The sequence below is a fragment of the Oryctolagus cuniculus genome, chromosome 17 (assembly GCF_051225735.1).
Source record: "Oryctolagus cuniculus isolate XC-2025 breed Fujian yellow rabbit chromosome 17, ASM5122573v1, whole genome shotgun sequence".
NCBI classification, from domain to species: Eukaryota; Metazoa; Chordata; class Mammalia; order Lagomorpha; family Leporidae; genus Oryctolagus; species Oryctolagus cuniculus.
Genome location: NC_142883.1, coordinates 18511453 through 18650643, shown reverse-complemented (window position 1 = coordinate 18650643; position 139191 = coordinate 18511453). Strand labels below are relative to the sequence as shown.

The window sequence follows — 139191 nt, the reverse complement described above, 5'->3', positions numbered from 1 at the left end:
CCCGGGAGTGCAGTGGAGGATGGCCCAAGTACTTGGGCCCTGCACCCCATGGGAGACCAGGAGAAGCACCTGGCTCCTGCAATAGGATCAGCGCGGTGCACCGGCCACGGTGGCCATTGGAAGGTGAACCAACGGCAAAGGAAGACCTTTCTCTCTCTCTCTCTCACTCTCCACTCTGCCTGTCAAAAAAAGAAAAAAAAAAGGTCCTAGAAGAACATGGGATAAAATGCAACAATCTGCAGCCCCATACCCTTGATCTCTCATCCTCTGCGCTCCAGCACCCACAGCACAGCCCTGTTACTATCTTGCTGTGTGCCAGGCCTTGCAATTTCTCCCCCTCACATTTTCTCCCAGGGGAGGTAATTCTTTGCTCCTGATCAGTGGTTTGAGCTCTTCCCCATGCACTCTGTCCCAGAGACTGCCCGTGTCGGCACATTAGCCCATCTGATGGACTGTCCATGTTCATTCACTGTCTGGAGAGATTTCAGCAGAGGGCATCTGGCCCAAGTGTTAGAATTACCTGCTATAGGTAATTATTTCTTTATTCATACTTGCTGGTAATGATAAACTTCGCCCAGTTTTCTATTGAATTATCCTTTTCTTACTGATCTGTACAAGAAGTCAGTCTAGACTTGTATAGAGACTGTACAGAGCGGAAGCTAAGCTAGGTGCCGCCTCATTGTGCCAGGGCCCCGCAGTCTGTATTTCTTTTTTTTTTTTTTTTTTTTTTTTTTTTTTTTGACAGGGAGAGTGGACAGTGAGAGAGAGAGACAGAGAGAGAAAGGTCTTCCTTTGCCGCTGGTTCACCCTCCAATGGCCGCCGCTGCAGCCGGCGCACCGCGCTGATCCTGGCAGGAGCCAGGAGCCAGGTGCTTTTCCTGGTCTCCCATGGGGTGCAGGGCCCAAGCACCTGGGCCATCCTCCACTGCACTCCCTGGCCATAGCAGAGAGCTGGCCTGGAAGAGGGGCAACCGGGACAGAATCCGGCGCCCCAACCGGGACTAGAACCCGGTGTGCCGGCGCCGCAAGGTGGAGGATTAGCCTATTGAGCCACGGCGCCGGCTCAGTCTGTATTTCTTAATTGTGCTTACCAAGAAGGTGACAATTCTAGAAACTGGAAAGCTGGCAGTATTTGCCATATTTCAGTACTCCTCATGGAGTCGCCACGATTCTTCCCCTTGTTTTGTTAATTTTTTTTTCCTACCTATTCAAGAATATGAACTATGTTTCTTTATAGAAATTTCCAAGGAAATTCTATTTCCTACATTGACGACGACGTATGGAAAGCATACCACTGGGTTGAGAAACTGTGAGTACATCCTCTCTAAATACGAATACAAAAAACTAACTGCATTGTAAGCTCTTGGTTCAGTATTTTGAGGTCAGTCTCTCTTAGAAAAGGTATTTAAAGGTATTTACTCCTCTATATTGCAAACCAACCTCTATTGATGACAGTTCTATGGTTAACTTAACTAAATGCGGCATTTGAAATGAGACCACTTGAATTTATTTTTCATTATGTAAATAATAATACATGATTATAGTCTTGATAAATAAAAAAGAAGTAATAGGTATAGTGAAAATGTTCCTTGCATTGTAACCTCCCACCCCTGAGCTAAGTTGCTGTGAGTTTGGTGTATATTCTCCCACACCTTTCCCCTAACGTTTCCCTGCAGACATTTTTGCATATAGCAAAACAGGCACGCTATGTGGTTTCTTTTCATTTTAAAATATTTTTATTTATTTATTTGAAAGGCACAGTGACAAGAGAGGGACACATACACCCAGAGAGAGAGAGAGAGAGGGAGGGAGAGAGATGGAGAGAGAGAGAGAGAGAGAGAGAGATCTTCCAACCGCTCGCTCACTCCTAAAGTGGCTACAATAGCCAGGGCTGGGCCAGGCTGAAGCCAGGAACCAGGAATTCTATCCAAGTGCCCCACGGTGGTGGCAGGGATTCGAGTACTTGGGCCATCATCTTCTGTCTCCTGCGCGTATTAGCAGAGAGCTGTTCTACAACACGCACCCCCTCTTTACCCGTTCACCCCTTGATACTGTCCATCTTCTTACTGATGTGGTGGGTGCATAAAAGAGGTTCTGTCTGAATCTGGATTTTTCTGATTACTTGTGAATTTAAATGTCTTTATATTTATTGAATATTTGTGGGTTTTTTGAGGTTTCTGTCTTTTGTCTATTATTGAATTGTTTTTATCATTTTCTTATTGATTTGTGGAGGGAATCAGTTTAGATCAATAATGCTGGAAAAAAATCCTTAACATTCAAGGTTAATTAAAAGGCATTTCTTCATGACAAGTTTATATGTCATATCATTGGTTCAATTTTTATACCAAGCCATAAATTCTTCTGAATAAAAATAAAACATAAAATAAATATAGTAGTCTCAAGGAGAGGAATTATGCCTAGTTTAAAATAAATTCCCTAGGGGCCCGCAATATGGCACAGTGGGTTAAGCCAGTACTGGTAATGCCAGCATCCCATATGGGAGTGCTTCTTCAACTCCTGGCTGCTCTGTTTCCAATCCAGGTTCCTGCTAACGTGCCTGGAAAAGTAGCGGAAGATGATCCTATGGATTGGACCCCACCATCCATGTGGGCAATCCAGATGGAGTTACAAGTTCCTGGTTGGTCCAACCCTGGCCATTGTGACCATGTGGGGAGTGAACCAGTAAATGGAAAATCTGTCTCTCTCTGCCTCACCTTCTCTCTCTGTTGTTCAGCCTTTCAAATAAATAAATCTTAAAAAAAAAGCCCTTTAGTCTGCTAGAATTAGGCTTCAATTTCAATTTATGAATTTGTTAAAAAGATTTATTTGAAAGGTAGAGTGACAGAGATAGAGGGAGAGACAGAAAGAGATCCCCCATCCTCAAGTTCACTCCTTAAATGGTCGTGATAGCCAGGGGTGGGTCAGACCAAAGCTAGGAGTCATGAACTCCATCCAGGTCTCCTAAGTGGGTGCAGGGGCCCAGGTACTTAGGCCATCATCTGCTACTTTCCCAGGTGCATTAGCAGGGAGGTGGCTTGGATGTGGCGCAGGTGGGACTTGAACTGGCACCCTTATATGGGATGCCAACATAGCAAGTGGTACTTTAACCTGCTGGCCACAATGCCAGCCTCTTAATTTATGGATTTTTCAAATACTGTATATGGTTTACATTTCTCTTGATTGTATCACATTTCGAGATTTTGCTTCCCAAACTTGTAAAAAAAATCAGTCATCTGCTACAAAAATAAAAAACATTAGGTTACTCTGGAGGGGGGAGAAGGGCATAGGGAAGGCTGAGGGATAGGAGTAGGAGAAAAATCTTTTTAAAATTGTACTTATTTGAGAGACAGGGAGAGAGTGTGTGTTCCAACTTGTTGTTTCATTTCCCAAATGCTTCCAACTGGGCCAGGTGAAGCGAGGAGCCTGAAACTCAATCCAGGTCTCCACACGGAGGCAGGGGTGCTACTGCTCAGCCGTCACCATTGCTTCCCACTCTGCAGCCTGTAGCTGGCACAGCTCCACGTGAGGCTTGGAAGAAGAGAGGAGGAGATGGTGCTTCTGCCAATCTTGGTGCCACACAGACTTAGGTCTATCAGGGACTTTGTGATCTACAGAGTAGGCATTAAATATATGATTTGATGGGTAGGGGTGTGTGTGTCTGTGTGTGTGTGTAGATGAACCGAAAAAGGGGAATGTGAGAAAAGATTTGAATGAAAATAGAGCAGAGAACACCAACTTGAAGTTAAATTAGAATTATGGTATCTGGATGGCACCATTACTGAGGTTTCTGATATATATGGAGTTATTCCTACATAGCAAATAATTGTAGTTAGTTTGCATTTTGATCCAGAAATAACTTTTCATTTTCCAGAATTCTCAGTGAAAATTACTTGACTGAATTACATAAGGATTCATTTGAAGGCCTGCTATCCCTCCAGTATTTGTAAGTTAGTTAACCATATTTATTTATGAGAATTTAGTTATGCTTTCTATAAAATGAATAAGAGGTTCAAACTACATAATCTCCAATGTTTCTTTCAGTAAAGAATTATGCAATTCTGTTAAATCTGTGTAGGGTCTCATACCATCTCTAGCATTGAATATATACTATGCAGTTTGTATTTTTTAAATTATATAGACAAGTTACAGATAGAAAAGCACTTAACTTATAGAGGAAGGTGGTAATAAGATTTGATTCGCTGACATCTATATGGACTTTGTTACATAAGTGTCTATATTCTGTTTTCTTATATTTAAATTTAATCAACAACTCATGGATCAAATCCTATCCAGGTCTGTTTTTATACAGCCCCTAAGTTAAGAATGCTTTTTACACTTATAAAGGGCTGTAGACGAAAAAGAAAGGAAGCAAGGAAGAAGATGCAACAGAGACAGAATGTGGCCACCAAGCCTCAAACATATACCACCATCTGGCCTTTACAAAAAAGGTTTGAACAAGTTGGTCTAGTAGAATAAAGGGAATTAAAGTTAACCTCGTATTTCTGCCTAAAGGTGAAGAAATACAGACTACCAATATTAATTTAAATACTATTAACTCAGAATTTTTTGACATTTTAATCTGAATTGGATTAACCTTTAAATATTAATTAGCTAAACCAATGGCCTGTATAAATACTATTAGCAAGGATATTAAGCTATCAGGAGAAAAACTGGTATTAAGGATTTCAATGCAGGAATTGCTATACTGTATTAAAAATAGATGTTTAAAATGATGGCTAAATGGTATAGAGGTATTGTATCATTAATCTTTATTAAACTAATTATTGGCACTCTTTAGCAAATAGATTCTTTTTTTAAGATTTTTAAAAAAATTCTATCTGAAAGGCAGAGTCAGAGAGAGAGAGGGAAATGGGGAGGGAGAGAGAGAAAGGGAGAGAGAGACAGAAAGGGGGAGAGGGAGAGAGAGAGAGGGAGAGAGAGAGAGGGAGAGAGAGAGAGGGAGAGAGAGAGGTAGAGAGAGAGGGGGAGAGAGAGAGAAAGGGAGAGAGGTAGAGAGAGAGGGAGAGAGAGAGAGAGGGAGGGAGAGAGAGGGAGGGAGAGAGAGGGAGGGAGGGGGGAGAGAGGGGGGACAGAAGGAGGGAGAGAGAGAGGGGGAGAGAGAGAGGGAGGGAAAGGCGGAGAGGGACATTTTCCATCTGCTGGTTCACTCCCAAGGGGCACAAAGGCCAGGGGCTGGGCCAGGCCAAAGCCAGGAGCCAGGAGCTTCTTCCAGGTCTCCCCTGTGGGTGCAAAGGCCCAAGCACTTGGGCCATCCTCCGCTGCTTTCCCAGGTGCATCAGCAAGGAGCTAGATGGGAAATGGAGCAGCCAGGATGCAAAGCACGAACTGGTGCGTATATGGGATGCCGGCACTGCAGGCGGCCCCTTAACCCTCTATGCCACAGTACAGTGCCGGTCCCACAAATACAGTCTTCTTTCAAATGTACAAAGCTTAAGGAAAATAGGTAGAAAGAGCCTTACATGACACAATAGTCTTTTGAGTGATCAAACCTTCTAGGCCTTAAGGGGACAACCACTTCTGAAGTGGCCATCCTGGGCACCTTTGCCATCCAAATCGTATAGACACGGTCTGGAGAAAAACAAACGATATAATTGCTCAACAGAGTAGGCCATTCATTGCTTCAAATAGGAAATCCTTTGTAAGCTAATTGCTTTATGGTAGCATATATACATTCTCATCACTTTTTAAAATGCCAATCAATTTTTAAAAGCTGAAAGAGGGGCCACATCCTAATGGGATTCACTGCTCCTGCTTCCCTGCCCACCCCCTGGCAAAGCTTTAAAAGGACCTGTTCCTGAACACGTGGCTCGCTCTCTCTTCGAATCCTGATCTCTCTGTCTGCCTCTTGATCTCTTACTCTCTCTTCTCCCCCTTTTCCTTCTCTGCTCCTTCCCTCTGGTCTGTTGGGTTTCCCCTAATAAACTCTTTCCCTTAAAAAAGAAAGAAAGAGGGGCCAGCGTCACGGCATTGTGGGTGCTATCTGTGACACCAGAATCCTATATGGGCTCTGGTTCAAGTCCTGGCTGCTCCATTTCCAATCCAGCTCCCTGCTAATGCACTTGGGAAAGCAGTGGAAGATGGCCCAAGTCCTTAGGCACCTGCACTCATGTAGGAGACCTGGAAGAAGCTCCTAGCTCCTGGCTTTGGATCCGCCCAGCTCTGGCCATTGCGACCATTTGGGGATTGAACCATCGGATGGAAGATATTTTAAAAAGCCAAAAGAAAATGCCACCCACTTTGCTTAGTACTGGAGTCAAAGAAATGAGTAAGGCAGGGTTCTTACCCTTCTAGGAACTCATGATCTTGCAGGGGAGATACACACTTGAATCAAACCATGATCCAACAAGCTCTAAGTAGATGACCAAATGCTGCAGAGGGGCCATGGAGTAACCAGACCACATTCCTTTAAAAATAGTTACTTTTCCCTTCTTCTACTCATTCTTTAACTATTCACTTACTTCATAAATATCTGAATTTGCTCTATCTCCATGAGCCAGTTTTAAACATGGTAAGCAACACGAATGAGCAAGGCCAAGTCCATGCTTTCAAGAAGTTTATGATTTGAACAAGTGGGAGACAAAAGTGACAGTGTTAAAAAGAAATGGGTATGGACACCATGCATACATTGTTTCTGGAGTAGAGAGGAGAAGAGACTTTAAGATGGATCAGGGAAGACATTGGCAGAGCAATGCTGGCTGGACAGGGCTTTGAAGTGCCACTGGGTATCATCAGAAACAGATCTTGCGGAGAATGTTCTAAGCTTGCAGAAGGAGAGTGGGAGGCAGGCAGAACACAGGACAGTATCTGAGGAACGCCACGAGTATCTAGAGCACAAGGGAGAAAGTAGGAGCTCGAAGCCACGGCTCCCAGGGCTTTGAATGCCAAGGAGCCAGCGTGGGGAGCCACGTTGTCACAGCAGTGCTTCTGAACCTAGTCAGAGTCACCTGGAGGGCTCGTTAGACCTTCCGTCACGGCTGCTGGCTGAGCTGGTCTGGAGCAGGGCTGAGGATGTACGTCCTCAGTGCCTAGGTGACGCGGTCTTTGAGAACCACGTCAGGAGAGTTCAAAAGGAGAGACTAGGAATGGAGACTCCAGCAGAGGGAGGCCAGTTGCAGCCAGCGGGGTGAAAAGTGAGAGAGGAGCTGGAATCCCTGGGAATACGGTCATGGTGGGTGGTTTTTTGTTGTTGTTGTTGTTGTTGTTTTTGTTTGTTTTGTTTGTTTGTTTTGACAGGCAGAGTGGATAGTGAGAGAGAGAGACAGAGAGAAAGGTCTTCCTTTTTCTTCCTTTTTTTTTTGCCATTGGTTCACCCTCCAATGGCTGGCGCGCTGCGGCTGGCGCACTGCGCTGATCCGAAGCCAGGAGCCAGGTGCTTCTCCTGGTCTCCCATGGGGTGCAGGGCCCAAGCACTTGGGCCATGCTCCACTGCACTCCCGGGCCACAGCAGAGAGCTGGCCTGGAAGAGGGGCAACCGGGACAGAATCTGGCGCCCCGACCGGGACTAGAACCCGGTGTGCCGGCGCTGCTAGGTGGAGGATTAGCCTAGTGAGCCGTGGCGCCGGCCTAAGGTGGGTGTTTTCAAATAAGAAGCCAGTTCCATGTCGTTTCCTACTATTCTCCCACTGTACAACTGAAAAAACTGCTGTCATAAATATCAAGGCAACATGAAGCCAGAAAAGAAATTCTATTAATGACAGAAAGTATAATTCTGAATTAGTTCAAACAACTCCTGTATTAATTTGAAGACTAATTTCCTTTCAAGTCACTTGAACCCTCTCTTTTATTTCCTGTGGTACTTAACTAGATTAGAAAAACAGAACCAAACCAGGAATGTAGAAAATGAGAATATTCCTTTCAATATTAGAAATTACAGATAGAGGTAAAAACTTTGAGCTCATATCTTGAATTTGATGAGACTATGAAAGGTCATCTAATCATTTCTCCTACTATCAGGAAAGTTTGCCTTCAAAATCTATCAAGAGCTATAGCTGTGTATTTTATTTGTGATGACCGTGAAAATTTAGGAAATTTAGAAATTTAACAGGAAATTTAGAAAATTTAGAAATTTCCTGCTAAGGAAAGGTTGTAGGCAGGGTTAGGGGCTCTGGAAGGTTCAAACACAGGTCCGAAGATGTAATTTAAAACTGCATACTCAATACTATCAAATATAAATTCTATTCATTCCTACTGAGTAGCGATCTAACAGCTAATCAAGGCAATATTTCCCTTTTCCTTGTCCTAGGGACTTATCCTGCAATAAGATACAGTCTATTGAAAGACGTACATTTGAGTCACTCCCTTTTTTGCAGTTTCTGTAAGTTGTCATTTCATAATATTTGGAATTATGATAAATCTTAATTGTAACCTTAATTGTAGAAAGTTACTAAGATTATCTAGCACATCCTTTCGGTCTCCAGCAGAGAGAGTATGAGACACTCAGGTCAGAGTGGTCATCACAGAGCAGCGCGCTCACTGCTCTGATTCTGCACCCGCGTGGTGTCCGGCAGCTGTGTACACGCTGCTGGCATCCAGTGGGCCGAGGCTGGGCGCTCCTCAGCCTCCTACCACGTACAGGACAAACCCCACCACGCAGAATCATCCGGCCCGAAACGCCAGCGATGCTTCAGTGGTGAAACCCTGCTCTGGAGACCCACCCATCACCCAGCACTAGTACCTGCTGAGCTTGATTTGCTGTATCTAATTCCCTGCATGTGTAAACGGGAGAATATAAGTCATACGCCAGTGTTTTCCAACTGAATTTCTTCAGTGTGTGGGTGCTGTTTCATCTATATGAATTAGAACCACTGCTGCAGGAGGAATGTTCTGAAAGAGTAACTTCCTTCTTGATTTGTGTCTTTCTTTATAGAAATCTCGGTTGCAATCTCCTCACAGAGCTGAACTTTGGGACCTTTCAGGCGTGGCACGGAATGCAGTTTTTGCACAAGGTGTAAGTGAAACAGAAGATAAACACGTAGTAAAGAGCTGTTCATGTGTACAAACCTACACACCGACACTTAGCTGAGTGTAAGCCTGCATAAACTGGGAAATATGCCTCAAGATCCATTCTTCTTCTTCTTCTTTTTTTTTTTTTTCCAAATAAGGAAACCAAGGAACAAAGAGGCTGAGAAGCTGGTCTGGCAGATGGCATGCTCTGCTTTCCCTAGTGCTGATCTTGGGCTTGGGCAAGAGAAGGCACCAAGCAAGTAGCACTCCCATTAGCACTGCACGAGAGCCCCGCGAGGCTGCTCGATACCCACGGCCCCGGAAATGCCACTTCTGAATTTAACTTTGACTGCTGCTCACTCTGGGGAGCAAAAGGTGCCGGCACTTTCTCAGTGTCTGTTTCTTTCAAACAATAAAGCAGAAAGAATGACTGAAAATTCAACACAGAGCACTTCTCTCCCCAGTCACCCAGATCAGTTTTTTTCCTAAGAGGTATTTATCTCTGAAGTTATGAATGATCTGTGGGCAGTAGGAACCCTTGAAGCAGGCAAAGGTAGTGTTTAGGTAAAGCTGTGGTATGAGAAGTGACACATTGCTGTAGCCTGATTCCACGTTTTGACAACACCTCAACAAAAAGTGGGGCTTTTATTCCCTTTCAGCTCAACAATTCTGTGATGGTCATGGCCTTACGGGGGGTGGATTTTAGATTCAAGGTAAAGACTCTCCTCTAAGCCTGACTTGGGAAAAGAGTATCCACCTGTCCTGTGGTTCAGAAACCCAACTTCACAGTTCATTTTGGGTTCGAGGGAGGGGTTCAGAAGTCTGGATGTGAACTGACAGTTTCTGCAGATCCTGGCTGTGTGGCCTCCTCTCTCCCCTCACTCATTTGAGGGAGCGTAACTTGGGGATGAATGTGGAGAGTTTGTTTTTCCTTTGTCCGCTCACCAGAGAGCTTCCTCCCTAGACCCCTCCACCAAGAGGTTTGGTGGTACCAACAGAAATGGCTTCAACTCACCATCCAAACCAAGTAGTCCACAGCACAGTCCTTCTTAAGGATCCGAGTTTCACTATGGTTATGTGTAGGCAACACAGGTGGAAAAACCCATGGAAGCACAGGGCATAAAAAGTGATGAATCACTCAAAGCCACTCACTGAGTGCCAGGTGCTGCGCTAAGCACTGGACGCACACATTGGGACAGAAGCTTTGTTTGCAAGACCGTTTCATACCAGAAGGAGGAGGACTGGATGTTGATGGGAGAACAGGTGAGAGCCACGCTAGCATCCGTACAGCAGGCTCAAAGAGAGGGGCAAAGTAGGAGCAGGTGCGTTAGGGATGATGCGCAGTAGAGGAGGCGCCAGTTTGTTTATCTCGGGTTTCCGTGTTCATCTTAAGCAAAAGACAGAGGCATTTGCTTCACAGAGCTAGCTGCTGCAGGAAACTAATTCCTATATCACGTGATCTGGATGTAACTAGCAGTTGCTTTCAAAGATTGGCACAATGGTCTCAATACACCACGTGTATGTTGGGGGCTGGTCTCCTTTCTTTGGGGTCCCATAATGTATTAAAGCTAATTTGCTTAGGAAACATTTGCCATTGTGATATACAAGTCTATCGCCTCGCTCCTCAAAGGCCATTGTCCAGGAAGATGCCAGTGATCTTAGGACCAATATGACTGGGGTTTCATAAGTTGAAACAACACTTTCCCTGCTTTGCAAAAGGCCTAAAAAGTCCAGCTGAGGTGGATTCGCTGTGAGTTGAGTGGAGCCTAAGCTTCAAGGCTCTGCACTTGCAGAGGCCTCCTCCAAGGTCCTGGGAGGGGCCGTAGCAATTTTTATACTCATAATTTTGCCATGTTTTATTACAGATTTCCCACATTAGATAAGGTTCAGGCCCAGCAAACTCTGTCTTTGCTCCCATGTCATGTACTTGCAGCCCCGTACGTCCCCTCTGGAATGACACCTGTGTTACTGACAGACGCTGATTGTACAGTGAGCAGTGTGGCGGCTCAGTCTGTCGTGAATCTGAAATCCACGTCAAAGACGGGCCCAGAGCTTCCTGGTGACGGGCCATCCTGAATCGTCATAATAATCAAATCTCAGCCGAATTCTAGAATGAACTATGTTATGGAAAACCAGCAGTGGTTGATAATTATAAATGTTAACTGGACTCTCTCTTTAGGCCTCCCCTTCATTCACCTACATGAGTCCAGACTGATGGCTTACTGTTTAAAAAATCCTCTGTCACTTCGTTGGTTTTAGAAGTGATTTTAGAAGTGAAGGCCTCTACTGCGTAGAGAGGCAATGCCTCATTCAGACCAAGCACATCGCACACTGGCTTGTCTGCAGTCCATCAATCTTGTGCCAAGAATGTGAGCACTAAGAGCGAGCGAGAGGAAAAAAACAAGAGTGAAGTACTAGAGAACTGGGATAATTTGGGGGAAGGATAACAGCAAACCTGTAAAGTTATTTTGGCTACTTAATGCTTTACCATCATTCTTTTTTTTTTTTTTTTTTTTTTTTTTTGACAGGCAGAGTTGTCAGTGAGAGAGAGAGAGACAGACAGAAAGGTCTTCCTTTGCCGTTGGTTCATCCTACAATGGCCGCCGCGGCCGGCGCGTTGCGGCCAGCACACCGTGCTGATCCGAAGGCAGGAGCCAGGTGCTTCTCCTGGTCTCCCATGGGGTGCAGGGCCCAAGCACTTGGGCCATCCTCCACTGCACACCCTGGCCACAGCAGAGAGCTGGCCTGGAAGAGGGGCAACCGGGACAGAATCCGGCGCCCCGACCACGACTAGAACCCAGTGTGCCGGCGCCGCAAGGTGGAGGATTAGCCTAGTGAGCCGCAGTGTCGGCCTACCATCATTCTTATGGCTGAGGAAAGTGGGAAGCAGAGAGGTAGAGGCGGAGGAGCCTACTTGCACAATGGCCACTGGTGATCTTAGAGGTTTTAGTGCCGGGAAAAAAAAAGAAAGATGTTCAAAGTTCAATCTGAGAAACCATGCCTAAGCAGGCATGTGATATATTCTTTTATTCCATTACACATATTAAATATTAACTAGTGTCATAAGTTTATGCTCTAAAAATATCTGGAGGAATGTATTAGAATAGGGGAGATCACAGGCAAGAATAAGCTATGTGGCTCTCAGCCCCACACTGACCCTGGCCCCACGGAAGTCTCTTCTTTTCCCACTCCCCGCATGACTTTTTCTGGCACCTGTGCTTTATGTATTACAGACTTTTTTAAAAAGATTTATGTATTTATTTGAGAGATAGAGTTACAGACAGAGAGAGGGAGAGACAGAGAGAAAGGTCTTCCATCTGCTGGTTCACTCGCAAATGGCTGCAACAGCAGGAGCTGGGCAGATCCAAAGCCAAGAGCCAGGAGCTTCAACCAGATCTCCCACTTGGGCCATCTTCTACTGCTTTCCCAGGCCATAGCAGAGAGCTGGATCAGAAGTGGGGCAGCCGGGACTTGAACCAGCGCTCATTTGGGATGCTGGCACTGCAGGCGGCAGCTTGGCCCACTGCGCCATAGTGCTGGCCCCTATTACAACTCTGTCGCTCCCCGTCTTCATGGGGGAATGACACAGGACCCTGCGCTGTTCTTTCGTCTGTTCGGCCCTCCCCGGGTTTGCTGCTGGTTCTTCCCGGGTTGGCTACTGTCCCTTCCACCTCCGTGGAAGGGCAGTTCCCCCTGCCACATTCCCCACTTCCGCAGGGGAGCGGCACACCGCCGGCCGGCTCTCTCGGGGGCTGCACAGGCGTTCCCCTTAGATGTTCCTCGTGCATGCCGTCTCTCTCCTCCTTTATAGTCCTCCTCCGCCAATCCTAACTCGGCTGCCCACACGCCGAGTATGCTGCTCTCCAATCAGGAGCAAGTCCTACAGTTTATTGGCTGAACTGGAGGCAGCTGTGTAGAAACTGTTTTCTTCTCTCCCAGCGCCATATTGTGGGAGAGCAGATGCATAGAATAAGTCTTAATTCCAGTAACAGTCTAGTCCGGGTTGTTCCCCACAGATCCCCCTTTCTTTTTATTTTTTTGGCGTTGATACGCGCCTGTCTTCGGTGTCCCGCGGCACACACTCTGCTCTGCTTGCTAGAGTTGCCACAGGTTCTTACAAGTCCTATCAATCAGGCAAACCGAATTCGGGTCCTCTCTTCGCCATGTTGTGAGGAGGTTTTTAGGCGCTGATGCGTGCCTGTGTTCGGTGCCCTGCAGCGCATGCTCTGCTCTGCCTGCAGGGGCTTACAAGCCCTAACAATCAGGCAAACCGAATCCAAGCCTTCTCATTGCCGTATTGTGGGGGAGACTTATTAGTGTTGGTTCGTGCCTATCTTCGGTGACCTGCAGCTCATACTCTGGTCGAGCTGCCTGCTGGTGCTTACCGCCTTAATCAGGCAGACCGAATCCAAGCCTTCTAATTGCGGTATTGTGGGGAGGCCTTACTGATGTTAATTCGTGCCTGTCTTCGGTGACCTGCAGCGCATAAGCTGCTAGCCGCCCGCAGGTGCTCACCGCCTCCCTAATCAGGCAGACCGAATCCAAGCTTTCTTATTGCCATGTTGAGGGGAGGCCTTTCTATTTCTCTATTTCTCTATCTCCGGGCATTCCTATTTCTCCCATTTTACTTCTATCTTCCAGCATTCCTATTTCTCTCATTTTACTTCTAAACTTCTGTTTCTCTTATCCCCGCTGCTTCCCGGTGCCCGCCCCGAGGCCGCTTCTCGGCGGCTTTCCGGCTCTGAGCCGCTTCAGCCCGCGCCTCTCTCATCTGCGCGGCTTCGCGGCTCTGCGCGGCTTCCCGGCGCCTCGCCCCGCCGGCGGGCTCCCGGCTCTGCGCGGCTCGGCTTCGCGCGCACACTCTGCGGTCTCCACGCCCCTTCGCATCTGAACCACGGCCTCGCGCCAGCCCCGCGTTCCCTATCTATTCACGCCCCGTGCTCTCTCTGCACGCGGTGGCTTCCGCGAATGTTTCCGCCACCACCGGCATTCAGTCCAAGTTCCCCGGACTAACCTGGCGAATTTCAACCTGGCGGCCCACGTCTCTGCCTCTGGTTCCAGATCTTCGCCTCTTGCTCCCCGGGGTGACTTGAAGAATTCCAAGGTGGCTTATGTCTCCGCCTCGGCCTGCACTCGCGGCTTCATCCTCCCTAACATTTTTCTCTACCCGGTATGTTTCCTTAAGTTTTCTTCCAACAATATTCCTCTCATTTCTCCTGGCTACTCCCCACAGTCCGTATCCGAGTCCAAGCCTCCTCCAGGTTTCACTTTCGCTTTCAATCTCCTAGCTTCCCCGCCATAGTCCGCATCCCAGTCTATGAAAGCTTTCACTTTCGCTTTCAATCCTAACTTCTTTCCCACAGTCCATATCCGAGTCTATGCCTAGGCTTTCAATAGCTTCTTCCGGCACCTAGGCTCTTTGCTAGTCTCTCTCTCCGGTATTTTCCCACTTCTTCCCGTTTCTTCCCTCCTAAGTTTCCTATCCATCCTAGGTTTCCTATCCGAGTCACGGCACCATTATGTCGCTCCCCGTCTTCGTGGGGGAACGACACAGGACCCTGCGCTGTTCTTTCGTCTGTTCGGCCCTCCCCGGGTTTGCTGCTGGTTCTTCCCGGGTTGGCTACTATCCCTTCCACCTCTGTGGAAGGGCGGTTCCCCCTGGCCACATTCCCCACTTCCGCAGGGGAGCGGCACACCGCCGGCCGGCTCTCTCGGGGGCTGCACAGGCGTTCCCCTTAGATGTTCCTCGTGCATGCCGTCTCTCTCCTCCTTTATAGTCCTCCTCCGCCAATCCTAACTCGGCTGCCCACACGCCGAGTACGCTGCTCTCCAATCAGGAGCAAGTCCTACAGTTTATTGGCTGAACTGGAGGCAGCTGTGTAGAAACTGTTTTCTTCTCTCCCAGCGCCATATTGTGGGAGAGCAGATGCATAGAATAAGTCTTAATTCCAGTAACAGTCTAGTCCGGGTTGTTCCCCACACAACTCTTCTTAAATTGAGATAAAATCCACATGCTCTAAAATGCATCAGTATAAAGAGTACAGTTCAGTGGTGGTTAGTGCATTCAGAAGGCTGTGCAACAATCTGCATTATCTGGTTCCAGAACATTTTTATCACCCCAGAAAGAGGCACTGTGCCAGGAAGCCGTCACTGCCTGTCTCTCCCTCCACCCCGGCCCGGGGAACCACTGATCTGCTTTTTGTTCCTTTGGAATTGCCTGTTCTGGATATTTCATATAAATGCGTCACACAGTATGTGGCCTTCTGTGCCTGGCTTCTTTCACATAGCATGTTGTTTTCGAGGTTCATCCATGCTGTAACACACACCAGTGCTTTGTCCCTTCACGCTCGGTAATTCTCAGTGGTGCAGAGGGACCACGATACCGGCTCACCCAGTCATCATCTAACAGACGTGTGTTAGTTCCACGTCGGTGCTATCATGCACAATGCTGCTATGAGCATGCATGTGCACGTTTTTTGTGCAGTTGTGTTTTTATTCTTGAGTGTGTCCTAGGAGTCACACTGCGGGCTCATATGGTAACTCTGTGATCAACTTACTTGAGGAACCACCCATCTCTTTTCCACACTGGTTGCACTGTTTGACATTCCCACTTGTCAAGTAGTAAAGTTCCAATTTCTTCATGTCTTTGTCAACATTTGTCATCGTATGTCTTTTTGATTATAGCCATCCTAGTGAGTGGCTGAAGTAGTATCTCGTTGTGGTTTTGATTTGCATTCTCCTAATGACTTAAGACGTTGAGCATATTTTTATGGGCATGTTGGTCATTTATATCTTATTTAAATAAATGTTAATTCAAATCCTTTTTCCAATTTAAAATTGATCTATTGGCCGGCACCGCGGCTCACTAGGCTAATCCTCCGCCTTGCGGCGCCGGCACACCAGGTTCTAGTCCCGGTCAGGGCGCCAGATTCTGTCCCGGTTGCCCCTCTTCCAGGCCAGCTCTCTGCTGTGGCCAGGGAGTGCAGTGGAGGATGGCCCAGGTGCTTGGGCCTTGCACCCCATGGGAGACCAGGAAAAGCACCTGGCTCCTGGCTTCGGATCAGCGTGGTGCGCCGGCCGCAGCACGCCGGCCGTGGCAGCCACTGGAGGGTGAACCAACGGCAAAAGGAAGATCTTTCTCTCTGTCTCTCTCTCTCTCTGTCCACTCTGCCTGTCAAAAAAAAATTGATCTATTTGCCTTTTTATTAAGTTGTAAAAGTTCGTTATATATTCTGGACATTCTGGATTCTAGACCCTCATCAGATACATGATTTACAAATATTTCTCCATACTGTGTTATCTTTTTACCTGCTTTTAAAAATTAATTTTAATTTTATTTAAAAGGCAGAGAGACATAGAGAGTGAGAGAGACAGAGAGAACTTCTATCTGCTGGTTCACTCTTGTAAAGCCTGCAACAGCCAGGACTGGGCAAGGCTTATCCTGGGAGCACCGAGAACTCAGTCCAGGTCTCCCGTGTGGCAGCAGGGACCTAGATACTTGAGCCACCCCCTGCTGCCTCCCAAGGTGCACACCAGAAGGAAGCTGGATTGGAAGCAGAGTAGCCAGGACTTCGACTCGGCACTCTGATGTTGGATGTGGGCATCCCAAGCAGCAACTCAACTGCTGTGCCAGCACCTGCCCCCATTTTCTTGACAGTGTCCTTTGATGCACAAACATTTTTAATTTTGACAAAATCCAATTTATTTTTTCTTTGATTGCTTATACAATTAATGACATATCTAAGAAACCATTGCCTAATACAAGGCCATGAGCATTTACTCCTGAGTTTTTATAGTTTCAGCTTTTACACAGAGGTATTTTATATGTTTTGAGCTTATTTTTATACATGTATAAGGTATAGGGGCCAAACTTCATTATTTTACATGCTGATATCCAGTTGTCCCAGCACTATTTTCATGCCCTTGTCAAAAATCAATTGGTCATAAGTGTGAGGGTTTATTTTTAGACTATCAAGTCTATTCCATTGATTTATATGTCGATCCTTACTCCAGTACCATACATACTGTGATTGCTGTAGATTTGAATTGTGTTTTCTTGTGGGCTTTTGTTTTTTTCTTTAGAGACAGAGAAGAGAATGCTCATCTGCTGGTTTGATCCTCAAATGCTCACAATAGCCAGGACTGGGCCAGGCCAAAACTGGGATCAGGAAATTCAATCCAGGTCTCCCACACGGGTAGCAGGAACCCAATTACTTGAACCATCACTATTGGCTCCCAGAGTCTGCATTAACAGGAAGCTGAAGTCAGCAGCCAGAGCCAGACATCAAACCCAGGCACTGGATATGGGATGCAGGCATTTTAACCAGCATCTTAACTGGCAGGCTAAATGCTTGCCTCCGGGCTTTGAAATTGGGAAGTTTGAGTTCTATCACTTTGTCCTTTTTAAACATTGTTTTGGCTATTCTGGGTCCCTTGAATTATCATAGGAATCTGTCAATTTATGTAAAGAAGCCAGCTTAGATTCTGATAGGAAAAGTGCTGAAACCATAGATAAATTTGGAGGACAGTCCCTTCTTAACAGTACCGTTTTCTGATCCATAGACACAGGCTGTTCTTCCATTTTCTTAGATCTTCTTTAAGTTTGTTCAACAACATGTTGAAGTTTCAGTCTTAACTTTTTGGTTAAATGTATTCCTAAGTATTTTCCTTTTTGAGACTACTGTACATGACATTGTTTTCTTAATATTATTTTCATAACAGATAATTGGTAGTCTATAGAAATTCAACTTATTTTTGCATACTGATCTTGTGTCCTGCAACATTACTGAAATCATGTGTTAGCTCTAATAGTTTTTCCCTTGAGTATGGATTCGTCATAGTTTTCTATACATAAGACGAATACGTCATCTGCAGATATACTTTTACTTCCTTCTTTCCTATATGGATGTCTTTTTCTCTCCACCTAAATTCCCAGCTAGAATCTCACTGAATAGAAGTGGTAAGAGAGGACTTCCTTGCCTTGTTCTTGATCTTAGGAGAAAATCTTTCAGTCTTCACAATTCAGTATGATGTTAGCCATGGGTTTTTCACTGCTGCTCTCCATTTGATCCTAATTTAATGATGTTTTTATAGTGAAAGCATATTGTATCTTTTAAATGCTTTTACTACATGTATTGAGATGATCATGTTTCTTTATTTTTTCTATTAATACAGCATATACAATGATTGATTTTTATTTGTTCAACCAACTTCACATTTGTGTTGGTGATAGTCTATAGTCTTTCTTAACACTTTGTTGAATTCGATTTGCTGAATTTGTTGAGGACTTCGGCATCTGTATTCATAAGAGATACTGACCTGTAATTTTTCTTTTCTTGTTATATCTTTGTCTGATTTTGGTATCGCAGTAAAACCAGCTTCACAGAGTGAGTTAGGAAATGTTCTGTCTTCCTCTATGTTTTGGAAGATTTCATGAAGGACTTTAACTATTTCACCGATTTCACCAGTGAGAAGGCATTTCGTCTTGAGCTTTTCTTTGTGGGAAGTTTTTTGATTACTAAATGAATCACTTTTTTTTTTTTTAATTTGACAGATAGAGTTAGTGAGAGAGAGAGAGAGACAGAGAGAAAGGTCTTTCTTCCGTTGGTTCACCCCTCAAATGGCCACCACAGCCGGAGCTATGCCGATCTGAAGCCAGGAGCCAGATGCTTCCTCCTGGTCTCCCATGCGGGTGCAGGGCCCAAGCACCTGGGCCATCCTCCACTGCCTTCCCAGGCCACAGCAGAGAGCTGGACTGGAAGAGGAGCAGCCGGGACTAAAACCCGGTGCCCAAATGGGATGCTGGAGCTGCAGGCAGAGGATTAACCAAGTGAACCCGGCGCCGGCCCCTTAACTTTTTTTTAAAGTTTATTTTTATTTATTTGGAAGGCAGAATGAGAGGGAGAGAGAGAGAGAGAAAATTGATCTAGTTCACTCCCCAAATATCTCCAACAGCTGAGGGTGGGGTCAGACTGAAACCAAGAGCCAGGAACATCATCTGGGTCTCCCACATGGGTGGCAGGGAACCAAGTAGCTGAGCCATCATCTGCTACCTCCCAGGATGCACATTAGCAGGAAGCTGGATTGGAAGCAGAGGCAGGACTTGATCTGTAGCACCACAACATGGGACATGGTTATCTTTAATGGCACCTTGCCCTGCTGCACCACAATGCCGGACCCTCAATCTCTTTACTTGATATAGATCTATTCAGATGCGCTAATTCTCCTCAAGTCAGTTTCAGTAGTTTGTGTCCTTCTAAAAAAGTGTCCGGGGCCAGCGCCTGTAGTGCAGCAAGTTAGTTGCCCCCTGCAGTGCCAGCATCCCACATGGGTACTGGTTTGAGTCCAGGCTGCTCCACCTTCCATCCAGCTCTCTGCTATGGTCTGGGAAAGCATCAGAGGATGGCCCAAGTCCTTGGGCCCCTGCACCCGCATGGGAGACCTGGAAGAAGCTCCTGGTTCCTGATTTGCCCAGCTCCAGCCATTGCGGCCATTTGGGGAGTGAACCATCAGATGGAAGCGTTCTCTCTCTCTCTCTCTCTCTCTCTCTCTGCTTCTGCCTCTCTGTAACTCTTCCTTTCAAATAAGTAAATAAATCTCTAAAAAAAAAAAAAGAATGTTTCAATTCCATTCACGTTTTCTAACTGAATGACATCCAGTATTCATAGTTTTCCCTTATAATCCTTTCAATGCCTATAAGGTCAACAGTAATGTCCCCTTTCGTTTTTTTTTTTTTTTTAAGATTTATTTATGTATTTGAAAGTCAGAGTGATACAGAGAGAGGAGAGGCAGAGAGAGAGAGAGAGGTCTTCCATCCACTGGTTCACTCCCCAGATGGCCGCAATGGCCGGAGCTGCACTGATCTGAAGCCAGGAGACAGGAGCTTCCTCTGGGTCTCCCACGTGGGTGCAGGGGCCCAAGGACTTGGGCTATCTTCTGCTTTCCCAGGCCATAGCAGAGAGCTGGACCAGAAGTGGAGCAGCCGGGAGTTGAACCAGCGCCCATATAGGATGCCGGTGCTTCAGGCCAGGGCATTAACCTGATGCACCACAGCACCGCCGCCCCCACTTCGTCTCTGATTTCAATAAATCGAGGCGTCTTTTTTTCTTGTTTTGTAGACTAAAGTTTTTTCCGTTTTGTTGATCTTTTCAAAGAAACTATTTTTGATTATGTTGATTTTCTCTATTGTTTTTCTTTTTATTTTTTTTTTCTCTTTGTTTATTTTTGTTCTAATCTTTGTGTCTTCTTCTTGCTTTGGATTTAGTTTGCTGGGCTTTTTTGTTTTTCTTCCTAATTTCTTCAGGTGGAAGTTTAGGTTATTGATGTGATTTTTTCTTTTAATATTTATTTATTTGAAAGGCACAGTTATACACAGAAGAGGTCCTTCATCTGCTGGTTCACTCCCCAAATAGCTGCAATGGCCAGGGCGGGGCCAGACCAAAGCCAGAAGCCAGGACCTTTTTCCAGGTCTTCCATGCGGGTACAGGGGCCCAAGCACTTGGGCCATCCTCTGATGCTTTCCCAGGCCATGAGCAGGAAGCCGGATCAGAAGTGGAACAGCCAGGACTTGAACCAGCACCCATATGGGACACTGGCCTTGCAGGCAGAGGGTTAACCTGCTATACCACAGCACCAGCCCAAGGAATGAACTTTCAGATGTCCTTATTCCTCTGTTTTCACTGATGTCACCTACAACATGGTTTTAAATCTCTAGTCTCAATGGCTATGAACTAATTAAATATTTAATCATGGGAAATAATTAGGGAAGAGGAATAGGAATAAAAAGAGAAACTAATTCTCACTGCGGCTCTCTTAAAAAATTAATGAAGTTTGAAAAGTATTTCTATATTTAGTCCTCTCAAAATTAAGGTTAAAGTAACAGCTATCATTTTATTTTTTCAAGAATTATTTATTTATTTGAAAGGTAGCGTTACAGAGAGAGAGAGAGAGAGAGAGATCGATCTTCCATCTGCTGGTTTACTCCCAAATGGCTGCAACAACAGGGCTGGGCCAAGCTAAAGCCAGGAGCCTGGAACTCATTACGTCTCCCATGTGGGTGCAAGGGCCCAAGCAGCTGGGCCATCTTCTGCTGCTTTCCCAGAGCATTAGCAGGGAGCTGGACTGGAAGCAGCTGGGACTGGAGCCAGCACTTACACGGGATGCCAGTCTCACAGGTAGCAGCTTAGCCCACTTTGCCACAGAAATAGTCCCCGGGACAGCCATTTTAAATCCCTTTTCTTCACACATGTTGAAGACAGACTTTGGAGGAAGAAGTGAGCTCACACTTCAGCTTTGCCTCTTAACAGCCTGGGGACTTAGGACAGTTATACAACCTCTTCGTGCCTTAGTTTCCCCATGAAAAATGGTGTAATAATGTTGTGAGGATTAAATGTAAAATGTGGATCACAGGTGCCTGGCAGCCCAATCAGCATCAGCTGTAAGAATTCTTATTTTTATAGTCTGTAAAAGTACACTAACAATTATTGAGTAGAGATTTTCTTTTCTTTCTCCTCTCCCTCTTTCTTTTATTTTTTTGTTTGCTTGTTTTAAAAAGCAGAAAAGAAAATCTATTACAGCATTTCAGAATAAAATTTGCATTAAAATGAATTTATTAATTTATTGATGTATAAACATATTGTTTATTCGACAAACATTAAACACCAAGTGCATTTCAGGCATTATGCCACGCACAGGAATAGCAATGACAACAACACGTGGTCCCTGCCTCAAGGAGCTGACAGTCCAGAAGACTGACAGCAAACAGGTGAAAACACGCAGTGTAACTAAGGCTGTGGTGCAGAACAGGAAATGAGAGGGAGTATGACTTTGACCAGTTCCTCCTCTTAGGTTTGTCCCTTTCTCTCTGGCTCCAGAGTTAATGAGTGGATCTTTTTTGTTGTTGTTAAATGGGTGAATTAAGTCATGAATTTTTTTTTTAAAGATTTATTCATTTATTTGAAAGAGTTACACACTGACTTTGTGTAAGAGAAAAGAAAGGCAGAGAGAAGAGGCAGAGAGAGAGGTCTTCCATCCACTGGTTCACTCCCCAGTCGGCTGCAACAGCTGGAGCTGTGTCAGTCCGAAGCCAGGAGCCAGGAGCTTCTTCCAGGTCTCCCACATGGGTGCAGGGGCCCAAAGACTTGGGCCATCTTCTACTGCTTTCCCAGGCCATAGTAGAGAGCTGGATTGGAAGAGGAACAGCCAGGACTAGAATCAGCACCCATATGGGATGCCGGCACTTCAGGCCAGGGCGTTAACCTGCTGCGCCACAGCACTGGCCCCAAGTCATGAATTGGTTAAAAATTTCTAAAAATGAGAGGCAAGCACCTTGAATTATGGAGGACATCAGAATTGTGTTTCCTTCAGAGCAAGGGCTTCCTACCCGTGTGGTGACTTCAAGTTTTATTTGTTTTATTTTGCTTCTTGATAGACAGAGGATAGGTAGACAGACAAAGCTCCCATCTACCAGTTCACTCCTCAGATGCCTGTAGCTGAGAGCCAAGAACTCAATCCAGGTCTCCAAGGAGGAGAAAGGACCCAACCTACTGAGTTATCACCACTGCCTCCCAAGGGTCTGCATCAGCAGAAAGCCACAACTGGGAGCTGAAACTGGGACTCACACCAAGGCACCCAATATGAGACCTGCGTATCCCAACCAGAGTCTTAATGCTGTCACACACCATCCCTGCTTCTGAGGTTTTGACCTGAAAACTCTGGCACATTTTTTTTTCTTTGCTGTCCATTTTTTTCCTATAGTTTTTTCTCTTTCTTGTCTCCACTTTCTCTTCCAGAGACACAGGTAGTCCCCAAAGGAAGGGTGCTTTATGAATTCTAAGGGTGATTTATAGGTAAAGACAGAAAATGATTTTTTTTTAAATATACAAGTTCTCTTTGTGTAAACTTCCACACATTTTTGTGCATATGGAAAAGGCAGATAATCTTAATTCCATTGCATTTTTCAGGAATCTTGATCGTAATCCTCTGACAACTGTTGAAGATTCCTATCTTTTTAAATTGCCAGCATTAAAATATCTGTAAGTATTAAAATGATCTCATAAGTTATAGGATGATTTCTACTCTTCTTTTTTTTTTTTACTTTCTTTAAAGGTTCAGTGTTTTGCATTAAGGCTAAGAATCATGATTTTAATTTAAATTAGGCTACTGAAAAGCTATTCACAAAAAAAGAGATTAAGAAAGGATTATAATGTGTAGAACAGCCAGCAGGGGGAGACAGTGTTGAAGATCACATACAGCTGTGGAACATGTACAATACAATTTGTTCCAGAAAGCAAAGAAAAACAATCTTAACTAATCAAGAGAAGGGAATGCAATTTGCAAATGAACAGCAAGATAATGGCAAGAAAAAAAAGCGTAGTTTCTTTAGTGTCAAGGTCATTAATTTGATGATGCAAATAGTAACAAATTTCTTCAATGAGAACTTTCTGGAATGATTTCCCATGACAAACTCTTGAGCTGGCTTGTTTTATAGAGAACCCAAAATTGATGCAATCACTTGTTCTTGAAATAATCGTGTTAAGGACCATTGGAGTTCATATCATGAATGCTTGGGCTTTCTCCTTCAGAGACATCGGAACAACGCAAGTACCACTTACCGCAGTTGAGAACATCCTCATGATGACTCTCGAATTGGAAAAACTGTGAGTTATTTTCCTCAGGTTTATTTTCATGTCATTTTGTAGATTTGGTTTACTGTTTTTTTTTTAAATATTTATTTATTTATTTGAAAGTCAGGGTTACACAGAGAGAAGAGAGGCAGAGAAAGAGAGAGAGAGAGAGAGGCCTTCCATCTGTTGGTTCACTCCCCAAATGGCCACAATGTCCGGAGTTGCACCAATCCAAAGCCAGGAGCCAGGAGTGTCTTCCGGGTCTCCCACGCAGGTGCAGGGGCCCAAGGACTTGGGCCATCTTCTGTTGCTTCCCCAGGTGCATTAGCAGGGAGCTGGAACAGAAGTAGAGCAGCCGGGCTCAAACCGGTGCCCATATGGGATGCTAGCACTGCAGGCGTCGGCTTTACCCACTGTGCCACAATGCCAAACCCAATTTTACTGTTTTCTTAAATCAGCTATTCAGGTATAATTTTCCTATAATAAAATTCACTTTTAAGTACACAGTTTGACGAGTTTTGACAAATGTGTAGTTATACAACCACCACCAAATTCCCAAAGTAGACCATTTCTATCACCCCCGAAAGGCCCCTCCTGACCTTTGCAGTCCATGCTCTCCCCCCAACCCCAGCACCTGCCAACCACCCATCTTGTGCGTCTCTCTCGGTTCTGCCTTTCCCACAGTGTCTTGTAAGAGAAGTCATGCAGTGTATGTAGCCTTCTGTGTCTGGCTTCTTTACTTAGCACAATCCTTTTGAGATTATGCTGTTACCCATTTTGTTGCCTCCATCAGCAATGCTGTTGCTGAGTAGTATTCCAGGTGCGTGTGTATATCAGTTTGTTTATCCATTCATCAGTATATGGATATCTGGATTTTTTTCCTCTTTTTTTGCAATTATGAATAAAGCTGCTAATAATATTCACAGGTAGGTCTTTGTGTAAACATGTTTTCCCTTCTTATTTTTTTTAAAGATTTAATTATTTATTTGAAAGGCAGAGTTACAGAGAGGCAGAAGCAGAGAGAGACAGAGAGAGACAGAGAGAGAGCACACTTCCATCTAATGGTTAACTCCCCAAATGGCTGCCACAGCTGGAACTGGGCCAATCTAAAGCCAGGAGCCAGGAGCTTCTTCCAGGTCTCCCATGTGGGTACAGGAGGGACCCAAGCACTTGGGCCGTCTTCTACTGCTTTCCCAGGCCATTAGAAGAGAGCTGGATCAGAAGAGGAGCAGCCGGGACTGGAACTGGTGCCCATATGACATGCCAGCACCACAGGCAGAGGTTTAGCTTACTATACCACAGCACCAGCCCCTCTCTCTGCCTTTTAAAGAAGTTAATAACTGAGTAGCATTTAAAAAAAATTTAGTCTTTCTGCTAGGGTATACAGTAATATCTTCTAGCAAAAAAAAAAAAAAAACAAAAACAAAAACAAACAAACAGAAAAAAACAGAGACAGACACACAGAGATCCCATCTACTAGGCCACTCCCCAAATGTCCACAATGGCCAGGGCTAGGCTGGGACTGGAGCTAGGAACTCAACACAGGTCCTCCAGGTAGGTGGCAGGAACCCAACTACTCAAGCCAAGGAAGGCAAGGGAACGCATTGGCAGGAGGCTGGAATCAGGAGCTGGAGCCAAGGATTGAAATCAAGCACTGGGATGTGAGACTCAGCCATCCTGACAACCGGTACACTACCACTAGGCCAGACCTCCTGCACGCTCATTTCTTTAGTAACTGATAGTGTTATGCAAATAGCTTTATGAAGTATCTGTTGAAATCTGTTCCCCTATACTAATTTGATACTAATTTTACCGAGTTTTAAGAGTGCTTTGTATACCCTGGGTACTAGTACTTTCTCTCAGATGTATGTTTAGTTAATATATTCTTTCTGCTTGTGATGTGTCTTTTTATTCTACTAATAGTATATTTCGAAGAGCAGAAGTTTTACAAAATTTTTAAGATTTATTTGTTTATTTGAGAGGCAGAGTTACAGACAGAGAGAGGGAGAAACAGAGAGGTCTTTCCTCCACTGGCTGAATCCCCGCGTGGCTGCAATAACCAGGAGCTTCTTATGGGTCTCCCACATGGATGCAAGGGCCCGAGCACTTGGCCATCATCCACTGCTTTCCCAGGTCATTAGCAGGGAGCTGGATTGGAAGTGGAGCATGCACCACAGCGCCTGCCTCAGAAGCTTTACATTTTTTAACTTTGGTGAACACTCAGCAGTTTTTTTTTATATGGTTGTGCTTTTTTTATGTCTTCCAAAAAAAATCTTTGTGTAAGAACCTATTGAATAATCCAAAGTCACAAAGATTTTCTCCTATGTTTTCTCCTAGAAATTGTTTTATTACATTCAAGTTTATGATCCATTTTGTGTTCATTTTCATGTAGAGTGTGAAGCATTTCATTTTTTGCAGTTAAAAAATTATTTTTGGGGACTGGCACTGTGGCGTAGTAGGTTAAGCATCTGCGTGTAGCACTGGCATCCCATATGGACACCGTTCATGTTCTGGATGCTCCACTGCCAATCCAGCTCCCTGCTGATGGCCTGGCAAAGCAGCTGAAGATGTTCCAAGCACTTGGGCCCCTGCACCCACATGGGAGACCTGGAAGAACTGCAGCCATCTGGGGAGTGAACTAGTGGATTGAAGACCTCCCTCTCTGTCTCTCCCTCTCTGTCTGTAACTCTGCCTTTCAAATAAACAAATGTTTTTAAAGAATGTTTTTGTAGGGCCCTACTGTGACAGTAGCTTAAATTGTGCCGTCCTCTCTCCAATACCTACGCTAAGACTAGTTGAGGGGATTATACAAGATAAGAATGGGGAAAGGCCCCTCACATAGCACCTTGCTCCAATCACTTCTATCTGATCACCTCTTTGACTAACTTTCCCACATTGTCAGAGCCACTGGTTTCTGCTCTAGCCTCCTCTCCCTCAACCTTAGGCAGCACCTGCCAGAGTTGATCCCTCCCCTGTCGGCAAGATGCCTTCCTGTCCAGACTGCCGAAGCCCTCATCATCAGCAAGCTTTCTCAGTTAGCCTTGGCAGTGGGGTTCCACCTGCTTTTCTATTTTTCTTGGCTATTGGTGGATAGGGAAAGTGTTATCAATTTCTATAGCTGTTCACCACCAAGGCCACAACAATTTATAGCTGCTCTGTACTGCGATTCATTATTGGAAGTCTTCAAAGCTTCAGACATTTAGTTTAGACAAAGTAGGCCAGCTCACTGGAGTCCTGACTCATGTGTAATAGTCTTTAATGCACACTGAAAAATAATTATGCTACAGTAAGGATAATATTTATCTCAGGTCATTTGTAATCTCAAAGACTTGCTGATATACTTTTAAATAATAATTTACGTTTATAATCACTTGCATTATTTCTAGCTCATCCATTTTGGTGAACAGGAAGAAGTACGATATTCCCTACGCAAGATGCAATATGCTTGCTAGAAATTTTCCCTGGTGATTACATTTAGGTTGACCCTACCAAAACAGAAGTACATTCCATAAAACAATAGGCTTGAATACTTCACAAATGTCATTGCCATGAACCATTTTTATAAGAGAGGAGAGTACTAAATTAAAGAAAACTAAAGAATTATAAAAACTAAATGCAATGCCTCATGTTTGATTGGATTCTAGATTTTAAAAAAAGTCATAACATGGTCGGGATGATGAGGCCCCAGCATGCACTCTCTAACCATATTCTTTCATTCAGCATGATTAAGACATTCTTGGTGTCTGTCTCAATAGTTCATTTTTAACATTTTTGAATAGAATTTCATTATATGAATATACCGTAATTTATCCGTTCACCTGTTGGCGGACACTTGGGTTGTTCCAATTCTTGGCTGTTACAAGTGAAGCTGCTCCAAGGGCAGGCATTTGGTGCAGCTGTAAGCCACCACCTGGGACACCCATCTCCCACAGGATAGTGGCCAGGTTCAAGTCCCAGACTCACTCCCAACTCCAGCTTCCTGCTAATGTACACCCTAGGGGGCAGCAGGTGATGGCCCATGTATGTGGGTCCTTGCCATCCACGTGGGAGACACAAACTGAGTACTGGGATCCTGGTTTCAGCCTGGCCCAGCCCTGGGTATTGCAGGCATCTGGGGAGTGAACCAACTGATGATGATGTCTGTCTGTCCCCATATTTCTCTCTGTGTCTCTGCCTTTCAAATAAATTTTAAAAAATAATTTTAAAAAATATTTATTTATTTGAAAGGCAGAGTTTACACACACACACACAAACACACACAGTGTGTGTGTGAGAATCTTCCATCTGCTGGTTCACTTCCACCCACTGGCTACTATGGCCGGAGCTGGGCCAGTCTGAAGTCAGAAGCCAGAATCTTCTTCCGGGCTACCCATGTGGGTGCAGGGGCCCAAGCACTTAGACCACCTTCTGCTGCTCTCCCAGGTGCATTAGCAGGGAGCTGGATCAGCAGTGGATCAGCTGGAACTCAAACTGGTGTCCTTATGGGACCCTGGTGTCACAGGTGGTGACTTAACCTGCTATGCCACAATGCCAGCCCCTCAAATAATTTTTTAAAATAAAATTATTTTTTAAAAAATTATTAAATAAAAGTTTAAAAATGAAAAAAAAATATTAAATAAAAGTTAAAAATTAATAAAAAGTGACAATATCTTAAAAACTTAAACACAGATCTACACAGATCTACCATATGTTCCAGCCATTCCACTTCTGGGTATTTGTTGAGCCATTACCTGACACCTCGCAAAGTGCTCGCTGCAGGAAGCTGGAATCAAAAGTGGAGCCAGGATTTGAACCCAGGCAGCATCTTCATCACGGGGCCAAATGCCTGTCCTTGTCAAACCATTTTTGCATACCCCAACACTGATTGAGAGGTCCTTTTTCTGCATATTTTTTCCAACAGTTACTAATGGTCAATCCTTTTCTGTGGCTAAAGTAATTTCTAATAGTGGATACTTCCCACGTCAATTGAGAAAGGGACTCCAGAGACTGGGGGCTTATTCACACTCTTCTTAGAAGTCTGCTGGAGCTGGCACTGTGCAGTAGTGGGTTAAGCCGCCACCTGCCACATCAGCAGAGTCCCAGCTGCTCTACTTCTGATCCAGCTCCCTGTTAATACACCTGAGAAAGCAGCAGAAGATGGCCCAAGTCCTTGGGGCCCTGCACCCACATGGGAGATCTGGAAGAAGCTCCTGCCTTTGGCCTGGCCCAGTCCCAGCCATTTCGGCCATTTGGGGAGTGAACCAGCGGATGGAAGACCCCTCTCCCTCCCCCTCCCCCTATCCCTCCCCCTCTCTCCTTCTCTCCTTCCCTCCCTCTCTGTAACTTTGCCCTTCAAATAAATAAAATAAATCTTAAATTAAAAAAAACCTGCTGTCATCCTGTGCACTCCCAACCCAAAGTGAGACTTTTCAGTTGAGAGGAGATACTTGTGAGTAAAACCACAGGTCAAAAGCACCCGATTTCTAATCCCTGTCATCCTATTTTGAACATACCATACCGACTGCCATGCTTACCTTTCTGTTGGGCACCTCTGCCTGCTTCCTAAATTTGCAACATTTAAGAGCGGCCCTTGGCCATCAGGTCCTACCCAACTGTCTTGGCCATATACCTCAGGAACTTTTCACAGCCTTGGTCTGCCTCCTCCATCAACTCAAGTAAGCCTTTCATGACTAACTTGATTCTCTGTGTTTCCATTTACAGGATCCTACCTAGCCATATGGCCTGCTGCCTCTGCCAATTTAAAAGTAACATTGAGGTTGTCTGCAGGACAGTCAAGCTGCATTGTGGCAGTGCATGTCTGACAAACACCACACGCTGTCGTGAGTCTATCGCCTGGAGATACATTTTTAAAAATTTTCTATCATTTGCTTTTAATTTCTTATTGTTAAATTGAGGATAAGTGTTTAAAGTAATAGTATAATTGCTTTATTTGTATTCATTCCTTCAGAGTTAAACTCCCTCAATTTCTGAAGTGCTCTCTTGATGAACATCAGGTTCCCTGTTACCTTTACAAAATTTGATGCTGCATAAAGGACCATGATAAAGAAACACAAGGGGAAGAGAGCGACACTGGTGGCCACACGATGTTCTGTGCTCTTAGCTTGGTGCTTTATCTAATGATAATTCACTTGTGCACAGCAATGCAGTGTGTAAACTGATTTTACATGCATTAGACGTCACGTGCCACTGCCTCATAGGACAGCTGTAGATCAGTTTTGCTTTCTTTGTTTCCACAATCATATAAAAGAGTACGAGTGATGCTGTTATTTAGAGGCTGGTTTCTGGCTCCACAACCAGAAACGGCTGCTGGCTCCTCTGACGGAGAGGAAGGCCCTTCCATTCGTAGGCTGTTCAATTTTGAACCTGTTCTGAATCTTGAGCTTTTCTATCTACAGAACACCCAGGTGCTTTTAAGTGGTTTTATTGCCACTAACTTTGTGACTTAAAATGTGGCTGCTTCTCCAGACAGCTTGAATACAGCTCTCTATGGGATCTGGAGCATTAGCACATTTCTAATTGTATATGTGTACAGACAGAGCTGCTTACTTTCCAAAACAGTTTTCCCCCTATTGTATTACTGCCTTCTCCTTAACAGGTAGGTAATGGCCAGTGCTATGGCGTAGCAGGTTAAGCCTCTGCCTGTGGCACTGGCATCCCAGATGGTTCAAGTCCCAGTTGCCCTACTTCCAATCCAGCTCCCTGCTAATGGCCTGAGAAAGCAGTGGAAGATGACCCAAGTGCTTGGGCCCCTGCACCCATGTGGGAGACCTGGAGAAAGCTACTGGTTCCTGGCTTCGGATCATTCCAGCTCTGGCCGTTGAAATCATTTGGGGAGTGAACCAGCAGATGGAAAATCGCTCCCTCTCTCTCTCTGACTCTGCCTCTCAAATGTATAATTTTTTTTTAAAGAAGTAGGCAAAATAAGCATTTTTTTTTTTTGACAGGCAGAGTGGACAGTGAGAGAGAGACCGAGAGAAAGATCTTCCTTTTGCCATTGGTTTACCCTCCAATGGCCGCCGCGGCCGGCGTGCTGCGGCCGGCGCACCGCGCTGATCCGATGGCAGGAGCCAGGTGCTTCTCCTGGTCTCCCATGGGGTGCAGGGCCCAAGCACTTGGGCCATCCTCCACTGCACTCCCTGGCCACAGCAGAGAGCTGGCCTGGAAGAGGGGCAACTGGGACAGAATCCGGTGCCCTGAACGGGACTAGAACCTGGTGTGCCGACGCCGCAAGGCGGAGGATTAGCCTAGTAAGCCACGGCGCCGGCCAAAATAAGCATTTTTAATCTGCTTTTACAGATGAGGGAAAAAACAAGGCCAGAGGTGCTAAATGTTGGAGCTGGGCACCCAGGTCTTTTGTCTAATTTTGGGCTCTCCACAAGCCCACGTTCCTTCGTGCTCATGATTCTTACCTCTTCCGAAGACCCTCACTGGAGGGTCTGGAAAAGAGAGCCAGCCGCACAATGGCACGCTTGAAGCGTTGGATGGCTCCCTACGCGGAGCTGGAAATATTGGAAATGAAAGCAAAGCAGGCATCTGCAAAACCGCTTTTCCCTTCTGCATCTAGAACTCAGACAACGTCTCCCACACACTCATCCCCGAGACTCACTGAACGTTGCCCAGACACACCACCCGCAACCTGCAGGCCTCTTCACCTACACCCCAGACCCCTGCCCAGAGTTACAGAAAGCGCCAGGGTGGATGTATGTGTCTTCCCTACACGGAGCCTTTCGTGGTTGGGGGTGGGGTAGGAAACACGGGCGCAGGGACCAAGTGAAGGAACTGGTACGTCAGGGGAAAAGGACACGTCGGGGTGAGGAGGAGGGCCCCTGTTCTAGCATCTCGGCCCCAGCTCCGCTCACGTGACTGTCTCTCACTGTGGTCACCTGTTAGCGGCAGCAAGAACACGAGGTCACTGGAAGCAGGTGAGGGGGAGCCTGGTGCTCCCTTGGAACCTGAGACAGGACGGTGGAGAACGTGACTGTGGGTGGACAGAGCTGCAGAGGCCCCAGCGCGTGGGAACTGTCTGTCTCCCAGCCTTGGGCTTTTACTGGGTACTGGGCATTCGGCCACTGGGGACCAAGGGAATAATCCTAAACACAGCCACTGCTTTTCACACTGCGGACTCTGCTGAGGGCCACTCCTTCAAAAGACTTTCCTTCTCCTGGTGTTGCCATTTCACAGGCTTCAGTTTGGGTTTATTTTTCTAAATGACACCCAAATACTGGGGACTCTCAACTTAATTGATGGGGATGTGCGACTGTGGACTGACATAGAGCTGTCCCAGCAGTCTTCTGTTGTCAAAGCACTCTCTTCTTCTTCTTCTAACAGTTGAAGAAGCATCTATAGGGAATCCCAAAGGGGAATTCATGAAGGCACTGCAGGCCCGGAAGAAGAACACCAGCACGGAGCTCATTATTGAGCCAGAGGTGGAAATGTCGGAAAGAAAACAGCTCAACGTTGCATACGCCACGAATGAGCCGCTAGACTTTAATGACGAAAGTGACGTAATTAGTGCATTAAACTACATACTGCCTTATTTCTCAGAGGGCAATCTAGAAGATGTAGAATCAACATTATTACCATTCATTAAACTGCTTTTTTCTAGCACACAAGGAGATAAGTCTTTGGGTTCCTTGGAAACCAATCCAAGAATCCCCTTTGTAAAACCTTACGAAAGCAAATTGAGAAAGCTTCGTTTCCTAGAAAACTTGTTAAATGCAGAAATTCAAGCAAAAATTAATGCGGTTAAAAGAAGAGAAAAAGCCGCCATGCTTATGCAGCCCATGCTGTTAGGTCCCAAATTTAAACGCCAAATCTTCTTAAAGAAATTGGAAATTGCCCAGTCACAGCAGAACAGCCTGGCGACCACTCCCAGCGGAGGGCGAAGGCTGCAGAGAGTGAAAAAAGTCGTCAAGGGGCTGAAGGGCTTACAGAAAAGGCTCCGCCAGGAGAGGAGAAAGCAGAGCATCAGGAGACAGAGAGCAGGGCCCCTCGGGGGGAGCTTCGCTGAAGGTGGGCTGGGGAGGGCAGGCCCTGGCGAGCTGGAGGAGCTTAACCACGCGGTGCAGCGGCCCAGCCAGGGGGTGGGAAACTCCCTCCACGCTGAGCCCTCGCTCACAAAGGGACACGAGGCCGTGGCCTCCCCTGTGCTGCAGGAACACATCGTGGGCAGGTCTTCTGCTGTCTCCCTCGTAGAACCTCTCCCTGAGTTCAACAACAAAGGGAAAGACTTAACCTACACCATGCTTGTTTTAGAAGACGCAAATGCTAGAGTGAAAAAGACAGAGGCAGCAAAACCAATCTATTCTGAACCAAATTACCGCTTTCCTAAAACCCGCTCTCATCTGGTCCTCAGAACCCCCAAGGCCAAACTGAGTCGGAAGTTCAGAAGGAAAACTCCCCTCAACACACAGGTGTCTGTAAAGAGGCCTGCCTTCCTTGCATTGCGGAGTCTCATAGGCTCGCCTTCCCGAGAGGCCTTCTCGTCCCCGGGAGACCTGACTTCTCAGCGAAGTCCCACTCTGGAAGAGGTTGTCTTGGAAAACGTTACTGAAGAAAACCCTTCTATGGGAGACGATTTGGAAGGAAACACTTTGGTAGAAAACATGGTTGAGCTGGAAGAAACACTCCCTGCCAACACAACCCTGGAGAATCCTTTGGCTGCAGGTTCTGCTGGGACTGCACTCAGCCCGAAGCCGACCACTAAACACACCAATGAGACGCAACGGGAGCACCCCAACATGAGCACTGACGCCCCCTCCACACCCGCAGACTTCACCTACCCCTCCCTGTTGTCCCCGGGGGATGAGTTTGAAATTCAGCTCAACCAGCAGCTCCGCTCCCTCATCCCCAACAACGACGTGAGAAGGCTCATTTCTCATGTTATCCGGACTCTGAAAATGGACTGCTCGGAGACCCATGTGCAACTGGCCTGTGCCAAGCTCATCTCCAGGACAGGCCTCCTGATGAAGCTCCTCAGTGAGCAGCAGGAGGTGAAGGTGGCCAAGGCAGAATGGGATACGGACCAATGGAAAACTGAGAATTACCTCAACGAGAGCACAGAAGCCCAGAGTGATCAGAAGGGGCCGGACTCGAGAGAGGTGAGGACAACCTGAGACGTAGACCCGGACTTTCTGCCCATTTAGGAGCTGCCACTAAAGCGCCCACGCAGGAAGACCAGGGGCTCCTGGTCCTTATCTTGTCTTGGGCACATTATCTGTGGCCAAGGCAATGATTTCCCACTTTGCTCCTTTAGAGAATGCAGTAGACCTAACAAGCAAGATGAACTGCAGAAGAACGTGTGTAATAATAAGATTATGTAACACATTGGATTTGTTATGGTCTTTAAGATCCTACAAGCCAATCATCTGGAAGAACGGGGTTTTGAATAGTTAAACATTCATACTTTCTCTTTATATTTTTAAACTGTCATTTCTTTTTTTTCTTTCTTTTTTTTTTTTTTAGCTCACAAAAGAAGTCCCAGGATACGGTTATAACAACAAACTCATCTTGGCAATATCTGTGACTGTGGTAGTGATGATTTTGATCATAATTTTCTGCCTCATTGAGGTAAGGAGGAGTAACTCAGGTTTCCAGAATACAGCCTTTCCTTATACTAGACCCAGACTCCACAAACTCAACATCAAAGCCGCTTGCCCACATACTACTGGTTGACATTCCTCCAGTCACTGAGATGAATTTTATTCTTTTATTGAAAAGCATACTCCAGAGATTTTTATAGGAGCTCTACTCCCAGGAAATCCCTGTGCAATTGGAAACAAAGTAACAAGCCAGTGGACATTTTGAGAAGTGAAGTTTAAGGGTAGAGTTAATATGATGGCAAAATTTCTCCAAAACTATGTCAATGGTTAGGTGTACTTACCGCTCCCTTTCTTCCACCGCTGATTTCTTTCCTTGTTGTAGAAATGATGAAAAATGTGTAATTTCCACCCTCAAGGAACTGTCCGTGTCCTCGGGACACTGCCAGAAAACAAAATGTTATCTTGTACAGCCATTAGATTCACATAGCACTCACCCGCTCCCGTGTATAAGGCACTGTCGAAAATAGTTCAAGTTAATGCACTGGAATGTGAATGCAGCTGAATCCTGCATCCTAAACTGACCTCTAAAGTATGTTATATTTACCACATCCCATTCCTGGAGTTTGCCTCTGTTTCCCTTTTGTTCAATTACATAATGGTGTATTACTTTCCCCAACAGGCAAGTGCTTGAATATTTAAAGTCACTTAATGATAGGTCAATGCTGACTCTACCCTCCAATCCAACCAGCCTCACCTTGTTTACCTTTCTACTGCCGTGGCAGCCCCTCGCCATGCCCGTCTCACCAGGCCATGCGTGCTTTCACCTTTGCCTCTGCCCTTTTACACTGCCTGCCTTGTGACTCTCCTGGTCTGGACGTCCTGTGAGATTTGTCCTGGTCTGGACGTCCTGTGAGATTTGTCATATTTGCCATAAAGAGGCATTTTCCCTTCCCCTGAGAACTTAAAAAACGTGGCAGACAATGTTAGAAATGCCAAGGTCAACACATGATGGAGCACAGCAAAGGTGTGTAAGCACCAAAGGGCTTCTCACAGCCTCCAGGGACGCCTGACTGGCGCCCTACCATTTCTAAAGTGTTAGAGAAGCCTGGCGTGGGAAACTCCCTTTCTTCAAACTGGCACCAGAGACAGTGAAGGATGGTGAGCAGTTTATTAACGCCAGCGGGCTCAGTGGGAATCATTTCTTGAGAACTGAGCATCGAACCCGAGTTTCTTGTAATATTTATAGGATCATCAGCATCATACCTTAACTGTTATAGCATTGGCAGGTTTAAACCGCAGCCTACGTGACTTAGGACCACACTTCCAATGGTTGATGGTCCAGTATGTTTATAAAAGAGATACCTGGGGTAGATTTATAGGATAGATTTATGACTGGAGTTATGGACAGCAGAGCTTAGGACATCTTCCCTCCCTAGACAAGGTAAGCGCACACAGCTGCTTCACCAGATAACCGGGAACAGCCACTTCTCAAGGTCAGTGTCAGGGGTCCGCTTTCCTTCGTCTCTGGTTGCGGCCTTATTTCCTCTACAAAAGAAGGCGCATCTAGCCACAGGAGGGCTGGTGAGTGACGGAAGCACAGATGAGGAGGAGACCAGGTGGGCAGTGCCCATCCTAACCGTGCACAAGGGCAGGGGGAGAGCCCCAGGCAGAAGACGTGGAGTCAGTCCAGTGGCGAGATGGACGAATCCAGCCCCTCAGCTCTTTCTATTAGATTCCGCTGACCCTCTTCATTCTGTCCTCTGATTGTGCGCAAGGCTGCCGTGGCGGCAGTTCCCTGGTCATGCAGACACAGATGTTCTGTCGAGTCATAACCTGGAGGCTGATTTTCACTCAGTCCTGTGGTGTTGATTAGGTGAGACTGTTGCCAAAGAGTTTGCTCTTTGTGAAAACAGAGCCTGATTTCTGAATGCAAAAGGTGGGGTCCCGCATGGAGTCAGCCGCCAAGGTCTTGGTGAAGACACTCACTGGCCACTGCGGACAGTACCCAGGGCATCTCTGGGTGGCAGGTGGCCTTTGGCGTTTTGGAAATTCTGATAAAGTCTTACCCTGCTTTGAATATATATGCATAGTTTCAGCGTGTTTCTATTTGTGTTCATTTGTGTTTTCATTAGTTCCTGTCCCCATTTAGATGAGAAGTTTTGTGAGGACAGGGAGCATGCAGAGTTTCACCTGCAAGACAATCACGGTGTTCAAAGGACGAGAGGCAGGCACTGTGTCAAGTCCACAGTGAGGAATAATGCAATCCATTATTTACTGGAATTAACACGCAGAGCCCAGCAATACACAGACCTTATGTTCCCAAGACTTCTGAAATGTCGCCTTGTAACCTAGTCAGTGGGAGAAAATGGCAATAGCCTAGCTCTCTAACTACTTGGTGTGAGCAGCAACCAATGACACATCCCTACTTCTCAACTTAAATATATTTCAGTAAACATTAAAAAAAGAAACTGCAAAAAATATTGAGAATAAAATCAGAGCAATATCTTATCTTGTGATGGAAAAGAGGTTTCTAAGCTTGATGGCACAATCAGAACCCTTGGAAAGATTTGCTGGCTTTTGCTGTGACACTGCTAGCAAACTCAGCACTTGTGTATGTCAAGTGTGGGACAAATAGTTTTCCACATCTTCTTAACTCTCACAACAGTCCCCCTTTTACAGATTAAGGCAACCAATTTAAGGCCCAAATGACAAAACCCAGAACTCCTGACTGCAAAGCCTGCGTTCCTTATTATCTCTATTCTTTTTCCACTCTTTTTTAAAAAATTTTTTTTATTTTATTTGAAAGTCAGAGTTACACAGAGAAGAGGCAGAGAGGGAGGTCTTCCGTCTGCTGGTTCATTCCCCAGATGGCCGCAACAACCAGAGCTGTGCTGATCCGAAGCCAGGAGCCAGGAGCTTCTTCCAGGTCTCCCTCATGGGTGCAGGGGCCCAAGGACTTGGACCATCTTCTACTGCTTTCCCAGGCCATAGTAGAGAGCTGGATTGGAAGAGGAGCAGCCGGGACTAAAACCAATGCCCATTTGGGATGCTGGCGCTTCAGGCCAGGGCGTTAACCTGCTGTGCCACAGAGCCGTCCCCCCCCTTTAAAAAAAAAAAAAAGATTTTCCACTCTTTACAGACAAAAATATTGGGAAAGATCAGAAACTTTGGAATAAAACCATCAAAATGATGAATACATTTATTATAAAAAATTTTTCTAAACCACCAGCAACAAAAAATACTAATAACCCAGTGGAAAGGGGGCACAGGGTGAGAAGGGTAGGGAGACCCTAGTCCACGTCCTCACATCTGCCGGTCTCACCCCACTGATGATGGGGTCTGGTTCTTGTTAGACAGGCCTTTGTCATCTCATGGAATAAAGAAAGTCTCATATTTTCTCCTAGGACTTTAGTAACATTGTGTTAATATTTATATTTTTAATCCTTCTAGAATTGATTGTTTTTCAGTATGGTTGGAGTAGGGAATCTAACCTCTCTCCCCTTACATGACTATCTAATTGTTTTATACTTTATTTTAAATTTTTTTATTTATTTATTTTTATTTTTATTTTTGACAGGCAGAGTGGACAGTGAGAGAGACAGAGAGAAAGGTATTCCTTTTGTTGTTGGTTCACCCTGCAATGGCCGCCGTGACCGGCGCATCGCACTGATCCGATGGCAGGAGCCAAGTGCTTATCCTGGTCTCCCATGGGGTGCAGGGCCCAAGGACTTGGGCCATCCTTCACTGCCTTCCCGGGGCACACCAGAGAGCTGGCCTGGAAGAGAGGCAACCGGGACAGAATCCAGTGCCCTGACCGGGATTAGAACCCGATGTGCCGGTGCCACAAGGCAGAGGATTAGCCTAGTGAGCCATGGCGCCAGCTTAATTGTTTTAAAACAGTTTTCATTGAACAGTTCATTCATGCTTTGCCAACCTAAAATAGCTTTGTGTGGACTCCGTGCTCTTTCTGTTGATTCTGTTTGTTCCTGTACGGGTGCCTGTACGACACTACTTAGTTCCAGTTACTTTGTGACAGAGTTTTGAGTTCTATGTTGGAAGGGCAAGCTCCTGCTCTCTAACCTTTTTCATACAGTTCACAGCTATTCTTGTATATCTTTTCCCCACAGAACGGCCGCTGGTCAGTTATGTTAGGATTTGAGGAAGACTGAACTGTCTGTGTAGATTAATTTGAAGGGAACTGACATCTTTACAACATTCTAGGAACACGATTCTCATGGTGCTCAAAAGGGCTTTCGTGTTTCCATCACATAAATCTAACACACCTTTCGTGAAGGTTGCTTCGAGATCCTTCATACCTTTTTGTTGCCATCACAAATGGGGCCCTTTCTTGTATTTCCCCGTTAGTTATTGGAGGTGTGCAGGAAAGCCACTGCGGTGTGTGTGTGCGGATCTCTTAACTTGGCATCTAGCCACTTTTCTGAACACACATATCACTTCACACAAAATTTTAGTTGGTTCTCTTGGGCTTTTAAATTGTCCATCATTTTACATGCAAATAATGACATTTTTATCTTCCTTTGCAATATTTATACCCCATTTACTTTTTCTTATTGCACTGTTTGAGGCCTCCTCAACAGTGGTGGATGGTAGCAGTCGTAATAAGCATTCTACTCTTGTTCTTGACTCGAAAACACCACCATTGTTTAGGTTTCTGCTCTGTACTTCCATCAAGTTAAAGCTGCTTCCTTTTCTTCCTCCTTTAAGAAGTTTCACTAAGAATTATCTGTTTCATGTTATCTAAAGCAGCCAATAGGGGCCGGCGCTGTGGCGTAGTCGGTAAAGCCGCCACCTGCAATGCCGGCATCCCATATGGGCGCCAGTTCGAATCCTGGCTGCTCCACTTCTGATCCATCTCTCTGCTAATGGCCTGGGAAAGCAGTGGAAGATGGCCCAAGTGCTTGGGCCCCTGCACCCACATGGGAGACCCAGAGGAAGGCCTGGCTCCTGGCTTTGGATCTGCTCAGCCATTGAAGCCATTTGGGGAGTGAACCAGCAGATGGAAGACCTCTCTCTCTCTCTCTCTGTCTCTTCTCTCTCTGCCTCTGTAACTCTGTCTTTCAAATAAATAAATAACTTTTTTTTTAAATAAAGCAGCCAGTAAAATGTATTAAGTCCTAGATGCATGCAAGACCCTAAGCTAGGTGCTGTGGAAGAGTCAAAGAACTGTTAACAGCACAGAACTCCTGTCCTCAAAATAGTTCTCATCTTAGTGGGTAGATGAGACTTAAAATAAAAGAAAGGAATGTAGAATATTTGGAGAGGGGTCACTGTGATGGAGAATAATGATTGTGTCTTCTTCCAAAACAGATTTATTCTCACAGGGCGGGAACCAGGGGAGATGTTGAACAATCTTCAAGGTAAGCACCAGTGTGGCAATTTTTAAAATTAGAATTTCAGAACTAGAGAACTCAGAACTCATCTGTTTCAATCGCCTTATTCTACAGTGAGGAAACTGCCAGAGGCAGGAAGGATACTAACGCTTGGCCTGACTCCACCAAAGCTGGATCCCAGCCAAAGCTGAGTTAGTAACACAGCACTAACATGGGCGCGTCTGCTGCCACCAGTCCTTCCAGGACAGAGGAGCTGAGGAGAGGCTCTGGCCGTGCTGCCCCTGCTGCTGCTGGGCCTCTGGCCAGTGTAGAGGTCACCTTGCAGGCTCTGGACGAGGGCTGGGGACAGCTACACGGTACTGGGGGGAGGGGCTAGTCTCCTGCAAGGTGGCTGGAGAGGAGAGTGCCTGAGTCTCCCTAAAGAGGCAGGAAGCTTCCGTCTCACCCGACAGACCAAACCCCCCCCCCCCATTCCTCCTACCCAAACCTCTGAGAGCTTTAACTGGAGAGACCTTTAGACTGTAATTTGCCTCTCCCTTTCACAACAAGGAAACAGAAGGAGAAAGGGGCAATATCTTGCCCCATGGTCACACTGCTACTGTCAGAAAGAGGACAGTTCCTTCGCAGCTGGGACTTCTCCCTGGAGCACACTGGGCTCGGGCTGCGAGCTACATTTTCTCCAGAAGTCAGTATACACGTACTATACAGACATAAGCAGTTGCTAAAACAATGCACTCTGCCTTTCTCTGTTCCATTCGTATCCATAGAGTATCTTGTGTCTCGGTGCTAGCTTGTCCTTTAACTGGTTTCACAACTCACTCTCCCATCAGTGACAGATACCAGCAGCGTGAAAATCTCTGAGCTGGGGAACTTTGCTCTTGGACTGCGGCATTGCTTGATGTGATTCAATTTGCAGGGGCTAAAGCAGCTATGAACGCAGAAGCACCTTCTCCCTCACCCCCCGGGGATGATGTGCGTGAGCCTCAGTCCGAGGGGCCTGGTGTCAACCCTCCTGGAGGGAGAAAATGCTTCTGCCAGTATGGCTGTGTTTGTTCACTGCACGAGGGCGCTTGCCCAAGACAGTAGCTGGGGCTGACAACCCTGCCCTTGGCCCATGCAAAGCGATGGTGCAAGGTGTCTGCAGAGCCACTGGGGGCCCTTTTGGACAGACACGGGGAGCTCCAGGAAGCCCAGCACACGCGGAGTTGTTCTCAGGATGCCAGGTCTGGGGTGATTTTGCTTGCTCTAACTATGGAGGGAGGTACACATTTTGTCCTGGTAACACCAGAGACGTACACTGGGAGAGACGTGAAAAAAACGGCACCGACCTCTAACTGTCTGTGTGTTTCCCCCAGGGGCTTTTTCCAACACGCGCCCAGGAAGTGCACAGACAGCGAGGCGCAGGTAAGTTTGAGGATGCGGTGTGCGGCTGGAGGAGGCAGGGAGAGGCAGGATTCACGGTTCTCCTTCCTTTTCTAGGTGGGCTTTTTCTGGCTAAGGCGGCCCCTCTGGCTGCGGGATATGTACAGACCGCTCAACGCCACGCGCAAGACAGACATGGCCCGGAAGCTCCACGACAAGGAGTCTTCCGACGAGGATGAGATTTTCAACAAGGATGCAGGGTAAAGGGCGGGGCGACCTCACCTCCTGACCTAAGTGAGGAGACCGAGGGCGGGAGGGAAAGCCCTGGCGCGCTCTTCTCCTCGCAGGGAGCCCCCCGCAGCCCCAGCTGAGAAGGAGGCCCCTACGGAGTCGACAGCCGAAGGAGAGGAGAGCGAAGCGCCGGAGGAGCAGCCCACAGAGTGACCGCCGCCCGGCCGCCCGCCAGTTACGTGTTCTAACATTGGCTTCTCAGCGTTGCTTATAAAATACTTATTTTCTCATACTCGCGCGTGTGATAGTCATAAGTAATCCTGGCCAGGTATTGAGAAATGAAGATGTGCATTTTATACAAACCACGAGGGCACAGGCGACAGACGCGGGAGCGCGGCTACGAGCCCATCCTTCGGGGGGCCTTCACCGCGCTCCCCCGGGGGAGGCCGTCTCGAGGGCCTGAGCACGCCGTCCTGGAGGTGCAGCCTTTCCAGACCAATACCAGGCGCCTGGTGCCCGCTGGTTCACGAGAACCGTCATTTACACAGACGACCCTCCCCTGGCTCCTCCGAGGGCCCGTGGGGTCGCCAGGATGCCTGGAAGAGAAGCCCCGGCTCTGTGGGGCCGCCTCCTTTCCCCGAGCCCACAAGCTCATGAACAAATGTGTCTCCTGTCGGAGAAGGGGCTCTCATCTCGCAGGCTGGTGGGGATGTTCTCTGGTCTGGCTGTGCGCTGCGTGCCGGCCCAAGTTACCTCCTAAATTCCTTGATGAGAATGGAAAACACCTTTTCCTCTGCCCGCTGACTTCAGCAAGCCAACACATATTCCTGCGTGTGAAACGCAAGCCCAAGCAGTGATAATAATGGGCGGCAGCAGATACCACCACTTGCGATTTGCTCACCTGGGGACAAGCCTGGGTCAGGCATTTTCCAGTCTTGTGCCATTTTGCCCAGGAATCCATGGAAGCAGGGCTTTTTTGTTTTAAATCACCATTTGACAGAGCAGGAAAACAGGGCTCAAGGAATGGAGGTGACCAGCTCAAGGTCACAATCCAAAACCAGATAGGGTTTAACCCAGGGCTGTCAGACTCTCAAGTCTTAACTCTGCTGCCCAACTCTAGGACGGTCAGGGATAAAGAGAAGTACAAACAGGGCTGCCGTCAGGGTCAGTAATGACAGTCACACTGATGGGAGGGTAATGGCTGCCACCGTGTACAGAGTACTAGCAGGGGCCAGGTTCAGTGCTGGGCACTTGGGTCACACTGTTGAGCCTGAGGACAGATACTCCCCCTGCCAGCTCACAATTTATAATGGAGGATGATTTTAATGTGAGCACTGGATATAAAGAGAAGCTGAGAGGAAGCCACCAACAGGAGCCTTGTCCTGGCTGGGCTACCCAGAGTCCGGGTGGAGGTTCCAGGCAACTCGAGCTCCCTAGTTTGGCATATTTACAGTATTCTCAATTTGATACACAAAATAAGGCCTAGGTGACTTTTTGTATGTAACACTATCTCACATTTGTATGATTCTTATTAGTCTCAATAATAAAAATTAGCCTACTATATTTTTTAATATTAGTCATTTTATGAATGTCATCAATACTATTATGCTTTTATATACCACTTCATAATTTGAAAAACATACTTTAACAGGCTCCTATTTGAGGCATAGGTGTATTATTTTGCTACCGTTTCCATAACAAAGTGACTTAAAGAATAGACACTTAGGGGCGAGTCTTGTGGTGCAGTGGATTAAGCCACCACTTGAGACACCAGCATCCCTTATCAGAGCGCTAGTTTAATTCCTGACTGCTCCACTTCCAATCCAGCTTCCTGCTACTGCACCTGCGAAGGCAGTGTTTAGTGTCTGGGTCCTTGCCACCCATGTGGGAGATCCAGATAGAGTTTCTGGGCTCCCGGCTTCAGCCTGGCCCAACGCTCACTGTTTTGGCCATTTGGGGAGTGAATCAGTGGATGGAAGACCTTTTTCTCTGTGTGCCCCCCAACACACACACTCTGCCTTTCAAATAAATAAATAATTCTTTTTTAAAAAATAAAGAATATACACTTATTTTCTCACAGTTCTGGAGGCTAGAAGTCCAAGATCAAGATGATGGCAAGGTTAATTTCTTCTAAGCCCTCTCTCCTTGGCTTGGCTACCAAGTTCTTATTAAAACTCCCAAGAGTGAGAGTCTGCTTTGCATAGCTTGTTATGAACTGGGCAAAGTTTGTGTCTTAGCCTAGAGTCTGGCCAGCCTATGAGTGAGCTGTCTTTCCTTGGACCAGGTACACACCCCTGGCTGTAACCGAAAAAAGGAAGGGGTATCCAGGGTCAGGTAGCACAAGACATGGCTACATAGGGCTGCTTCTGCCTCCATCTTACTGATAGGCAGACTATAGCTCAGAAGATCAGCTCCATTTTTTTGGTAAAGATTTATATATTTATTTATTTATTGAAAAGCAGAATTATAGAAAGGCAGAAGCAGAGAAAAAGAGAGCACACACGAGAGAGATCTTCCATCCACTGGTTCACTCCCCAAATGGCTACAATGGCCAGAGCTAGTCAGATACAAAGCCAGGAACCTGGAGCTTCTTCTGGGTCTCCCATGTGGGTGCAGGGGCCCAATGACTTGGGCCATCTTCCATAGTATCTGCCATAGCAGAGAGCTGCATCGGAAGTGGGCCATCCGGGACTCAAACTGATGCCCATATAGGATGCCAGCAATGCAGGCGGTGGCTTTACCCACTATGCCACAGCACCAGGAAGAGTTAGACAGTGAGAGAGAGAGAGAGAGACAGAAAGGTCTTCCTTCCGTTGGTTCCCCCCAAATGGCTGCTATGGCTGGCGCGCTGTGCCAATCCAAAGCCAGGAGCCAGGTGCTTCCTCCTGGTCTCCCATGCGGGTGCAGGGCCCAAGCACCTGGGCCATCCTCCACTGCCTTCCCGGGCCACAGCAGAGAGCTGGACTGGAAGAGGAGCACCCGGGATAGAACTGGCGCCCCAACCGGGACTAGAACCCGGGGTGCTGGTGCCGCAGGGGGAGGATTAGCCTAGTGAGCCACACAGCACAGGCTGAAGATCAGCTCTTAACTGAGGCCTGAGTGACTACGAGAGCTGGACACAAGGCCAGCAGCCACTACATGAATGAAATTCTCATTGATTCTTAGGAAACCTGTCAGAGAGAAATGAGGCATTTTTTAGAAAGATGATAAAATGAGACAATAGATGATTAGGGCAGAAGTGAGACAGAAAGTAGTGATCCACAAGAGTGAAGGTTAAATGGTCAAGGGAAAGTCAGTGAGAACAATGGAATTTGTGCCAGGCCTTGTGTTGGGGAAAGAATCAACTAGGACAGAGTCTCTTTCCTCAGGGAGCTCTTGGACTGGGAGAAGAGAAGCCATAAGAATCATATCAACAACATTGTGTTGTTTGGGGCCAACCTTATGGCACAGCATGTTAAACCACTGGCATCCTATATAAGCGCTGGTTTGAGTCCCGGCTGTTCTAATTCTGATCCAGCTCCCTGCTAATGTGCCTGGGAAAGTGGCAGAAGATAGTCCAAGCAGTGAGCCCCTGCTGCCCACGTGGAAGAACTGGATGGAGTTCCAGGCTCCTGGCTTCAGCCTGGCCTAGTCCTGACTGTTGAGGCCATTTGGGAAGTGAACCAGCAGATGGAAGATCTCTCTCTCTCAATCTCTCTCTCTCTCTAACTCTGCCTTTCAAATACATCTTCAACAACAACAACAACAAACACACTGTGTTGGACAGGACAGCGGCTTTGTGCCAAGAGTGGTTCAGCTCTCGGCTGGGTGGAAAGGAGTAGGTGTAAGAGGTGTAGACGTGGAAGGAGTAGATGTGGAAGAAAGAAAGAGCTGGCTCAGCAGATACCAGAAAGCACAAAGGAAGAACAGCCTCCCCCTTTCTAATGAGATCATTTCTGTCACCAAGCAGTTTCCAGTGTTAGTGGCCTACCTGTTCCCTGTCTCAAGTAACACGAGTCCCTTTAAACAAAGCTGACAGGAGAAAAGACAGGCATTCTAGAGAGGGGACAACACAAAGACAGAGAATAGTGGAAGAGTACGCAGTCTGCTTTTCTGGAGCATGAAGTGTAAGAAGTAGAAGAAAATTCGTGAAGCTGTCTAGGTGACGGCGAACCAGACCTCAAAGGCCTGGTCATGAACTTGATCAAACAGGACAAACTACTGACAGTTTGAGCAGACATGACGAAGCCTCAGTCTTACAAGAGTGCTGATGGCCTAGAAGTAGAAAGATCAAGAGATTGGCTGGGAGATCAGACTAAACAGAAACTGGGACTAGGGTGCCAGATAGGAGGAGTGATGCGGCAGGGCTTGGCTTTTCCCTTTCGGTTGCCTGGCAGAGAGCTGGCTCAGCAGATACCAGAAAGCACAAAGGAAGAACAGCCTCCCCCTTTCTAATGAGATCATTTCTGTCACCAAGCAGTTTCCAGTGATAGTGGCCTACCTGTTCCCTGTCTCAAGTAATACGAGTCCCTTTAAACAAGTAATACCTTCCAGGGCATACAGCTTCCTAGGGAAACTCTAACCACGGCAGACACAGTCAAGCTAAGTCTGGCCTAATCCCTCTTGTCTGAATAGTTGAGGGATTGAGTATACTCTTTCATTATTCTGCATGTAAATCTCCCCTCCAAACTCTAATTTATATTTGTACTATTTGGTGCTAGTGTCCCCTTTTTGTGACAGGGGGCAAGGAATTTTGTGTTCAGGAAAGTCTGTGGGTTTGTTGGCATGACAAATATCATGGGAGCCAGAAGACTTGATGCCCAGGACCAAAGTCTCCAACCATGACCTGGGCATGGTTAATTTTCACCAGCTCAGAGGCTCTCAAGTCTGTCCGCCTCCACCCTCATGTCAGCCAGTTATTGGTTATCTGACGCTCTATAACAGTAAAACGCCTGTTCTCTGAGTTCTAGTAAGTCAACAGTTCAGCAGTGGCTTTGGCAGTCCTGGCTCTGGGGCACTCAGGAGGTTCTCAAGCTACTGGCCAGGGCTGCAGGCATCGGCAAGCTTGACTGAGGCTGGTGGATCCACCTGCAAGGTGGCTCACCCACTCACCTGAGGGCAAGTCGTGCCGGTTGTTGGAGGCAGGCCTCAGTTCCTCCCCGTATGGGCCTGGCCACATGCTACCTGGCCGGCTGTCCTCACATCAGGACGGCTGGCTCCCTCCAGAGTGAGAGGTCTGAGGAGAGATGGACAATGATTGTTATGAGCCGGCCACAGCAGCCCAGGGCACTGCTTCTGCCACACAGCACAAGTAGAAGTCAGTCACCAGATCGAGGCCACATTCAAGGGCAGAGTCGTTAGACTCCATCTCTTGAAGAAAAAAGGGTCAAAGAATTTGTAAACATATATCAAAACTTCCTGCATAGTTTTCCCCCATTACTGCTCTCACTCTAGTCCGTCACTACGTCACTTCTGACGTGTACTGTGGGTGGGACTAGCTGTTCCCAAACCAAGCAAGTCTCTGCTTCTCTGTGAACACCAACTGGTAGCCAAGAATTGAATGCAATTGTGACACAGTTAGTGTCAGATCCCACAGACTAAGGGCTCAGTCCCACAAGACTGATTCTACTTCAGATGCCAGCTGAAAATCTAGCTCAAGTTGAAGCTTTAGGTGTTAGAGGGTAATAGTGGAAAAAAGGTTTGGTACCACCCTGTGGGTGTTTGGGTTTGCAGGGTAGAAGGAAGTGAAGACCCGAACCTGTGAAGGGTAAGAAAACTTCATGTGGATGAAGGTCACACTGTAAGAAAGGCAGAACAATAAAAGGTACCTGTGACACACGAGCCACCAAACTAGCCCAGGACTTCTCAACCAGATTATTGCACAGGAGCCCAATAAACTGCTTTCTTATTTAACTGACTATTATGTTGGGTCTCTCTCGGAGCCCCTGAACCTATAACCTCATCAAGGTTATCCATGGCCCCAATAATGCTAGGTAATACACCATCCTGAAACAGAGTGAGTCACCATCATGATTCCTGCAGGTCTGTGGCTTGGAGGTATAGTTACGCTTAGGCGCTGTGCTGCCAGGATTAGCTCTGCTTCTCCCGCAGGGGAGGGGAGCCTCTGGTCCAGTGATGTCCATTCTGGGGCCCAGGCTGAAGAGGCGGCCCCTACCTAAGAGACGCTCTTCTCACGGCGAAGGCTGAAGCACATGAGGGGATAGAAACTCCCAAGGCCTCTTCAAGCCCAGGCTCTGACCCCACGCTCTTTCCTTCTTCGTTCTATGGGCCAAAGCAAGCTGCCTGGGCAAGCCCAAAGCCAGGGGCCAGGAAAGGACAGTCCACCCTCAAGGAGGTCATGGCAAGTGTGTGGATCAGACAGGGGCAAGGAATCGGGGCCCATAATTCCCTCTGTCCCAGGCCCACTTTCTAGAGGTTGGAAATGAGCTAGTGAAAGGCAGTGTCTGCCACTCGCCCACAGTTCTCTGCCGGTCAGGAACCATGACAAGGTAAGAATCACATGTCCTCCTCCTCCACACAGCTCCCATGTTCTTCCCCCGATGCCTGGCATCAGCGCTGCCCTTAGGGATGACTCAGCAATATTACTGGATGCATTTTAGAAGGTTCCTTCATTCCCCCCACATGACTGGTTAGGAAACAGACTGATTTCCTAAAGCTCTGCACATAGTGCACCAAGTATTCACCTATATTCTGTGAAGAGGGTTGTGCCATCTGGAGCTGAAATCTGTACCCAGATCCATCCGACACCACATGCTGTATCTACTGCCTCATGGAGACTTCGAGAAGAAAGAGACAGACATTGAAACAGGTTAATGCAATTTCTTTCTCTAGAGGCCATGTCAAACTGGGGAGTTTCAAAGCTTGTCATCACCTGAAGTATCCTAAAAGGAGGCTGTCTAAAGCCACAGCACCAGCCAGGGAGCCCCATGGCTTCAGGACAGATGTAAGGCAGTGGGATTCGCCACCAGAGCCCCTACTGCTGCACAGTGCCCCTTAGCCGCTCTCCGAAGAAAAGCAAGAGCAGCCCCAGATGCCCCCCACCTTAACTGCTGCCTTTCTCAGGAGACCTTGTTCTTTAAAGGAGAACCACATAAAGAGGCAACACCCTCCCTTCCCCCGCCCTGCAAAATGCCAGTTACCACTGAGTTCTGGGCATGGGCACACATGTCACGAATGTATTTCAGGGCAGTGACTCATGGTAAATTCTCCCCCTCACCCTGCACCCTGAGTTCCTCAAAGGAATTAGTTAGTGTCAAGCTATCTCAGGCCCAGGCTGATGACTTATGGAAGGGTGGAGAACCTTGGTTATCATGTCTTGGTTATGATATTTGAGGAAGATTTTAGAGCTTGTTATGAAATGATAGCCCATGGTTCTCCAGGCAGGGTAAAGGATTGTCTTTATGCAATATAGGAGGATACAGCAGTTAATGAAAAATGAGGGAGACAGCAACTCCAGATAGGAGGAGGCACCACCTGCTGCCTCCCTAGGTCTGCATCAGCAGGAAGCCGGAATCAGGAGCAGAGCCAGGATTCCAACCAGGCATCCTGACGCGGGATGCAGTGATTCCAAGAGGCAGCTGAACTGCTGAGACAAATGCCCACCCCAAAGCCACATTTCAACTTGGAGCACAGAACTCCAAGACAGATAGGTGTTGTTAAGTGAACAAAGCAATAAGTAGTGTTGTGTGTAAAGTATACTACTGTCTTAGGCTGTTTTCTGTTACTACAACAAAATATCTAAAATGGGGTGATTTATAAGGAACAGTGAGTGGTTCATCCGGCTCACGATTCTGGAAGCTGCGAAGTCCAAGCGCATGGTACAGGCATCTGCTTGGCACGTGGTGAGGGCCTCCTGACTGCATTATAACACAGCAGAGAGCATCCCATGTGCAGACAGGCCAAGTGTGCTAGGCAGGTCTCTTCCTCTTCCTATGAAGCTATTAATGCCATCACCAGGGCCCCACTGTCATGGCCTCATCTAATCCTAAGTACGTCCCAAAGGCCCCACCACCAAATACCAGGAGCATATGAATTTGGGGATTAAGATTCCAATGTATGAATTTTGGGTGGGAGGGAACAGTCTAACCATAGTGGCTACTGTGTGTTACCCATTATCTGTACAGAACTGTGTCTTATATAGTAGCCACTAGCCACACATGGCTATTTAAATTAATACAAATTGGGGCCGGTGCTGTGGTGCAGTGGGTTAATGCGCTGGCCTGAAGCGCGGGCATCCCATATGGGCACTGGTTCGAGTCCCGGCTGCTCCTCTTCCAATCCAGCTCTCTGCTATGGCCTGGGAAAGCAGTAGAAGATTGCCCAAGTCCTTGGGCCCCTGCACCCATGTGGGAGACCTGGAAGAAGCTCCTGGCTCCTGGCTTCAGATCAGTACAGCTCCAGCCATTGCGGCCATCTGGGGAGTGAACCAGCGGATGGAAGACCTCTCTCTCTGCCTCTCCTCTCTCTGTGTAACTCTGACTTTCAAATAAATAAATAAATCTTTAAAAAATAAATACAAATTAAGCAAAATTTAAATGTCAACTCTTGAGTAACAATAAACCACATTAAAAATATTTTACTTATCTATGTTCATTTTATTTGAAAGGCAGAGAGACAGAAAGATCTTCTCTCTGCTGATTCACTTCCCCAAATGCCCACAATAGCTGTGGCTGCGCCTGGCAGAAGCCAAGAGCCCAGAACTCCATTTACATCTCCTACACTGGTGGCAGTAACCCAAGTTCTTGAGGCACCACCTGCTGCCTCCCTAGGTCTGCATCAGCAGGAAGCCGGAATCAGGAGCAGAGCCAGGATTCCAACCAGGCATCCTGACGTGGGATGTAGTGATCCCAAGAGGCAGCTGAACTGCTGAGACAAGTGCCCGCCCCAAAGCCACATTTCAAGCACTCGGTAGCTGTGTGTGGCTAAAGACTACCACACTGGCCAGTGCAGCAGGCTATTTTAATCATACAGTTCTGTGGACAAGCTGGCACAGAGTAATTTTAGGAAACACAAGAAACTGGTAATGCTACCTTCATGGGGGGGGGGGTGGTAACTGGGAGGTAGAACAGTATCCCCTTTTGAATTTTATATCATGTGTTTCTATTAGATATTTTTAAGTTGAACTTGAAAAAACAAATTAGGAATTACGAATCCCCACATGGGGGTCATTGTACTTGGTCAGTGGTTCATAGGAAATCACTTTGCAACTTGCTCGCAACAAAATAAGGTAATAGACAATAGGGTTTCACATTTTGTTTTGTTTCACAGCTTAAACTTTTTGGTTCCTGCCACCCTCTCTGCTCCTAGGAGCTCTGAGGTAACAAGGTGAATTAATAAACACCAGGAAAACATTGAAGGAAAGACTCAACTAGCTGACACATACTGGTTGATGGGCTTTTTTCCCCCTGAGAAATTTATTCCGCATGAATAACCAGCAGCCATAGTTCCTGGTAAAGCTGTACCTCGTTCTGCAACAGAAATGAGTATTTGATCACATGCAGGCTTCTAAGCACTCACCTGCTCAGCAAGTCTGAGACTGGATGGGGTAGGGGGTGGGGATCCTACTAAGAAGTGGCCTGCACCCAGGCAGCTACGGTGGGAATGAGGTAGAAGGAACTAGGACCCCAAAGTCTGTTCTCAGAGAAAGAATGTACAGGGGTCAAAAGGCAACAACACAAAGTTGTCTGGCTCAAAAATGGAACCTCTGGAGCAGTGATGTCCAGCCTACCGCTACAGATCCTAGGAGGACCTCTGAAGACATATGTGCACCAAACACTGTTTGCAGGGAAAGTAAATCATGTATCATCTACAAACATGTTACAATATCATGTAGAGCAATCATATGTTATGTATGCATGTTAACTCATTTAAATCTTATAGCTACCATTGAGATCTTATTCTCCCCAGTTAACAGATGAAGAAGCTAGGTTTGGGGATAGATAACTTGCCCAAGTTTAAAAAGACAATATTCCAGGCCGGTGCCACGGCTCACATGGTTAATCCTCCGCCTGCGGCGCTGGCATCCAATATGGGTGCTGGTTTCTAGTCCCAGTTGCTCCTCTTCCAGTCCAGCTCTCTGCTGTGGCCCAGGAGGGCACTGGAGGATGGCCCAAGTGCTTGGACCCTGCACCTGCATGGGAGACCAGGAGGAGGCACCTGCCTCCTGGCTTCGGATTGGCACAGCACCAGCCGTGGCGGCCATTTGGGGAGTGAACCAATGGAAGGAAGACCTTTCTCTCTGTCTTTCTCTCTCTCAATGTCTATAACTCTACCTGCCAAAAAGAAAAAAAAAATGACAATATTCACATATGGCTGCACCCATGGCTCAAACAGTGTTATCTTCCCCTGTCTGTTTCTCCACTCTGCTGTCCTCTGTGATGGCTTTGCTCTTGGGAGGAGTTGGGCCCTTTGTCTGCAAAGACAGGTGTAATTCCAATGTGACACTGCCAGAGAGAGCAGACATTTCAGAAAAAACCTTGGGACATGGGTCAAGGAAAAGGAGACTGACCAACCAAGGTCATGTGCACATCTTGGGGTGGGGGTATTAAACCAATAACCTGATCCCAACAGAATCACATGGAATAGAGGAGGCTCATCCCAAAAGTACAATGAGAGGGAGGTTCTGTTACCAGAAGCCAAGGGAGTGAGATAAGCCAAGGGAGTATCAGAGATGGAAGCCAGATTGAAATAACCCTTTAGCCTCAACTCCTAGCAGTCGTTCATGCGTTTCTAGACACATGACCCTCCTCCAGGGCACCTCCCAAGTTCTCCTTTCTGCTCCCACAGCAAACTGCAGAAGCCTTTATTATTGCTCAAATGGTAACATGAGACTTATTTCTCCATCTGGAGTATTTCTGGTGGACTCCTGGTCCATATACGAGATATTTTGTGACATGTGCACTGTGAGTATACATTTGTGGCATTTCCCTCCTGCCCACCTCCGGCCCACTCCTAGGACCATACTCTTATGCAGTTTCACAAGGGCCTGTTGAGCCAGATGAGAAGAGATAGACAAGCCTTTGGACTCTTTGGCAAGGCTGAAGGCCTAGGAAGGAAGGGAAGACCAAGAGACAGAGACTCCATGGGCCGGCGCCGTGGCTCACTTGGTTAATCCTCCGCCTGTGGCGCCGGCATCCCATATGGGTGCCGGTTCTAGTCCCGGTTGCTCCTCTTCCAGTCCAGCTCTCTGTTGTAGCCCGGGAGAGTAATGGAGGATGGCCCAAGTGCTTGGGCCCTGCACCCACATGGGAGACCAGGAGGAAGCACCTGGCTCCAGCTGTAGTGGCCATTTGGGGAGTGATCCAACGGAAGGAAGACCTTTCTCTCTGTCTCTCTCTCTCTCTCACTGTCTATGACTTCACCTGTCAAAAAAAAAAAAAAAGAGAGAGAGAGACAGAGACAGAGACAGAGACTCCTGAACAGCAGATAAGAGATTAGTCCGAGGAGCTCCCCATAGCACCCGAGGATGGCGGCTGTGCACAAAGCACAGAAGGACATAATGTGCTCGATTTGGGGCAGGGCGTCCTGTGCCAAGCCACCAGTGCTCTTTGCTGTGCCAGTTATGATGAGAAACATTATCCTTATGCCACAGTAACTGGATTTCCCTAGAAAATTCCTACTTCCCACTCTGTTTAAAATGAGTTTAACACCAAGTGAATAATTAGTCTCTATGGCCTTATTTTAAAACCACAGTGCTCAACCATTAACTACACTGAACGCCCACAGCCCCATCAGAGCCGGGGAGGTTCTCACGCCTGGAGAGGATCACCCAGAGGCAGCCCGCATACTGTCCCAGCCCCAACTCCAGCCGTCGGTCTTACAAACGGAAGTAGGCCCTGGGACCCCAACCTTTCTGGAGATTTGAGGGACGCAGTCCTTCCTGGAGACGCAAGGGAACACATGACCCCTGGCCAAGGCCAGTGGAACTTGGTTCCAAGAACTGGGCTGTTTCCCCAGCCACCGCTCCGTGCCCTCAAAGCACTTGCACATGGCGGCTCCCCCCAACACCCACACCCACTCAGGCCCCGGGCTTCCATTTGGCCAAGGCCTGCAAGCAAGTGCCCAGAGCCCACAGCCCCTGCCAAGACGCCTGCCCGGCCCTTCAACTGGCTGTGGTCACTACTCAGGACATTTTGTTCTGAATCCACTTGGAAGTGTATGTACCTGCTAGGTGGAAAGCAAACAGCCGCGAAGGGGCTAGAAGCGACGAAGCAAACAGCGCCCCGGAGGCCCTCTAGGCGCTCCCGCGCCCCAAGGTGTGCTCATGTTTTCCTGGCAGGGAGGCAAAGGTGGGGCCAGCGTCCTTGGGACCACTCACAAGGGGGCGACAGTCCGCTGAGGGAGGCGAAACAGCAGCCCCTACGTCAGGCAGACGGCGCCGAGGGCTGGAACCTAGAAGCCAGGAGACAGCCCGCCCGACGCCAATGTACACCAGGAGACACCCTGCCCTCTCATGCACTCCTTGGGGCGAGCGCTGGGCGAGGGCGAGCCTTTGGTCCCGCCCCGCTGCTCCTCGGGGCCCTGCGATTGGCTCCGCAGGCCGAGGGGGCGTGGCCACACGCCAGCCGGCGTGATGGCGTCAGGCGCCGCGGGCGCCGTTTCCTGTTGTCGGTGGCCCGGAGAGCGCATCGTCGACTTGGGGCTGAGGGGCGCCTGCGGCCGAGAATGCCCCCAGCTCCTCTGCCCGCTCCTCTGGGTGAGTGAGGGTTCCAGGAGCGAGGAGGGCAGCGCAGGGGCGGCGGGGCCGAGACGCGCACGGGGGGTGGGCCTTCCGCCCTTTCTTGATTGCACAGCACCGGTTGCCTTGAGACTGTCCGGCTTCGGAGCCCTCACCCGTTCTCGCCCGCACCCCACGCTCTGCCACTGCCGGCCCGTCTCCCCCATCTGCTCCCACCCGTGACCCGACTTCTGCCTTACCCGTCGCCTCGCCGCGGGTCTTGAGTAAATACAGCTGCTCTCGTGACCCCACGTTAGACCCCTGCCATCTCGCGTCTGGGCCACATCCCCGCCCCTCCGCTAACGCCCTCAACCTTGCCTCTCAACCCCCGTGGCGACCCGAAAGGTCCGCGCAGACCTCCCCCAAACCCACCCTTCTGGTTTCCCCATCGCTGGCTCAACTTTCTTATCAGCCTCCCACAGCCCCTGCCCAGCTCCCCAGAATCTGCCCCCTTCTCATTTAGGACCCATCACCAAAGTAAGGCGCCTTGTTGAGCGCACCGCTTTCTTAGCGACTGATGCAGCCTTCTCCCGAGTCTCGGGTGTATCTGCCTTCCAGCCCCGCACATTCTTCCTTTCCATCTGCTACCGCCTGAGCACACCGCATCCCTGGTTTGCTAAACTGCCCCCAGCTCCTGCAGCCTGAGTTCCTACCACCCTTCCCCACTCTTACTAAGAATGAGCTCTCCGTAGCCTGTCGCTTCTGCTGTCCCCGCTGCCACCCTTCACCGCAGCGTGGGGCCCGTTCTTCCCTCGATCCAGCTTCCATTCAGCTTAAGTCCCGTTAGTGCAGAGCCAACCGCCGGCTGCCCTCCAGCTGCCAGATCTGGGTATTTGCTGGGAGCCAGGCAGTTGGAAACCTGGCAGCTTGAGTGGGCAGGTGGGGCTCAGGTGGTAAATACATGTGGAGGGGGAGGAATCTCTTTATCCTCTACGCCACACTCTTGGGTGGGGGTTTTGCTTGGTGCCAGCACCCAAGTACCTGTCCCTGGCGATTGCATTTCTGACATCCATATTAAATTAATTGTGCCAGCTAATGGAATAGGAGTTGTCATCCAAATGTCTGGAAGGTGAGAGATGGCCACTCAGCCTGGGGCACTTCCTTCTGGCTGGTGTCCTGGTCCTGAAGAATCTCAGGGAGTAGCACTGTGTGGCATTGACTGTGGTCACAGCCATGTCCATGTGCGTCATCCTGGAATTTGTGGAGGACCCACTCCCAGTGCTGCTCCTCGCCAGAGCTGGTGCAAGTCCATCCCAGTGCTGAGCGCAAGGACCCGTGGGTCCCCAGACACCTCATGGTTGTGAAAGTACAAGCGAGTGGATCCTGAAGAGGCTGAGGCGTGGGTGGGCACAGAGGATGTTGAATTGCTTCCTCTTTTGAAGGTGTCGGAGCTTTGGCCGTTTGGCTTCCATGCACACGGAGCCGATTATTCCTAGAGCAGTGAGGCACGAGGACCTTCCTGAGGCACCGATTCCCATGCTCAGTATATGTAGTCTTGGGGGAGAGGGTTTGGTGCACAGTTCCTCAAACTTCTAATGCCCCGGCCTCAGACGTGTTGGCCACTTGACAGCAATTTTACAGGACCTCAAGAGAACCCCTTGTCTGTGTTTGCCATTTATACTCTTGCTTCTTTGAAAATCAAATGCTGTTCAACTTTCAATATATTTTTTAAAATGATTTATTTTATTTATTTGAAAGAGAGAGGTTTTTTTTTTTAAAGATTTTATTTATTTATTCGGAAGTCAGAGAGTTACACAGAGAAGAGAGGCAGAGAGAGAGAGGTCTTCCATCCAATGGCTCACTTCCCCATTGGCCGCAATGGCCAGAGCTGCGCCGATCTGAAACCAGGAGCCAGGAGCTTCCTCCAGGTCTCCCACATGGCTGACAGGGGCCCAAGGACTTGGGCCATCTTCCACTGCTCTCCCAGGCCACAGCAGAGAGCTGGATGGGAAGAGGAGCAGCCGGGAGTAGAACTGGCACCCATATGGGATGCCAGTGCTTCAGGCCAGGGTGTTAACCCACTGTACCACAGTGCTGGCCCCAAGAGAGAGATTTTTTTTTTTTTAAGATTTATTTGTTTTTAAAAGCAGAGAGGCAGAGAGAGAGGTCTTCCATCTGCTGGTTCACTCCCCAGATGGCCACAAAGGCCAGAGCTGGGCCAATCTGAAGCCAGGTCTCCCAGATGGGTGTAGGGGCCCAAGGACTTGGTCCATCTTCTACTGCTTTCCCAGGCCATAGCAGGGAACTGGATCAGAAGCGGAATATCTGGAACTTGAACCAGCATCTATATGGGATGCCAGCACCACAGGCCACAGCTTTACCCTCTACACCACAGCACTGGCCCCAAGAGAGAGGTCTTCCATCTGCTGGGTCACTCCCACATGGCCGCAATGGCTGGAGCTGAGCCAATCCTTAGCCAGGAGCCAGGAGCTTCTCCCATGTGGGAGATCAAGGACCAGGGCCATCCTCTGCTGCTTTCCCAGGTGCATCAGCAGGGAGCTGGATGGGAAGTGGGGCAGCTGGGACCTGAACTGGCACCCATATGGGATGCCAGCACTGCAGGCCGGGGCCTTAACCTGTTGTACCCGAGCGCTGGCCCTCTACTTTCAATATCTTACCATTAAGGAGCAGTATATCTGAGTGGTTTCCACTTGATTGGCAGCCTGGTTTAATGGAAAGCATCCCACAAGGCCCACCTCTGAAGAGTTGGCACCTCAGTTTTCCGAGGTCTGTGAAGCGGAGATACCTGCCCTGTGCTTAGTTTTTATTTATTCATCAATTCATTCGAGTATTTTTTGAGCACCACTGTGTGTGCCACACACTGTTTACATACTGGAAACACGGTTGTGAACAAGTCAGGCAGTGTCTCCGTGTTCATTCATTCAGAGTTTACTCCTTGTTGGAATACTGTGGGATGTGGAACGGGAATACTGGGGAGCTGGATGTTGCTGGATGGAAGGAGGGAGGGAGGGAAGAAAGGCAGCCAGTGTTTCCAGCTTCACGGTTCTCACCCACTGTTCCTTCGGAAATCACAAGCTAAGAGTTCTCTCATATTTGAAGCAGTTGTTTCAAAGGTCCGCACCTTCCCACCTCTCATCCCACCCCTTCCAGAACACTTGTCCAGAAATCCAGCTTTGTGCAGTTGGAAGGGGGTACTGTTTCCTCATTCAGCGCTCACATGCCTGAAGGATCAGCTGCCTTTCTGAATCAGAAGATATCTTTGTCATTCTTTTCCAACTGAAAATGCATGACTCATCCATTGGTACCGCAGCTGGATGGCTTTAAACACCAGGCTGTTGTTCCGAGCAGCCAGGTTCATGGTTCAGGCAGCGGAGGAAAGACTTTTGGGAGTTGGCTGACAAGTCTCTAAAGAGAGGTTGCTGTTTACTGGTGGTTAAATGTTTTGAGAGCGGTGAAGCCAGGGGTTATCCATTTCTTCTTTCAATGTAAGTCTCATCTAAACTGTTCTCTTTTTTCTTTCTTCCTTGGTCTCTGGAGGAAGTAAAATTGGACATCCTATATACAAAGAGACAAGAATTATAATGAAGAAAAACAACGAGGACAATTCCTAGTGTTCTGACTGCGTAAGAAAGGGCAGCTCTAAAACCTGGGGACCATGGCAGGACCTGGGCTCAGCCGACTGGGGCTATAAATCTGATCGGTCAAGCCTGTTTCCTGTTGGTCTTAGGCCTTATTGATAAAATGGAGCTTTTGAGTACCTTGGAAGAATCTGTAAGTAGTAGCTTGCCTGAAACTTTTCAAGCCAAAAACCAAAGAGACAGATCAGTCGGGCAAAAGGCACAGGGGTTAGAATGTGGGAACCAGAGAATTCTGTGTGTTATCTGAGGCCCGTTTCTCTTGAGCCTCAGCTTTCTCCTCCGTGAAACAGGGATGATCCTCCTGTCACAGGATTGCTGTAGAAATTAAAGTTAGAGAATGAGCTCAGAGCAGCTTGCTTTGTTTACTCTGGAAAACTGTGTAAGGGTGAATCAACACTCGGAGGTGGCAGGAGACAGTGTGTTATTTCCTAAATGACAAAAACTACCTCCTTACCCCTACAAAACTTTCACCAACACTGTTTGAAAAACCCCTTGGTAGCATCGCCCAAGTTCTCTCTGTATTCCCTTCCGCATGGTTCTTGAAACCATGCCTCTCTTTGGTTTGGTTTTTGGTATCAAGAAATAGTGTTTTGAGGACAGGAGGTGATACCAGTTCCATCTGATAGTAAACCGGGGCCTGGGCCACCCAGGTGGATAATGGAACCCGGACCAAACAGTCAGGAGCCCCAGAGCCTCCTTCCAGTCCCCCAGGTAGGTGCTTAGGTCCCTGGTGGACAAACTCCTGTCTCCTGAAGCTCTGGGGTAGGTGTGAATAGGCCAAAGAAAGGTGCGTCCTGAGTCGTGGCCTGCATGGGTGGTGACGTCTTGGTCTGGTTTTGCGAATTGTCGGGTTCTCTTGGAATTACTGCTCTGCTTGGAGCTGTTTTCAGTCATTTTGTGGTTTTTCTCACACTTTGTTTGAGGTGACAGTTACTTGTCTCTTGTCTGGCCCTGCCCTGCCCTCTCTTAGCTTCAGCCTACTTTGTTTTTGTTTTTGTTTTTCATCAGTTACTTGGCCAGAGTACCCACTCATTAATAGCCCTCTCCTAATGAATACTTTATTGTGCTCAGCTAATTAGTTAATGAGACCGTAAAGGACTTAGGCTATTATTTATATCATTGAAGTCTAGCCCTTACTTAGGGTCCAGACCTTGAAGCTGGCAGCTGGGGAGTTGGAGGGCTCTGTCTAGAAGGGCATTCCTTAGGCTGCTGGAATTGCAACTGGCATGGCCGCCCAGCATCTTAGAGGCAGAGGAGCTGAGCTTTGCCTGCTGGGCTGTACCTGGGCAACCTTGAAAGAGCCCAACCCCCAGGACCAGCAGCGTTTCCAGGAGTGACTGACAGCAGCACACTCCTTTTCCTGGCTGCTGGTGGCCAGAGTGTGGAGCTGGTCTCCCCAGCAGGTGGGAGCAGAGAACGCGGTGAAGGGCGGGACAGCGAGGCAGGGGCTGCACTAGGGCCGGGGCTCCTGCTGTCCAGAGGGGCCTGGCTCTCTGGGTCCTGTTCACCTTCTGCCAACCCCAGGGGCCCGAGGTTGAATCAGCATCTTCCCTTTGCTGACTGAGGATCACCCTGCTTCTGCCCTTTCCAACTGCTCTGCTGCCTTCTTGAACTCCTCCCTGACGGACGCAGCCCTCATGGGCCCCCAGCTGAAGCGTCCTCCTTCCAACCCACACTTCAAGTCCCAGTTCTGAGGTGCTGGCCCTCGGTCAGGAGTCTGGGGTTTCCCTTGGTGGGGGGCGGGGGCGGGGCGAGGAGGCGGGTGGCTGGCATTGCCCTGGGGGCTTGTGCTGGAACCAGGCCACTGCCAGCCCTGTTGTCTGGTACTTCTTGACCTGGGCCGCTTCGATTTCCTTATCAGCACCCTTCTAGGGTGGCTGGCAGCAGTGTAAAGGAGGCGAGGTATGTGACAATCCTTGGGTCATAATTGTTTAAGAGCAGAGGCAGCTGTAACAGTTTTGTTTCTGTTTGTTTTCCTTGAGGCTAGCTTTTTCCCCAGCTCAGCAGGTTGTTCCCCTGAGATTTTGCTTAGATGGGAATGTGCCTGTCCAGCCCTGATCTGCCCAGCCCAAGTTGCTGGGGTGGAACTAGGCCAGCCAGTAGCACCCTCCGGCTGAGGCCAAGGGAGGAAACCAGATGCCCTGAGGGATTTAGTGGTTTAACCTCATGTTGACTTAGCTGTTGGTACACACTCCATGTACACAGTGGCAGTTTTTGTTTCTAGACTGGGGTGGCCACACCACTGGGATTACAGATACCATTGATCCCTGTAACTCAATGGGCTGTGTGCTATGCTGCGCCTCTCTTATGCCCAGCTGGTTAGGGGCAGTTTGCAGCCAGAACCCTTGTTGGTCTGTGTAGACACATTCCTGTGCTGCTCAAACTAAACCCTCAAAGTCTCGAAGCAGGAGTGTAGCAGGAGAGCACTCCCCTTATGAAGCCGTTCCGCTTGTGTCTGTCTGTCTTTTTTTTTTTTTTTTTGACAGGCAGAGTCAGACAGTGAGAGAGAGAGACAGAGAGAAAGGTCCTCCTTCCGTTGGTTCACCCCCAAATGGCCGCTGTGGCCGGCGCTGCGCCGATCCGAAGCCAGGAGCCAGGCGCCTCCTCCTGGTCTCCCGTGCGGGTGCAGTCCACTCGTGTTTTTCACCACCAAGCTGGAAGACACTGGACTGGAACAGGAGTCAGAGGCTACTGTGAGGCCCAGGCCCTGAGTGTGGGTTGTGAGCCCCCTGTGTCCAGGGCCCCTCAAGTTCTCGGCACCTTCGGCTGAAGCATCCCCCTTGCACCTAAATCAGCCATTTGTTCTTCACCTCCTGGTCCAGCAGGGCCCTGGCTTTGTGCGGTGCTTTTGATGTGGAGTGAAGAGTCCTTACCGCCCACGCCTTAGGGCCGACCCACCTCTGGCCTTTTTCCTTCCTTAAAATCCACTCAGGTTTTGCTTTTGTCTTACTCAAAGCCTTAGAGTTGCAGGTTGAGTGTGGTGGGATGCCTGCCTGCCACCTGCTTGGGGGTGGGGGGACCTCTGGCTGTGGGTGCCTTGGGAGCCTGCTCAGCTGGCTGCCTCTGTCCCTGCAGGTGCCATGTGACTCTCCGCGGGAGCTGCTGTGCGTGGAGATGCTCTCAGTAGGGGAGAATGGACTGGATCCCCGGGCTGCCATCCCGGTAGGTGGGCAGGGTTGGGGAGGGGCTGCAAAGGATTCCACTTCGTTTGTTTTTCTTACTTTGACCTGAGTAGACACTGTCCAGAAAAAGAGGCATCTGGCTGAGAACAATGTATAGCAGAAGCAGGCCCTGAGGAGTCTTACTGGTTATAAAATGGGAGTTTGCCCAGAAAACAGTGGGGATCGAAGACAGATTACCCAAAAAGAAGGATTTGCATTCAGACCTTCAGCCCCTGCCTCTAGGCCGTAACGTGGTCAGTTTGGCCAGTGCATTGAATTGGTCCAAAACAAATGCTGCCGGGCACTGGTTTGTTATTTGATTAATGGGGTAAGCTGGTAACTTACATATATTTTGGAACATTTACCAGTAACACAGTTGTGTGTGACCACTTCACCAGAGCCCCGTCAGGCTCACTGTCTTGGGAGAGCCCTTTGTACCCTGCTGGCCCTGGGCTGTCTTGGATAGTCCGGGCTGAGTGCTCTCGATTCCCTGGGAGAAGCAAGAGGTTAAGTAGCCTTTAGGCTGAGGTGACTTTCTGAGAAAAGCCAGAATTTCCCTTTCTACCCCCACTGCCGCTCCCAGTTCAGAGAACTTTCTGCTTAAAAGGAACTCTAGCCCTCAGAGATGTGCCTTCCTCCCTCCTGGCCGCTGGAGTGTTAAGCTCCACCTACCTTCTAGCTGACTTTCATGCAAAGGCCCTTCCCTCATCCTTCCCCCTGGACCTCTGGAGCTAAGGCAGAGCCCTAGGCTGGCTCAGCTTCCAGCAAGCGCTGCATAGACTGACTACTCAAGGGTATGAAGTTTGTTTGTTTTAAGATTTATGTATTTGTTTGAAATTCAGAGTGATAGAGACAGAGAGAGGGATGGGGGCCTGCGTTGTGGCGTCGTAGGTTAAGCCTCCACCTGCAGCACCAGTGAGAGAGAGTGAGCGAGCAAGAGCACCGGCTAGCTTCCATCCACTGGGTCACTCCCCAAAAGGCCACAATGGCCAGGGCTGGCCCAAGTTGAAGCCAGGAGCCTGGAACTCTATCTAGATCTCCCAAACGGGTGGAAAGGACCCACGGACTTGGGCCATCTTCCACTTTTCCAGGTACATTATCAGGGAGCTGGGTTGGAAGCAGAGCAGCCAAGATTTGAACCTGGACTTCAATATAGGATGCTAGTGTCACAAGCAGTGGCTTAACCCACTGTGCCACAAATCTGGCCCCAAAGGTATGAGTTTCTTGTGGGTATGCCTTGTTTAATCCCTACATCCCCTAACAACACCAAGTAGGTACTCAGCTAAATTAAGCATTTGTACTTTTTATGTAATATCTAATAATATCTTGCATATAAAATAATTTTTAGTGTTTAGTAATTGAAAGGCAGAGCAACAGAAAGAGATCTTCTATGCACTGGTTCACTCCCCAAATGCCCACAACATCCGGGACAAGCTGAAGCCAGGGACCTGAATATACAAAGAACTCCTCAGCGTGGGCGTTGTGACACAGCAGGTTAGGCTTCTGCTTGGAATACCAGCTTCCTTCCGCTGCACGTGGAAGGCAGCAGATAATGGCTCAAGTACTAAGGCCCTGCCACCCAAATAGGAGACCTAGATGGAACTGCTGGCTTCTGGCTTTGGCCAAGCTCAGCCATGGCTGTTGGAGGCATTTGGAGAGTGAACCATTGGGTGGCAGATCTCTCTTTCTGTCTCTCTCTGTCACCCTGCCTTGTAAATAAATAAATCTTTTTTAAAAAGAAAAAAAGCACTCCTACAACTCAACAAGAGAAAGACAAATAATCCAGTTGTAAAGTGGATAAAAGATTTGAATATACATTCTCCAAAGAAGATATGCAAATGACCATAAGCACATGAAAAAATGTTCAGTGTCATTAGACATTTTGAAAATGCAAATCAAAACCACACTGAGACACGCAGCAGGATGACTATAATCAAGAAGACAGACATTGCTGGTGGGAATGTAAGATAGTACAGTCACTTTGGCAAATAATTTACCAGTTCCTCGGAAAGTTAAACATAAGGTTTTATATGACCCAGCGATTTCACTCCTAGGTGTATACCCAAGAGAACTCTTAAGCATGTTTACACAGAAACTTGTATATGAGTGTTCATAGCAGTATGGTAGCCAAAAAGTGGGAGCAGCCCAACATCTATTCACTGATGAATAGATAAATATAATATGGTATATCTTTGTAATAGAATATTTTTTGGGTTCAATACCCAACTCCAGCTCCTGATTCCAGCTTCCTCCTGATGTGGACCCTAAAAAGCCACAGTGAAGACTCAACTCAGTTAGTTTGGTTTCTGACACCCACGTGGGAGACCTAGATTGAGATCCTGGCTCCTGGCTTTGGACCCCTGGCTTTTGCAGATTGAACCAGTGGGTGGAAGCCCTCCCACCCTGGTGCATCAGTCTCTCTGCCTCTTAAATACTTTTTTTTTTTTTTTTAAGAAAAGGAATGGAGTACTAGGACATGGTATATAAACCTTAAGAGTGTGTAAACAGTGTGAACAGTGTGTGAACGAAGTGAGACACAAAAGATCACATGTTGTGTGGTTCCATTCAGATGAAATGTCCAAAATAGGGGCAGCGCCATGGCGCAGTAGGTTGATCCTCCGCCTGCAGCACCGGCATCCCATATGGGCGCCAGTTCTAGTCCCGGCTGTTCCTCTTCTAATCCAGCTCTCTGCTATGGCCTGGGAAAGCAGCAGAAGATGGCCCAAGTCCTTTGGCCTCTGCACCCACATGGGAGACTGGGAAGAAGCACTTGGCTCCTGGTTTAGGATTGACACAGCTCCGGCCGTTTCGGCCATTTGGGGAGTGAACCAGTGGAAGGAAGACCTTTCTGTCTCTCCCTCTCACTCTCTGTAACTCTACCTCTCAAATAAATAAATAAAATCTTAAAACGTTTAAAAAAAAAAAAAAGAAATCTCCAGAATAGGCAAGTCCAAATACATAGAGGCAAAGTAGATTAGTGACTGCAGTCACTGCCGAGTTCCCTCTCCCTGGCTCACAGCAACCACCAGTACAGTTTCTATTAGAGGTGATAATAATGTTCCTTTAAAAAAAAATATTTATTTGAAAGGCAGAGTTACAGAGAGGTAGAGAGAGAGAGAGAGAGAGTCTTCCATCTGCTGGTTCACTCCCCAAATGGCTGCAGCGGCCGGAGCTGTGCCAGTGCGAAGCCAGGAGCCTGGAACTTTTCCAGGTTTCCCACACAGGTTCAGGGGCCCAAAGACCAGGGCCTTCTTCCACTGCTCTCCCAGGCCATAGCAGAGAGCTGGATCGGAAGTGGAGCGGCCGGGACTCAAATCGGCACCCATATGGGATGCCGGCACTGCAGGCGTTGGCTTTACCTGCTATGCCACGGCATCAGCCCCAATAATAATGTGCTAAAATTAGATAGTGGTGATGGTTGTACAATTCCATGAAGGTACTGAAAACTATTGAATTACAAGTATATGTAAATGGATGAACTTTATGTTATGTGAATTTTGTCTCATTAATGCTTTTTTAAACCTAATTTTCCAAAGAATATAAACATTTACTGTTTGGGCTGAATTAAGAATAAAAGAGTAAGAAAATTTATTCATAATCCTTTCACTGAACCATTCAAGTCAGTTTTCCTGTGATCCCTTCTAGTCCTTTTCAAAACAGATAATTTTGACATAGTTAGGATTGAGCAACTGTTACTGTTTCTAGAGTACTTGTATACATTTTGTGATGTGCTTGTTTCCCATTTACTGAGTTACTCTAGGTGCTAAACACAGTGCAAGTGTTGAGGCCCCAAAGATGGATACAAAACTAGTCTTGCCCTTGAGAAGCACTCTGCCGATCCTAGCTAGGGAATACTGTGTCCATTTAACGGACCAGGAAGTCAGGAGGCTAAGTGAAATGTGTGAAGTGACAGCAGGTCACTGTCAGAGCCAGGCCTGAACCTTACCCTCTGACTTGCCAGGCCCAAGGTCTTTCTTGATGTAACCATGCTCCAGTTTTCTTGATGTTTTTATTGTTTTAAGCAGCATTTATTGCCTCTTAGTTTGTTGATTCTGTAGGATCTTGGTCCTGTAAACGAGGTGGGGAGCCTCACACCTGCCTAGGTAGGTTGACTCTGGCTCCCATAGCTGTATCTATGATGGATCCAATACTTACTTTATTTTATTTAACAAGATTTATGTATTTATTTATTTGGAGGCTGGTATTGTATAGCAGGTAAAGCTGCCACCTGCAACACTGGCATCCCATATGGCCACAGTTTCATGTGCCAGCTGCTCCACTTCTGATTCAGCTCCCTGCTAATGGCCTAGAAAGAGCAGCAGAAGATGGCCTACATGTTTGGGCCCCTGCCCCCCATGTGGGAGACCTGGATGAAGCTCCTGGCTCCTGGCTTCGGCCTAGCCCAGCCTGGGCCATTTATTTGGGAGGCAGAATTACAAAGCAGGGGGAGGTGGGACAGAGAGAGCTTCCCTCCACTGGTTTACTCTTCAAATGGCCACAACTACCATGGCTGGGCTAGGTCAAAGCCATGCCTGGAACTCTATCCGGGTCTCCCACATGTGTGCAGGAGCCCAGTTTCTTGGGCCATCTTCAGCTGCCTTCTCAGGTGCACTAGTGGGGAACTGGATTGGAAGTGGAGCAACTAGCACCCATATGGGAATGCCAGTATCTCAGGAAGCAACTTAACCCAGTACACCACAATGCCAGCCTGGGGCCAGTATTTCAACACAAGATTATAAGGAGTTTGGGTCAGAAAGTAAAAAAGACCCACCATGAATGAGATGCACAGCACCAGCACCGCAGTTATCTCCAGGCTGTCTGAGTGTGCAGTTTTCCTTTGCTTCTCTGTGTTTATCTTTATTTGCCTTCATGAACATGCTGACTGTGTGGAAATAACCCATAAATACATTCATCTGTGGTTGCACTTGTGTTTGGCGACAGGGGCTCTCAGGATTTTCCTCTAAAGGCCTGTGTTCTGTTTGGTGCTGCCCAGGTCATCAAGAAGAAGCTGGTGGGATCCGTGAAGGCGCTGCAGAAGCAGTACGTGTCTCTGGACACCGTGGTCACCAGTGAGGACGGAGACGCCAACACCATGTGCAGTGCCCTGGAGGCTGTGTTCATACACGGCCTACATGCCAAGCACATCCGTGCTGAGGCTGGAGGAAAAAGGAAGAAAAGTGCCCACCAGAAGCCTCTGCCGCAGCCGGTCTTCTGGTCCCTTTTGAAAACTGTCACCCACAAGTGAGCTCAGTGAGAGAGGTTTTGTTTTGGGCGGAGACTTGGAGTGTGGCTCTTCCCCGCTAGCTGCATGGGAAGCCAGCAGAGCTGCCTGTGTTCCGTGAGAGCCAGGGTGGAGCAGGGGGGAGAGTAGCTCACAGAGAGGTGTATCTCTGGACCATGCCTCCCCACCAGCCATCATGCCCCGAGCCCTCGGCCCTGACAAAAGCCTGGGACTGCTTTATGCCCCTGGGCTGGTGGGCTTCAGCGGCAACAGCCTTTTGGACCACACCTGTAAAAGTTAGGTGGAGGCAACAGAGGTGGTGTGGCCTGCAAACCTGAAGCACTTCCTGTCTGGTCCTTGTAGGGAAAAGTTGACTAAGCCTGCCTTAGAATGTTTGAACATCTTTGTTCCAAATATTATACTCATAATGAGGTATGGACTTTTCTCAGAAGAGTGCAACCCGGGTAGACAGCTGAATATTCACCTTTCCCACCTTGCTGCTAACTGCCTGCGCTTTTGCGCAAGTAGCTGGCTGGCACCGTTCCTTGAGGGCTAATCAGTGCCACCATCAGTCTGAGAGTTCCTTTCCATACCCACCTCTGCCACCCTGTGTCAGGTTCTTTTCTCTCTGTGGGTGACAGTGGCTTGTTGTCTGCCGTATCGCACTCTGCCTTTCCGTAGGTGGGGCAGCAGTCAGCCTTCACTGAGCTTAAACTAGCTGGAGCTCAGTCACCGAGTCCAGCAGGATGTGGTCTGCACTCCAGAGAAGACCGCGGTGCAGAGGAGGGGCCTTCACAGCACGCCGAGGGCTTCAGGAACTGTGTGGCGCCCTTGGGCCTGGGTCTCCCTATCCAGAGTCCACCCTACAGTGTACACGGTTGTGGGCAAGTCACGTCCCTCTTTAAAAACCCGTAGCCCACAGGCTTCTAAATGCCAGCCTGAAGTCTGATGCCCTAGGTTGGGGCCCAGAATCTAGCAGTCGTGTTCTGACGCACCATGGCCCTGGCTTGCCTTACCAGTTGGACATTCAGGACCCTCCATTACCAACTTGCAACAACTGAGTCCCCCACTCTCCCCCTGTGTGTTGTAATTGCAGTGCTTGTGTTCTTTGCAGCCCTTTAGGTCTTCCTTCTGTCAGTTCCTTGTGCCTAGAAGGTTTTCTTTCCATCTTTACCTCTTGAAACCCCTCCGGGCCTGGTTCAGATACTGCCCTTCTGTGGCATTTTTCTTTCTGCAGCCTAGACACAGTTGCCCAACCCTCCGCTGCAGCCCCACCAACAAAACAGCTGTCTCCCACGTACCTAGGTTGAGGCCAGAGCCATGTCGTTATCCTGTCATTTCCCACCCCTGCTGACCTTGCACTTGGGGGCTCAGCAGACATGTCTTGGGTGAGCAGATGACGTCAGAGGTCCAAGGGACAGTTGTAATGAATGTGACAATTATCTTTCGTAACTTGAACCTCAAAAAATTGGGTTACAGCTTAACATTCCTAGATGCCCCTTAACACACTGCTCCCTAATTCTCTGCCTTGTCACTCAGTAATTATTGCTAACCAGTGGAAAAACGGCATCTCGGTTTTCCTGAAACAGTCTGTCCTCCCCTTCCCAGACACATCATCTCGGAATTGGAGCACCTGGTCTTTGTGAACACGGACGTGGGCCGCTGCCGGGCCTGGCTGCGGCTGGCCCTCAATGACGGCCTGATGGAGTGCTACCTGAAGCTGCTGCTCCAGGAGCAGACCCGGCTATGCGAGTACTATCAGCCCTCAGCCCTGCTCCGAGATGCCGAGGAGGCTGAGTTCCTCCTTAGCTTCCTGCAAGGATTAACATCCTTATCCTTTGAACTCTCCTACAAGTCCGCCATCTTAAACGAGTGGACGCTCACCCCATTGGCCCTGTCTGGGCTATGCCCACTCTCTGAGCTTGAACCTGTCACTACCTCTGGTGCAGAACTACAGCGGAAGGAGTCTCTGGATTCAATTTCTCACTCCTCAGGCTCAGAGGACATCGAAGTCCAGCATTCGGGCCACAAGGTCCGGCGGAACAGAAAGCTCACTGCCTCCTCCCTCAGCCTGGACACGGCCAGTTCCTCCCAGCTGTCCTGCAGCCTAAACTCTGATAGCTGCCTACTCCAAGAGCATGGCTCTAAGAGTCCGGACCATGCTGAAGAGCCCATGTCCTACGACTCAGACCTGGGCACAGCAAATGCTGACGACTCAGACCGGTCTCTGCAAGAGTGAGTACCCCTCCTCTTTTTTCCTCTCTTCCTGTTTCATGTCACTGATTGTCACTGAATGCCGTTAGGCAGAAGGAAGGTCAAAGGAGACATCCTGTTTTCTTCAGAGGCCAGAGTTGCAGGGAGCTATAATGGAGGAACCTGGGCACAGTGAGGGGATGGATTTAGGGTTCTGAGCCAGGCAAGCTCCCACTTTGCCCCTGGGTGACCTTTAACAACTCATTTAGTCTATCTGAGGCCTGGGTAAAGTATTATTTTTTTTTTCAAAGATTTATTTATTTATTTGAAAGAGTTACACAAAGAGAGGAGAGGCAGAGAGAGAGTCTTCCATCCACTCCCCAGATGCTACAGTGACCGGAGCTGCGCCGATCCGCAGCCAGGAGCCAGGCGCCTCCTCCAGGTCTCCCACGTGGGTGCAGGGGCCCAAGGACCTGGGCCATCCTCCATAACTTTCCCAGGCCATAGCAGAGAGCTGGGTCAGAAGTGGAGCAGCCAGGACGCGAACCGGCACCCATATGGGATGCTGGCAACATAGGCAGCGGCTTTACCTGCTAAGCCAAGTGCTGACCCCCCTGGGTAGAGTATTATTAAATGAAGAGTTCATTTAATAAACTCCCACCCAGTGCAGTGAAGCATAGCACACAGGTTGTGACCTCACAGAAGACCTGGGGGACACACAGCCTGGATGACAGGAGAGGCAGTGGTAGGAAAAGGGGCCCAGCCAGCGTGTGGGACAGAGCAGTGTGACTGGAGGGGGAGCCTGCGCTGAGCCTTCACAGCCTTACACATGAGGTATTTTTATGACTAAAAAAAAAGCAAAGTGTTTCCCACCCCTGACACCCATTTACCTGGTCTTCTTCCCCTCCACTCCTATGAACAGAATTTTTCATTTCTTGCATATTCTTCAAAAGTTTTCACTGTATCTGCAAAAAACACCTGGGTACAGATTTTAAAATTTTCTTCTGTATTTCTTACTCTCCCCATTTTCCACAAAAAGCAGTATGTATGACGAGTGTCCAGAATGGTCAAGAAAATGTGTATTATGAAAAAACTATGCATGAATTTCAAAATATTTTTGCATCAAAATACACTTATCTTTTAATCCCATTTTTATATAAACTATGTGAAGCACTATCATGCACTCACTCTTCAGTATCTTGTTTTGAAGGGGACCTTTCATGCCGGAGCTTCTGCCTTCTTTTTATCTTTTGCATATTGTTCCGTTGTATGAGTGTGTACCTTCATCTGTTTCCTCAGTCCTGTATTTAATAGGCACCGAAATTCAGTGTTTCCATAAATAGTCTGTATACATGGTCTGTCAGTTCTCTCTCAGTGTCTGTGTTCTGTAAACTCCCAAGAAGAAAGTGGCTGAGCCAGAGGATAAATGGATGCCTTTGTCTTTGTCACAGACATTGCCGTTTACACCAGGAAGCATCTGTGTCCTCTCTGCCTGGCCAGCAGAAGGCGTTATCAGACTTTTGGGTACTTGCTTTTCTTTCTTTTTTTTTTTTAATGTATTTTATTTATTTATTTGTTTATTTTGCCAGGCAGAGTTAGACAGTGAGAGACAGAGAGAGAGTTATAGACAGTGAGAGAGAGACAGAGAGAAAGGTCTTCCTTCTGTTGGTTCACTCCCCAGATGGCCGCCATGGCCGGTGCTGCACCGATCCGAAGCAGGAGCCAGGTGCTTCTTCCCGGTCTCCCATGGGGTGCAGGGCCCAAGCACCTGGGGTGTCCTCCACTGCCCTCTGGGGCCACGGCAGAGAGCTGGACTGGAAGAGGAGCAACCGGGATTAGAACCCGGGGTACCGGCACCGCAGGCAGAGGATTAGCCAAGTGAGCCATGGCACCGGCTGGTATTTGCTTTTCTGATAGGTGAAAAATCACAATTTTTTATTAAGAGCCTCCTTCAGTTGAACCCCATTAGGACCTCCTTTTCCACACCTGCATCCTCCACCTCACCTCAATTCAGATTCCTCCAGCATCCCCACCCAGTGTGGGAATAACACCAGAACTGGGTGGTGGTATGGACTGGGCTTGGAGCAGAGTGAGATTCAGGTCCTGTTCTGCCACTTGTAAGTCCAGTAGTCGGGCAAATTGCTGAGTCTGAGGCCCTGTTTCTTCATCTTTAAATTGGAGGTTCCCTCGCAAGATTATTTGCAAATCAAATCAGACCCAGTTCTTGCACACATGGGGATGTCTGGTAGGGCCCAGAAATGGCTCCCGAGCATGTTGGGCAGTTTGTAGATGTCAGATGGAGGGATTTAGATCAAAGACGTTGGAAGGAGCGGTCCCTGCTTCCAGAGATGGGCCTGTAGCCTGACTTGGGCTTGCTCACGTGTCTCAGCCTCCCCAGGACCCGCCAGTCTCTGTGTGTCATACGCCTTCCTTTATCACACGAGTGTCTGTGATTAGGAAATTGCAGCGTAAGGCCATTGAATCAGCAACCATCTGCCCTGTGTAGGAAGCATTGTCTTGAGAATTGCGGGGCGCTCTACGAACAGGGGTCAGGATGTGTTGCCCAACACTGGACAGTTGCGTGAGGAGCTGGCCACTCTGAAACAGACGCACAGACATGTGCAACGTTTTGTCCTGAGAGCTGGGCCCTGGAGTTAGCCTCTGAGCCTCCACAGAGAAGAGTATTTTTTTGAGTGTATTTTTTTTTTTTTATTTGACAGACAGAGTTAGACAGTGAGAGAGAGAGAGAGGTCTTCCCTCTGTTGGTTCACCCCTCAAATGACCACTACAGCCGGAGCTACGCCGATCCCAAGTCAGGAGCCAGGTGCTTCCTCCTGGTCTCCCATGTGGGTGCAGGGCCCAAGCACTTGGGCCATCCTCCACTGCCCTCCCTGGCCACAGCAGAGAGCTGGACTGGAAGAGGGGCAACCGGGACTAGAACCCGGCGCCCATATGGGATGCTGACACCGCAGGCAGAGGATTAACCAAATGAACCACAGCACCGGCCTGAGTGTATTTTTTAAAAAAGATTTATTTGAAAGGCAGAGTTAGAGAGAGGTAGAGAAAGAGAGAGAGGTCTTCCATCTGCTGGTAAACTCCCCAGATGACCACAGTGGCTAGAGCTGTACCAGTCTGAAGCCAGGAGCCAGGAGCTTCTTCTGAGTCTCCCACAAGAGTACAGGGGCCCAAGGACTTGGACCATCTTCCACTGCTTTCCCAGGCCATAGCAGAGAGATGGATCAGAAGTTGAGCAGCTGGGACTCGAACCGGTGCCCATATGGGATGCCAGCACTGCAGACAACAGCTTTATCTGCTACACCGCAGCGCCGACCCGAGCGTATGTTTTAAAGGCAAAAAATTCTCAACAACACTTAGAGTACTCTTTAATTACTATATTACCTAAATATTTGGAACTTAAAATTAAACGGAAATATATTGTGCTTATTGTCATGAGTATAAAACGTCTAAAAGTTAAAGAAAAGGGCAAAATACCTAACATTCAAAATGAAGTTTATCAGCTTAATACTGCAGTGTGCCTTCCGGATAGAGGGTGGGCTGTCCTGAGCAGCTCAGTAATGCTTGCTGAGGGCACAGAGATACTGTGGAAGTTCGGAATGTAGACTCGGGAGCTAGATGCCCATTTATCAGCACGGCAGTCTTGGGCAGGTACTCAACCTTTCTGACCTTGGGGTCCTCATCTATAAAATGAAGGTAAGATTAAATGAGTTCAGATACGTAAAGTTCTGAAGATGGTCCCTTAGGATGTGGTTAGGAGAAGCAGGTGCTATCATCATTTTCTCACGAGGCACTCTGTGCCATCCGTTCCCCTGTTGCTTGTCCCTCTGTAACTGCTGCAAAAACTTCGGTCGTTAGTATTTGTCAGATGTCAGTGTCATGGAGGCTGCCTTTGGGGTGAATGATTCTTGGCAAGTGCAGCCCTCTGTGCTTTTCTCAGTGGTTCTTCGTTGCCCAGTAGTACCATGTCTGGAAAACCACAGGCGCTCTAGAATCTTGGCAGCACCACTCCTTAAGGAGGTACTGCAGGCCATGCTTTTAGTTACTGCACACGTGTTTGTACCCACATGTATGCACATATACTTGCACATACGTGTGTATGTAAGACACAGATGGGGTGGGAGCAGGGTTGTGGGTTAAGCTGCTGCCTGCAACACCGGCATTCCATGTGGGCACTGGTTCAGGGCGTGGCTCCTCCACTTCTGATCCAGCTCCCTGCTAATGTCCCGGGAAAGCAGTGGAAGATGGCTAAAGTGCTTGAGCCCCTGCTACCCATGTGGGAGACCCAGATGAAGCTCCTGGCTTCAGCCTGGCCCAGACCATTGCCATCATTCCACTGGATGGAAGATCTCAATCTCCCCCCCGGCCCCGCCCACCAACTCTACTTTTTCAAATAAATAAATAAAAACCTTTAAAAAGATTATTTTTGAAAGGCAAAGTTATAGAGAAAAAGGGATAGTTATCATCCATCAGCTGGTTCATTCCCCAAATGGCCACAGCTGCCAGGAATGTGCCAGACAGGAGCCAGGAGCTTCTTCTGGGTTTCCCACATGGGAGGCAGGGGCCCAAGCTCTTGGGCCATCTTTGGCTGCTTTCTCAGGCACATTAGCAGGAAGCTGGATTGGAAACAGTAACCAGATTCAAACTAGCACTCCCAAATTGGACGCTTCCATCACAAGTGGCAGCTTAACCATACCACTGTGCCACAATGCCAGCTCTGAATAGAAAGTCTTTTAAAAGCACTGCCCTAAACTAAACAGAAGTGGCAGGATTGTAGCCATTTATTTTATTTTTGTTACAGTTTCTTCAAAATTCTTCAAATTTGTGTATTTTGATTTTTGTTCAAAAATTTCATCTCCAGTACTTTTATCCCACTTGATGCATGTCTCTCTCATTTTCACTGGGCCCTGGAGACTGGCACTGAATCCCATGAAGTTCTCTGAGGTTGATTTCATCTTGACCTTCGTTTTGATTTAGTGGAAGCTCTAATTTCTCACAGAAGCTTCTTGCTGTCTGGTGTCATTTTCTTATTTGACAGGTGGAGTTATAGACAGTGAGAGAGAGAAAGACAGAGAGAAAGGTCTTCCTTCCGTTAGTTCACTCCCCAAATGGCCGCTACGGCTGGTGCTACGCCGATCTGAAGCCAGGAGCCAGGTGCTTCCTCCTGGTCTCCCATGCAAGTGCAGGTACCCAAGCACCTGGGCCATCCTCCACTGCCCTCCCGGGCCACAGCAGAGAGCTGGACTGGAAGAGGAGCTACCAGGACTAGAACCCGGTGCCCATATGGTTAGGAGGCAGAGGATTAACCAAGTGAGCCACAGCGCCAGTCCATGGTGGCATTTCTTTAGGCATCAGCACTCATTTGTTCTTTTTTTTTTTTTTTTTTGACAGTTTGACAGGCAGAGTGGACAGTGAGAGAGAGAGACAGAGAGAAAGGTCTTCCTTTGCCGTTGGTTCACCCTCCAATGGCCGCCACGGCCGGCGCGCTGCGGCCGGCGCACCGCGCTGATCCGAAGGCAGGAGCCAGGAGCCAGGTGCTTTTCCTGGTCTCCCATGAGGTGCAGGGCCCAAGCACCTGGGCCATCCTCCACTGCACTCCCTGGCCACAGCAGAGAGCTGGCCTGGAAGAGGGGCAACCGGGACAGAATCCGGCGCCCCAACCGGGACTAGAACCCGGTGTGCCGGCGCCGCTAGGCGGAGGATTAGCCTAGTGAGCCACGGCGCTGGCCACTCATTTGTTCTTAACACGCAGTCTATTTTGTCATTAAATGTCTTTCTTACAGATTGGGTTTCATTTATAATTGGTAATCATTTTGGTTATGTTAGTACTTTAATAATTTGTTTTTTTTTCCTACATTTTTGTGTTTCTGTACTTAAAGGTTAAGCAATCTTTTTTTTTTTTTTTAAGATTTATTTATTTATTTGAGAGGCAGTTACAGATAGTGAAAGGGAGAGACAGGAGAGAGGTCTTCCATCTGCTGGTCACTCCTCTAATGGTCGCAACAGCTGGGGCTGGGCCAGGGCCAGTCCAAAGCCAGGAGCCAGGAGCTTCTTCTGGCTCTTCCATTTGGGTGTAGGGGCCCAAGCAAGTGGGCCATCTTCCACTGCTTTCCCAGGCCATCAGCAAGGAACTGGATCAGAAGTGGAACAGTCGGGACTCAAACTGGTGCCCATTCGGGATTTCAGTGCAGTAGGTGGAGGTTTAGCCTACTACACCACAGCGCTGACCCAGACTAAACAATCTTATCAGTGATAAGAGCAACTGCTTTAACAAATTGAAGTTAGTATTTATTGAGTACCAGTTGCTACTAAGCATCTTGCCTGTATTATCTTTCCTAATCTTTGTCACAGTCTAAGTGGTGGTGCAATTACCATTCCTGTTTTCCAGATAAGGAATTGAAGTGTGCTGAGACAGGTGCTCTTGGAAGCAGTCTCTTATTCACTGTGTCACCTCCCAGGTGCCATAAAGAACTGGGACTTCACAGGGGACATTTGTTAAAAATCTATCTTGCTAGTTAATTTTGTAAGGTGGCCGCATCCTGTCACAGTGATCTGAATGTAAATAATTGATTAGCAAATATTCTTTCCTTCTCTGCCTATGGAAAGTACCCCTTTGTTTCCAGAACTCAACATTGCCCTCTCCCTGCAAATAGAGATTCTGGATTTTTATGTGTATGCGTTTGTTTTTAAGATTGATTTATTTATTTGGAAGAGTTACAGAAAGTGAGCGAGCGAGCGAGCGAGAGAGCGTGTGCTTCCATCCACTGCCTCACTCCCCAAATGGCCACCAACGACCAGGGCTGGACCAGGCCAAAGCCAGGAGCCAGAATGGCTTCATGTAGGTCTCCCACGTGGGGGTGGGGCCCAAGCCACTTGGACCACCTTTCTCTGCTTCCCAGCACATTAGCGTGGAACGGGATCAGAAGTGGAACAGCCGGGACACGAACTGGCATCCGTAAGGGATGCAGTGTCACAGGCTTACCATGCTGTGCTGCGGAGTTTGTCCTGCCCTCGTCGTCAGGGTGCCTTTACATCTTAGAGCAAGGGCAGCACCCACTTGCCTGCCCCTATAACTATTCCATAAATACCTGTTCATCTTTCTCTATTCAGTCACCCATTTTTTAAAAAAGATTTATTTATTAATTTGAAAGGCAGAGCATCAGAGAGAGAGCGAAGAGAGGTCTTCCATCTGCTTGTTCATTCCTCAGGGGGGTGCAACAGCCAGATCTCGGCCATGCTGAAGCCAGGAGTTAGGAACTCCGTCTAAGTCTCCCCAGTTGGTGGCAGGGGCCCAGGTATTTGGGCCTTTTTCTACTACCTCCCCAGGTGCATTAACTGAAAGCCGGATTGGCAGCAGAGCAGCCAGAACTTGAACTGGTGCTATCGGAGTCTGGCAGCACCTGACCTGCTGTGCCACAACACTGATCCTAGTCACTTTCTTTTATTTTTGAGATAGGAGTCATATACCACAAAGTTCACGATTTTAAAGTATATAATTCTGTGCTAGGTAGTACCAGTACTATTTTACATTCCCATCACTAATGTATACCAGTCAATGCCTCTGCATTTTTGGCAACACCTATTATTCACTGTCTTTGATTGTAGCTATCCCTGTTGATGTATCCTATTGTTGTTCTGAATTGCATTTCCTGAATGGCTAATGATTCAGAAATCTTCATTAACTTATTAGCCATTTGTCTACTTTCTTTGAAGAAAAATCTATTCAATTTTCCTGTTTTAAAAATTTGGTTGTATTTTTGTCATTGAATTATGAGAGCTCTTTATTCTGGTTATAGACCCTTAGACATCTATGACTTGAAAACAGTATTTTCTCCCATGCTGTGGGTTGTCTTTTCCCTTGCTTAATAATGTGTTTTGAAGCACAAAAGTTTTTAATTTTGATGAAGTCCAATTTAACTTTTTTATTAGTTGCGTATGGTTTAGGTATCACATCTAAGGAACCACTTCCTAATAAAAGACATGAAATCTATACCTATATTTCTTTCAAAATGCTTTGTAGTGTCAGCCTTACATGTAGGTGTGTGGTGCATTTTGAGTTGGCTTTGTGTGTGGTGTGAGCAGACAGTCCTGCTGTATTCTTCTTCATTAACTGTTTACTTAGCCCAGCACCGCTCGTGGAAAAAATTCTCTTCCCCAGTGCGATGTCTTGGTGTGTTTGTGGAAAATCAGTGACTCGTAAATGTGTGGGTTGGACACCTATTCTTTTTGTTTTGTTTTGTTTTAGAGCTTCATTTATTTGTTCATTTACTCATTTGAAAGAGCTACAGAGAGAGAATGAGAGAGAGAGAGAGAGATTTTGCATCCACTGGTTCATCTCCCAGAGGGCTGCAATGGCCAGGGCTGGGCCAGGCTGAAGCCAGGAGCCAGAAGCTTCTTCCAGATCTTCCATGTGGGTGGCAGGGGCCCAAGCACTTGGGCCATCCTGCACTGCTTTCCCAGACCATTAGCAGGGAGCTGGACAGAGAGCAGCCAGGACTCAACCGGTGCCCATATAGGATATCATAGGTGGTGGTTTTACCTGCCATGCCACAATGCTGGCCCCAATCACCTATTCTTTTATTTTTTTTTTTTTAAGATTTTATTTTATTTATTTGAAAGAATTACAGAGAGAGGTAGAGACGGAGAGAGAGGTCTTCCATCCACTGTTCATTCCCCAAATGGCCACAATGGCTGGAGCTGAGCTGATCCAAAACCAGGAACCAGGAGTTTCTTCCAGGTCTCTTACATGGGTGTAGGGGCCCAAGCACTTGGGCCATCCTTCACTGCTTTCCCAGGCATACTAGCAGGGAGTTTAGTGGAACAGGCAGACTCAAACCAGCACCCATATGGGATGCCAGCGCTGCAGACCAGGGCCTTAACCCACTATACCACAGTGCCACAGCACCTGCCCCCAAGTCACCTATTCTTGACAATCATGTCCTGAAGTGTTTGGGGTTATGATGGTATAGGTGGGATGGTGATAAGGTTAGCACCCTGCATTCTAAAATCCTCCTTTCTATCAGCCCAATTGCAGGGCAGCTGAATGTGTCTTCTAGACCCAGAGGAAGCCATGAGAGCCAATGTGTGCAGTCTTTTGGGCTCCAGACAGTGTTGTTCCCATCTAAACCTGTTTGTCCATGGCATATTCCACTGGTTTTATAAGCAGAAGAGGAGATAGCAAATTAGTTTATTTTAGAAATGGGATTTTGGTTCTGAGAAGCCTTGTGGGAGGAGAAGCAGTCAATAGCCAAGGCACATTCCACAAGGCCTAGTCATTTGCTGTGTGTGTGTGTGTGTGTGTGTGTATTCAAGGCAGTAACATTGGCTCCCTGTGGCTCCAGGAGGTACCACTGAGGGGAAAGGGAGTAGCAGTCCCACCAGAAGGGGTAAGTAGGTGCACACCTTATATGTGCACACACACCTGGTATAGTATCCCGAGTTCCAGCAGCAGTTTCTGGGAATATGAGTTTCTCTGACTCCACGCCCAGGCCAGCACAGAGGGAACCAGCCCTTGTGTCTCACCCCAGCCCCGCTGTCCCAGGGACAAACTGCATCCTCACTTCATCTGTCCCTGTCCCAAGGAGCAGAGTTTTGGTGCCCCAGCTGCTTGTGCTTTGGGACACCTCACTCTGCTCAGGGAGACTCTGCCATACACTGCATTGGAGAACTGATTTCCCACACAACTATTTGTGTGGTTGAACAAACTCTCCTGGGCCACAACCAGCCTATTCAGAATGGCAGTCAGCTCCCATCTCTCATATCGATCCCTTGTTTCCTGCCAAGATCTTGGGCTCCACAAATCACCTGCTTACCCAGTATGCCTCATTCCTGGCTGGGAAGAGCCTTTGTCAGGGGTGTCTGAGGAGGGCTGTATGGAAGCTGGGTTGTACAGTGGATGGTTAAAGGAGTGTTGTTTCTGTTTGTTTTTTAATCACAAAGCAGCAGTTTTCCATTCTTACCATTCTTACCATGGCCTTGGGCATTGCTCTTGACAACTTGTCATACCAGTTGCTTTGTTGAAAAACTTCTAGGGTGTTGTCGGAATTCAGCAAAGCCCAGGTAAACTCTGTGCCAACCAGGGGACCGAGCCAAGAACCAGAGATCCCCGCACTCCAGGCCTCGCCCTTCCTCCACGGCCTCGCCACCAGCGCACACCTGCACTTTGATGTGCCTGCGGAGCCCCCTCCTGCTGCAGCATCCTCTGAGACCCAAGATGGTGCCCACAAGCAGGAGCCGCTTTCCCAGGCACCTGGCACCCTGGACCTGCCACAGCTGGGCACTGCTCAGGCTGCCCCTGCAGGGAGCACTTCAAGCAAGCATCCTGCTTGTCCTGTGAAAGGGACACCCAGAGCAGGCAGCCAAGGGAGTGGCCAGCAGAAGGCTCTGGAGGATGATGGAGCTGGACTGAAGCTGACGGCTGCTTCTCCTACCAGTCCGGTGAGTGGCTCTAGTTGTTTAGGAGAAATCCTGGGGAAATGTCTCAGCTGGTGCAGGGTTGTCCCAGTTAGAGACCGAGTGCACTCTGCTGTCTTCCCCTTGAACTCCCTCTCTGTGGTGGTGGTGTTAGTAGCAGTGTGATATGAAGCTCGTGTTTCTTGGTGTGTGAGTGGTGCGGATGAGCCAGACACCATGCTGATCACTTCCCACGAGTCTCCTGTCATATGCACATCTGCTGTGGAGAAGGTCATGGTCATCTGATCATGCTCACCTTCTAACCACTACCGCTCACCAGCATAAGGCCTTGGGCTGGTCATTTCATTCCTTGCATGTCGGTTTCCTCCTTAGTATTTGTTAACATTCAGTTAATAGTTTTACAAAGTGCCAGGCTTTGGAAATACTCATTTCCCTACATGATCCAACTTTTAGAACTGCACTGTGCAATATCACAGGCACTGGCCACATGTAGTTATTAAACACTTAAAAAGTGGCCAGTCCCAACTCAGATGTGCTGTGTAAAACAAGTACCAGGTTTTGACACCTTAGATCGAAAAAAAGAATGTGAAACTTTTAAGTAATAATTTTTTATTGGTTACCTGTTAAAATGAAAGTTCTGGATGTACTGGGGTAAATAGGGTACTAAAATTAGCTTCATCTGTCTCTTCTGTTTTTAAAGATTTGTTTTCTTGAGAAAGAGGGAGAAACAGAGAGAGAGATCTTCCATCTGCTGGTTCACATCCCAAGTATCCGCAATGACTGGGGTTGGGCCAGGCCAAAGCCAGAAACCAGGAACTTCTTCCGGGTCTTCCACATGGGTGCAGGGGCCCAAGTACTTGGGTCATCTTCCTCTGGTTTCCCAGGCTCATGAACAGGGAGCTGGGTAGTAAGTGCAGCAGCCAGGACTGGAACAAGCAGTGGCTTAACCCACTATACCACTACGTCGGCCCCAATCTGTCTCATTTTTAGTGTGACTAAATAGAACATGAAAAAAAAAATAAGATTTAAGGTTTATTTCTTTATTTGAAAGGCAAATCTATGGAGAAAGAGAGATCTTCCATCTGCTGGTTCACTCCCCAAACGGCCACAGCACAGCCAGGGCTGGGCCAGGCTAAGGCCAGGAACCAGGAACTCTATCTGGGTCTCCCAGATGGGTGGCAGGGCCCAAGCACTTGAGCCATCATCCACTGCTTTCCAGGATGCATTAGCAGGAAGTTGGATTAGAAGTGGAATACCTGGGACTAGAACTGACCCTCTGATATGAAATGATGGTATTATAAGCAACAGCTTAGCCCACTGCAAAACAGCACTAACCCTGAACATGTAAGATTTTATATGTAGTTCATACTATATTTCTTTTGGATGGGGCTGTTCTAGAATAAGCCAGTCCAGTTTGCTGGTAACGCATTGGGAGCCAGCCCTGGGCATCTCCTTGAGAGAACTGAGGTGGACAGCCTTGAGAACTAGTGGTCCAGGGAAGCACAAGTCAGAAGCTAGAACTCAGGCTCTTTTCGCCTTTGGCATTTGGGGCCTTTGAGGTTTCCCAGACAGTTACTGACTTACATTGAGTGTGGGTAGGAAAGATATGTATGTGTGGCTGCTCCTTTTATAATCCAAGCCCCAGCTGCCTATCCAGGGCATGCTGGGAGAGGGCAGATGCTCACATACAACAGGGGGGCCACCCAAACATACAAAAGTCAGAGCTTATCCCAGCTGTGGTCTGGGCTTCGTGTTAGGATAAAATCTTTAAACTCCATCTATACTCATGTACTCTCTGGCTAATAGCTTCTAAATAAAACTCAGGCTGGGGGACAGGCATGGCACAGTGCAGTGCCAGCGTTCCTTATCAGAGCGCCAGTGTGACTCACAGCTGCTCTGCTTCCAGCCCAGCTTCCTGCAAATGCACCTGTGAAGGAGCTGCTGATGGCTCAGGTACTCGGGTTCCTGCCACCCACATGGGAGACCTAGATGGAGTTCCTGGCTCCTGGCCTCAAGCTGCCCCAGCCCTAGCTGTTGTGACCATTTGGGGAGTGAACCAGTGGAAGAAAGATCCCCCTTTCCGTCTTTCTGTCACTCTACCTTTAAAATAAATCAGTCAATCTTTAAAAAAAAATACACCTCAGGATGGGCCAGAGCCTTGACATATTCTTGCAGAGGCTTGGCCCCCTCTCTTAGAACTATATTGAGATATAATTCACATACTCTACAATTTACCTAATTAATTCAGTGTTTTTTAGTATATACATAGGCCTGTGTAACCATCACCTTCCATCTAATTTTAGAATATTTTCTTTCTTTCTTTTTTTTTTTAAAGATTGTTTATTTGAAAGAGTTATAGAAAGAGAGAAGGAGAGGCAGAGAGAGAGAGAGATCTTCCATCTGCTGGTTCACTCCCCAATTGGCCACAATGGCTGGAGCTGCGCCGATTCGAAGCCAGGAGCCGGGAACTTCTTCTAGGTCTCCCATGTGGGTGCAGGGGCCCAAGGACTTGGGCCATCTTCTACTGCTTTCCTAGGCCATAGCAGAGAGCTAGATTGGAAGTGGAGCAGCCGGGACTCGAACTGGTGCCCATATGGGATGCTGGCACTGCAGGCGGTGGCTTTACCCACTTTACCCAGTGCCAGCCCCATGGAATATTTTCAATCCCTGCACTTAGCCATTAGCAGTCACTCCTCATCCATCTTTCCTTCTACCTCACTTTCCTCAACTCCTGACAGCCACTGATCTACTTTCTGTTTATGAGGGTTTACCTGTTCTGGACACTTGACACAACTGCAGTCATACAGTATGTGCTGTTCTGGGACTTGGCTGCTTTGCTTACTGTGATATTTTTAAGGTTCATCCATGTTGCAACTGCGTCAGTTCTTACTTCCTTTTTATTGCTGAGTTATAGTCTGTTGTGTATTCCATCATCAGTTGGTGGACATTTGGGTTATTTCCACTTGTTGGCTCTTACAAAGAATGCTTGTATGGACATTCATGTGCAACTGTTTTATGAGCATGTGTTTTTAATTCTCTTCGATGCATAACTTGGAGTAGAATTTTGGAATATAGTAACTATGACACTGCCAAACTGTTTTCAAGGCAGCTGTCCTAGTTTATATTCTTAGCAACCATGTACTTGTATTTCTTCATAACCTCACCAAGGTTGTCTGGTTTGTTTTTTTTTTTTTAAGCATTAAAGGTATCTGGTAGGTGAGAAGTGGTAGTTCATCTTGGCTTTAATTTGCATATCTCTAATTACTAAAAATACTGATCTCTTTTCATTTGCTTACTGGCAGTTTGATCTAGTTTTGTGAGGTAGCCAAGTCATCACCTTAAATTAGTTGTGCATGTTTTCTGTATTGATTTGTAGGGGCTGTTTATATAATATGTTTATTTTTATTTAAATATAATATTTAAGAAGCAGAGAGAGAGGCAGACAGAGAGAGCTATCATCCACTTGTTTACTTCCCAAATTCCCACAACAGCAAGGGGTGGGGCAGACTGAAGCCAGGAGCTGGGGACTCCATCCAGGTCTCCCACATGAGTGGCAAGACCATTGCCTGCTGCCTCCCAGGGCATATCCCAGGGAGCTAGAATTGGGAGTGGAGTCCAGACTTGAACCCAGGCACTGCGATTTGACATCCGAACTTACAGTTTAACCACTAGGCCAAATGCCCACTCCAGATTAAATCTTTCATTAGAGAAAAAGAAAAATGGACATGTATATAGCAAATGTCTTCTTCTAGTCTATGGTTTGCCTTTTTTTTTTTTAAATTTTTTGACAGGCAGAGTGGACAGTGAGAGAGACAGAGAGAAAGGTCTTCCTTTGCCATTGGTTCACCCTCCAATGGCCGCCGCAGCCGGCGCACTGCGACCAGCGCACCGCGCTGATCTGATGGCAGGAGCCAGGTGCTTCTCCTGGTCTCCCATGGGGTGCAGGGCCCAAGTACTTGGGCCATCCTCCACTGCACTCCCTGGTCACAGCAGAGAGCTGGCCTGGAAGAGGGGCAACCGGGACAGAATCCAGCGCCCCGACCAGGACTAGAACCCGGTGTGCCAGCGCCACAAGGCGGAGGATTAGCCTATTGAGCTGCGGCGCTGGCCTATGGTTTGCCTTTAAGTATCTACATGTCATTTTTTGTTGAAAGCAATTCTTAAGTTTAATGATGTTCAAATGATCAATCTTTTTGTTTGTGGTCTGCATGGTTGGTTTTTTTTTTTTTTTTTTGTCCCATTTCAGAAATTTTTGTCCATTCCAATGACCTGATAATATTCTGTTTCCTTCCAGAAACTTTAGTAATTTGCCTCTGACAATTAGGTTTATGATGTATCCAGAATTAATTTTTGTGTATGGTATGAAATAGGAATCAGAGTTCTTATTTTTCCAAAAGGGTGCCTCTGGCTGTCCTAGCAGCATTGAATGGACTGTATAACCAAGCCACTGTGCAAGTGTGGGTCAGATTTACAAAGACCAATGTCATGGGACCCTGAAACTTGTAGCCAGGCAGCTGCCAAGCCAAACTGCAAGTTGCAGAAAGCATCTGCGGATCCCAGAGTGGTGCCCCTTAGGGATAGTGTCCTGACAGGGCTCCACAGAGTGGCCTTGACTGTGCTGGGATCGCTCCTGCCCGGGGTCTGGCATCTGCCTTGCAGACTCAGACAGCCTATCTTGCCAAGGCCACAGAGCTGACAGGAGAGGGCAGCTAACTCATCAACTGCTCACTGAGTCCTGGCCCTTCCACCTCCTTGTGGCTCCCTAGACAAAGCAGGCTGCTCCCAGCCTGGGGTTTTCACCTTCCGTATTTCTTCTGTCTGGAATGCTTTCCTGACTCACTCCTCTTCCTCATTGTTGACTCAGCCCTCCCTGATCCCCATGACTAAAAGGCACCATCCCCAGTGACTGTCATACGCATTTGATCTGCTTGTTTAAAACACTCATCACCATGTACAATCATATTATCTTTTTATTTGTCTCCTTGTTTATTTTCTGTCTTCCTCACTCAAGGATTAACTGCATGGTACATAGGACCATGCTCACTTCTGCATTGTTGGCACTGAACACTGTGCCCGGGAGAGAGTAGACATCCATTAATAGTTCTTGAACATTCGAGAGACTCTTGAGAGGCCAGCTTGTAAGTTTACTTTGAGAAGTGTACCATCAAGTGGACCAGGTGGTTAGGTTGGTCTGCCTGGGGCAGGCCCACCTCTTGGCCAGCCTCAGGGGAGTCTGATCTCTAGGTCACCAGGGAAACATGGAATAAAAGTACTCAGTGGCTGAATCCCGTGGGAGAGCCTTGGGTGCTGCCTGCATCTGTCTCACACTGGAGTTGTGGATTTGTTCATTGCCCCTCTCGGTAGACAGTCACCAGCCTCCTGTTCACATAGGCCTGGTGAGCTCCCTGCATTGGAACAATCCCAGGCTATGCCCTGCACGTCTGTGCCTGTGGTCCTCATTTTTCTGTGTTGGTCACAAGCTTTTCTTTAACATTGGAGTTGGGGGGAGTTGGAGTAATTGTCAAGCTTTATAGTTCTCAGAGCCATTCAGTCTGTCTGTCTTTTCTTTTTTAAGTGTTTTTGATTAATTTGACACAAAGCATCTACTACTAGCCAAGCACCATGCTAGGTGCTAGGGGCACAGTGATGGAACAGGACAGACAAGAGCCCTGCCCTTTGGAGACAAACACTGGGTTAGACAAAGAGTGACCCAGATCATAATTACACTTACATCAAGTGCGGGAAAATAAGAGACAAGGAGTGGAGGAGCTCTCGAGGGTAACTAAGACTTGGCCCTGTTAACTGCCCCCATGGGTCATCTGCATATGGCATGGGATCCTCTCCCTCAGTTATGGGCACAGACAGCCCCCTTGCCTGGTACAATGAGGGCAGCATGGCCAAAGCATGTAGCCCTTTAGAAAGTGGTCCAGAGACTCAGCATCTCTCCCCAGACTTCTGCCCAGGACTTGCCATTGTGTACAGAGTCACGATACCTTTAGTAACTGGCGGTGTCAGTCCTCTGTCTTGGGACCCTGGTGGCAGGTATGGATCCTCGTTCAAGAATGACTCCCTCCCCTCTGCTCCCCACCCCTGCTACTTGTTAAAGGGCCAAGAGCTGGCCAGACATGGGACCCTGCGGAAGCAGGCTGAAGAAGGTGGTAGGGAGAGGGGAGAGGAAAGAGAAACAATGGTGCTCACATTTGTGTGTGCACGCCTTCTCCTCCCCACCCCCAGTGGGGCAGCACACGGGCTCAGAGCTCTGTCCAGGCCTGTGTGGAAATTCTAGGGGACTAATGTCTTCCCTGTTGTTAAGGGGCCAAGGCTTCCCTAGAGTGTCATTTCCTGTGGCTGCTCCGTGGTCAGAGGACCAGGCTGAGCAATGCCTTTGTTACCTCTGAGAGAAGTCCTCCCCACAGAGGACATCCACAGTCTTCTCAGCCAGCTTTGCTTCTTTCCTTCCAGTTTCCCCAACCATGTTTTTTTTTTTTTTATCTAAATTTTTTAGTTATTTGAAATTAAGAGTTAGAAAGAGACAGATATTCCATCTGCTTGTTCACTTTCTATATGGCCACAACAGTTGGGCTGGGCCAGGCCAAAACCAGGATCCAGAACTTCATCTGGGTCTCCCATGTATTGGGCAGGGGCCCAAATACTTGGGCCATCTTCTGTTGCTTTTCCCAGGCCATTAGCAAGGAGCCAGATTGGAAATGGAGCAGCCAAGACATGAACCGGTGCCCACATAGAGTGTCAGCATTATAGGTGGACACAACCTGTAGATACTCAGGTATTCGGGATATGCTCTCATCTTGTACGGCTCAGGATAGCCACTTTTGCTAGAAATACCAAGAAAAAATGACCACAGCATTATAGATTCCAGGATGGGGATGAGCCAGAATGTCATGGGAGCCCAGTAGGGATCCTTAGCCCAGCTTTTGGGGGTAGGTGGGGTGATACACATGGAGGAGGTGATGGGGGACCCCAGGCTGAATCCTGAGGGATTACGGTCTCTCCCAGAGGGCCATTGGCAGGGGCTGGAGACCGCATGCTTCTCAGGTGTATGTGAGGCTGCCAGGACAGAAGGCTGCTCCGCTCACCTGCTTTCCTCAGGGAGTCCCTAGGTCTTGATGACCTAGAGAGAACTGAGCAGAATTCAGTGTTGTACGTGTCCCCAGGAGCCACCCAGATTGACACATCATGGTGTGTGTGTCTCCCTCCCTCCCTCTGTCTTTGCCTTTCAAAAGTAAATTTTTTTAAAAAAAGAAGAAGAACCTTATAATTTGTCTAGTATCCTGTGACAGGCACAGCAAAGCACCATCCAATGGATGGCTTCAAACAGGAAAAACTTCCCCGCTGCTGATCTGGCGGCTCCAAGTCAGATGCAGATGCCAGCCGGGTTGGTTCTGGAGAGTCTGAGGAAGACTGTGTCCCACACCTTCCTTTGAGCTTCTGGTGTTGCTGGCAATGCTGGATGTTTCTTAGCTTATAAACTCAGTTCTCCCCAGTTCTCCCTTCCTGTCACCACATGCCCCTTCCCTCTGCACGTCTGCTCTTCTGATGTGGACATCAGTGACACTGTATGAGGGGCCAGTCTCCTCCGGTAGTTACACATTCAAGGGCTCTAGTCCCAGATAAGGTCACATCATTCTGAGGTACTGAAGGTTAGGATTCCAGCTGTCTGGGGCAGCACAGTTCAGCCTATAACATACAACAGAAAGGCCCAGTCTAAAAATGTTTTTTCCCCAAACAGCATGTATGAATGGTCAATAAGCACATGAAAAGATGCTTAATGAATTAGACAACAGTTAAATGCAAATCAGAACCACAGTGGCCAGCATTTCACACCAGTCAGGATGTCCATAATCTAAAAGACTGTAACAGACATCAGAGAGGAAGATGGAGTAACCACTCTGGACAGCAGTTTGGGAGTTCCTCGAGTAGCTAAACACAGAGATCCTTGTGTTCCAGCAGTTTCACTCCTAGGAGTATACTCAGGAGAATGAAAACATAAGGCCACACACAAACTTGCACATGAATGGTCATAGTTGCAAGACAGCCAAAAACTGGAAGCAGCCGAAATGTCCATCAATGGATGAGTGGACCAGCATGCCATGACCCGTCCAGACGGTGAATGTAGTTTAGCAATAGAAAGGAATGAACATGTGCTTCCACCATGGATGGACCTTGAAAACATCATGTGAAGGGGAAGAACCAGTCACAAAAGAGCACACGTTCCACGATTCTGTTTCTATGAAATGGCCCAAATGGGCAAATCTGTAGAGACAGGAAGTAGGGTTAGCGGTCGCCTAGCGTGGAGGGGCCTGTGGGAAATGGGAGTGACTGCTGAGTGATCTGGGATGCCTTTTGGGGGTAATGAAAATGTTCTAAACTCAGATTATAGTGATGTTCGTACAACTCTGAATTTACCAAAATTATTGGATTTTAACTTATAACTTTTAACAAACTATCCCTGTTTCTATTTTTTTCTCAATAGAAAGGCAAGAGCTGGATCTCAGAAGATGACTTCTACCGGCCTCCCCAGGAGCCACCAGTAGAGAGTGCTCACTCCCTGGTGCCCTCCAGAGGGGCTCCAGAAACCAGGGCCGCTCTCCACAGGCATTTTTCTCAAGGACCAAGAAAAAGCTCCTCCCTGGGGGCACTAGACAAAGTGTGCACGCCTTCCCCAGGGGCCAGGAGAGCCAAGGCAGCCCCAGTGCAGGAGCCCAGGAACTTCCGGGTGGTGCACCGGAGGCAGATGGGTAGGTGGCTCTGCAGAATCAGCGTGGGCCCATGCCCTTCAGATAGCGGCTCTACCGTTCTGTCTCCACTACCAACGGGCAGTGCCTCCTTGGAGAAAAACCTCCCTGGTGTGTGATGAAGGAGCAGGCAGGCTCGGTCATTCAGAAGAGCGCTTCAGGGAAGGTAGCATCTTTTCGTTAACAAAATCACGCTCGGCTACCTAGAAGGCACAAAACACCGTTACATCTGTTGAAACACACCTGATGGTGGAGAGCTCTCACTTCAGTCTGTAGCTCCGCCTAGCGCTGCTCCTCCAAGCCCCGGGTATTCTGAATGCTCCTTCCAAAGGCCTGTGTCTCATGCGGTTTACTCCGCAGCTCCTCTGGGGTTTATCAGAGCTGCTGTTTGTTCAGCATCGTCTTGTGCTGTTTGCAAGGCCAGCTGGTAATTGCAGAAAGTGCCAGTAACTTATATAACCTAATTTCTCTGTAGCTCTGGTAATGGGTTTCCTCTTCAAACCAAACCAACAACCAGGTGTGCCCTAGCCCCAGACTCTTTCACTCCTCATTTTCTGTTTGCAGTGACCTGGCAGATTCTACTAAGCCTGGGGTGGGGGTGGGTTCTGCTTATTTCTTTTGGCTTTATGTTTCACCCATGGGACAACAGAAGGTATGAAGGGTTGTTTCCTGCCTATCCACCAATCAGGTTCCCTGGGGGTAGGGAATCTGCATGATCATTGGAATCACCAAGGCTGTTCCAGGTAGGAGAGAATTATGTCTCCCTTGGACCCCCTGGAAGGTGGCAGACCCAGGGAGCAGGATGCATTGAGCAGTGTTTGGCACGTACTCCCTCGTTCAGAGAGTATTCGCTGAGCATCTGTGATGTGCCAGGGACTGTTTGAAGTGCTGCGAACACAGCAGGAAGCCAAGCACTGTCCCTGTGCTCATGGGACTTGCATTCTAGTAGGAGACAGGAAATGAATCAAGTTCAACGCAGAGGATGGTCAGGAGGTGTTAGGAGCTGCGGGGACACTAACTCGGGGAGTGCCGTGGAGGAGACGGTGCTAGTGCACGTCAGCTGGCCAGGGCAGCCCTCACACACAAGGTGACGTGGAGGGAGGGAGGGAGAGAGGGAGGCACTGAGACTCCATGCTGGGTATGTGTTTTGTGTGTCCAGGAACCAGTGGCAAGCAGGGTGGCTGGAGCAGGGGCTGGGGGGAGGGGTGAGAACGGAGGTCAGCGGGCTGCGGAAGGCGCGTGGGCTTTTGCTCCCAGGAGATGGCAAGCACTGCAGCATTCTGGGCCAAGGGGCGTGGCCTGACTTCCTGTAGCAGGTGACCCTGGCTCCTGTGCTGAGGGACACAGGAGAAAGACAGCTGAGGGAGGTACTGAGGTGGCCCAGACAGAGACGACAGAGGTGGTGGTGCAGTCAGGGGAAGAAGCGGGGGTTCTGGATATGTGTTGAAAGCTAGAGCCACTAGGCTTTGCTGTCGGATTGGATGTGGCCTGTAACAGGAAAAAGTGCAAGGTAACTAAGGTTTTTAGCCCAAGCACTGAAGGTTGAAGTTCGCCATACGTCAGAGGAGGAGCATTAGGGAAGAAGCAGGTTTGCAGTGGGAGAATTCCTCGCCTTAACGTTACATCAGCTCTGAGATGCCTGGTAGACCCATGTGGAACAGGTGTGCATACGAATCTGAAGTTCAAGAGTGAGATACAGACTGGAGATGCAAAGGTAGGGCTTGTTGGCGTGAAACCCTTAGGGCAGGTAAGATCAACCAGGAAGTGGATCCACAGAGAGGAGACAGAGGCCTGGCACTGATGCCAGGGCCTCCAATCTGAAAGGGGGAGGAGGAGCAAGACAAGAAGAGTGAAGATGGGACCTCAGAAGTGGCCTCTGGGTTTGGCAATGAGGAGGGCATTGGTGGCTTCCCAGGAGCAGTTTCAGTGGAGTGTGGGGCAAGATCCCAACTGGACTAGATCCAAGTAGGAATGGGCACCAGGAAACTGGAGACAGTTTCGATGGCTCCTCAAGCAGTTTTGCTGCGAAGGGGACCCAGAAGCAGGGTGGTAATTAGAGCCATGGGTGAAGACAAGAGGTATTTTTAAAGATGGGCGAAACAGCAGCCTGTTTGTGTGCTGATGGAACTGGTGCCACTGAGGAGGGAGGAAAGGGCAGCAGGTGGGAGAGGTGTCCTTGGTGCGTTAGGGGACTCCTGTGTGAATGCGGGGGCGGGGGCAGCCTTGCACACAGCAGTCGGGTCATCCCAGGCAACAGGAGGGAAGGCAGAGTGTGGACACAGGTGCTGGAAGGGTGTGTGTGTGTGTGTGTGTGTGTGGTGGGTCGTGCAGAGGTCATCTTTGGAATGCTTTTGTCTCCGCCATGAAATACAGGGAGCCAGGTCAAGAGGAGGGTGAGGACCTGGTGGAGACACTCCAAAACTCTTGGCTTTCAGGAGCCCATTTGACAATGCCCATGGCTGGACTGTATTCTGGTGACAGTCACGATACACCAGAGGTGGCCTTGGGCAGTAAAGGGACAGACCACAGCCTGAAGTGCTTTTTTCTGCTCCCAGGGCTGTCCAACCCATTCCGCGGCCTCATGAAGCTGGGCACCGTGGAGCGCCGGGGGGCCATGGGCATCTGGAAGGAGCTCTTCTGCGAGCTCTCCCCGCTGGAGTTCCGCCTCTACCTGAGCGACGAGGAGCGCACCTGCGTGGAGAGCTGCTCCCTGCTGCGCTGCGAGTCTGTGGGGCCGGCCCACAGCGATGGGCGCTTCGAGCTGGTCTTCTCTGGCAAGAAGCTGGCCCTGCGTGCCTCCTCACAGGATGAGGCTGAGGACTGGCTGGACCGCGTGCGGGAGGCCCTGCAGAAGGTCCGGCCTCAGCAGGAGGACGAGTGGGTGAACATCCAGTACCCAGAGCAGCCTGAGGACCCTCCTGAGTCCCCCCAGGGCAGCCACCCCTCCCACTCAGAGCTACTCCCAGAGTCTACAGCCCTGCAGGGCACACATTTCAACTGGTCGTCAGCCCAGGTTCCGGAGCCGGACGCTATTAAGGAGTCCCTTCTGTACCTGTACACAGACAGGACCTGGGTGCCCTATATTTTCTCCCTGTCCTTGGAGTCTCTGAAATGCTTCCGTGTGAGAAATGAGGAGAAGATGCTGAGTGACAGCCATGGAGTGGAGACCATTCGAGATGTCCTGCCAGACACCAGCCTCGGGGGCCCGGCCTTCTTCAAAATCATCACAGCCAAGGCCGTCCTGAAGCTGCAGGCTGGGAACGCCGAGGAGGCCGCCCTGTGGAGGGACCTGGTGCGCAAGGTCCTGGCGTCTTACTTGGAGACGGCTGAGGAGGCAGTGACACTTGGCGGGAGTCTGGACGAAAACTGCCAGGAGGTGCTGAAGTTTGCCACGCGGGAGAATGGCTTCCTGCTGCAGTACCTGGTGGCCATCCCCACGGAGAAGGGCTTGGACTCCCAGGGCTGCTTCTGTGCAGGTGCCGACTTGCCACCCCCAGCCTGCCAGCCTCCTCCTATCTCCTGTGGGTTCCAGATTTGGGCTCCCTGCCCCTTCCTGGCACCCCACAGGTGCCTCCATCCCTCCCTGGATGGTGCAGCAGACTTGCCCTGTAGCCTCTGCTCCTGGGGCCTGCACCTTGCCCCTGGGCAGCCCCATGCCTTCTCTCTCCACCACCTCCTGATGATGGGTGGGACCTGTCCCCCACCCTGCAGTATCTTATTACTACATTGTTGTATTCCTTGGAAGCAGGGACATGGGATCTTTCTGAATAGCTCTTCTTCCTTTCTCAGGTGGATATAATTTTTAAAATTACACAAGTGGGCTCATGCTGCTTGTCCTTGGTGCTGTCCCGTAGAAGTTTCTGTGGTGATGAGAGTGTTATAGGCCCATGCTTTCCACTGTGGTAGCTATGAGCTGCACGTGGTAATGTGCTAGGGACACATGCTGCCCACGGCCACCGTCTCAGGCAGCATAGTTCTACATACTGCTCCCCATTGTGGCTCTCTCCTCCTTAATAGCACGTGATAGGTGGCATTCCACGTCAGTGTGTCTGCTGCATCACTACATCATCACATCCAATACTTCTGTGCAGGGCACCGGGCCAGATGTTCTATTTGGCCCTTATTCAATTCTCACCACAACCCTGTAGAAATGGGTGCCACTGTTGTCTCTGTGTGTAGATGAGGAAACAGCTCAGAGCTGGGAAGTTAGGTGCCTTGTCTCAGGCTTACACTGCCACGAGGTAGCAGAAGCAGAATTAGGACCTTGCTCATCAGGCCCAGAGCCTGCGCTGTGGGCAGGACACCACATTCGCATTGTTCACGCCACGTGATGTCCCACTGCCAACATTTCATTGTTAGCTTTTCCCACTCGCCCTGTCCACAGGGAGATGCCTGCTCCGTCAGCATGGGGCCCTGCTCAAAGCCAGAGCAAGAAGCGGAGCCCAGGTTTCCAAGCCGACCTGGTGGGGAGCAGCCTTGAGGGCAGAGGGAAAGCCTACCTACGTGTCTGAAAGGAAGTGGTCTGTGGAGGATGGGAGAGCTGGGCTGCGCAGAGCTTCCTGCAGAAGACATCTGCAAGCAGCTGCTCAGTGCTCGCCCAGCCCCGCACTCACTCTGCTCTTCAGTTGTGGGGGCAGGAGTCCAGGGCGTGGGACCAAGTTCCCCACTGAGAGTGTGACTGCTACAGGAACAGCCACCTGCCAGCCGGACCATGAAGCTATGGAGTGAAGGCTTGCCTTCCACCCCATGTGCAAGGCTCGGGCCAGGCAGACACCTACACTGACATGTGGGTTGTGCTTTGTGGTTTGCAGGGCATTCTCAGAACCTGGTCTGGCTTACACTTTGTAGTAGTGCCACATAATAGCTAGTAGGGGCTGAATTTTACAGACGTGATAATGGGATCTGGACCAATTAGGTGAAGGTCAGGATGAGGCAGCTGATAAACGGAAGAGCTGACCTCTGGTCCTGTCCCTGTGCAGGCAAGGATGAACCCTAGATTTGTACTGGGCCTTCACTTTTTGCCCTGGGCACACCCTGTTCTCACTCTCACTGCCCCAGCTGCTCTATGAGATCAGGCAGCTCCAGATCCAAGCCTGTGCCAGGCAAGGTGCAGGTTGCCCTGCCTCCTGCTGGCTTCCCATCCACTCCCTGTGCCTGGCCTCATCTTCCCTACTCTCACTGCTTGTCCAGGCCCCAACTTAGTGGCCTCCATTTCTGGGCCCTGGTGGAGCAGTGGACTGGAGGTTGGTGTTGCTGAGCAAGCAGCAGAGACCAAGGACAAATGCAGCAGCTAGGGACTGTGGACGAGAACGTGAGCTTCATACCCCGGATCTGAATGTGAGCCCTGCCACTTAATCACTGTGTGGCCAGGCAGATGTCTCAGCATCAGTTTCTGTAGCTGTGAAAGACGGAGTTGTTGGCAGTCCATTAATAGGGTTGATTCTGGGTGGTGGAAATCTGAGTGGTAGTTATTATGCGAAGGTTTATTTATTTAAAAGAGTAGAGAATGTGCTCTTCCATCCTCTAGTCCAGTCCCCTAAATGTCTGCAGCAGCCAGGGCTGGGCCAAAGCCATTCAGGTCTCCCACATGGGTGGCAGGAGCCCAAGTACTTGAGCCATCATCCTCTGCCTTCCCAGGAGTATTAGCAGGAAGCTAGTTGGGAAGCAGAGTTGCTGGAACTCGAGTTAGTACTCCCATTTGGCCCTGCGTGGTGGTTATTTTTTATCATACTTTCCTTTTAAAAACTAGGGCTGGTTTTGTGGTACCACAGGTTAAACTGTCATTTGTGACACAAGCATCCCATATCAGATTTCTGGCTCTGGGCTTCAGACTGGCCCAACCTTGGCTATTATGGCCATTTGGACAGCGAACCAGCAGATTGAAGATCTTTGTCTCTTTGTATCTCCCTCTCTCTGATGCTCTGGCTTTCAAATAAATTTAAAACAAAAAACCCTAACAGGCCACCGTAGCTCCCGCGTCATTCTACTCACCCACCACCTATCTCCCTAGGCTGCTCCAGACAGATCGGCTTCTCCTTTGTACGACCCAAGCTCTGTGCCTTCTCTGGCCTCTATTACTGTGACATCTGCCACCAAGATGACGCCTCAGTGATCCCGGCCAGGATCATCCACAACTGGGACCTCACCAAGCGCCCGGTAAGTCTTGGGCCCAGCGCATGCTGGCCGCACAGGTCGCTGAGTGATGGGGGAATGCTCCCTTCTCTTTGCTGCTGCTGTTTAGCTGTTTGCCTGTTTGGAGGAATTTGGCTGCAGGGAAGTGAGGGGTGTTTCAAGCCCTGTGATACAGGGGCATTCACCAAAGAAAAGCTTGGTGCCTGTCCACAGCCCCTGGGCAGAGCCCTGTCAACCCCTGCCTTGGTCCTCAAGTTGGCGTCTGAGGATTGTTCTCTGCAGCTCCCAAGGTTACAGACAAAGCTGATAAACAGACAGGATTGATACGTGGATGGGTAGATGCCTGGTGGTTGGTAGGCAGGTGGGCTATAACGCTGAGAGCAGTTAGCCTTGCCTTTGCTGGCCCTGGTGACTGCATGGACTTACTAAGTTCATGTTTTTGTTTTTGCATTTTTTAAGATTTATTTATTTATTTGAAAGTCAGAGTTACACAAGAGAGAGAAGGAGAGGCAGAGAGAGAGAAAGAGAAAGAGAGAGGTCTTCCATCCACTGGTTCACTCCCCATGAAGCCAGGAGACAAGAGCTGCTTCTGGGTCTCCCACACGAGTGCAGGGGCCCAAGAACTTGGGCCATCTTCTACTGCTTTCCCAGGCCATAGCAGAGAGCTGGATTGGAAGTGGAGCAGCTGGGACTTGAACCAGTGCCCATTTGGGATGCTGGCTCTGCAGGCAGTGGCTTTACCCACTACACCACAGCACCAGCCCCTAAGTTCGTGTTTCTGAAAGAGCACTTTTACTGGGACTCCCCTGATTTGAAGATAATATATGGCTATTGTTTAACATTTAAACATTACAGAAAAACCAAGAATACATCAAAATTATGTGTCATCTTCCAAAGATAATCACTGTTAACATTTTGAGGCTGTCCTTTTCTGTGCCTTTAGTCCTAAAGGCATTTACTTATTACAAAGTTGGGATCATACTGGACTCACTGTGCTTTTATAACATACCTGCTCACTTACTACTTTGTCGTGGTACCTCTATGTTCACCATACACTTTGGAATAAGACATATTCTAAGGTCTTCCATTCTCTTCTCCAGGTGAGCTTGCTCCCCTTACCACGCAGACTGACTTCAGTGCCCTGTCTGGAATGGGGTCAGTCACAGGGTCTGCGTTGGCTGGTGGTGAGGATGGCTGGGGCAGCACATCCTTGTCACTTAGAGCAGCACCTTCCAGCGTGCCCTGCCGCCCCTCCCTCGGCTTTGCAGACCTCCTGCACCTTATTCACGTGGTCACGCTCTGCCTCAAGGGTCACACTTGGCTTCCTGGCAACAGCACAGGTTTCTACCCAGTGAGACAATTTAGAAACACAAGGGAAAAACTAATTGCTTCTCTCGAGACCCATGGCTACCTGCACAGGCTTCTGGGAGGGTGTGTCCTCATCAGGGGATCCCACCCAACCTCCACCTCCATAAACCTGCCCCCTGAAGAATTTGACTTCTTCGGCTTGGGCTTTGTTGTTGTATATCTTGTCCTCAAATAGAGAAAATTAAACCTCAGAATTGTCAAAAATGCAGAGAACCCCTTGCCCATAAAACTGTTCTCTCTAGGATCCTGATTGTGCTGGGAACCTCTCCTTAGTCATCATTGTAATCCGTGTGCCACTTCCTCTTTTCAGCTAGAAAATGACAATCTTTGTCTTGGCCTGAGAGCTGGAAGTACCCAGCTTCCTCTCTAGGTCGCTGACCCAAGAAATTGAGAGTGGCTGGCCTGCTTGTGCCAAGGCCCAGCTGGCACTTGGTAGGATGTCAGTGCAGGACTGGGCTTCTTCTTTGTCTGTGTCCTCCATGCCCACAGGATAAGAGCAGGCCCTGGGAGCCCAGGGCAGCTGTCAGTGCATGCTTGCTCCTGTGTCTTCTCATCTGAGCCTCACCCAGGCCCAAGGCTGAGTTAGGCAGATCTGGGCCAGAGCTGGAGGACAACGATTTGACGTAAGTCAGCAGGGGCGTTGCTGCTGGGCTGCCCCCAGGCTGGGATGCTGGCACCCTAGGGCTCTAGAATATCAGAAAAGAAGGGGCTGTCCTTTGCTGGGGGAGATAAGAGCTGGGAGACAGGGGCCAGAGACCTCTGCAGGCCCTGGCTACAGGCCCAGGTCTGCTGGGGGTCCAGTATGTCCTGTGACCTCAGGGCACACCTGGGCCACAGCAGGTACTCACATAGTGTGCAGGTCCTTTGCCAATAGCACACACAGATTGTCGCTTTTAATCTAAATTCAGAATCATCCCGTGAGATATGCGCTTTTATTTTCCCCATTTTACAGTTGAGGAAACAGTTGCAGAGTGTTAGGTTTCACAAGGTCATCGGGGAGGAAGTGGTGAGACAGGATTCGATCCAGGTCCGAATCCGGCTCCGCTGCTGCATGCACCTATCACGCAGCGAGGCCAGCACAGGAGAGGGCCTCACTGGTTAGCTGGGGCACGGTGTCTCCCGTAGCAGCGCAGCTCAGACCTGGGCTCTGCTATGCAGAAAGGTGGGTTGCTTAAGCCACTTTGCTTCTCTTCTCCGACTCCTTCTCCTCATCCCCTCTTCTCACTCTGTCCACCAAGAGTGGCTGTGAGGGTGAGGGGAGAAGTTGGCAGGGTCCCTAGCTTCGTGTCTGGCATCAGTAGCTGCTCAGTTACTGGCACTGGCACTGGGATCAGGGCCAAGGACAGCACCCTCAGCACCCTGTCTGCTAGGCGAAGCTGGAGTTGACCACTCAGTTCCACACAGAGACCTGGGGAGCGCTGGTTGCGGCGCTGATGGGAGCTGAGGGAGCTCGAGGAGACTTGCTAAGCTCCATCGCTCTGTGGCTTCCTGCGGCAGGAGCCGGCTGCAGACCAGTCATCTGGTTCCTGAGTCAGGACCCGGAGGGGCGGCCTGTTTCCTGCAGGCCAGAACGTGGGGGCCAGGAGAACAGGAAAGAGTTGAAGGGTCTGTGAATTCCAGCGGGAAAGGATTGTTAACCATGTTAGCCCCTTCCCTCTGAGCCTGGGCAGGAGGCGCCCTCAGTGGCGCCATCCAGGGAGTGTGGGTTTGGAAGTCGCATAAACCACATCCAAATCTTGACTGCACCATTTATGAGCTGTGTGACCGGGTCAAGTCCGTTCATCTCTCTAAATCTGCAGATTCTCCCTTCGGAGAGGGGCTGCATGGCAAGTGAGTGAGGAGGCAGTGCAGCGCCTGGCCCAGAAGTCTTGCCGGATGGCGGCTGTTGTCCTTTTTTTTTGAAAGTCAAGAGTTACAGAGAAAGAGAAAGAGACAGAGATCTTCAGTCTGCTGATTCATTCCTCAAATGGCTGCAACAGCCAGGTCTGGGCCACTCCAAAGCCAGGAGCTTCTTCCAGGTCTCCCACATGGGTGGCAAGGGCCTAAGCACTTGGGCCATCTTCTGCAACTTTCCCAGACCTTTAGCAGGGACATGAACCAGCACGCATATGGGATGCCAGCAGTGCAGACCATGGCTTACCTGCTACACCACAGTGCCAGCTCCAAATGCTCTCCTTTTCCACCCTGACCCCGGTGATGCTCGCAGGTCTGCCGGCAGGCCCTGAAGTTCCTGATGCAGATCCGGGCCCAGCCCCTCATCAACCTGCAGCTGGTGAATGCCTCGCTGTACGAGCATGTGGAGCGGATGCACCTCATCGGCAGGAGCCGGGAGCAGCTGAAGCTTCTAGGGGATTACCTGGGCCTGTGCCGGAGCGGCGCCCTGAAGGAGCTGAGCAAGAGGTGCGAACCTGCTCCCCACGCGTGCACTCGCACAGGGCCTGCCCCTGGGCAGCCTGCGCGCCTGTGGGAACCGCCAGGGCCGGGGCAGAGGTCTTCCCGCTGGGCTTGAGAAATTGCTGCAGCCTTTGGGGGTGCTTTTCCTTCTTGTGTTCACTCATTCAAACATTTATTGAGAACGTACTAAGTGCAGGAATGGAGCAGGTGTGTGGGATACAGCACTGAACAAGGCAGACAGGGTCCTACCCTCTTGGAAGCTTCCAGTCTGACAGGAAAGATCGTGAGTAAGCCAACAACTCCATCCGGGAAGTGAGGGCTGGAGAGAGGCAGGACATCTCCCACACGTTAGAGGAGGGCGAACTGGGGACCACGTCTCCAGAAAGTGACTCCGAAGGTGAGTCCTGATAAGTAAGTAGGAGTCAGAAAGGGGAAGGAGGGGGAAGAGTGTTCAGACAGAAGGAACGGCGCGTGCAGGCCATGAAGGAAGGCGTCCTGCACACAAAGAACAGGGAGGCCTCGGGCCGGCGGGCAGTGGGCAGTGCGGCGAGAGGCATGCTAGGCCAGACGATGAGGCCTGCGTTCCTGTCTTCTCCCTGCCTGGCCAGTCCTCTGACCCCGCTGCTTCCTGTCCACACGGCCTCCCTCCCGAGAGTCTCCGACACTTGCGAGATTGGACAGGACCCTCACAGTGCCCTTCAGGAAGCTGCTCTGTACCCAGGCCTGGGTGCTCAGGGATGGGAGGTGACGTTAGCCTCAGCGTGGACCTCGACGCTCTCTTAGCTCATGGGTCACAGGCCAGGCTGCAGCCTTCTGAGAGGCTGTGCTGTCCTGGGGCCCTCGGGGGAGAAGCTGGTGCCTGCTGCCCCGCGTGGGTTTTTGGGGACTTAGAGTAACTTACAAGCCCCTCCAGGTTCCTTCCTCTGACCTCCCCTTCCCCGATGGCTGGCACAGAGAGCACCTGACTTTTTTTTTTTACATCTTCTCCATATTAGCTCAGTTCTCCCAGAGCCCCTCTGTGCTACTCCTAGAGCCAGGGTGTGCCTGGCAGTTTCCCTGTGGCTCTCCAGGAAGGGGGGTGGTGCTACAGGGAGCTTCTGCTAGGCAAAGGGGGAGACTGGGTCCTCACAGCCCCACAGGGCTGCCACCTGAGCCCTGTCTCCTCTGCAGGGCTGGGAGATCAGAAACCCTCTGGGCCCCTGAGAGGCTCTGCCAGCTGATCATTAGCTGGGACTCGGTCTCCTGACTCCTTCCCGTTCTCTGAGATTCCCAAGCCAGGGCTCCAGAAACCTGCCCTCCTGCTCCTGTCCAGGGCAGTGCCATTTCTGGGATCCCCTGGAGCCTCACACTCTCCCTGGCACCTGCAAAGACCAGAAGCCTCCGGGGGGTTCCGGGTGTTGGCCGCACTCCTGCTGCCCACCCTGCTGAGGTGGCTTCTCCAGTAGCCTCACTGGCAGCCTGTGCTGGGCACCTGTGGCAGCCCATCTCCTGCCAGGCGCTGCTGTGCCGTCTGTGGGCAGCGGCAGTGTATAGCACTGTACGTCCGGCCTGCGAGAGAACCCCCACGCCTGGAGGTCCCACAGCAGAGGCAGCACAGGGCAGGGGAAAGAATACGGGAGCAGCCCTGCCCAGCAGAGACCTGCTGTGAGAACAAGGAAGTTGCTTTGCTTGTTCCCCATCTGTAACATGGGCCAGTGTTCCCTGTGCTTTCCTGACCTTCCAGGGTGGCGGTGAGAGCTGCCTGAGGGGCCCACAGATGGCCACAGATGGGCAGAGGACCCAGGGTCAGCTGTGTGCCCTGAAGGGCCTGGGAGCTGCTCCAAATCTCAGAGGCCGGGGCTCTGTGAGCCAGTGGAGCTCCCAGGGGAGCTGGCTGCTGAGCTGAGGGTTGGCAGCGTTTTCTTTAGCACCTTTCTTCTATACAAAGGGGAATTTATAAAGGAAATTTCCCTCTGTGGACACAACACATGGAAACAGTTGTCCCATACCAGTAGTATCCCCTACATGAGGGACTTCACAATTTCAAAAATAATTTTCTTTTAGTGTAACAGAATTTTGTTTAAGATTTATTTGTTTATTTTGAAAGTCAGAGTTAGATCTTCCATCTGTTGGTTCACTCCCCAAATGGCTGCTAGGCCAGGCCGAAGCCAGGAACTTCTTCCACGTTTCCCACGTGGGTGCGGGGGACCAAGCGCTTGAGCCATCTTCCATTGCTTTTCTCTGGCCATTAGCAGGGAGCTGGATTGGAAGTGGAGCAGCTGGGACAGGAACCAGCCCCCCATTTGTCACAAACTTTTCGCGATGCCCTCATGTATTAGACTGAGGTTTAGGAAGACAACTAGAGAAGAAGGGGCATGGGGAGGCTGATTTTCCTGGCTAAGGGACCCGTGGTGGGAAGTGACCCGAGAGGCTCCGGGCTGCTGGCTCCGGGTACAACAGCCAGGCCTTGGAACTCTTATCTGCCATACTGAAGACTCCTAAAGTTCATCTGGCTCCAGGGAGGCGCTGTTGAAGGTTCTGAGCATGAAACTGGCGCGGTTTGAGTAGCAGCTTAGAAAAGGCCTCTCCCGTAGCCGTGGTGGGCAGAGCACCAGCCAGGCAGCTGGTGGAGCATTAACCCAGGTGCTGGGGAAGCCACGCCCCAGGGCAGGTCCCGAGAGGAAGAGGGGGGAGGACACGTGGGCAGGTCATGGGGTAGGGATGAGGTTGCAGAGGAGACCTCTGCAAGTGCCAGCAGCCTGGCTGGGTCTTCAAGAGAGGCCTCCAGCCTTAGGAAGGACCACACAGCGCTGCCCACGGCCATGTCCCCGCCAGGCCTGGGGTACTGCTGCTGATGGCTGGGGAGAGGAGAAGACGGGTAGCACTCTGCCGCCCACCAACACACATCTCACCTATCTCCCGGCCCTGGCCTGGCCCACCCCATTGGTGTCTGTGACGAGACTTAAGATGCAGCCTCCTCCTCTGCCTTCCACTGGCTCCCAAAAAGCCCCAAGGTTCCTCTGGTCCCTCCCCAGACAGGACAGACGTCTTCTCCTTTGGTGAATGGAGAAACTGAGGCCCCAGGGCTCATGCATTCTCCTGTGGGCCAGGATAAGGTCCCTCTCCCTTCTGCTTTAACTGAGTATTACAGAGAAACCAGTTACAAGGCCTTGCCTTGGGTGTAATGGGTGCAGGGAACAATGACTTATGGGGAAGGCCCTGGCCTAGCTCACGGGCTTCACCCCTGCGCCTAGAGGGCAGAAAACAGCCAGGACTCCATCCAGGTGAGCCCCGCCCTTCCTGCCAGCTCGGGGCCAGCCTGCGTGCTGCCAACCTCTCCCCGCCCCCAGCATGTTTTCCTGGTGAGAAATGACAGCTTCCTGTTCTCATAAAGCTGCAAGTTTCCTGGGGTAACCAGCATGGTAAACTGAGTTGCCAGTCAGCAACGTGCTCAACCCACAAAGTACAGAGTGGCCTGCCGAGCTGCTTGGTGGGATTCATCATCTCCACCCCAGCTTGGGCTCCCCCTGGACCACAAGTAAGGCCATTGAGTCAGGCATGGTCAAGCCCACATTCCAGCTATCCCTCAGCTCAAACCCTAAAGGCCCAGCCCCATCCTGCCCCTAGATGTCTGGGATATGCTGGGACAGGTCCCCAAGCTTCAGTGTCCCTGGCTCTGATCCCTCCTGCCGTCCGCATTCCATAAACACGCACACACACACACACAAGCTTGGCCAAGCATGGTGTGGTGGCAGGGGACTTCATGCAGGTGTTTCCTCTGCAGCCCCAGGGACATGACTCATGGGATCCCTGCCATCCACGCGGCAGAAACAGCAGAGCCCTCGTTCTCCCCATTCTGTTGTGCTTAGGGCCCAGTTCTTCTGTAGCAACAAAACCAGATACTTGAGTGCTTGTCCCTTGGCTGGACCGGCGGCTGCAGGAGGCCAGCAGCCGTGTCTGCACTTTCTGTTCCCAGCACTGTTCCTGCTATGTAGTGGTGGCGATAATTGCAACAGCCAGCATCCACAGGGGTTCAGAGAGGTGGGTAAGGACGCGGGCTATGAGGCCAGACTCGTGCGTTCACACTCAGCTCTGTCTTTCCAGCTACGTGACTTCAGGCAGGTTGTTTAGCTTCTCTGTGTTTCCTTTGCTTCTCAGGTCAGGGATGAAGTTAGGACTGGCCTCACAGGTTTATGGTGGCGGTTAAATGAATGGATACTAGGAAACCTTTAGTCCAGTTCCTGGCACCTAGGGTTCACTTTCCTCCTCCTCATTGTTGTCAGCGATGTGTTTACTGTGTGCTGGGCGCCGTACCAAGTGCTTCAAAGTATTTAATCCTCAGAACAACTCCTTTTGTCAGGGGAGGAAACCTAAAGTTCAGAGAGGTTAAGTAACTGCCCAGGGTCCCACCAGCGGGTTGGTTACCTGGAAGACCAGGTCCCAAGCCCAGGCAGGCCACTTTGTGCCCTTGGCCACTGCCCTGCCCAGGCAGGAGGTATTTACGCCTGGTTAGAGGTGCTGAGAGAATGAAAACAAACAGCACAGGTTTTCCCAGTGCTTGGAAGCCCTTCTAAGGAAACTCATGGTTTGTTTGTTTGTTTGTATTTCAAAGACTCAGCCACAGGAATTACCTCTTAGAGTCTCCTCACAAGTTCAGTGTCGCTGACCTCCAGCAGGTAAGGAAGCCACGCTCCCTGAGATCTCTGTGCAGGGCTGGAAGTGGAGATGGGAGAGGGGGTGCCTGCAGCCGTCTGCAGCCCCTCCGTACCCCAGGACTTGCTGGTACTGAGCCCCCAGCCCCCCTAGAATAAGCAGGGACACCAGCAAATGCCGAGTCACAAGCGAGGAGCTGCGCGCTCTTCCTTAAAGGAGGGAAGTGGATGTGGGCCTTGTAGGGAAGTCCCGTAACCCCAGGGGCCTGGGCGCTGGCCCGGGACGCTCCTGCCACGTGGGGACTCGGCACGGTTGCCTCCAAGGCCTGGGCTGCACTCGCCCCCCGCAGATCGCAGAGGGCGGGTAGGAAGGGTTCCTCCAGGGCTGATCGAGCTCGCCAGATCGCAGAGGGCAGGCGTGAAGGGTTCCTCCAGGGCTGATGGAGCTCGCCCCGCAGATCGCAGGGGCGGGTGTGAGGGGTTCCTCCAGGGCTGATGGAGCTTGCCCCGCAGATCTCAGAGGGCGGGTGTGAGGGGTTCCTCCAGGGCTGATGGAGCTCGCCCCGCAGATCGCAGGGGCGGGTATGAGGGGTTCCTCCAGGGCTGATGGAGCTCGCCCCGCAGATCGCAGGGGCGGGTATGAGGGGTTCCTCCAGGGCTGATGGAGCTCGCCCCGCAGATCGCAGGGGCGGGTATGAGGGGTTCCTCCAGGGCTGATGGAGTTCGCCCCGCAGATCGCAGGGGCGGGTATGAGGGGTTCCTCCAGGGCTGATTGAGTTCGCCCCGCAGATCGCAGAGGGCGGGTATGAGGGGTTCCTCCAGGGCTGATCGAGTTCGCCCCGCAGATCGCAGGGGCGGGTATGAGGGGTTCCTCCAGGGCTGATCGAGTTTGCCTGCCCCGCAGGTCTCAGAGGGCGGGTGTGAGGGGTTCCTCCAGGGCTGATGGAGTTCGCCCGCCCCGCAGATCGCAGAGGGCGGGTATGAAGGGTTCCTCCAGGCGCTGATCGAGTTCGCCTCCCAGCACGTCTACCACTGCGACCTGTGCACCCAGCGCGGCTTCATCTGCCAGATCTGCCACCACCACGACATCATCTTCCCCTTTGAGTTTGACACCACAGTCAGGTATGCGGGACAGCCAGACAGCTGCCTCCCAACCCCGCCTTGCCCCACACCCACACTGAGTGCCCACCCTGTGCTGGTGACCAGGGCTGGCAAGGTCGCCTAGAGCAGCCCACACCCTGGACTCACAGGACTCTGCTGCTGTGGCCACATCGGTGGCCCGGGTGGCTGTGGGCTCTCTGAGCTGGCCTCACTGGGCCTCGTCTCCAAATGGCTTGCACAGTTGGAGGAGTGACCACCCTAGAGCGACGGCTCAAGGCCTGGCCAAAGCGGGTACCAGGTGGGTGGTGCCTGCCACTGGGCTGCTGTAGTGATTGCTAGTAGAGGCCTCTCGAACCTGCCTTCAGCCCACATGGTTGCCGGAGACTGAGAATGGGAGCTTTAATTCTCAGGGGGTAGCTCCTGGCTAGGGTTCAGCCCTGAATGGGCCTTTCAGATGTGGAGTACTCGGGGTGAAGCCCAAGCAGCATTTATAGAAGCTGAAAGGACAGAGAATCCTGTTGCGTGTCGTACGCTTGGGGGTGAGCGTTGTCTGAAGACGCTTCGGCGCCAGGATGAGCAGAGCTGTGCATTTGCACAGGTGTGCTGTGCAGTAGGGCACAGCCTCGGCCAGGGAGTCTCCGGCCCGACCAGCACACGCAGAGCCGGCTGCTCTCTCCCTAGGTGTACCGAGTGCAAGACCGTCTTCCACCAGAGCTGCCAGGACGTGGTGAAGAAGGGCTGCCCCCGCTGTGCCCGCCGGCGCAAGTACCAGGAGCAGAGCGCCCTCGCCTGACCCTGTCCTGATGAGCAGCCCTAGAGGCTGGAGGCAGGGTGCAGCCCCACCATCCCCGCCGGGTTTGCCACCAGCCCTCTGGGTCTCACCGGTGTCCCAGCTGCCTGCCCTTGTCAGGAAGCCCCCGTGATGCCCGTGGCTTCCCACCACCTCTCTGCTCCAAGAGGCAGGGACGCAGCAGACGCCCATGCCCAGGGAGGACGGGCCTTCATTCACCAGGCCCTGGCTTGCCCAGGTCCCAGCACCTCCAGCAGGGCTGTGCACACACTGGGGGACGTTTTCATGCCACATTCCTGATTAAAAGGTCTAGTTTTGTAAGGTGGCTTTTTCCCCTTCATATTTCAACAGAAAATATTTTTTTATTCTTGACCCTACACAAGTCATCCAAGAAATGCAGGCATGCTTACCCTGAGCAAACGTGCCAGGGCCGCTTAGGCCTGGCCTGAAGGCGGGCTGGGGGCTGGCAGGAGGCCACTGCCAGGCAGTGCCTGTTGGCTGCACTGGGTGCTTTGCCTTCACCCTCGCCTGTGTTCAGCCAGCAGCTTGGGTCCTTGTGCCAAACTCCTGCCTTGCAGAACAGGCAGCCCTGATGACCGCCTCCTTCCTCTCCCTGCCCCTTGGCTTGTCGCCTGAAAAACCCAGCCCCTCCTTTGTGTCCAGTCCCCCTGGATCTTCTCTAACCCGGGGATTTGGCCTCTGCGCAGGAAGGGAAAACGACTCAAAACCAGCACTGGCAGCACTTTGGCCCTCCTTGATTCAGAGAAGGGTATCACCCTGCCCACCCCGTCCCTAGGCCTTCTCACTCCTACACGGCAGTGCGCTACCTCAGGCGGGATCTCAGGCCACCCCCCTGCCTGCCTGACCCTTGCTGGGGCAGGCCTGACACGGTAGAGAAGTAGCCTCATCCTCCCCCTGTGTGATGTGTGGGGGCAGCCTCAGCCTCGTCTCACAGAGCCATGGATTCACACACTGCCAGAGCTGGACGATGCCCCTGGGGAACAAACGCCCTGTGAGGGGGTGTTGGGGTGGGGCTGGGAGCCTGGGATTGTTTTCAAACTGATGTTCAGACCCTTGCGGTGTGGGGGAAGTGTGCATGTGGTCCCTCTGCTGCCTTCCCCGCCTGTCCTGGCCTGGGCAGGTCCCTCAGCCCCGGAGGCCCCGGGTGAGCTCTGCCTGCCCCCGTCAGGAGGTTCAGCTGCTGAGTCACCCGCCAATCCCGGAGCTGGGTGAGTGTGAGCGGAGCAGAGGAGGCAGTGCAGGGGCTGCCGCAGCTTCTCCGCTCCCTCCCCAGTGGTATGTGCCCATGCCTCCCCAGGAAATCAGTCCTGTCCCCTCCACACCCTGATCAGAGCCATCGCTGCTCCAGGTCCCTGCGTGGGCAAGGCCCTGGCCTGGGGTGGGCCTTGGGTCTGGGGCTACATTCCAGGAGGCAGCAGAAGTGAAGCCTCCCACTCCCACCCCCACTTCTGGAGTATGAGCAGCAGAACGCCCCCCCCCCCCCCCCCCCGCCCAAGAGCTTCTGACGCTGTCAGATGAGCTGACTCCTCCCCCTCCCCCTCGCCTCCAGTGGAAAGCTGATGTGCGCCTCAGTGGTGCCCACACTGTTTTAAAAATGGGATTGTAGGCAATAAGCTGTTTCTGAGGAGTGGGGCTCTGGCCCTGAGAAGTGCTTTTCTGTCTATTAAAGGAACAATGATTTTGGAATGATTTTGCAGTAAAGAGCTGATCTTTCTAATTGCTGGTCTGACTTCTGAATCCTAACCTTGCCGCTGATGACAGAAAGGCCCCTTGCCATCTGCTGCCATCCAGTGGCACCCAGTTAGTCCCTGGGCACAGGGAGGGCTCAGTGACAGACACTTGGCTGTCAAGGGACCTGGGTGCCAGCAGTGATCAGGGAGAAGAGGTGAGAACGCACAGCGTTTGGTCTGCACCCACTGTTGCCACTCTGGGTCACAGGCTCTGGGTAGAGTTACATACACTCAGACAAGGGGCTCCCAAAACTACATGGAAAATTCATATCTTTCAATTCCATTTGTCCGCCTAGTTTTTGAAGCCCCCTCCTACATAACAACTGAAGCTGATGCCACCACAGCTCCTCTTCCTGCTCTGTATTGGCAAAGGGCAGACCCCCGACGCTGAACTGCGTGCGACCTCAGGAATGGAAGATGTCCAGGGAGGGCGGGGTTCAGGGGCTGGGGCTCAGACTGCCCTGTATTTGGCTGCTGGCCTTCCTCAGAAGTTCCAGATCTTGCCCAGGGGCCCCCTGCCAGGGGAAGCTCACCCCAATTCATTTTAACAACAAAAGGAAAAAACATCTCAGGGGAATCAAGTTACAGGAAAGTGAGATGGAAAAAACCAACATTCTCTGCCCATCTATGAGCCCCAGCTTCCCCCAGGGGGAGTGGGTGGTAGGTCCCGAGGAAAGATGAGGAACCCGGGGAGGCTGGTCCAGTAGAGGGCCAAGGGCACCGGACCTGGTGCCGCCCTGCCTTTAGGCACAGTGACTCTGGGGACACTCACTAGTTTCCCTCCTCCCCTTTGCCTGAAGGAGGCCAGGAGTTGGGTGGGTAGATCCTAGGCCAGTCCCAAGGAGCTCAGGTCATAGTAAAGGCATGTGCTCAGTGCCTCCCATTCAAACTTCCCAACAATCTTACGAAGTAGCCGCCGCCATCCCCAGTTCACAGGAAAGAAAACAGGTGCAGGGCTAAGGTGGAACTCCAAGGTCTAAATGCCAGCAAGTGGCAGAGTTGGACATCAGGCCAGCCTGACACCAGGCGAGGACCATAGCCACTGCCAGCCTCTGCTGCCTTGCCTGGCCTGCTGGCTAGGGAAGGGCTCCAGAGGAGGAGGTGGGGGAGGGTTTGCCCTGTCACAATCTCTTAGCAAGCCAGGGGCTCTGCTGAATTCTAGAGAATTCCAAGAATCACCCAGGCCTCGGACACACTTGGTTACCCAGCACAGTGTGTCACCGTGTGGGCAACACCTAGCAAAAGTAAGAGTTCAAGAAAGTGTGGTGAGATTGAGGCTCCAACTGAAGCCTCAACTCTGATGAGGTGGGGTCTGGAGGGGCCAAGGCCTGGGTGGGAGCCCCATGGGTCTGTCCCATTAGTGGCTGAAACAGCCACTTCCCGCACAGCTGTTCCTTGTGGGGCCTGAGAGCAGGGGATCCAGTGAGGCTGGGCTTGTCCAAGTCTGGAGTGAGCCAGAGTCAAGTCCAGGAGGACAGGGCAGCCTTCCCCAGAGAGGCAGAACCAACTTCCCCCACAGGGTCCAGGAGCAGGTGGGGACAGTGCCAGAGGAATCTGGCCAGAAGTAGGTGGGGGAGACTCCTGCCCCCTCATGCCAACACCCTGGCCTTGCTGCCTCCTCCTCCCTGGAGACACCCAAGTGTGGCCCTGGAGCCTGAGAGCTGTGGAGAGGAGAGGGTGGCGTCTTTGCTCCTGGGGCGCTGGGCTGGGCCAGAGGGGACAGGAAGCAAGGACACCGGGGATTGTCTCTCGCAACCGCAGCCCAGCCCCAGCCCGGGAGGAAGTTGTGCCGGGCGCTCTCCGCCGGTGCCTCCCTCGCTATATTGTTCAACAGGAAACACGGCAGTGCGGGAGCCTGGCGGTCGAGGAGAGAGCGCCGAACTGCGGGCCCACGCGCGCCTGCCGGGGCAAGTGGAAGCGAGGCCAACGAGCGGACGCCCCGAGGTGCCAGGGCCGCCAGGGCCGGGCGGGGGGCGCTGAACCGAGGGGGAAGGGTGCCGCAGGTGGCTGGTCCTGTCCGGGAGCTCCGCGAGCCGCCTCCCTTTTCCAGCGCGCTGGGGCGGATGCGCAGGGCGGGCCGGATCCCTCTGGGGAGGAGGGGAAGGCAACGAGCCGCCCGCCGTCCGGGAGCGGAGGGGACAAGGCCCAGGTCTCCAGCGCCGTCCCAGGCATGGGCGCCGCTGTAGCTCGAGCAGCCCGGGCAGTCGACTCAGGCCACCTCCTGGCTACGGTGCGTTCTCGCGTTCCAGGAATCCGCCTTGCTTTCCCACCGCTCCCTTTACCCCTCGCTTCCCCGGGGAGGGGAGCCGGGAGCCAAGAACTGCGCTCCAGCGGGCGTCCCTGCCGTGGGAATGCCGGGTGCATCGGGGCAGCGCCGGGACAGGGCCTGGCGGGGGCAGAGGGCCCAGGGCGCGCAGTGCTGGCAGCCGGGCTGCAAAGGTTTGGTAGTTAGGGATTCGGGGCGCAGATGGCCTTGCTCAAATGACAAAGCCCGGTGGGGCAACCAGCTTCGGAGCTAGGCATTCCCAGGGCCCGCACCCACAGCGCGCAGGGGTCCGGGACAACTAGTCCCGCAGAGGGCGGGGGAGGGAGGCGGGCCGGGGGCGGGATCCTACCCTGCCTGCGCTCCGCTCGCGACCGCCGGCGCCCCTTCCCCAGAGCTTCCCTAGCTCTGGGCCCCGTCCCCAGTGGAGTCCCTGGCACAGGCACTGGTGCTCCTTCCCACCCCTGCTGCACTGGGCACTGGGGAACAGCGCTCCTGAGCCAGCTTCTCCGTCTGCTGCTCTGGCCAGCTCCTGCTCGGTGCAGTTTCTCCGGCCTAGCCCTTGGAATCCCCTCCCGGGAGATGGTGGAGCGCTAACCCGCAGCCAGCCGCCGGCTCCGCCCAGCCAGCCCGTGCGCTCCGCGAGGCCAGGTCGGCCCACGTGAGTGCCCGGCTGGGCTGCAGGGGAAGGCGGAGGGAGGGAGGGGGGCCTCCCTCCCGGAGGTGGCTGACCCTGCTCTGAGCGGCTCACTGACCCCGCCTCCAAGACCTAGGGTGTGTGTGCCTCAGTTTACACTCCTTCCCCTACTGAGGCCCACTGAGAAAGCAGAGGAGCCCCCCCCCCCAGTCAGATCCTGTCCCCAGGGTCCTGCAACCTCAGCAGGGCAGGAGAGGGGGCAGTGAATGAGGACTGGAGGGAGGCACAGGCAGGCGCTGCCCCGACCTAACAGGAGCCAGGCTGAGCCGGCAGTGGGGGTGGGGACGTGGGGCCGCTGCAGGGGGCACCGCAGGGGCAGTCACTACCACAAAGTGCATTGCCTAGGGGCCACTCTCACGGGCAGGTGGGCAAGCTGCGAGGGTCCAGCCTCTCTCCGGAGGCGGCGACGGAGCCGAAGATCAGGGGGCGGTGCGAGTAGGGCTCTTGGGCCAGGTCTGCGGCGAAGCCACTGGGAATGTAGGAGAAACCGAGAAAACCGGTTCCCCAGCCTTGGCAGTCGAGATGCCCACGCCTGAGCAGGGACGGGACAGCCCCAGGGTAGAGCACCTCGGGGTCCCTCCCAGAGCCAGCGCCCCATCCCTGACCCCGCGGGCCCGGGGCGCTGCCAAGTCTCCCTCGCAGCGGGCTGGGGCGTCGGGAGAGCGCAGGAGAGGCGGAGCTGGCGAGCGGCGGGAAATGGGCTGTTCTTCCCACTTCGCTGATGGGGACACTGCGGCTCGGTCCACTTCTAGGCAGATGCGGTGCAGACCTCGCAGCGGGCAATCGCCCCGGTCAAACAAGGTTTCTCGGGCAGTAAAGAGCCGCCCCCCCTCCCCAATGCAGGCGCGGTTGGAATGCCGTCGGAGAGCCCAAGATGATTTTATGCAAGTCCCCATTTCAGCTACAGGAAAACTGAGGCCTGAACGCGCACGGCGAGTGCGGGATCGAGACTGGCGCCCGAGTCCTGGTCCCGCAGTGCGGCGCCCTTCCCGCTCCTGGCCCCTGCGCTCCGCATCCTTGCTACCTGCAGGGAAACGCCGCGGCCCCGATGGCGGCAGACGTCGAGGGGGACGTGTACGTGCTGGTGGAGCACCCCTTCGAGTACACCGGCAAAGACGGGCGCCGCGTCGCCATCCAGCCCCTCGAGCGCTACAGGCTGCTGCGCCGCAGCACCGAGCACTGGTGGCACGTGCGGCGCGAGCCCGGCGGCCGCCCCTTCTACCTGCCCGCGCAGTACGTGCGCGAGCTGCCGGCGCTCGGCGACCCTGCCTCGGCCGCGCCTCCACCCACGCTGCTGCACCCAGGCCCCTCAGCGCCGGAGCCGCTGACCTACGACTACCGGTTCGTGAGCGCGCCCTCGCCCGACGGCTGCCCCGCCAAGCCCCGAGGGCGCGCCAGCTCTCTGTGCGGCCCGGCGCGGCGCGGCGCGGCGGCGAAGCGCAGCCACCCGGCGCCCGGCCTGCCCGCCAGCCTGTACCTGCGACCCGCGGCGCCCGTGCGCCCAGCGCAGTCCCTGGACGACCTGGCGCGCACCGCCGCGCCCCCTGCCGGCCTCCTCGGGAGCGCGGGCCGCTCCAAGGCCTGCAGTGTGGCGGGCTCCTGGGTGTGCCCGCGGCCGCTGGCGCGCAGCGACTCGGAGAACATCTACGAGGCCATCCCGGACTTGCGCGGCGCACCGCGGGCGGAGAGCCCGACGCAGGTAGGCTGCCCGGAGCGGGAGGCGGGCACGCGAGGTGTGTGTTGGGGGGGGGGGGTCCGCTGGCCCTGGCCCAGCTCACTTTCCAGAGGCTCCCGTAGCTCAGGAGGTGGCAAGCTAGAACCGGTGAATGACCTTGATTTAGCTCGCTTGGCGGGGATGCCCTCGTTCTGCCGCAGAAATGCTAATGAGCTTGTTGGCAGGGTGCCGCCCCCGTAACGTTCTGTAACCTGCGGCAGGTGTGACCCCGCGTGACCCTCCAGAAGCCCTGAAACCCCGGAGGACGCGGCCTGCGCTCCTCCCGGGAGCTGGGGCCCGCGGAGCTGTAGGACGTGGAGGTCGCGCGTCGCCTCCCTTTTTGTCTGCTCCCAGCATTTCGGTTCCTTCTTCCGTCAACTCGAGATGAGTTGGCCTCAGAAAGAAGCCCAGCGAGACGAGGACTTTCTTCTCCTTTCTCTTCCGAATGCGGTTGTGTTGACTTGGGGGCTGGAATGCAGGGCGCGTTTGAATAGCACTTTCACATCCCCAGGGTGCTCCGGAGAGCACGAGCCCCCGGAGTTCAGGAGCAGTTCCCGGCGGCGGGGCAGCCCCGGCCCGCGTCGGCCGCCAGCCCTGTGCCGTCGGCCCCGCCGCCTCTCTCTCCGCTGCTGGGGAGCCTCCGTTTATTTCTCTCTGTACCCGGTGTGATCCCCGTAAGCACGCATGCCAGCCACGGGCCGGGGCTGAGCCAGGGGTGCGCAAACCCAGCCGCCCCCACTTCTCCCTCAAGTGCGGAGTCTGGGGTTTGAAGCCACAGAGACTCGAGTTGGACTCCGCTGGGTCCCCAAGTGTGACCACAATAGCAAAGGACTAGGGTTGTAGAGGGAGCGTGTAGGAGAGGAGGCGTGGACTGCTGGGCACGGAGCCCGCGGCGCACCGAGACTGGCCCTGGCCCCTCTGCGTCCCTCGGCCCCAGCGTGCGCCGCTGCCCTCGGGCGTCTGCGCGGCAGCCCGCCCCCTCGTGGCCAGAGCGGAGAACCGCACCTGGGGGCGGGGACCGCGACGGGGCCGGTCCCTGTGTCCCCAGCAGCACACCTCCTGACGCCTCCACCCTCTGTGTCCTGGTCACTGTGGGAGTGTGTCTGCCCTTCTCGGAGGCGAGCTCCGCCGCGGATGGCCCCGCAAGCGTGCGCACAGAGAATGTAGAGGAGGGGCGAGGCGCGGCAGCCCCTTACCCAGGAGCCAAGGCTCTGCGGGTCTGCCCAAGGGCCACCACCCTAGGTCCAGGCAGGAAGGAGCCCCCTGTCCCCGCGTGTCGCTGCTACCAGAGTCGCTGCCGGTCGTACCTATGCCCCTCCCCCCTGCAGGTGCTGCAGCTTCCCTGCTGGCTGCGGTGTGAGGAGGGTGGGGCACAGAGCAGGCTCTGGAGCCCTGGGTATTGGCCCCACTTAGCAGCTCTGTGCCCTCCTGGTATAGCAATGCCACCCCCACCCTCACTCCTCACCCCTTGTGGTCACAGTTTCTTTGGTGGCAGCTCTGGGTCTCCCTGACTCCAGGTCCCCAGCAGCTTCCCTGGGTGGGGAATTGGCTCTCCCCTGGGAAAGACCCCACCCTGCTCTCAGCCCTGGGGAAGCAGCTTCCTGTCTCCCTCCCTCGGTCATTGCATTGACTGCATTGACTGAACACCTGCCAAGCCCCAGGTAAGCTTTCAGGTCTGGAGGTGACCAAGGCACAGCCATGGCCCTGGAACCCGCCCTCAGGAGCAGGAAGCGGGCCAGAGGGGACAGATGAGCTGTCCTCAGGGTGTGAGGGCACAGGCCAGGTGTGGAAAGCCGTGTGTCTTTGGGGCCTCGCAGCAGAGCATGGAGTTGGAGTGGGTGGTGCCCAGCCGGGCCCTGGCAAGGAATTTGGACTTTATCCTGAATTCTTGGAAGGCTCTCAGCGGAGAAGGGCGTGGAATTGAGCAGAGAACCCCGGGCCAGGGCTGCAGGAGTGGCCAAGACTTCTGTAGTCCTCTGGGGTTGGTGGGCTGGGGGTGGGGGGAAGGAAGTCGGGCTGAGGTCCAGCTTCCTGGTTTGTACTCACAGGCAGACAGCGGGGAGGGGTGGGGGGAGGAAAGATGGGGCTCCCTGGATTGAGGTGACAAAAGGAGGAAAGGAGGCGCCCGGGAGGAAGTGACAGCCAAGGAACATGGCGGAAAAGCAGGACAGCACTGGCCCTGAGGCTGAGAAATGGGGGGGGGGGGAGGTCAAGGTCAATAAAGGCGGAGGAACACCAGGAGGCCACGAGTCGAGGGGGCTGAGGGTAGGGGGTCAGGGGAGTGCAGGTGAGGATGTGGATGTCACAGAGCCAGGCCCAGCAGGGAGGCCTTGTAGGCCCCGATGGAGGCTGCCCCCGCTTAAGTGGATGGGTAGGGGCTGGAGGGGAGGAGGCTGAGGACAGGGAGGAGTGAGGGAGGGGCAAGGAGCTAACACGAGTCACTGGGGAGGGGGAGGGGTGCCCATCTGGTGGACGTCAGCTCAGAGCCAGGGACCCCCCAGGAGAGAGGGGCCCCTACTCTTTGTGGTATTTGTGGCCTGTCATTCAGATTGTCCAGAGTGAGCGCCTAGTGTATGCACGTCACTGAGCTGGGCACTGGGGACAGTGTGGTAAGGCGCAGTCCCCATGGGGCTGACGGTTCTGTGGGCTCTCACTCAAAGGTCCAGGTACCGGGCAAGCTCCCAGCTGCTGCGAGGGCAGCACCACCTCCCCACCCCCATTTTTCTTGGGTACAAACAGGGGTTCAGAGAGGTTGAGGGACTGGCCGAAGGTCACACAGCCAGGGAGTGGCTACGTCCAGGTCAGCTCCAACCTCCTGACCCCCTGGCCACCAGGCTCAGTCTCACCTTCAGTGCTGGCCACCCTGTTGCCCTGGGCCCCAACAGCACACTTTTCTGAGCGCCTTGTGCACTCAGCCCTGTGGTAGGCATGGGCCCTGGGGGAGGAGGTTTGTTCCAAACCTGACCTTGCTGCCTGCAGCTGGGGGAGGGGGGCAATAGCAGATGGCCCAGGAGAGGGCAGAGGCCAAGGCTTCTGAGGGGGGAGGTGGGGGGAAAGGCCGGGAAGACTCCCCACCCCCACGCCAGGAGGCCACTCAGGCAAAAGCCGCAAGGAGCTACTGGGGCTCCTCCCCTAGGCTGTGGTCCTGACGGGATTTCAGGTGTGGTCACCGTCCCTGCCCCAGGGCCTCATAGCAGCCGGGCTGCAGCCCTGGACAGGTGCCCGCCGCTGCTGCCAGGGCATTGCGCCCGGGAGGGGAGTACAGCACAGTGCTGCCCGGGGGGCGCCGCACCTGAGCAGCCCCGGGCGGGGGGAGACCCCAGCTTCTTCCTCCTCCGCCAGGAACCGTGAGTGACCCTTGCCCTGGGGTTGGGCTCCCGGGCGGGTTGGGGGCTGGGCCGTGCAGCAGCAGTTTCCTTCTCTCCCCCTGCCTCCCCTGCCCACCTGCTCCATTCCCTGTCGCTGCCCGAAACGCCCTGGGGACCCCTGCTCCCTGGACGTCAGGCCTGGCACCCGCTTCCTGGGCCAGGCTCCCAGCCCCACCTGTGCCCTTTCTGAGCCAGCCAGGGGGTCTCTGGAAAGAAGGCTGGTAAGAGCAGGGAGCGAGAACCCCAGGACTCCCCTTACCCTACTCCTCTGCCCAACAGCCCGGCCCCCAACCCCCAGCCAGGGCAGCACCCGGAGTGGCTCGGCTGGTTTCTTCACACCTGGCCTGACCTCTCCTCTCCGTGAGTCACCTGCCGACCGAGGCTGACCCGGGAGCCCTGCTGCCCAGCATGCGACCTGGCCTGTGAGGGAGCAGGGGCCTGAGCCCCCCCCCCCCGCCATGTCCACCCCACATTCCTGGCCACCCCTTGCTGCCCTGTGGGTCAGGAGGCCACCAGCCATCCCCTGGGGCCCGCTCTCCAGCCCTACACCTCCTGGGGTGGGCCTGGGCCCCGCCCACCTGCCCTGCTAGTGTCAGTCGTCAGAGGGGGATGGGCCTCGGTGCACAATGCCAGCCCGGTGGTGGTCAGTGCCAGCCCCCGGAGTGCAGGAAAGCCCATGGCCTTGACCGGGGGAGGCAGAGGACCTGGGATGTGCTCAGGGCTCCATGCCAGTGTCGGAGAGGTTCAGAGCCGGGGCCAGGCCGAGGAACGAGGGTGCAGTGGCCTTTGCTTGGTGTCCGGGGAGATGGGGCTGCCGGCTTGGGGACCCCAGAGATAAGGGGACTCTCGTTAAAGTCTGGAGGTTCTGCTTGGAAACCGAGGAAGGGCTCTGGCCTTAAGGGGATTCCCAGAGCCACTGGCCGGGCGAGGCGAGACCTGCGGGGGTCTCTGTCCAGCTCAGCCGGAGGCCACCAGGGTACCCAGCCTGTGTCCTCTTCTCCTGGCTGGAGAGTCCCCATCCGGCATGCAGACAGGCCCGGGCGCAAGGGGCGTCCCCGTCTGGGCCTCTGCGTCCACCCTGGGCCCTGGGCTGACCCACTCCCTCAGAGGGCCGGCCCCCACACCTTCCAGCCTTCTGCTCCAGCACTCCTTGGCCTGTTTGAATATGCAAATTACTTTCCCCCCACTAAAAAAATCATTTAACCACACTGCAGCTGTTGGCCACAGGAGGCAGTTTCCGTCCAGTTACCGTTGGTGTTCTGCTTTCCTTCCCTTGGTTCTGCTCTCCCAGGCTCACGTGCCGGGAGCTGGCCACAGCGATGGCACAGTGCACTGACCATTGCTAGTCCTGCTTCCCCGCTGCCTGAGTTCACTTAGGAAATGTTAGACGCCATACGGGCCACTGGAAGGCCGTGGAAAATAAGGTCTCCTCGAGTGGCTCGCGGCCCAGGAGAGCAATGGAGCGCTGGCGAGTTTGTCGGCCAGGCCCAGGGCGGGGGTGGGGGGTGGGGAGTACATCAGAGGAGCCCCCTCCCAGAATCTCGATGGTGAGAAGGAAATCTGGGAACACTTCCTGGAGGAGGAAGGTGATGTCATCCCCTCCCGTGCAGTCCTCTGGATCTGACACTTTTTCAGTAACAGGTTTTTTTTCTCATTAATGACGATGATTAGTCCATTCTGGCTTCCTACTGGTTCTCGAGTTAATTTGGCCATGTGCTGTTTTACTAAGAAAGCTTGCATTTTCTCTAGATTTGTAAAATCTTCACTTTTATCACTGATTATGGGTTTTTCTGTGTTTTCATAAACACGTAGGAAAGCCTGGTTTTCTTTTTCAAGGGTATGAGGTTTCGTGTGTATATAATCAAGTTTATTGATTCTATTACTCATACTTTCAGTTTCCGTGCATTCTTTGTTTGGTCTTTGATTCTGATAGAGGTTTGTTAAACCTCCCACTCAAATGTTCGTATTCTTCTTGTGCTTATAATGGCCTTTGCTTTTTGTATTGAACTACAGTGTTATTAGGAGCATGCATATTTCAACTACTCTGTCTTCAGAAATTGTGAATTATGCCTTTCTACCATCGTCTTGTTTTAATGTTTAACCTTAAGTTTCACCCTTCTATTCCTTTTTATTTTATTTGACTCCAAATTTTATGTTTGCCTGATATCTCTTGGTATTTTGTTTTTCAGCCATTAACTCTTTAAAAACAGATTTATTGATTTACTTGAAAGGCAAGGAGGGAGAGAGAGAGTGAGAGAGAGAGGGAGGGAGAGAGAGAGGGATCTTCCATCTGATGATTCACTCCCCAACACCCTCCAGCCAGGCTGTTGGGACCTGGGACTCCATCCGGGCCATCTTCCACCGGCTGGAAGCTGGACAGAAGCAGTTACCAGGACACAGCCAGCACGCCGGTACGGGAAGCAGGTGTCACAAGCAGCGACTTAGCTTGCCGTGCCCAGCCCCACGCCCTGTTCACGTCACAGCTCACTGACACGCTGTGCTAGATTTTATTGCTTCTGCTTTGCAGCTGGCTGTTTACCTGTGGCTTTCCCCTTCCAGAGGTCACTGCTGCCTCCCTTTTGTCCCCCGGTTTTCCATGTCACCGACGGCTCCAGCAGCCTTCCCTGGAGTCCCTAACCGGCCCGTGTTCTCTAGGGTGTGCCTACGGGACCCTCTTTCTCCTCACTCCCACCCGCAGCCCCAGGACCCATCAGCCTGGAGATCCGGGCCTTTTTCAGCTTAGGTAGATTGATTTTTTGCCTGGGTTTTTTCTTTCACGTGTCCTCCCAGTCACCCGGTACGCCCAGGTGTCTTGCGCTTTCTCTTTATTTCCATCTCTGAGTACCTTTGTCCTGAGGTTTGAGCTCCCATGTCACTAGAGCTTCCAGGCCACAAGTTTGAATCCTTGACTGCCACAGTGATACATTTTAAGTTCTAAAAGACAGTCCCCTTTTAACTGGAATCTTCTTAAGAGTTTTTATTCTGTAATTGTATTTCCAGCCCGTCCACCAGCCAACAGCCTTGCCTTTTCTTAAGCTATGTAATATATTTGCAAATCCTTTTTTAAAAAATCAAAGTAGGGACTGGTGAGGCATCGCAGCTGGTAAAGCCTACAGTGGGTGCCTGTTTGAGTTAAGCCTCCACCTGCAGTGCTGGCATCCCGTATGGGTGCTGGTTTGAGTTCTGGCTGCTCCACTTCGATCCAGCTCCCTGCTAATGCACCTGGGAAAGCAGCGGAAGATGCCCAAGTGCTTGGGCCCCTGCACCCAACATGGGAGACCTGGAGGAAGCTCCTGGCTCCTGGCTTCGGATCGGCCCAGCTCCGGTGGTTTTGGCCATTTGGGAAGTGAACCAGCAGATGGAAGACCTCTCTCTCGTTCTCTCTCTCTCTAATTCTACCTTTCAAATAAATGAAATAAATGTTTATAAAAAAATCCAAGCAACATCACAAAGTAAGTGACAAAAGCCTCGCAGGCCCCGGTTTCTTGCTCTGCTCTCAGCAGCTCCCAAGTCGCCGCGGTCTTGTGTTCTGTTCGCTCTCTGTCCTCCCAGGGATTCTCCATGCAAATGTAAACTGGCAGGAATGGACGCCGCCGGCCCGGGTTGCTGTGGCTTACACAAGGTCGTGCCTGGACAGACTGGCTGTCCTGCAGCCTGCCTACTTTCTGCCCTTCTGATTAAATAGTCCCTCGAGAGTGTACGTCGAGAGCAGCCCTCCCCGTCTCCCAGCTGCACGCTCGCGCTCGTCTGTGTGTCGTAGGGACGGGAGCTTTGATGGGCATGCCGATGATTTCTTTTTTGCCATAAGAAATAACCTTTTGGGGCTGGTGTTGTGGCCCAGCAAGGCCAGCATTCTGTCCTGGAGTGCCGGTTCAAGTCCTGGCTGCTCCACTTCTGATCCAGCTCCCTGCTAGTGCACCTGGGAAAGCAGCAGAAGATGGCCCAAGTGCTGGGGCCTCTGCACCCACGTGGGAGACCCAGATGAGTCCCTGGCTCTTGGCTTCAGCCTAGCACAGCCCTGGCGATCTTGTGTGGCCATTTAGGGAGTGAAGAAGTAGATGGAGGATCTCTCTCTCTCTCTCTCTCCTCCTTCTCCTCCTCTACTTCCTCTACTTCCTCCCCCTCCTCCCCCTCCTCCCCTAACCCTGTTGCTCTGCTTCTCAAATGAATAAAACAACTCTTTAAGAAAAAAAAGAAAGAATCCACATTCAGGTAAACACAGGGGGAAGAATCCAGCAAGAGGCCTCCAGGGTCCCAGGTGAACAGCAGCTGTCCGGTGGGCGAGGCCGCTGTCGGTCTGCTGGGCCAGCAGCAGAGCCTGGCCAGCCGAGGCGGGCAAGCCTTGTTCTCCGCCGGTCTGCGTTTCCTTTGCCGGTGAATGTGTCTTTTCTGTGAGTGCTCGACCTTTCGCCCATTTGTCCCACTGGGCTTTTCTTATTGATCTCTAGAATTAGGAAACATAACCCTTTGCCTATTACACAAGGCGTGCCCCTCCCCTCAGGTGGTCTTTTGATCTGGGTATTAGTATTGTTTTGTCACAGAGGGCTTCTCAAAGGCCACCAGTCATTAGTCTTATGGCTTTTGGATTTTGCGTCTTTGATGTAAGGCTGTGTGCGTGTGTGAATATAAATACTCCCAAACACCATGAGTCACTCAGCAAGGACACGTGCTGAGAAATGTGTCAGTGGGCAGCTTCATTGCTGTGTGACGTCATGGACTGAGTGGCCAGAGGTCAGCCACTCCCTGTGACCTCGTGCCAGAGTCACCAGCCAGGGTGAGCATCAAGTATCTGAGGCCGCGGCTGGAACAACCCGGCACAGCCCAGCACACGGTCTCATGGTGAACTTCTGTAAGTGGCAGGAGTACACTCTGGTAGAAAGTACCGGATGGGGGCTGGCGTCTTGATGTGGCAGGTCAAGCTGCTGCCTGCGACGCTGGCATCCCGTATGGGAGCCAGTTTGGGTCCCAGCTGCTCCACTTCCAATCCAGCTCCCTGCTAATGTGCCTGGGAAAGCAGTAGAAGATGGCCCAAGTGCTTGGGCCCCTGCACCCCATGTGGGAGACCCAGAGGAAACTCCTGGCTCCTGGCTTCAGCCTGGCCCAAATAAATAAATAAATCGTAAAGAAAAAAAAAAAAAAACACCAAAAGTACAGGGTGGCAAATACATAAAGCACTAATAGATTGAGGCTTGTATTGTCCAGGACTGTGTCCCGTAAGCGACTGTCTGTGCCCTACTCACAGGACTGGCAGCACAGCAGGTGAACACCCAGCAGTGTCACCACAAACGTCGCCCCTGGACCTCGTGAGGGCTACAGCGTCACTAGGCGCTGGACATGTTTCAGCTTCCTTATAATCACGGGTGCCGTCTGTCTCGAGGGAGATGTATACTTGTGCATGTGGGCCTATTTGCTTGCTTTCTTGTGACTTGGTTATTTTACATTTAAGTCTTCAGTCCTGGAGGTTTATCTGAGTGGGCAGAGTGAGGTGTGGGCCCACCCTTATTTAGTCATGTCTTTCCCTTGGGGGTGGCCCTGTGCGGTCCCACACATTCTCCTGACCCATCACCTTCCTGCGTGATCATTGTCCCCAGGCCTGGCTCCCCGAGGCACTGGGGCCTGGCAGCCGCGGCCATGGCTGGTTTGGTGGTTCTGTGTGTGCCACCTCCCTCTGACCGCCAGGCTACCAGAGGCGTGGGGTTTTCTCCATGGGGTCAGGCAGGCAGCGGGGGAACCTCAGAGTGGGGAAGGGATGGCGGCTGCTGCCTGTGAGCTGCGGGACCCCAGCCCCTGAGAGATTCTTCCCCTCGGCTTTCATGGGCCTGAGCTCGGAGGCCGGGGGTGGAGGAGCAGGAAGGGCGAGTCTGCTCCCAGGTGAGCGAGAATGAACTTGGGACAGGTACAACAGTGAGGACAGAGAAGGGTAAAAACGCACAAAGGAGTTGCTTTTGGTTTTGTTTGACTTCTATTAGGAAATTTTTCAAATGTAGAGAAAAGTAAAAACATCTTAAAACTTTTATTTATTTTTTTAAATTATTTATTTATTTGAAAGGCAAAGTTAATGAGAAAGAGAGGGCCGGTGGGGGGTGGGGGAGGAAAGAGAGACAGAGAGATCCTCCATCCTCTGGGTCACTCCACAAATAGCCACAAGGGCTGGAACCAGGCCAGGCCAAGGCCAGGAGCCTATAACTTCATCGGGGTCTCCCACGTGGGTGGCAGAGTTGAAAGCAATTATCCCCTGGGGCCGGCACTGCTGTGCAGTGGGTTAAAGCCCTGGCCACAAGCGCAGGCATCCCATAAGGATGCCGGTTCTGGTCCCGGCTGCTCCTCTTCCCATCCAGCTCTCTGCTATGGCCTGGAAAAGCAGTAGAAGTTGGCCCAAGTCCTAGGGCCCCTGCACCCGCATGAGAGACCTGGAAGAAGCTCCTGGCTCCTGGCTTCAGATCGGTGCAGCTCCAGCCGTTGCGGCCATTTGGGGAGTGAACCAGCATATGGAAGACCACTCTCTCTGTCTCTACCTCTCTCTCTCTCTGTAACGCTGTCTTTCAAATAAATAAAATAAATCTTTTAAAAAAAGAGAGAGAGAGAGAACAATTATCCCTATTACCTGGGTTTAACAATAGCTCCATGCATATTTGTTGATTCTTTCCTGGGTAAGGACAAATTCCAGGCATCCTCACAATTCCCACGCCCCCACTCCACCCCCAGCTTGCGTCTCTGAAAATGTCCAACTCCCTAACCACCCTGCCATTGTTCCAGCAGAATTAATATGAACTCCTTAGTGTCACTGAGACCCAGTTAGATTTCCTGATTGTTCCCCCAAGGTCCTAAAACACCTCCCTCCCTGCTGCCCTAGGGGGCCCCTGCAGGGTGCAGTGAAAGCACACGTTTGGTTTGCTGGTCTCTCCCTGTCTTTGAACAGCCTCCGCCCCTTTCCTGCTGCCCTGACTTGACGTTCAAGAGACCAGCCGGCTGGCGCTGCAGCTCACTAGGCTAATCCTCCACCTGCGGCACTGGCACACCGGGTTCTAGTCCCGGTTGGGGTGCCGGATTCTGTCCCGGTTGCTCCTCTTCCAGGCCAGCTCTCTGCTGTGGCCCAGGAGTGCAGTGGAGGATGGCCCAAGTGCATGGGTCCTGCACCCGCATGGGAGACCAGGAGGAAGCACCTGGCTCCTGGCTTCGGATCGGTGCAGCGCACCAGCTGTAGTGGCCATTTAGGGGGTGAACCAACGGACAAGGAAGACCTTTCTCTCTGTCTCTCTCTCTCACTGTCTCACTCTGCCTATCAAAAAAAAAAAAAAAAAGAGAGAGAGAGAGAGAGAGCCCAGCCGAGCTGCCCTGCAGAAAGTGTCTGAGCTGGGCCTTTGCTCCCCTGGCCCCCTGGGGGTCAGATCACTGGACTTGGTGACAGCAGAGGGAAGTGGTGTCCAGCGTGACTGGGGTCCCTGCTTGGGCGACAGAAGTAATGCTGAGATGAAGGCAAGGAGGAGAGACAAGACAGCTTTGATTCTGAACACGAAGCTTTGGAGGTGGACAAAGGACACACAGGGGGCAGCTGGGTACCCGAGCCCAGCGGTGGCACCGCCAGTTGTCACCCTGCGGAGAGGCAGAGGAGCAGGGCCAAATACCAAAGGGACAAAGGACAAAGGACAAAGGTAGCGAGGGGAGGGGTGGCGATTCCAGGCGAGGCTGCCTCTGAGCAGGCGGGGTCCCCCAGCCAGGTTGGCGTAGACACGGGGTCCTTGTGCCCCTGCTGGGGGGCCAGTGCAGGTGCAGCTGTGTCTGAGATGGTGGGCGGAAGGTGATGCCGCAGTCACATTTGCTTGGTTGGCTGCTACCAGGGCCTTTGCTGGCTGGGAGGGGCCTGGCGCTGCTTCCGCTTAGTCCTGGTCCCAGCAGGGTCTGTGGGGCTCAGCAGGCCTTCCTTAGAGCACAAGTGGTGGGGGCTAAGGATAGGCCCCTCCCTGGATTCCCATCCCACCCTGCAGCGGCAGGCGGGCGGCCCTCCATGCAGAGGCTGGAGCAGCGTTGAGAGCTGAGGGCGCCCAGCCCCCGTCGGAAGTCAGAAAAGCAGAAGTGCCACACTGCTGCCCTCCAGAGCTCGTGGGCGTGGGAACCTGCGGCCCGCTCAGCTTTCACAGAAACCAGCCCGGGGGCAGGGCGAGGACGGGCCCACTGCAGGTACAGAGACCGAGGCCTCTGCTGGCTGCGGCCCACACGAGAACCGCGTCCGACACCTGCTCCGTTCTCTCCTGCTTTCAGTCCAGAAGCTTGTGCCCCGACCCGAGAGTGCCCGTCCCCTCCAGCTGTTAGGTCTGGCGTCTCACGCTCCCCCGCGTCGTAAGTTCATACTGAGTTGCGGCCCCTCACCTTGGCGGCACACCCGAGCAGCCCTGGAACCACTCAGCCCAGGCCCCGCCCAAATCTCAGAGGGCTGAGACCCCAAGGACTCGAGGCCCAACCCCTGCAGTGACCCCTGGGTCCCCTGGTGGATGTGCAGCTCTGGGCTCAGCCCCCAGTGCCAACAGAGGCCCCTCCTCTGCCCTGGAGAAGGGGCATCCGTCATATAGACAGGTTGAGGCACAGATCAACAGTTGCTTCCGGCTTTCGCTCCTCCACCCAGCTGGCGGCACAGATCAGGCAGAGAGTCCACAGGGAGGCTGTGTCCCCTCGCCAGCCCTCTAGCCACGTCTGGGCCCCAGAAGATCGGATTTCCCTTTGCACCTGCTCTGGTCCCAACTCTTCCTGTGAAGGTTTTGGGGACAAGGGCTGAGCACAAAGGGGGACGGCTGGGGTGATGAATGTGGCTGATTTGTTTGGGTAACACCCCTCCTGCCCAGTGCCTCTGAGAAGGGTGAGGGTGTGGTTGAGGGAGGAGGACCCCACTGAGGATCCGCTGTGGTCTTCCCCTCCTCTCTTTGGGGGATGGGAGGCCCAGCAGGAGGCCTGAGAACCTATTTTGGAGCCAGAGCAGGCAGGAGCCCTGTGGGTTTGCTCAGTCCCTGTATTATGGGGCTGGAGCCCACTGAGAAGTGCCAGTTAGGGGGTTCCGGCCTCTGACCCCTATGGTCGCCCCCCATCCCTATCTCGCTGCAGGGCTGTGCTAAGGGGCAGGGTTCCCACACCTGTCCTCTCCCCTCCCCCAGCCAGCTGGCCCAGAGTTTCTGGCCACTCTGGAATTTTCGGCAGCTCTTCCTGTTTCCTGGGCCTGGTGTGGTCTTTCTTGGTGACCTGTGTGTGTGTGTGTGTATCCCTGGTTTCAGGGTGGGGAGAGTGTGATGTGTCATACATGTGACAAGGATGAGGCCTCCAGGCCTCTGGGTTTCCCTCCCGCTCTCCACCCTTGACCAGTCCAGGGGTTGAGGTCAAGGTAATACTATTTTTTTTTTTTTAAGATTTATTTATTTATTTGAAAGGCAGAGTTTACAGAGTAGGAGAGGGAGAGGCAGAGAGAGGGATCTTCCATCCACGGATTCACTCCCCCAATGAAGGCAACAACTGGAGCTGGGCTGGTCCAAAGCCAGGAGTCAGGAGCTTCTTCCTGGTCTCCCATGTGGGTGCAGGGGCCCAAGCACTTGGGCCATCCTCTGGTGCATTTCCCAGATACATTAGCAGGAAGCTGGATTGGAAGTGGAGCAGCCAGGACTCAAACCAGCACCCATATGGGATGTGGGCACTGCAGGCAGAGGTGTAACCTACACAGTGCCAGCCTTAATACTAAAGCTTTTGAAGGCACAGTGGGGCGTGGACCCCAGCCTTGCTCTAAATGGCGTCTCAGTGCCATGTGTCCCACATCCCAAATTCATACCACACATTGTCCTGAGCCCACGTGGGTGCAGGAGAGACGAGGCCTGGGGAGGTGGGGGAGGGCAGAAGGATTAGGGAAATGGAAGAAGAGACCCAGTGTGGGGGTAGTCGTCAGGGCCTGAACTGGCAGGAAGCAAGGCAGTCCCTGCAGGAGAGGCTGCAGGCAGGGGGCCCACAGGTGCTGCCTGGCCCTTGGGACTGGGAGGAAACACCTTTTGAGAGGGGGGAGGGAAGACAAGATGGGCCCCCCAGCTGTCACTTCTCATGTAGGGCACCTTCGTGGGGGGAGGGGCAGGCATCAGCTTCTGGGTCCCTGGAGAGCAGGACAGGGGCACAGCATTGTTGCACACCTCTGGCTGTGCGGGGGAGGGTGCATGTGTCTTGGAGACTAAGTCTGGAGGAGCGAGAGCTGGGCGGTTGGGGGGCAGTCAGCGGAGTGGCCGCAGGCCCTCTCGTCCTCCACGTGCTGCCCAGACTCCTTCCTCTTTGGGAGCCCCCCCAGCCGACAAACTTCCTCTTTCCCAGCACATCCTCCTGCGCCCTGGGAGAGCTGACAGCCACCTATTGTCCTGTTTCCGCCCCAGGAGCCGTTCCAGGGCAGCCCGGGCCCAGCTCGCAGCTGCCCCTGGGCCCCGCTCCACCCCGGGCAGCCTCCCCCTCCCCAATCCGAGGCTCAGGTGGGACCTGTGTCTGTGCAGCTCTGGGCCCCAGTGTCTGTAATCAGAGCCCTGAGTAGGGCAGCCAAGGGGAGTCCTAGAAGCTTCCCTCCTCCCGCCCCCACTCCACCCCACCCCCGCTGAGGCCCCTTCACCACACGCCCTGCTCAGGCAGCACTTCCGCAGCCCCACAGGAAATGGGCTGGAGACGCAGCCATCCGCCATCTCGAGGCGACTTCTTGTTTCCCTGTTGCCCTGTGCCAGCCCTGGGGTTGTACCCCCTTGGCTCCACCCCCGAAACCTTCCCAGGGTCCAGGCCCAGCAGCTCAGAGAGGACAGGATGGTGGACGTAATTGCCAGACTGACCAGGAGGCAGAGTCGGGCCGTGCGGGCACAGGTAGGGGACCCTGGCAGGAGGGGGTGCGCTTGGCCTCTGCTGGGGTGACAGGATGCTCCCACGGGTCTCCATCCTCCCGTTAGGGGCCTGGTGCGCTGGGGCTTGGAGCTGGAGTCTCGTGGAGTTGGGGCTCCTCCCTTCTCAGCTCTTCCCTTCTCAGAGGCCCTGTGCGTCCGAGGAGGGTGGCAGAGACAGGATGCTGATGGGAGCTCGGCTCGGGACAAGGGTGTCGGGCTGCCACCTGCTAGTGGCCAGGAGAGGGGACGGGAGGCAAGGGGAACACCAGTGTAAGCCAGCACGGGAGGCTGCAGTGGCGAGAACCCAGGACCCTCATGGCTCTGGCCTCCAGCCCCAGGTACGGAGGCCACTTCCTCTCTCCCACTCGGTGCCGCTGTGTCTCCGGGGTCCCAGCCAAGAGCCCGTGGTGCTGCAGCCAAGAGTCTGGGTGATGTGGCTGCATGGGCCCCTTCTGGGTCTGCGCACATTGGAGATGCTGGGGAGGCCCTGCAGTGACCTTTGAAGATGGGAGGAGGACCTGGCCCCAGGAGGCTCTGCAAGGACAGGAAAGCCCCTCTGTCTTAGCACCAGCTGGGCTCTGTGGAAAGTTCTAGCGTTTAAAGGGCCTGGGGACCCTGCTGTTTAGGTCCCCACCCCCCTGCCACAGAAGTGTGCTCTGCCTTCTTGGATGAGGGCCCCTTACGTCCTCCCAAAAGACCCCCGCCGTGCCCCGAATCTCCCATAGACACTGGGGGTCTCTCTGTGATCTCTGCTGGTAGGCCAGGCTGGCACCCGTGGACTGAGAGTCAAGGCCAGAGGCCGACCAGGTAGAATCCCCTGCTCTGCGAGCCTGGCCTCTTGGTTGGCCCACCCACCTCCAGGGCCCTTCCCTACCCCAGGGATAGGCGAGGTCTCGGCCTCAGCAGGTCCAGCTCGGGTGGTTAGAAGGGTGTCTGGTTCATCCACCTTCCTCCTCCCACTGCCTCCGTCCTGTTTTCTCAGGAAGTTCTTGCTCAAAGCTCATGCAGGTCTCACCGGTACTGTCAGATGTGTGTGTGTGTGTGTGTGTGTGTCGCTGCAGGCTGGCGGGGGATGGACCATGGATTCAAGCAGTGAGCGCTCTGACCGCTCTGCTGTGTGCTGTGGCACATGGGTGCACCTGCTGGCAAGTGAATGGTGTCGGTTCCATCATCCTGGCTCTTGTCCTCAAGACACATCTGTGTTTGGGGGCAGACAGGTGGGCAGCGAATTGACCCCCAGGGCAGAATGCCTCTGAGCTCTTCCAGAGCCACAGACAGGTGCCAGCAGGTCTGACCCCTCTCCAGAGGGCTTTGGGAGCTGGGTGCCGGCAGAGGAGGCAGATGCCGATAGGCAGGGGGTGAGAGAAAGGAATTGCGGGTGGGGGGGCGACGGAGCAAAGGCACGGAGGTAGAAGACGTCCTCTGGGGTGCGGACAGGTGAGCAGCCTGGTGTGGTTGGGATGCAGGTTTCCACATGAGGGCTGGGGCCGGGGGGGGGGGCAGGAGTGGGGTGGGGGGTCCTGCCTCGATTGCACAGGTGCCGTGGTGGGGGGTGGTAGGAACCGATCGCATCCCAGCTTTCCTGTCCCCTACATTCCTGAGGAGTAGCCGCCTCTCAGAAAGTGCGACAGCCCCTCCTCTGACATCTGCTGCCCTGCTGAGCAGTGAGCGCCACTGACGTGCTACACCCTTCATTTTTTTTTAATTTATTTGAAAGTCAGAGAAAAAGGGAGAGACAGAGAGGAGGGAAGAGATCTTCCACCCCTGGTTCAGTCCCCAGATGGCCACAATGGCCGGCGCTGGGCCAGACCAAAGCCAGGAGCCAGGAGCTCCATCCAGGTCTCCCACGTGGCTGGCAGGGGCCCAAGCACTTGGGCCATCTTCCACTGCTTTTCCAGGTCATTAGCAGAGAGCTGGATCGGAAGTGGAGCAGCCAGAATTCTAACTGGCACCCATATGGGCTGCTGGCATCACAGGCGGTGGCATTACCTGCTATGCCACGACACTGGCCCCCACTGCCACCGTTTACACGTGTGTACACTCAGGGCCAAGCCTTCCAGGAGAGGGATCTGTATCCATTGTTCACTGCTGCATCCCCAGTGCCTGGAACCGTGCCTGGCAGAGAGTGGGCAAATGAATCTTTTTTTTTTTTTTTAAAGATTATTTATTTATTTGAAAGGCAGAGTTACAGAGAGGCAGAGAGAGAGAGAGAGGTCTTCCATCCACTGGTTCACTCCCCAAATGAACATTCACTCCGCAACGGCCAATGCTAGGCCAATTCAAAGCCAGGAGCCAGGAACCTCCTCCTTTTCTCCCATGTGGGTACAGGGACCCCAGGACTCGGGCCATGTTCTACTGCTTTCCCAGGCCCTAGCAGAGAGCTGGATCAGAAGTAGAGCAGCCAGGACTCCAACCAGTGCCCATATGGGATGCCGGCGCTGCAAGCAGCAGTTTTACCCACAGCACTGGCCCTGCAAATGAATCAATCTGGGTGAATAAAGGCATTTTAGGCACCTGCCAAAGGCCCCAGCGAGGCCGCCTGAAGCCCAGTCATGCCTCATGCCTTCCTTCTCAAAGGTGTCACTGTCAGCAGATGAATTTCTAAGATTAAAGAGCCAATTTATTGGACAACATTTTGAAGCTGCAAAAGAAGTTTGGAGAAACAAAAGCAAATGTGACACTGCTCAGAGAGGCCCCGTGTCAGCATTTTGGAAGGGTGTCAAAAGCACAAAATTGGAACTATGCTAAGTTTACCGTTTTAAAATCTGCTTTTCCCTGTAGCGTTTGCATTCAAGGAAACAGCCTCGCTCCCCTCGTGCTGTTCCACTGCCTGGCAGTCGATAAGGCGGTTATCTGTCCCTCTGGTGGGCTGCGGCGCCGGCTGGGTGTCGCGGGCGCACTGCGGAAATCTCAGGAAAAGTCTTGAACTTGGCACCTCGGCTGAGTCCCGAGGAAGGAACGGGAGCCAGCGTGGGGAGAAGGGGGTGGGCTGGGCCAAGGGCAGAGTCTGGGGTGGGGAGGGGCCTCGCCTTTCTCTGCGCCTCCATACCCCAGCCCCTCTTGTCTGGAATACATTCTAACACCTGCAAGCCCCTTGTTGGGAAGTTCCAACCCCAAAGCCAGAGGCAGAACCGATTCCAGCCGCAGAGCTTTCTGTGCAGGGCGGGGAGGAGGGGTCCGAGCGCCCAGTAGGGCTGCACAATGCAGCAGGACCCTGAACTGGGGCAGCGAGCCGGGGCCCAGGCCGGCCTCTGAACTTGCTTCCCTGAGAGCCCAGTTACACATATTTTATTACCGAAGTTGCCCCACCCATCCGCGCACTAAGTACTTCACAAAGCACTGAAGAACATTTCCTCATTCTTCTCTACGATTTCCGGAATGGGCAGAGCGGGTCGTTTACACCTCGGGGAAACTGAGGCAGAGAGGGGGTGTGGCTTTCTGAACGCCAGCCGGGGGGGGGGGGGCAGGTGGCCGAGCTGGACTGCGGGACGCCGAAGCCCGGCTCAAAGTCCTGTCCCTCCTCCTCCAGGCGGACGCCCCTGCGGAGCCCGTGTACGCGAATGTGGAGAGGCAGCCCCGGGCCCCCTCCCCCGGCCCCGCGGCGGCCGCCGGCCCCGGCCAGGTGTGGGAGACTCACAGGGACGCGGACACCGGGCGCCCCTACTACTACAACCCGGACACGGGCGTGACCACCTGGGAGTCGCCCTTCGAGGCTGCCGAGGGCGCCGCCAGCCCCGCCACCTCCCGGGCCTCGGTGGACAGCCGCGAGAGCCTCGAGACCGAGTGGGACCAGTACTGGGATGAGGAGAGCCGCCGCGTGTTCTTCTACAACCCACTGACGGGCGAGACAGCCTGGGAGGACGAGAACGAACCGGAGGACGAGGCGGAGATGCAGCCCTGCCTGAGCCCCGGCAGCCCCAGGAGCCAGCGGGTGAGGGCGGGGCTTCCTCAGACACGCCCCCTGCTCGCCAGGGCGAGGTGGCGAGGGGCGGGGTCGGGTGGGCGGGGGCTTCCTCAGACACGCCCCTGCTCGCCAGGGCGAGGGGCGGGGGGGTGGGCGGGGCTTTCCTCGGACACGCCCCCTGCTCGCCGGGGCGAGATGGCTAGGGGGCGGGGGCGGGGGCGGGGGTGGGCGGGGCTCTTCTCGCCAGGGCGAGTTGGCGGGGTCATGGGTGGTCGGGGCTGCCTCTGACCCGCCTCCTGCTCCGCAGAGCCCAGTGGACCCAAGGGCTAGGGGACGGGCCAGGAGGCAGCACAGGCGCTGAGAGCCTCTGACTCCATCTTCTGTTCCTGCAGCCCCCCACCCCGGAGGCGGACTACCCGGAGGAGGACTACTCACCCCTGGGCTCCTTTGATGAGCCCAGCCCCACCTCTCCCTTGACCACACCCCCTGGCTGGTCTTGTCACATCAGCCAGGACAAACAGACGCTGTACACCAACCACTTCACCCAAGAGCAGGTAGGGGCAGTGGCAGGTGGACCCCGACAGCCATGACCTTGCTCCCCTGTCTTTCCTCACAGCACCTGCCCTTCATTCTGTAACTGCAGCTCCCCACTGAACTCCAGGCCAGGCTAAAGCAGAGCCACGGGCACCCGTCCCTCCAAATGTGGGGGGCTATCTTGGATTCTGATAGGGGGGAACCTTTTCTTCCCCTCTCATGAGCTGGGCTGGGGACCCTGACCGTCCCTGTCCCCACAGTGGGTGAGGCTGGAGGACCAACACGGGAAGCCCTACTTCTACAACCCCGACGACTGCTCGGTTCGATGGGAGCTGCCCCAGGTAACCAGCAGGGCCAGGGAGACCCTGGGGAGAGGGGAGGAGGTCATCTGTGACAGCGTCTTTCTCCCAGGTCCAGGTCCCCGTCCCCGCCCCTCAGAGCACCTGCAACTCCAGCCAGGGCAGCGACCTCCCAGCCCAGTCCAGCCCCCCAGAGGAGAAGGTAAGGGAGGAGCATGGAGACCTTGGGGGCGTGGAGATCTCGGGGTGGGGGAGATCTGCCTGGGCCCCAGGGTCGGGTGATGTTGGGAGGTGGGAAGCAACCTCTCCCACCCCTGCCTCATCACCCCACCGTGCCCACCAGCGGGGTGGCTGGGCTGCGGAAGAAGAGAGGACTCAGTGGAGCTGCGGGCCCGCCCAGCCCGCCCAGCCCCTGGGAGCCACCGCTGCTCTGCCCATGTGTGGCTCACCCCCCTTCACCCCTCCCCGCTTCTCCCTCTTAGATCAAGACCCTGGACAAGGCAGGCGTGCTCCATCGCACCAAGACGGTGGACAAGGGAAAGCGGCTCCGGTGAGAGTCCGGCTACACCCCGGCCGGGGCAGGGCAGCCTCTGTGACCCTGGTGAACGGGCAGGGCCAGGCTCGGCTTCCTCCCCCCAGCAACTTCATGAGGTGTCCTGGGAGGAAAGGGAGGCACCCAGAGAGAAATGACACGCCCGAGGGCCCTTGGCGACCACCCTTGGTGCCCCAGGCTGTGCCCTCCTGGAGTGAGAGGGGGACCCCAAGCTGCCCACCTGCTCTTCCCACCCAACCTAGGAAGAAGCACTGGAGCGCCTCCTGGACCGTGCTGGAGGGCGGGGTCCTGACCTTCTTCAAGGACTCTAAGACCTCGGTGACAGGAGGCCTGGTGAGGCCCTCGGGCCCCTTGTCTGATCTGGCTTGGGAAAGGCCAGGCTGCGGAGAGAACAGGAGCATCCAGGGGGCTGGGCCAGTAAGGGGGGTGTAGATTGCAGATTCGCCCCCAGATGAGCAGTGCCAGGCACCCTGGGGGCAGGGAGCAGGCCCTGCGGGTGGGCGGCTCAAGGCTGGAGGGCAGGGGAGGCTGGGGCCTGGCACTCCTCTTCGCGGGGAGAGGCTATGTTCCTTTCTCCCGTGCTCCCCCGTGCGGCAGCGCCAGGACCTCTGGTCTCCAGGACCAGCTTTCCCAGAGCTAGTGTCCCGCCACCCAGTGACCTCATCCGGTGCCCTGAGCCGGGGGAGGGCTGGTGGGGCAGAGCCAGGGCAGGAAGCAGGCCCATCTGAGCTCAGGGGTCCCTAACCTTGCTCCCCCGTTCCCCCTTCCCCCTCAGAGGCAGCCGGCCAAGCTCTCCACCCCTGAGTACACGGTGGAGCTGAAGGGAGCCTCTCTCTCCTGGGCCCCCAAAGACAAATCCAGCAAGAAAAATGTGCTGGAGGTGAGTGGGGGGCAGGGGAGGGCCTGGGGCTCTCACTGTGGGCAAGCCCCACGAAGGGCGACCTGGAGGAGCTGGGGCAGGAAGCCTCAGGGCCCAAGGCCAAAGCTGCCCCTGACCTGGAGAGCTGTCCACGGTGTTTCTAGCGTCAAGGATTTTGCAGTTCCTTCTCCAGGAGCTGAGTTCATGGTTCCCTGCCTGACGATGGTGAGAGGGAGAGGTCCCTGGGAGCTGACGCTGTCACGCCCTCCTGTCCCCGGCTGCTGCCCTCACCAGCTGGTTTGGAAACCTCTGCTCCCACTGGGTCCCCAGTGAATAAACCAGGACAGTGGATGAGCTGGCCGGGGTCCCCCCAGCAGCAAGAGGGAGAAGGCCAGGCTGGGGGCCTCTCAGTGCCCCACCCGTCACTGTCTCCATCTGTCTTAGCACTAAACTACTTTTGTCCCCATCTAAAGCCCCATGCTTTGAGGCAGATCACAACCAAAACACACATGGTGAAGTGAACCCCACCGAAAAGCCAGGATCACACAAAGTTTGGGAGGGGTTGGGGCACGTGATATGGCGGTCAAGACAGAGCTTGGGACTCCAGCATTCCATGTTGGGGTGCCTGGGTTCAAGGCCCAGCTCCCCTTCTGAATCTAGGTCCTGCTAATGTGCACCCTGGGAGGCAGCAGGTGATGACCCAAGCTCTTGGGTCCCTGCCAACCACATGGGAGACCCGGATGGAGTTCCTGGCTCCTGACTCCAGACTTCAGCCTGGCTCAGCCCCAGCTGTTGCAGGCATTCGGGGAGTGAACCAGCGGATGGAAGACCTGCGTGTGTGTCTGTCTGTCTGTTTCTCTCCCTGCCTTGCCTTTTATAAAAATTACAAAACAAAAGCAAGGTCGGGATGGGGCCAAGGTGGAGAGGAATTAGGGGCAGAGGATGAACAGGTGCTCCGGTGGTGACTGGGGAGACAGCCCAGTTCTCCTGGTTGCTATGGTAAAGAGAAAAGGGCTGTCCCGTTGTGCGTCTCTCATTGTTAAGAAGAACAGGGAAAAGCCTTCTGACTTGGAGGGAACCGTCTCTCCCTAACCCTTAGTTCTTGAGGAAGTGTCGAGTGGGTAGCCCCACCAATGTGGGTCCGGGTGGACGAGGCCAGTGCCCAGGCTCGGGATGGCGGGCTGCAGGAGAAACCCCCCATGCTGGAGGCTGAAGGCGGTGCCCTGTGTCTCAGCTGGGCAGAGTCGGTCCCACCAGGAGCCGGGTGTGTTTCTGACTCACCAGGCCTCATTCCGTTCTAGAACCAGAGCAGGGCTGGGAAACCGGTTTTACCTCCTCAGCGACTCTGATCCTTAAGTCTGGAGTCTTCACCAGGCGGGGCAACGTAGAGTTCTGAGATCAACTGGCAATGTCTGCCCTGAGGTCCCATTGGGCGGGGGCCTCTCCTCTGTCTCTGACAGGGTTCTCTACGAAGCCTGCCTCTGATGGCTCAGGCAGGCCTTTCGGAACCATCTTCCCTGGCAAGGACTGGAGGGCGGCAGTGCCCCGGGAGCTGCCAGTCCCATATGGAATCAGGGAATTCCCTGCACTCAGGGCAGCCGGGAAGGACGCCAGCATTGTCCTCAAGAGACAGCCTCCGGTTCTCTACGTGGGATGGCTTAGTGGGGCCCGAGGAGGCGACTGCAGAGCCACAGCAAACGGGAGGTATGGCCACCAGGGAGCAGCCAGTGTGGCAGGTGCAGCCCACAGCGCGCCAGCCCGTGCTTCCAACACGCTGAGCAGCCGGGAGCCACTGCCGCGCAGCTCTGCAGCCTTGCGCCCTGGCTGAGGTGCTGTCAGCCAGTCCCTGGGGAAGCAGCCCCCAGGGCTCCTGTCCGTGCACCCCACGGCTGTGCTGGCTGCCTGCTGAGAGCTCTCCAACCTTCGCAGGACAGGGCGTGGGCTGGAGCAAGGCATTGCTTTCTTTCTGCTTTTTATTTTCATTTTGTATCAAAGGCAGAGAGACACAGAGACAGACAGACAGAACTTCTATCTGCTGGTTCAGGTGCACACGACAGCCAGGCCCCCACTAGGCTGCATCCAGGAGCCAACAACTCCAGCTACGTCTCCCAGGGTAGAGGCAGGGAGCCAAGTACTTGAGTTACCATCTGCTGCCTTCGCAGGCATATTAGCAGGAAGCTGGGTCAGAAACAGAGCTGGGACTTTTTTTTTTTTTTTTAAGATTTATTTATGTATTTGAAACAGTTACAGAGATGAGGAGAGACAGAGAGACAGATCTTCCATTCTCTGGTTCACTTCCCAGATGGCCACAATGGCGGGGGCTGGACCAGGCCAAAGCCAGGAGCTAGGAGCTTCATCCAGGTCCCCCATGTGGATGCAGGGGCCCAAGCTCTTGGGGCCATCGTCCACTGCGTTCCCAGGCCATTAGCAGGGAACTGGATTGGAACTGGAGCAGCCGGGACTTGAACCGGCCCCCATGTGGAATACTGGCATTGCAGGTGGTGTTTTTACCTGCTACGCCACCGCTCTGGCCCCTGGAGCCAGGGCTCGAACCCTGGCACTCCGATATGGGATGCAGGCATCCCAAGCAGCATTTTAACCTCTGCCAAAGACACACCCTTTCTTCCTTCCCCCTCCTTAGTTTTAAGCAATTTAAATAGTTTTCAAGCATAGCTTTAAAGACAGCAGCCCTCTCTGGTCCTAGGAGTCGTTGCCCGCTGTCTGAGGCCGTGTCCGGGTCTCTGTGTCCCACTGCCCTCAAGGGCACCATGGGTGGGAGCCGCTGCAGCCACGCTGTTACCCTGCAGGGCCGAGGAGCCAGCTTCCAAGTCAGAGTGGGCCAGGGCTCCTGGTCTCCCTCTGGTATTTTGTGTCCTTTATACCCCTTGCGGCAGGGCTGTGAGAGGACGGGTGGTCCAGCCTAGGGGTGGGGCTGGGGGCTCCCAGCGCAGGCCAAGGGCAACACTCTCTGGTCCTTGGTGTGTGTGTGTGGTGGGGGGTTGGTTGGAGGAGTGGCCCGTGCCTTCTCCAGCATCAGCAATGTCTCGTCTAAACCCTCTCTGCCCACACTTGATTCACTGTCGTCCCGGCGGCCAGGGCTCTCCCTCAGGGAGTTTCCTTCACAGGCCCGGGGTCTGGGCGGGGCCCGCCATGTCTTCTGGTTCACAGCGAAGCAGATGGGGCATGGGCAAGTGTGCCAGGCCGATCTGTATCCCCTCACCCACCCGGCTGTGTGCCTAGCACTTGCTGAGCCTCGGCTTGCTCATCTGTAACAGAGATGCTGTCACTCGTTGCTTTATTTTTTTTACTATTTTATTTATTTAAAGATTCAGAGTTGCAGAGAGATATCTTCCACCCACTGCTTCACTCCCCAAATGGCTCAATGGTAGGGGCTGGGCTGATCGGAAGCCTGGAGCCAGGAGCTTCTTCCAGGTCTCCCTCATGGGTGCAGGAGCCCAAGCACTCGGGTCATCTTCCACTGCTTTCCCAGGCACATTAGCAGGGAGCTGGATTGGAAGTGGAGCAGCTGGGACTCGAACCAGCACCCATATGGGATGCCGGTGTCGCAGGCGGCAGCCTTACCCGCTACACCACAGCGCTGGCCCCCACCCATTGCTTTAAATGAGGAGGGAGACCTTGGCATGGGTTGAGGCCCTTGCCCCATTGGGCGCCGAGTTCCTGGGGTATGGGAGCAGGTTGCCGTCATTTCTGCCCCAGCCTGCCCCTGCAGCAGCCCCAGGGAGCCCCAGGTGACCCAGCGACTTGTGTTCCTCCAGCTGCGGAGCCGCGATGGCTCGGAGTACCTGATCCAGCACGACTCGGAGGCCATCATCAGCACGTGGCACAAGGCCATCGCCCAGGGCATCCAGGAGCTGGTGAGGCAGAGCCGGGGCCTCCAGGCTGGTGGGGAGGCGGTGGTCAGCCATCACGCATGGCACCTGTGCCCGCCCTGGGAGGAGCCCTCTGCAGGGCCCCAGTGGGGAAGTGCCCCTCCCGGCTGCTGAAGGCAGGGAGGACCCCTGGGGGCGGCGGGAGCCCATCCTAGAGCAGTTAGGAGAAGGAAGTCTCTGAGGGGCCTCAGGCCCGCATGGCGGCTACAACTAGCAGAATCCACTTAAAGGGATCGAATTGAGGAGACCAGCAGCTGTTAAGGTCAGATAGCAGTGATGTAAGCAGAGATGGGGCAAGTCCCCCCGACAATGACCTGAGGCTTAATTCCCTGTCAGCCAACCTTGGGTACAGCTTCCGGCTGTATTAATAGAGGTAGGAATCCAAACACAGGGAGGTGAGGATGCTGGCCCAGCCGGACCTGCGGCCTCAGAACTGAGAGCCATGCAAGTCTGGTGAGGATGCCGACCTGCAAGGGGTGGCGGGGGGGGGGGGGGGGGGATGAGAGCCAGGGAAGGCAGCTGGGCACCTCTAGGCGGCCACGGTCAGAGACCGTGCAGGTCAGAGAGATTTCCGGACACTCTGCAGCCGAGGGAGCTGAATCCTCGCAGGCTGCCCGGTGGAGGTGAGGGGAGTTAGCCTGGTGAAGGAAGGAGATCCCTGGGAGACCTGGGCCGGGCCCGCTGGGAGCCTCTGAGGCGCATCCCAGCTACCTCCGGGTGATTACAGTACGCAGACCTGGCCCCCGAGGACAGCCAGAGCGGCGGCGCCGACTTCGGCTCGAGCGAGCGCCTGGGAAGCTGGCCGGACAGAGAGGACGACGTGCGGCCCAGTGCGTGTGAGCTGGGGGTCGGGGGTCGGGGAGGAGGGCGGCGGCACCCAGGTGACGCCCAGCCAGGGCCTGGCTCGCCGCCAGTCGGCTCAGCTCCGCGTTCGCCAGCAGCCGCCGCGCCTGTCCTGAGTCCCGGCGGCCTGGAGAGCGACCTGGGCAAGGTGCGGCACAAGCTGCGCAAGTTCCTGCAGAGGCGGCCCACGCTGCAGTCGCTCCGGGAGAAGGGCTACATCCGAGGTAGGCGGGGAGTGCGGGCGGGAGCCGCGCGGCGCGCCGGGGGCGCAGGGCCGGGCGGCGCGGGGCGGCGCTGACGGAGCCTCTCCCCCAGACCAGGTGTTCGGCTGCCCGCTGGCCGCGCTGTGCGAGCGCGAGCGGAGCCCGGTGCCGCGCTTCGTGCAGCAGTGCATCCGCACCGTCGAGGCGCGGGGTACGCGCGGGGGTCCCAGGGCCGGGCTGCAGAGGGGAGACCCCTGGGTGTGGGCGGGGAAGAACGGGCGGCTTCAGCCCTGGCTCCCGCTGACCCCGGCTCTGCGCCTCCCGCCGGCCCAGGGCTGGACATCGACGGGCTGTACCGCATCAGTGGAAACCTGGCCACCATTCAGAAGCTGCGCTACAAAGTGGACCACGGTGAGACCCGTCCCCAGCGCCTGCCCCAGGGCCCGAAGGCGCGAAGGGGCGCTGACCATCACCCCTCTTCCCCTCCGCCGCAGATGAGCGACTCGACCTGGACGACGGGCGCTGGGAGGACGTCCACGTGATCACTGGTGCCCTGAAGCTCTTCTTCCGGGAGCTGCCCGAGCCCCTCTTCCCCTTCTCGCACTTCCGCCAGTTCATCGCAGCCATCAGTGAGCACCCGGTGCAGGTGGGGCGGACGGGCCGGGGGCCACCTCGCGCGCCCCCCTCCCCGAGCCCACCCTCCCTCTCCTCCGATCTCTCCCATCCCTAGAGCTGCAGGACCAGGCCCAGCGCAGCAAGTGTGTGCGCGACCTGGTGCGCTCCCTGCCCGCCCCCAACCATGACACTCTGCGGCTGCTCTTCCGGCACCTGTGCAGGTGACAGGGCCGCGGGAATGGGAGGGAGGTGGGCCCTGGCGGAAGCCCCCCATGCACACACACCATCACCCCCGCGCCCAGCTCTGGGCCCTGATTTCTTCGCGCTCCGCCCCCCGCGCAGGGTGATCGAGCACCGCGAGCAGAACCGCATGTCGGTACAGAGCGTGGCCATCGTGTTCGGGCCCACGCTGCTGCGGCCCGAGACCGAGGAGACCAGCATGCCCATGACCATGGTGTTCCAGAACCAGGTGGTGGAGCTCATCCTGCAGCAGTGCGCAGACATCTTCCCGCCGCACTGACCGCGGCCCGGCCCGGGGGCGGCCACTGTGGTCTGGCCACGCCACCGGACTCTCCCGGAGACCTCGGTCCTCGGGGCCCTGTGGCGTCCACGCGCCTCTCTGTTCGGGGTGGGGATGGCGCCCTCTGGTGGGCAGCTCTCCAAAACGTGATGATTTTTCCCCGGGCCTGCCTCGTTCGGGGACCAGCCGGGTTGTTCTGTACTACAGCGCCACCTGCTGTGCACGGGCGGCACGGGCGGGGAGTAGAACTGGGAGAGGGGCTTCCTGGCTTCGGGCCTCGTGCTGGTCATGAGGCAGCTACCCACACGCTTCCCTGCTGCCCAGGCGGGAGGGCCCTGGCCCCGGCACGTGCAGCCGGCCGGGTCTCGCTCAGGCCTTGGGGCCCCGGGCTGGCTGCGGGCCGTGGGACTCTGGCCTCCCTGGGGCTCAGGGTTCTTCCTGTTCACCTGTCACCTGGCGCGCACACAGCGTCACTGTACAGGTGAGGAAACAGGCGTGCAAGGGCACGATGAGGGGCTTAGAGGCCAGGCGGTGCTCAAACACCCCAGCACAGGCTCCCCTCCCAGCACACGCTGCGGGGTGGGCATCAACCCTTTTACCTACCCCCACCCCACCCCACCCCAGCAGTTCTCTGCAGTGAGAGTGGAGAACCGGAACTGGCAGCAGCCCTCAGCCCCTCTGCTGCCCACCTGCTGCCCACCTTGCCCTGAAGGGCTGGGAGGGGCTTGGGGGTGGGCGGAGGTGTGGGGGTGGGGAGAACAGTCTCAGGATGGAAAATGTGAACTGGGCTCAGCGGCCCTTCCCCCCAAGCACAAGCCACCAGGCTGCACTGCTTGGTCCCCGCCCCGCCCCACGCCCTCCCCGCGCACACAAGAATAGCTCATATTTATCGGCCATCTGTACCATGCCGGCGTCCTACTCGGATGATTCCATTCGTCTCTATTTATTGTTTGTCCTCTGTGCCCCGGGCAGGACTACCTCACCTGCGGCCGCCCCAGGGGAGCTCGGGGTCGGCACATGAGGCTGACCAGCTCCCCCCAGCGCCAGCAGGCTCGGGGCAAAAGTACAAGTAGAGGCCTCCTACCATATGTCTAAATATTTAAAAGGTATAAACCAAGACAGCAGCTGTTAAATAAAATGTTTTATTCTCCTACTTGGACAAATGGACCTGGGGGGCCAGGTTTCAATTTATACTTCTTTGACCCACCCAAGTTCCCCGTGTGAACGTGGGGGCGGGAGAGGAGCTGGCCCTGACCCTCCTCCTGCTCCCCCCCCACCCTCAGAGCCACCAGGAGAGGCTCTCGGGCTCACACGTGGCCACGCCAGTCCACGCGTGAAACCTACCCTTCTCCCCTGCAGCCGCTGGGCCACCCCCGGCCGCACAACCTACCATGTCCTCGGGGATTCTGGGTCCTGCGTACCGCGAGCTTGGCCTAAAGGGAAGGGCCTGGTGTGCAGAGGGGCCCCAGGGACTCTTCACCCGTGCCGGGGAGCCGCAGACAGAGACGATCCAGGCCGGGCCTGTTGGAACAGGGACCCAGGCGGGAACCGCTGCTGCCAGGTCTCCAAGATGCCTCCATTACCTGCGTCTGCAGTGGGGCCCTGAGGGTATGTCACAGGCTGGTGACTGTCCCCCAGGCACCCAGGGTGCCCACAGCAGCCACACTGACGCAAAGCAGTAAGGAGTGTACCGTCAACCAGCCCAGGAATTACGGGGAGGATGCCGGGGTGGCGGGGACTGCATGTGCAAGGGCCCTGGGGCAGAAGGAGCATGGGGAGAACTAAGCCTGAGAGCATGGAGCCCGCGGCCCAGAGGGCCTGGGGCTGAGGGGCAGCTGGACAGCTGACCAGGGACAGGGACGCCGGGCCCTCCAGAGCACATGAAGTGCGGGCCTGTGACCAAGGACACTGGGTCACCAAGGAAATGGGCTGAAGGCTCCCAAGCAGGGGTCTTGAGAACGTCACATCCCCTCCCCCACCACAGACTCCCGACTGCCAAGCTGCAGGAGCCGAACTACAGAACAGCAGGCAGAGAAGTTCTAGAATCATTGCATTTTCAAAAAGATTGTTTCATTTTATTTTATTTGAAATACAAAGTTACACAGATACCAAGAGATCTGTCTGCAGGTTCACTCCCCAGATGGCCACAACAGCCGGGGCTGAACCAGGCCAAAGCTTCATCCATGTCTCCTGCGTGGGGGCAGGGGCTCAAGTACTTGGGCCATCTTCCACTGCCTTCCCTGGCACTTCAGCAAGGAGCCAGATTGGACACGGAACAGCCAAGACTCAAATTGGCACCCATATAGGATGGTGGCATTGCAGGCGGCAACTTTACCCACTACGCCACACCACTGGCCCCGAATCGTCCCCTTTTGTCCCCAGGAGGCGATTCAGAAGTCCTTTGTCACCAGTGAGGACACGGGGACTCAGTGGTGAGCGCTGCAGGGTGCACTGGGTGTGGGGGCTGCGCTGGGCTTTGTCTGGACGGCACCTGCCCCGGAAGCTGCATCTGACTGGGGGACCCAATCAGGGGCTCAGGTTCTTCCCCGGGGCGCCAGCAAGGAGCTGCATAGGAAGCGGAGTAGCTGGGACTCGAACCAGCGCTCCGACCTGGGATGAGGGCGCCCAAGCAGCCGCTTAACCACTGCGCCCCACCACCAGCCCCAGGCTCACTCTGAGGCCCAAGGCTGATGCTATGCCCACCCTGCTTACAACCTTCCCACTCAGCCTTGGGGGGGACCACGT

At 52.4% G+C, this 139191-nt stretch overlaps 3 protein-coding genes across 14 annotated transcripts; all 3 read left to right on the top strand.

Moving 5' to 3' along the window:
• Positions 1 to 1223: 1223 nt before the first annotated feature.
• LOC100350776 (leucine-rich repeat-containing protein 37A2) lies at positions 1224 to 46155 on the top strand. Its single transcript, XM_089318023.1, has 15 exons — positions 1224 to 1309; positions 3872 to 3943; positions 8264 to 8335; positions 8888 to 8968; positions 22926 to 22997; positions 23547 to 23621; positions 29289 to 29407; positions 30367 to 30372; positions 31926 to 33688; positions 34053 to 34157; positions 39458 to 39507; positions 39904 to 39912; positions 40860 to 40884; positions 40960 to 41102; positions 41190 to 46155. The coding sequence occupies exons 1-15, from the start codon at positions 1224 to 1226 to the stop codon at positions 41284 to 41286; spliced, it is 2775 nt and encodes a 924-aa protein (XP_089174149.1). The 3' UTR covers positions 41287 to 46155.
• Positions 46156 to 53237: 7082 nt separating this feature from the next.
• On the top strand, positions 53238 to 105297 carry PLEKHM1 (pleckstrin homology and RUN domain containing M1). 5 transcript variants are annotated; one of them, XR_016223579.1, is made up of 12 exons: positions 53238 to 53767; positions 60463 to 60549; positions 65542 to 65789; positions 67378 to 68004; positions 78009 to 78414; positions 86882 to 87146; positions 89699 to 90619; positions 93154 to 93299; positions 96850 to 97043; positions 101629 to 101692; positions 102573 to 102790; positions 103451 to 105297. XR_016223579.1 is itself a non-coding variant. In XM_002719439.6 (12 exons), the coding sequence occupies exons 1-12, from the start codon at positions 53525 to 53527 to the stop codon at positions 103560 to 103562; spliced, it is 3471 nt and encodes a 1156-aa protein (XP_002719485.3). In that variant the 5' UTR covers positions 53238 to 53524; the 3' UTR covers positions 103563 to 105297. The 5 variants fall into 5 exon arrangements, 4 of the variants coding, with proteins under 4 accessions (XP_002719485.3, XP_008269811.1, XP_008269808.2 ...); XM_002719439.6 differs by having other exon boundaries at positions 102633 to 102790; XM_008271589.5 differs by having other exon boundaries at positions 65542 to 65798; positions 102633 to 102790.
• Positions 105298 to 107047: 1750 nt separating this feature from the next.
• On the top strand, positions 107048 to 137599 carry ARHGAP27 (Rho GTPase activating protein 27). 8 transcript variants are annotated; one of them, XM_089316941.1, is made up of 18 exons: positions 107278 to 107540; positions 108103 to 108224; positions 109114 to 109969; positions 127756 to 128157; positions 128523 to 128684; positions 128925 to 129005; positions 129076 to 129165; positions 129446 to 129513; positions 129759 to 129849; positions 130292 to 130396; positions 134152 to 134250; positions 134993 to 135101; positions 135207 to 135332; positions 135424 to 135522; positions 135645 to 135722; positions 135806 to 135940; positions 136042 to 136147; positions 136269 to 137599. In XM_089316941.1, the coding sequence occupies exons 3-18, from the start codon at positions 109319 to 109321 to the stop codon at positions 136444 to 136446; spliced, it is 2580 nt and encodes an 859-aa protein (XP_089173067.1). In that variant the 5' UTR covers positions 107278 to 107540; positions 108103 to 108224; positions 109114 to 109318; the 3' UTR covers positions 136447 to 137599. The 8 variants fall into 8 exon arrangements, with proteins under 8 accessions (XP_008269814.2, XP_051681719.1, XP_051681722.1 ...); XM_089316940.1 differs by having other exon boundaries at positions 108103 to 108234; XM_008271592.5 differs by lacking the exons at positions 107278 to 107540; positions 108103 to 108224 and adding an exon at positions 107048 to 107254 and having other exon boundaries at positions 134993 to 135095; positions 135204 to 135332.
• Positions 137600 to 139191: the final 1592 nt, after the last annotated feature.

What these genes read in the sequence shown, in the direction of transcription:
- PLEKHM1 (XM_002719439.6), top strand. Translation starts at nt 53,525, where the DNA reads ATGCACTCCTTGGGGCGAGCGCTGGGCGAGGGCGAGCCTTTGGTCCCG. An exon ending in TCAGACCGGTCTCTGCAAGA is followed by an intron (nt 68,005 to 78,008) that starts GTGAGTACCCCT and finishes AAAAACTTCTAG; the next exon opens with GGTGTTGTCGGAATTCAGCA. An exon ending in CTGCTTCTCCTACCAGTCCG is followed by an intron (nt 78,415 to 86,881) that starts GTGAGTGGCTCT and finishes TTTTCTCAATAG; the next exon opens with AAAGGCAAGAGCTGGATCTC.
- ARHGAP27 (XM_051825759.3), top strand. Translation starts at nt 109,319, where the DNA reads ATGGCGGCAGACGTCGAGGGGGACGTGTACGTGCTGGTGGAGCACCCC. An exon ending in TTCGATGGGAGCTGCCCCAG is followed by an intron (nt 129,006 to 129,075) that starts GTAACCAGCAGG and finishes TCTTTCTCCCAG; the next exon opens with GTCCAGGTCCCCGTCCCCGC. An exon ending in CCAGCCCCCCAGAGGAGAAG is followed by an intron (nt 129,166 to 129,445) that starts GTAAGGGAGGAG and finishes TCTCCCTCTTAG; the next exon opens with ATCAAGACCCTGGACAAGGC.
- LOC100350776 (XM_089318023.1), top strand. Translation starts at nt 1,224, where the DNA reads ATGTTTCTTTATAGAAATTTCCAAGGAAATTCTATTTCCTACATTGAC. An exon ending in ACTCTCGAATTGGAAAAACT is followed by an intron (nt 23,622 to 29,288) that starts GTGAGTTATTTT and finishes TTCCATTTACAG; the next exon opens with GATCCTACCTAGCCATATGG. An exon ending in TAATTTTCTGCCTCATTGAG is followed by an intron (nt 34,158 to 39,457) that starts GTAAGGAGGAGT and finishes CTTCCAAAACAG; the next exon opens with ATTTATTCTCACAGGGCGGG.